We start from the raw sequence: 132127 nt of genomic DNA, 5'->3' as shown, positions 1-132127 counted from the left end.
CCTAATGAACATGAAATCACTTACCGCTTGCAAATAACTGTATAATTCTTTTACATTCATTTTGTGTATGTCATTAACTCTTATCTACTTAAGTCATTTGAGTTCACATCTACATCATTATTCAAATACTTTGGTTGTTCGCCTGCCACAAAACAAAGAGAAGCAGGGAAATTAATCAAACCGATAAATGACTGGGCAAAACTCAAGGAAACACGGTTAAGAAACAAGATAGGAAGAGAAAATGATAGATCAAAATAATGATAGTATTATTCCGACGAATAATAATAGTAGGTAGGTCACAAGTATTCTATTAGGTTAACGATAAGTGTGGTACTTAAATACCCAATATCTGAGCGATGAGCCGGCTTTTCCTGATGATTTTCCTTATCATTTTTCTGTATTACAGAACCATTAACTTTCAACACAAAGGCGTCAAAAATCTAGTATCTCTGAAGTAAACTAGTTCAACTCACTTGATATCAATCATTCATGCGTGTCGGCTTCAAGTAATGGTTTTAGATCACTTCGAACAGTGTAAAAACGATTAAACAACACGGAAAATGAAAATAAGTCATCATTTAGCCCATATAATTTTCAGTAAATATTAAACTCTTTAGCTGTATTTGCAATCACATCTGGGAATTTGTATGTTATTGTCATTATCCACACACAGCTTACTAGTAAATTATTATTGAAAGAAGACTATTTTGGGCCTCTTCAGAAATGCAGTTATACACAAATTCCAATGATTTTCGCATAATATCCGCCATATTTAAATAGGTTCTGTAGAATTTAGAAGAATGTTGAGTTGACTTAAGGGAAAAAATGGGAAAAGATGATCGAAGGAAGCTCAAAATATGTATTAATCTAACAAGTGCGTTTGTGAAACAGAATAAGAATAAGCGGAAACAAATGTATTACAAAATGATTCAAAGAATAGATAAGTCGTTATTACTGTAAGGTTTGAAGGTAGAATAAGAGTTTGGGCAGTAATAGTTTAGAATGATGCAGTGAAAGACTTAATTACTTACAGAGACTTATCGTCACATATCAATTTGCATGGGACATATATACGTCGCGAAGATAAAATGAACCTGAAAAGACAGTTTGTAACACAAAATAATGTGACTTCAATTATAAACTTCGAATGTTTGATTATAAAGTATGTGTAGATGGAAATTAGCGAGGCAAGAAAAATAGGTGAAGCAAAGAATATCCAATGTGTCAGAGGATCAATCATGATAGCAATAACAAAATAACAACAGCAATACGAACTCAAGCGAAATTCGAATATTAGGATGGAAGAAAGGACGGATATCGGACTGTGTTTGCACAAATCATTGGTAATCATATAGTGACGTTGGGTCCTAACCACAATCCTCAAAGCTGAACATGAGACAACTGGGAAAATAGTTATTCAGCATTTAATGCAGATAAAAACCCAGCGAAGGAGAAGGAGGAAAGAATGAATTCAATAAATTTAAATTCATTGGATCGCATGGCTCGATCTTGTAGGCGTGGTCATACTCATATAAAATAGCCTTTACCCATACGAAATATATTTTTCTATTTCCAGCTTACATGTGTTCTTCATCATATATTGATGACTATTACAACACGATGAGTCAGGGCAAACGATGGTGTGACTTCCACGCAAGACCTTGCAGATTAAGCAGTTACATCGTGACAAATCTACAAATTTAGGGTTGAGTCTATTATTGGAGTGGTACTAATAACGAAGTAGACCATAATTCTAAAAAGCAATCTGGATCTGTTTATATTCAGTATCAAATGAACAACATGGGTAATGTAAGCTGGTATTAGTCAAAATTGCAGAATGTAGCGGTATTTAGTTTTAAAGAGGAATGACAACATTTAGAATTAATATGATACTGTGTAACCAAAATATATGAGACAGTTTTTTGAACAAAAATACGTACAAAAAACTGTGACAGACTTACATAATTGGACATGCAACTTCACATAGTCAGTGAGATTTAGTATCGAACTACAATTTAAAGGATAGTATAAATAATGGTTACCTCGCCTGGGGCCCCTCTGGGGCTACCGCCGGTCCCAAGCCCGAATAAAGGGAAGGGTTGGGCATGAGGTTAGCGACCCCATCCCGTAGAAAACCAACTCGCATAAAAAACGCCAACCAGAAAAAATAGTTCAAACTATTTAAATTCTGCCCTGGGAGTCATGTCTTCATTTAGAGATGTTATGACGCCCCATGGTGAAAACCGAGTTCTTTTGGAAGTCACGAAGCTGATATCTCTTTTGACAACAAGGGTAACCATTCATTTAGGTAGTGGAATGCTCGTACAATGTGGGAGACCGGGAGAATCTTCCAAATTGCTGCAGAAATGAGGAGATACAACCTGGAGGTGCTTGGAATCCGTGAAACGCATTGGACGCAGGCTGGACAACAACGACTACCTCCAGGGGAGCTTTTGTTATTTTCGGCCATGAAGAAGAAAATGCTCCACATACACAAGGAGTTGCACTGATTCTGTACAAACGAGCACAAAATGCACTTATAGGATGGGAATCTCACAGGCCAAAGATCATCAAAGCCTTTTTCAAAACAAAGGAAGAGGGCATTACAATGAACAGTATTCAATGCAATGCGCCTACCAACGACTATAATGAGGACGTTGAGGATCAGTTCTACAATAGACTGCAGTCAATCGTCCAGAACTGCCCAACAAAGGAATCGACTACTCTGATGGGAGACCTAAATGCTCAGGTTGAAATGGACAACATCGGATATGAAGATATCATGGGACGACATGGACTGGGAGAAAGAAACAAAAATGGTGAGAGATTTGCAAACCTATGTGCTTTCAATAAACTCGTCATAGGCGCCACTATATTGTCACATAAACACATACACAAAACCACATGGATTTCACCGGATCACACTACACGTAACAAAATCGACCATATCTGCATCAACAAAGGTTTCAGGAGGACGATAGAGGATGTGAGAACCAAAAGAGGGGCTGATATAGCCTCAGATCTCTTGCTGGTCGCCAAGATGAGATTGAAACTCGAGAAGCACTAGACGACGGGGCGGACAACATCACAAAAATCCAATACACCTTTCTTCGGGATACTGATAAACTCAACAAATTCAAGACGGCCCTCAGTAATAGGTTCCAGGCCTTCCATGATCTACTTAATGGAGAGGGAACTACCATAGAGAGCAACTGGGAAGGGATAAATGAGGCAATCACTTCAACATGTCATGAGGTTCTGGGCCACTAGAAGCACTATCACGAGGAATGGATCACTGTTGATACACTGGATATGATTCAAGGTGGAGGAACAAGAGAGCAGCAATCAATACCAGCCGGACAAGAGTAGAGAAAGCCAAGGCACAAGCTGAATACACAGAAGCAAACAAGGAAGTGAAGAGGAACATCAGAACTGACAAATGTAAAGATGTGGAAGATTTGGCAATGACGGCGGAGAAGGCTGCAAGAGAAGGAAGCATAAGACAACTGTATGACACGACAAAGAAACTCTCTGAAAATTGTCGCAAACCGGAAAGACTAGTGGAAAGCAAGGAGGAAAAAGTAATCACCAACATTAAAGAACGGAGTTACAGGTGGGTAGAGCATTTCAAAGAACTCTTGAATCGACCAGCTCTACTGAACCCACCCAACATCGAAGTAGCGCCCACGGACCGCCCAATCGATGTTCGCCCACCAACAATTGAAGAGATCGCCACGACCATCAGACGAGTCAGAAGCGGCAAAGCAACAAGATCAGACAGCATTCCAGCAGAGGCGCTGAAAGTAGATGTAGCAGTAACTGCAAGGATACTTCACATTCTCTTCAGCAAGATTTTGGACGAAGAACAAGTACCAACAAACTGGAAAGAAAGGCACATCATCAAGATACCAATGAAAGGTGATCTCAGCATGTGTGATAACTACAGAGGCATCACTCTTCTCTTAATACCAAGAAAAGTCTTCAACAGGGTATTGCTAAGCAGAATGAAGGGCTCTGCAGCCGCCCAACTTCGAGACCGATAGGCTGGATTCCGTAAGGATCGATCGTATACAGACCAAATTGCAACACTACGGATCATTGTGGAACAATCAATTAAATGAAATTTATCACTCTACAGCAATTTTATTCACTACGAGAAAACACTTGATAGCGTGGATAGGACAACACTATGAAGGCTTCTTCGACACTACGACATACCTGAGAAGATAGTCAGTATCATACGGAATTCCTATGATAGATTAAACTGCGGAATCGTGCTTGGGGGACAGGTAGCAGACTCGTTCGAAGTAAAGACCGACGTCAGACGAGGTGGCTTACTCTCACCCTTTCTTCCTCCTGGTGATCGACTGGATCATGAAGACATCAACATCTGAGGGGGAGCATGGGATACAGTGGACATCTAGGATGCAGTTGGACGATCTAGCTCTTCTATCGCACACGCAACAACAAACGCAGAAGACAACCAGTGTAGTAGCAGCCCCAGTAGCACTAGGTCTCAACATACACGAAGGGAAAAGGAAGATTCTCTGATGCAACACAGCATGCACCAATCAAATCGCATTTGACGGAGAAGATTCGGAAGATGTAAAGACCTTCACATCGTTGATGAACACGGTGGATCTGATGCAGATGTGAAGGCGCGGATCGGCAAAGCAAGAGCAGCATATCTACAACTGAAGAACGTCCGGAACTCAAAACAACTTTCAACCAACACCAAGTGTCAAAACAGTTTTACTGTATGTGGCGGAGGCCTGGAGAACTACGAAAGCCATCATTCAGAAGATACAAGTGTTTATTATTAGTTGTCTACACCAAAATACTTCACATCCGTTGGTCAGACACTATCAGCAACAAACTACTGTGAGAGAGAACAATACAGATCACAGGGGAAAGAAATCAGGAAGAAGCGCTGGAAGTGGATAGGACACACATTGATGAAAGCACCCAACTGTGTCACAAGACAAGCCCTCACTTTTAATTCTTAAAGCCAAAGGAGGAGAGGATCACCAAAAAACTCATTACGCCGAGAAATAGAGACAGACATGAGAAAAATGAACAAAAATGGGATAGAACTGGAGATGCATATGATCATATATGCTGTGGACATGTTAGATTGAATTCTTATCACACAGTAGAAAATATGTAGTGTATATGCAAATGTTCCTGATATGAGTTGTCTTTCGTGATCTCGAGAAAAAATAGCATATCCTGCTCAGGGTGAATCCTAGAAAGAAAACTACGGGCATCGGTCTAACAGTATCTTCATTGTGCACAATTTCGTATGGCTTATCTATATTTACCTGAGGTACAGTTGTGTGAGTATTGTGAATTTTATTTACGCACTTCGTGTTTAATTTATGTTAAACTTTATGTTTCGACAGAGTATATACCGTTAGGTCTACTATAGTTCACCAGAATGCACTCCATATTGGGCATGACTGGAGCAAATATAGTAAAGGATTCAATATCAACTAAACAGTTTTTGGGTGTATTTATAAATGATTTATAAACGACTGGATTAGGCGATGGCGGCTAACAAGTGTCTTTTATGAAGTGACCCCAGGGCAGATAAAGAAGTCAATTACAATGGAACAGAATGTTGTATTTTGTCCGTGTCCAGTTGTTCACTCCGAGTTCTTGTAGACTTACTACCAACTCCCAACCCATTTGAAGGGGGAAAAGGTGCCTTGAGTTAAGGATTCCTCCCCAATGAAGTGCACTTTGCCTAAAAAACGCTCACCGGAGATCATTTTACTGTCTTAACTTATGTCCCGGATGTTAAAGTTTCTTCATATACAAAGGATGTGGGGCTTCATGATGAAAATCAAGACTCCCCAGACACCATGGGACCATTGTTCCTTCTGACAACCACAGCAACAATTACTAGAGGTACATTGGATTTCCGGATAATGTAGAAGACTGAGATGGCCATCCAAACAGCGATGGAAATGAAAGGGTTTGTGAATGACATATTTAACACTGATTTTGCAGTGAATTAGTTGTTAACATGTTTGTGATATGCTTTGTGAAACAGCACGTGGAGCATGTGGAATACAGGGTTGCTAATTCAAACACATGAACATCTCAACACTTGATATGGAAACATGGGAAATTTAATGCTTATACGACACAAGGAATCAAACAATTATACTATCTATGAATCTTTAATCTTAATCGAGGGTTTACAATTAGCTATTACCCATCTTTCCTAAGATGCCACAGATTCAACCAGGTCATGCTTGAAATGAGTGACACTTATTCGTTACGATCTAAACAGAGAAGACTAGCTCTGTGAGGGGAACACAATTCCGGTCAGGAAAAATGAATTGCCTAGCCCATACAATCGGTTTCACCAGTGCACTCCAAAAGAAGTACAAAACCTTCTCATTGATTGGGAATCCCATGCCTCAAGGATCACCAAAATATTCTTCAAAACAAAAAAAAGATCACAATGCATGTGATCCAACGGCGCGCATCAACAAAAAATGGATAACGTTGGTTACGAAAAATAATGAAGTGACATCAATAAAAGAAATGAGTCCAAACGGTGAGAAACTGGTTGGTCTGTGTGCTTCCAACAGAAGACTACACGTAGCAACATGTCTACACAAAGGATACATGGATTACACCGGAATATGTTATGGAAAACCAGACCAACCATGCTTAATTAACAAAAATTCAGGTCTACGAAGACACATATATCTAGTGAGGAGCTTATATGGTTTTAACCAACAAACGTTTGGTGGAGAAGCTAACGCTAAAGCTGAAGAACCGTTGTGAAATTTAACAGACAGCGTTACATTGTATAATATACTCTTCCTTCGAGATGTTAACAAACTCAGCGAATTTGAGGAAGCTGTCAAAAGAAGATTTCGGCAACCAACTCGTCAACAACGGGCAAAACAATAGCAGAAAACTTCAGAACAGAGTCCTATATATATGTGTAGAAAAAGAGTTAACCCAATCTGGGTTAGAAAGCAGAAATATCGTAAAGATGCCACAGGTACTCGGAGTTTGAAAACGCTTTAACCAGCAACACCTCCCATCATGAATCGTACCCACCAAGTGAAATCAAAAGACAGAAGCGAAGAGGTTTGAAGGTATGTTTGATAAGCTATCAATATATCGATTATTGTCTGATCTAATCTGGCTAGCGATTGCAGGGGTTGTTGAGACACGGCGTTCCCACTCGTGATCTGGTGCGGATGAATGACCGAGCGTCTTCACCTAGGTGAGTGCACTAAAACTAATGTGGTCAGCATCCAATAACGAAGACTTATAGAGCTATTTATTTTGAGGATTTATTTACCGCTGCAATCTAAAAGACCTGAGAAATATAGAACAACAAGTGACAAGAGAAGAAAAAAATAAAGAACTACGTTATAATATCAATCAGCCTGATAGAAAACATCAAACGAAAGACACCAGCCAAAGTGAGAGAAACTGAACTTATCACTGGTAATCAGAAACGCTGAAAGCAAACATAGAACATTGAAGATCTCTTCTAAAGATCAACGCCACTGAACCCATCAAGCACCTATTAGGCCCACAGAGAGCCTTTCACAATGAAGTTTAACCAACAATAGGGTGAATTAGCAAGGTTGTCAGAAAAATCAAGAGGGGTGAAGTGGGAAGATCAGTCAGCATTGATGTCAGATACACAAACAAGTGTGAAGATGTCTGACGTTCTCTTCAGAAACATTTGTGGGAAACGCAAGTATCAGCAGACTGAAACGATGAATGCCTCACAAAAAAAGAGCAAAATTGATTTTAATACTTGTGAATACTACAGATGGATCACGCTACTGTCAGTACCGGGTTAAGATTTCAATAATGTTGCTGAACCGGATGAAAGACTCAGCTGATGCCCGATTTCCAAATCAATAGAATGGCTTTTGAAAGTGGGGTTAGGCAGGGTTGCCCAATCTCACCATTCCTCTTCAACTTTGCCATCGACAACATTCTGGAAACGGCTCTGATGGATGTAAATAATGGCAGTGTGGATCGGTTGCCTGGAGAAAGACTTCTCGACCTTGAGTATGCGGATGATATTGTCTTACTGTGCGATAATGCCAAAGCCATGCAATCCGCACTTAATCAGTTGGCAATCAATGTCCGTAGGTATGGTATGTGCTTCGCACCTTCAAAGTGCAAAGTACTTCTACAAGACTGGCAGGATTCTAATCCTGTACTCACCCTGGATGGTGAGCAGATAGAAGTAGTCGAGAAGTCCGTGTATCTAGGTAGCTGCACAAGTGCTGATGGTGGCGTGAGTGATGAGGCCAATGAACTCATAGTGAAAGCCAGAGTGGCTTATGCCACCTTTGGCGCCTTCGTGATGTCAGTCTGGCTGTAAAGGGTCGGATCTACAACGTGTCAATGAGAGCAGTTTTGCTCTATGCTAGTGAAACCTGGCCTCTCAGAGTTGAGGGTGTTACACGACTCTCTGTGTTTGATCATCGTTGTCTCCGAAGGATTGCTGACATCCAGTGGCAACACCATGTCAGTAATGCAGAGGTTCGGCATCATGTGTTTGGGGCAGCGACGATGATCCAATTGGTGTCACCATCCTGAAACATTGACTCCGGTGGCTTTGACATATTCTACGAGTGTCGTCCCAGAAAATCCCACGTCGTGTATTATTTACCGACCTTGGGACTGGTTGGAAAAAGAGGAAAGGTGGTCAGTGTATGACATGGTGTCGTGGTATGAAAGAAAGCTGCAAAGGACTGGCTTCTGTTGGTCCTCTACGACTCCTTGGCTGGGGTCCGAGAGATAGTGCAACACAGTGGCTAGAGACGTTATCAGATATGGCTCAGAATAGAATCCAGTGGCGATCCTGCTGGAACCTTCTTTTACTTCCTTCATAAAAAGTGGTTGAATCTTCCTGTTTCCCCCATTATTATTATTATTATTATTATTACACTACCTTACACAAATCTGTGATCGTTATTTTCTTTTTCTTATACACTTCTTATCTTCTTTAGTTCTCTTCCCATTCACATTGTTTTGTGTAGCGTATATATATTTAGTGCCCCTTGTATCAATATTTATGTGTTCAAATAAATAAATAGAGTATGCCTGCGCATTAGTCCTATCGATTGTCCGTCCTCTTAAGTGTCCAAATTCCACACACTACCTGTATTTCCACACACAAACAAGTCATTCTTAGGCATAGTGAGTCGGGTTTACTGTCTTGACAATTCACATCTGTTTCTCTTCATCTTATTGGTAAAATGAGTGTACATATTGGTGACACTCGTATTCAGATCTATATTTCTATGTTGCATTTACGTCGTTAACTGACGGAGATATACGAAGTTGAATATGGTGTCTGTTTCGTTAGTACCGTTCATTTGTTAAACTAAAGCAACCTAATGTGCCAATGAGTTCAGAATATCTTCACAACACTAAGAAGTCCTCACACTCTCTGTAACGATCGAAATTCAACTACTTGGTCACCATTCGTCAGATAATGATAAATATGGAGATAGAAGCTAAAGAGTGACTGCATTTAGCATTGCTGACGAATTCGGAAATGGCCAACTATCAAATAATGATCGACTGTATAAACAACCACACTATTTGCAGTCATTTGTGCATCATAAACACGACGCACATATTACTGTACGATCCAATCGAGATTCAATTAGTTGAGAAATTCATCGATCGAATCGTCAAGCCAACTTTTGATTTAACAATTTAATAAGATGGCTTAGCAGTGTTCTATTTGTTTAGTATGGGTGAATAGTATTATTTCTAAATCAGGTGGAATTAACAGAGTCGATTGAAGAATAATTATGAAAGCTCTTACTTAAAACAAACTAGATACTGTTCGTTTTCGATCCATTTCGTACTATCTCATTTTAACATTTCAAATGACTGGATTATGCTGATCTCTGATCAAGAATGTGTCTGAAAGTCTGTTTCGTCAGCTTCAAAACCTTGGAGAAAGACCGACTTACCTGGGTAAAGGTATAAAACAAATGGTGCTTAATTGTCACATCTAACTAAAATTCAAAATTTGAATAGACTCTGTCATTCGTACATCAGATCATTTCTTGTATTGGTTTTTACAGTGAAGAGTAATTTTGTAGAAAAGAACATCAGAAACAGAAAATAGGAACAAAGTTAAGTGGTGAAATGATCACACGCTGATATTTAGAACAAAATTACAAGCTAGTATATGAATCTGGCTAATTTGCAGAAACAATGATTAATAGAGGAATATTGTGATTTTGACGAAAATTCGAGTGTCGATCGAAAGAATAACTGCAATCAAATTAATCTCGTGAGATCTACACAGTCTGTCGTAAATGTGTGATATAGTCGGAAAGACACGTACATAGATAAGTATTGTTGGAGCCTTTGGTCAGAGCGTAATTACAGGGGATCAGCTGCATGATAACTCTCCCCAAAGTGACTGTCAATTAGTTCGCCCATGCTGACAGTAGGGACAGTAACCTTATTTAACAACTGAAACATTGATCGATGGACAACAGTAAAACCTTCAAGCACAATAGTCCACAAGCTACCCCTAACCGAACATCTGACTAGAAGATAAAGATAAAAAATACATTAGTTCTTTATTGTAATCCACTTAATCATGACTCAAAACCCATGAGATAATACACCTGAAATGTTTGATACTAGTTTAACACTAGTAGTGAATTACAACGTGTACATAACTTAGTTGAAAGTGACACAAAGCATGACTAAAAGAGAAACAATTAAATAACGATAAATATGGAATCATAAATAACGTGACAACGGTTTACGGGTCTAAAAGAGCTTAGACATGGAAGGATGTAAAAATACGGAAGTTTTAGCGGCTATCAATCTATAGTGAACTTGTTAGTATTAGAATTAAGAACTGAAATTTGAATTGTTTCACCTGGGTCCTTGCAATGTAGTCAATTGCTGTAACCATCGCGCATATGAACACAGACTTATTGACCTGGCTGATTTAATGATCCTTTCAAATGCCCCAAAGGTTGTAAAATCTCTGGTATGAAACTGATTTCTACCTATAGACTATTTTTCTCCCTAACTTAGCGGTTTCAGTAAGATCTATTCGCGTACCACCAATCCGCTGACTGGGGCAGTTACGTAGAGTCCTATCCTTGATTACAACAAGAAAGTGGGTGTCGTCTGTCTCGAATTATCTTTTGATAGGATCAATCATATATGTGCTATCATATGCTTAAACTGATAGATGTTCCCGACCGTTGTTGCTACCTTGACGAGGTGGTCGGGCTTGCCTATCGTGATGAAGCAGTCGAGCTATACGGGCTAGAACAACCGTTCCTCAAGGTTCCACTATGTCAGGCAGGTCGGTTGAAGAGCGGTAAGGCTAAAAGCAACAAACTGAAGGCCCGAAGGCGAAGTCGACTGCCGGCTGTACAGAGGTGTGACAACAGTAAGGTGATTCCTCCAGACAACCAGCACGACAGCGACGCTTCCTTCCCACAAGGAGGGGCGGGGTTAGAAGCGGTCGACCCTAAAAATGCACACTTCGCCTTATCCCACGGATATCCGTCTCCGACGGTAAGGTCTTGTAGGGCCAGCGAAATGTCACTAAGCCCTAGCCAAACCATCCAGCAGTTGGGCCATTGAATATCGAACAAGGTCAAGGACAACCAACGCACATCAGTTAATCGTATGCCATGGACTGACCCATGCGGCAGTGGTCTCGCTCTCACTTGTATATATTGCTGTAATAGCGTCCTCTGTGTTGTACAGTCTTCAAAGCATCTATGGTACCTTGATACGTCAATGGGGTAGTCCACGTAAGGTGCTGACCACAAGGTGTGACTTCGATATAGATCATCTACGTTGATGATCTACAGTCTCAACAAATGCGGAGCTAAAACGAAAATTACTCACAGGAAGGTCGTGTGCGACCGGCCTTGAGCAGCTATCCCTTGGACGCTGCGGTCACTCTCTCAGGTCACTAAGACCACCACTAACCCAATTTCCTTTTCAGGTACCTCCAGAAGAAACCTTCTACGGTGTGGGCAACCGGGAAGTGATAACCGCCCTCATACCTCTAACAGCACTCAAGACCACTCTTTTCATAATCAACCTCCCCCTCAATTCCTACTATTCCTCCTACATTGGCCTTTAACTCCAAACTTCCTCTTTCGGCTTTCTCCTCAAGTGTCGCCATGTACAACGATTCTAGTGCGCGAAACGCTGCCCCAGGTCTACTGGAACCTCGCTCCAAACTACACATTGAAGCCTTCAACGTACGCATCCTCTTTAGCTGAAACCCTAGAATCTCATACCATTGATGTACGCTGTGTCTCCGAAACACACATACAGGATCCTAGTGTGATCACTCACTTAACCTCACCTCGGTGGAACGGAGAGCCGACGAGATACACCCTCCGTTTATCTGGCGACCCGATAGCTAGTTTTCGTGGACTGACGGGTGTAGACATAGCACTAGGCATGAGGGCAGAACAAGCACCATTAGAATGGATCCCCGTTAATAGTCGTGTATGTGTTGTTCAGTGGAATGGCTCCATAAGAATTCGGGAGGATAGAGACATACGTTGTTTCTGCCTACGCTGTCGCTGACTGCAGCTCGGATGAAGTGAAAGATGACTTTTACAGAAAGCTGTCCGAACTTCTTCAGAAAGCTAAACGCTCAGACATAGTACTCGTAGGAGGTGACTTTAATGTCCAAGTAGGTAGCTTAAACCAAACAGAAAGGCATTTAGGTAGATATTTTAGTATTCCGACACAGAGAACAGATAATGGTGATCGTCTGCTGCAACTGTGCTCAGACAATCGTTTATTTTTAGCAAACACAAATTTTAAGCATAAGGAGAGACATCGTCTAACATGGCGACCCCTGCACCAAACCAACGATGAACTCAAATAGATCATATTGCCATCAGTCATCGTTGGAGAGGGTCGGCACATGATTGTCGCTCATTCTGGAGTACCTGCTTGGACTACGACCACGCCCTAATACGGGCACGCATCTGCTTGCGCCTCACTGGATGCAGAAAAACCACATTAAGGAAGACCCATTAGAGTTGAACTCATTGACGAAAAGCCAAAAGTAGATTCCAGGAACAACTGAGGTCACGCTTAGGTAGTTCTGAAAACGAGGCTGACCCAGATGTTGCTTGAAAGCTATACAAACAGCTGTGGAAACAGCAGTGACATCTATTAGTGATTTGGACCAAAAGGTCACGAAAAATCAATGGATTTCTACTAAGTCTTTAGCACTGATAGATTATCGTGAACTTATCCCATCTGGCTCCGAACACGATAAAGAGCGAAAACAAATCAGATATAGGTTAACCAAAAGTCTAAGGAACGACCGTGAGCAGTGGTGGGCAACGAAAGCAAAAGAGATGGAAAAGGCAGAGACTGTAGTTAACACCAGACAGCTTTTCAGACTAATAAAAGAAACTGGAATAAAGAAGTCAAGTGTGAGACGATGTAAGAAAAAGACGACACTCTTATCTACTGTCAGCCCAGATGTTTAGAACGATGGGCGGAACACTTTAAGGAGCAGTTCAGCTACTATACAACTACCCTCCATTCTCAAACAGTCTGAATGGAACATTAAAGTAGGTCCCCCGACTATAATTGGAGTTCAGAAAGCCATAGCTAATCTGAAACGAGGAAGAGCAACTGGTCCAGATAGATCGACTCCAGAGGTGTTTAAGGGTGGTGGTCCAATTTTAGCGACTAGGCTGACTAATATTTTAGCTAAAATCTGGGAACTGGATGGAACCCCATCTGGCTAGTTGCAATCACTGATTGTCCCACTATATAAGAAGGGGTCAAAGTCATCCTGTAATAACCATAGAGGGATTAGTTTGATTAATATAGCATCTAAAATACTAGTCTCAATAATTATCGGATGCCTAATAAAGACTCGTGAACTGCAAACATGAGGAAATCAGGCTGGCTTCAGACCTGGTCGTGGCTGTATCGACCACTTATTCACCATTCGTCATATTTTGGAATGCAAGTATGTTTGTCGGCGTCCGACGATGGTGGTCTTTCTTGACTTAAAAGCAGCATTTGACTTTATAGATCGAAAAGTTCTGTGGCAGTGTCTGTTATTGAAAGGTGTACCTCAGAAGTACACAAACTAGTCAAATCAGAGCTTATAGCGAACTATCATCTGATTTTGCAACCTTGTGTAGTTCCGTCAAGGCTATCCACTATCTCCATTTTTGTTCAACTTCATCATAAACCTAGTGCGGAAAATAAAGTTCTCGTCGACTGAATTTTCGTGCATTGATCTACCAAGAGGTCCACTTATCGACTTAGAACGCGCAGATGACATAGTCGTGTTTGGTGAAGACGCTGATAAAATGCAGAATCTTTTGGTAGCACTGAGCAACAATGCCAGAATGTTTGGAATGCGCTTCTCTCCCTCTAAATACAAGTTGTTGATTCAGGACTGGTCTACGTCAACACCTGAACTAAGGATAGGGAGTGAAGTAGTTGAACACATTGACAACTTCACTTATATTGGAAGTCTGATCAGCCGTAATATGTTGGTGTCTGACGAAATCTCAGCACGGATTCGGAAAGCTCCTTTGGCTTTTGCCAACTTACGTCACCTATGGTGAAGGCGAGATATCCGTCCATCAACTAAGGGACGAGTATATTGCGCGACAGTTCGTTCTGTTTTACTTTAAGGGTGCGAAACATGGTCATTAATGGTTGAAGATACTCGTAAGCTACAAGTATTTGACCACACACGCCTTAGGAATATTGCTGGGATCACCGGGTAAGTAATAATGAGGTTAGACACTGGGTGTTAGGGAATGATGGTAAATCAGTTGATGAGGTTGTTAATCTTCATCGACTGAGATGGTTGGGCCACGTGTTACGTATGCCCGAACACCGATTACCACGACGTGCAATGCTAACCGGCGTTCGGGATGGTTGGAAGAAAGTTAGGGGCGGCCAAACCAAAACGTGGCATCAGTGCTTGGAGTCACTAACTTCTGGTCTGAGCCATGTTGGTAGATGCAAACCACTTGGTTGGGGTCCGCGTGACTATCGTAACCATTTGAACCAATGGTTAGAGACTCTGGGTGACATGGATCAGAACCGATCACAACGGCGTAGGTGTATACACTCTCTGTCTTCCCTTAAATTAAGAGATTAAAGTCGCTTCATATCTTTCTTCCTGTACTATATCCTTATATGCAATCTTTCTTTTATATATCACCACCATTGACTTAACTACTCCTATGAATCCGGTGTTCATCTCACTGTGCTAATGCGAAATGCCAACTTGGACTGATGCATATATGTGCCTGGTCCTACGTTGTAGTTGACTGACTGACTGATAGATGCCAAGTTGCCCCTAGTAGACTGGCTTATTTCACGCAAAACAGTTGGCTTTTTAAGATCACACTGTTTTACATTTTCTCAAGCAACAGTGTTCTAGTTGGGTCTACTAAAGTCAAATACTAATGGCTCCTTAACTTTTGATTTTTACAGTGGTTCATCTAAGACATTTTGCAAATAACTTAGGTGCTTTCCTTCCAGAGGAGTCTTTATTTGCAAGAGATCTAGGTGTCTTGGTAACACGTGGTCTAAAATCTTATTCTAACTGTGCCTTTAGAGTCATTCAAAAGCTGTTAAATTTAAAGAGCAATTTTTGTCGTCTCGATAAAAGAGCATCACGTTTAATCTTCGGCATTTTAGTCAGACCCCGCTAAGAGTACGGTAACATCATGCTTACTCCTTCACTCTGAAATGAACAAGGATACTATTCATCGGATTTAAATGGGAGACATGAAATACATTTGTTAACTGAAATTCAAGCTTTAGGCGAAGCGCGTTAAATCAATGAGTCTTGCTTATCTAAAAACACTCCTTGCGCGTATATTTGCTTCATATGTCTAGATCCGCACTTGAAGGCATTAGCAACACTGATATACTACACGCGACCTCGTAAGGTGAAAACTTCTTACTTTCAGTTCACAACCAATTGGACCATTCGAGCGATTCTGGACGGAATCGAAAAAGTTTTCGCTTAACGGACTTCTGTATCTAATAGCAGCGGATCACCGATGCCGCCAGTTAGGAACCTAGGTATATTTAATTAGCAAAAGAGAAATTTTAGTAAATTATGGTGAAATAATACCATTAGTCCCTAGGGACATACCACGTTTTCTCTTAAAGGACTCATGGAAAGTCGCTTGAAGTAGCTCAGCTGGTCACGAATTCCAGAATTTGACAGCGCCGTTCTGCTATGTCGTACCTCCAACCTCTGGGTGTCACCCCCAAGGTTTGTGTTGGGGCTGAGCTTAAGGAGGTGTGTAAGGTGATGCTCAAGAGTGTTTAGAATACCATAAGTCATTGGAAAGTCACCTCTAAGACGCCCGTACTCTGCGTAGAACTTCAGTGATTTGAGACTATTCTTTTTTACTTTGAGTTGCTTATCAACTAATATACTTGCATGGAAGCAATAATAAGAATTTTAAATCGAATACAGTTCAACATGCACATATAAAAGTGATATTTTATAAGTCAACTAGATTTAGTGTAGCAGGCAATCGGTTTAGGTCGTTCAGCAATCTGAGAGATAAAGTGACGATAGATTCTATGAACTGAGGGCTTTTACAGGTTCATATACTAACGGCTAGCATTCAACGTGTATAATCTGTGCCGAATGATTGGGTGGTTATTTCAGTTGGACGGGGATGATACGACCAACCGGTTAACATCAGTCACACCGCGCAGTTAGTACCTAACGTGGATTACCCTTTCGTCTCATTCATGTGCTACAGCTGCTTTGATGACGGTACAGTACAAACGAAGTTATTACATAAATATATTTGCAAGAGTAGGTGCAATTAACAGAATGCGACCACTGCTGTATGAGCTAGTCCATGGTGTGCAATTAACTAATGCAAACTGTTCGATACTCGATGACGCGACTTTCGGATTTGGCTGGGGCCCAGTGACATTTTACTGACCGTGAAGGTTAATCATCACACATCCTCCACGGATTACGATAATGTGGACAAAAATTCCCACTTCATTTTTAGTCGCCATGTACGAAGTCAAAACTGCGAACGAGAGTAGAGTTTATCTTCACCCGTTCATAAATTATCAACCAACAATAATAAAGTAGTTTTTCACAGGTTGTGTTTAGTAAACATAAAATGGGACGTCCTTATATTTCGTGTACAGGACTTCATCTACTTTGATTGACTAGTCTACTTCTGAATGAAAAGTGAATAATTTGTGATTCAGATTTGTGTAGTAAGAACAGAAGGCCTACGGCCTACGTTATTCCTTTTCTAGTATGCTTCTGTCAGTGTCCAGTCTTTTCTTGAAAGAGTCAATTGAAGGTGCGGACACCACTGCTTCAGGCAGCAGGTTCCAAGTATTGATGACTCGGTGTGAAAACCTGTATGCCACGGGTATTTTGTTCGTTCTTGGCTTTTCTACTCGCCTGCTATGTCCTCTGAGGTGTCCCGATCTAGTGGGAAGAAAGAGAGAGAATAAGTTAGGTCCGAAATCATTTCTCAGTATTCTGTACATCAATATTAGATCTCCCCTTAGTCTGCGATAGGACAGAGTAAAGAGGTTCAGTTTTTCAAGCCGCTCTTTATATGATAAACCCCGGAGTTCCGGAATAGCACGCGTAGCTGCCCTCTGTACCTTTTCTAGTATGTCTGAGTCACCTTTTAAACAGGGGCTTCCAGCCTGAACACAGTTCTCTAACTTAGTTCTTACTAAGGATGTGTATAATGTGGTGAACAAGGTAGTATCAAACTTAGTGAATGTCCTTTTTAAAGCCCAGAGGGTTCGAAACCCCTTAACTGCGACCTCCCGGCAATGGGCCGTCGTCTTAAGATCATTGCTCACTGTCACCCCCAGGTCCTTATGAGACCGGACTACGGGTAATGACACATCCCCTATGTTGTACGTATTAACCTTTGAATCCCCCAAGTGCATGTAGACACTTTTCCGAGTTGATAGGCATCAGCCACTCTTACTGTTCTGGCCTTGAACAGTTGTGTTATCTTGTTATTTTTATTATCTGAAGTAATTGTTTCATTTAGCCAGTTGAACTGCATATTTGTATCCCAATAATTTTGTTGGTTTAAATTATGCTTAAAAACCTTACGACTCAAACTGTCTTAGAGGGATCCCGTCGTTCAACTTTAAGATTTCTATTTGTAATTTATAGGATTAGAACACTTGTATGAAAATCCAAAAAGTTATAGTTCTTTCTACAAGTATAAAATTAGTCCAGGAAAATCAACAGGAGTCGCGTACAGGTTTAATGAAGTAGCTAAACTTAGCAAGTAAGTGATGGTAAGTTAGAGTTATAAGTCCAGTCATAGTCGATTGCAGTCTACAACAAACGCCTCTCTCCTGAAGCCTGATTACCATTACTAAGTCCACTGAAATACCATACGAGCGTGACCAATAGCACCTTGCCTACATTTAACTAGATATAACTGCAAGTCAGCACGAAGCAAGTAGATAAGTTTGCTTCCAACTCTTGAAAACTTAATATCAATAAGATAGTCGTTCATTTACGTTGGTCGTCCGTAAATAATCAATACCCACCCACTCGTAATTCTTAATGTAAGACATGATTCACTGTTCCAATTAAGATAGGATTTGTTAGGAAATTTAGAATAAGCGACCTAACTATTTGGAAGCCTAGAAACCAGACGAAGAGTCCCATTCAGAAATACGGTTTCATTATGGGAAACAATGTTAATGCTAGGTTACAAACCACTTGACAGATTGATAAGCTGTTACTTTGCTTCTAATCGATAAGTTGACTAGGATTTCTTTTGGAAGCCTGTATATCGTTTGGCTTTAAATGGCTACTAAAATCCGTAGTTTTTCGCGACAAATTATTAGGAAATGACTGCTCACTTTGGTTTATTTCGCACTAGGGATTTAAAACAACTTTTATTTAAGTAGTTGGATCCATCTTTATTTTGTCACTAGGAAGTGATCTTGAAGTGAGTTTTTAGATCTATCGATTGGAAAATGAACTAATAAATTTCAAGTGTATTATCTTGTGCTCTATGTATTTTTCTATATGAAGAGAAATGATAAGCTACTTAGGTTGTTTGTACATTACATGACGAAACAACTACTTTATGTTTTTCTGTGACAAAAAATGTACGATATCCATCTCTACAAGTTATTCCCCAGGGTTTACAATATCTACCAATAAGACTGACCCCTTGCACCAGTGTGTGTAATTAAAGGATCCACTTCCAGAATCCCTCGGAGCTATTTCTTTATTATGGATTATATTTTTATCGAAACACAAAGAAACCCTGTTTGGCCAAGATTAACTCTTTTCCATTCGAACTACTCAACTCAGTTATATCAATGCACGGGATGAAGACTAGCGTGCTTAGACTATCACAACTGATTCCCAGACCATCTACTTTACTGTGATGTGTCGTAACTAATATTTCACTACTGTATGATTTAACTAGTCGGTAGCTCCATCACCTGACGCTATGTCCGGTTGGTCAATATTCAACTGAAGGCTCACTCCTGTAAATTATGATGTCGAAACCTCTCGTTCGATGCTCGGAAAACTAGTCACATTGTTAGCATACAAATCCGTACATCTCATACTAATCGGTGAACTCGGTAAACCGATTTACGAAGCACAATACCAACAAACGACCAATTGTGAAGGAAACTCGGAATCGCTGACTTTATCCCACTTTTTTAAATATCTAACAAACAATACTGCTTTATTTAACACTGTTCCCGATATACAATATATTGACACTTGAGGAAAATGAATGCAAGTAACCTTTCAAATTTATTGGAAAACTAGAAGGCTGTTGTAGGTCTTCTTGTTGTAAACCTTGGGTGGTGAAGAGGACGAGTCACACGATGAGGCAGAGGGAATTTCAATTTGCTGTCGTGGAACTGAGTGACGTACGGACGACGGCATTTAGATGCTGGTAACGACTCCACTTTAATCACTTGGATAGACTCTGCTCGGGCACGGTGACGAGCACCCATCTCGCGGTATAATTGAGTGACGGCACTCTCCTCTGTCATTGCGCGATATTCCTTGTACATATTATGCGTCCCAGAACGACTATCATATCTCAGCCAAATCCCAAAATTCTTGACCATTAGTGGCTTTCTTGGGTGTATCTGTGATGAAAATTATAGTAAACAATTATTAACACGTATAATATTGGGACAAGCTATAGCTGATGAGTATGAATATACAACTATCAGCTTCATTATACGCACCACTATTAGCTCAGATGAAATTCTGAGCCGGTAAAGGTGCAACTACAGCTTTACTCAATAAGAAATATTTACCGTTACCAGTATCTATAAAAGCATTATGTCGCTCCAAATACACAGTTGGCTTGAGAGCAACTAATATCGATCATTCAATTGCGAATACCTATCATTAAGGTAAATTATAGCTGACGAACGTGAATATATAATTATCAGCCTCATTATACGCACCACTATTAGCTCAGATAGAAATCCAAGCCGGTAAAGGTGCGACCACAACAAAACCCAGTAGAAACACATTTAACGATATCCATATATAACAAAGACTGACGTTCCATAGATTGAATCAACCTGAGACTATCTATTATTACTCAAACACGGGATACGAAGCTAATTTAAAATAGAAACGATCCTCATAACAAACTCGTAAGCCGTAGTTTCATTAATGTTCACAAAAGCAAGTGACTGGGTTTACGAAATGACGAATTGTCATATAATTGAGTACCCGTTCAATGGAAATGAAGAATCATAAGTTCCAGACAAATAATGTATAGTCACTACAAAACGGGACGGTAAAAACTTAACATCACAGCAGTTCTAACGTCAGGTTATCACGAGTGATTACAAAAGCTGATGTTGAAAGTAACTATGTGAAAGGATTATGAAAACGGTTACGAGAAATTTATGTAAGGTGTACGTTACCACCAAATACCGACCATTGAAAGGCTTAACGTCCCATACTGAAATTGGGATATAAAAGATTAGGGTCATTTACAAGACATCACAACCGGTAGTAGACTATGACTTACTCTTTCACAAGAAATAATCTCACCGCTACCTTTCTTCATTTTTTTCAGCTTCCTGATGAAATACCAGAAACGTGATTTGGCTACAACTGAGTTCGGAGCGAATATCCGCATTCTGTAAGGTACAGGCTTCGGCTCTTTAGGTGTTGGGAGCTTACGGCCTACAACGGAAAATAGTTTTAGCTAAACCACACATCTGACATTAAGTTATAGACATACCTCGCCACAGGCACGCATGACGCCGAATATTCAAAAACAATCTTTTGAACTGTGAGATCAGCTAAACAAAACTTAACAAAATAATGGGGTCTTGAATAAAAGTAATCAGATTTTTCTGACCTCATATTTTTGTTTTGAGAGTATATGGATGGGACTGTATACTATGCTCTTACTCGTAAGCGTTTGTAGATCAATAATCATTTAAGTAAAACTGAGCTCTGAGTTGATGCATCAGAAACTGTAGCATCTAAATTAAGACATTTCTCCCGGTCAGGATATAGTCCACCCTGCCATAAGAATGAAGGACATCAATCTTGACAAAAACATTTAGTTAATTGTTCTCACATTCACTTAGTCGACGCACAGCACTAGAAAATTGGACACTGGCTCACATTACACTAATTTTCAAAAGGTCGACACGGCGAACCTTCAAGCTATCGTCTGATAACACTTCTCTCTATACTCTCAAAAATTGTGGAGCCCCTGATACGTGATGGTCGAATTACCACCCACAAATTTCTTTTCACCACAACACCACTGTTTCAGGAAGGGTCACTCCTGTATTATTATTTTGCTGACCTCGGTTTGTAGATCAGTGACCATCTTTGATCGCAAGAGAAAGGTCGATGTTATATACCCTGACTTCTCAGAAGTTTGTAATACAGTCGATCATAGATGTCATATTAATAAGGTCAAACGGTTAGGTATCACGCAACTGTTAACCAATTAACTTACTTCATATCTCAATAATTGACATTTTAGTGTCAAGGTAAACTTCACTTTTACTTAGGCTACAGGGTGTACTGATGAGGTTGAAAAGGGTTCAATACTGGGGTCTCTTGTTTTCTTAATTTATGTGAACGTCCTTTCTCAGAAGGTATCGTATGCTTTATTACCTTTCGCTGATGATGTGAAACTCTGGAGAAAAGTTTGCTGCCAAGATAACCTGACGACTTCGAACTAGTCCGTATGGGATCTGTTACAGTCGCCTAATAAAGTTTAGGTAACTCCCCTATGAAAATGTTCAAAGTTGCTAAAGATGTGAAAGTTTTGGTATTCTTAAATCTAAAGTATTATGCTAACTGCGTCAACAATGCGTTTCGAGAAAACCTTGCCCTGGTAACATTGAAACTGATTTTTGGCCAGTTCGACAATAGAACATTCCAATAAATCTTCAACAGTTCTGTTCGACCGTATTTATTTTATGGAAGTGTAGTGTTTCCTCTCTTACTCAAAAGGGATAGGATTACACCGGAAGGTAACTAAAGTCGAGGCACTTAATCTGTTCAGGGACTCAAATTCAAGCCTTATGAATAGAGTTTCAAATCACTGAAGTTCTACGCAGAGTACGGGCGTCTTAGAGGTGACTTCCCAATGACTTATGGTATTCTAAACACTCTTGAGCATCACCTTACACACCTCCTTAAGCTCAGCCCCAACACAAACCTTGGGGGTGACACCCAGAGGTTGGAGGTACGACATAGCAGAACGGCGCTGTCAAATTCTGGAATTCGTGACCAGCTGAGCTACTTCAAGCGACTTTCCATGAGTCCTTTAAGAGAAAACGTGGTATGTCCCTAGGGACTAATGGTATTATTTCACCATAATTTACTAAAATTTCTCTTTTGCTAATTAAATATACCTAGGTTCCTAACTGGCGGCATCGGTGATCCGCTGCTATTAGATACAGAAGTCCGTTAAGCGAAAACTTTTTCGATTCCGTCCAGAATCGCTCGAATGGTCCAATTGGTTGTGAACTGAAAGTAAGAAGTTTTCACCTTACGAGGTCGCGTGTAGTATATCAGTGTTGCTAATGCCTTCAAGTGCGGATCTAGACATATGAAGCAAATATACGCGCAAGGAGTGTTTTTAGATAAGCAAGACTCATTGATTTAACGCGCTTCGCCTAAAGCTTGAATTTCAGTTAACAAATGTATTTCATGTCTCCCATTTAAATCCGATGAATAGTATCCTTGTTCATTTCAGAGTGAAGGAGTAAGCATGATGTTACCGTACTCTTAGCGGGGTCTGACTAAAATGCCGAAGATTAAACGTGATGCTCTTTTATCGAGACGACAAAAATTGCTCTTTAAATTTAACAGCTTTTGAATGACTCTAAAGGCACAGTTAGAATAAGATTTTAGACCACGTGTTACCAAGACACCTAGATCTCTTGCAAATAAAGACTCCTCTGGAAGGAAAGCACCTAAGTTATTTGCAAAATGTCTTAGATGAACCACTGTAAAAATCAAAAGTTAAGGAGCCATTAGTATTTGACTTTAGTAGACCCAACTAGAACACTGTTGCTTGAGAAAATGTAAAACAGTGTGATCTTAAAAAGCCAACTGTTTTGCGTGAAATAAGCCAGTCTACTAGGGGCAACTTGGCATCTATCAGTCAGTCAGTCAACTACAACGTAGGACCAGGCACATATATGCATCAGTCCAAGTTGGCATTTCGCATTAGCACAGTGAGATGAACACCGGATTCATAGGAGTAGTTAAGTCAATGGTGGTGATATATAAAAGAAAGATTGCATATAAGGATATAGTACAGGAAGAAAGATATGAAGCGACTTTAATCTCTTAATTTAAGGGAAGACAGAGAGTGTATACACCTACGCCGTTGTGATCGGTTCTGATCCATGTCACCCAGAGTCTCTAACCATTGGTTCAAATGGTTACGATAGTCACGCGGACCCCAACCAAGTGGTTTGCATCTACCAACATGGCTCAGACCAGAAGTTAGTGACTCCAAGCACTGATGCCACGTTTTGGTTTGGCCGCCCCTAACTTTCTTCCAACCATCCCGAACGCCGGTTAGCATTGCACGTCGTGGTAATCGGTGTTCGGGCATACGTAACACGTGGCCCAACCATCTCAGTCGATGAAGATTAACAACCTCATCAACTGATTTACCATCATTCCCTAACACCCAGCGTCTAACCTCATTATTACTTACCCGGTGATCCCAGCAATATTCCTAAGGCGTGTGTGGTCAAATACTTGTAGCTTACGAGTATCTTCAACCATTAATGACCATGTTTCGCACCCTTAAAGTAAAACAGAACGAACTGTCGCGCAATATACTCGTCCCTTAGTTGATGGACGGATATCTCGCCTTCACCATAGGTGACGTAAGTTGGCAAAAGCCAAAGGAGCTTTTCGAATCCGTGCTGAGATTTCGTCAGACACCAACATATTACGGCTGATCAGACTTCCAATATAAGTGAAGTTGTCAATGTGTTCAACTACTTCACTCCCTATCCTTAGTTCAGGTGTTGACGTAGACCAGTCCTGAATCAACAACTTGTATTTAGAGGGAGAGAAGCGCATTCCAAACATTCTGGCATTGTTGCTCAGTGCTACCAAAAGATTCTGCATTTTATCAGCGTCTTCACTAAACATGACTATATCATCTGCGTATTCTAAGTCGATAAGTGGACCTCTTGGAAGGAGATCAATACCCGAGAATTCAGTCGACGAGAATGTTATTTCCATCAAAAGGTCTATGATGAAGTTGAACAAAAATGGAGAAAGTGGACAGCCTTGACGGACACCACTTGAGGTTGCAAAAGCAGATGACATTTCGCCATAAGCTCTGACTCGACTAGTAGTGTTCGAGCAAAGAGCCTTCACAAGGTTTATGTACTTCTGAGGTACACCTTTCAATAACAGACACTGCCACAGAACTTTTCGATCTATAAAGTCAAATGCTGCTTTTAAGTCAAGAAAGACCACCATCGTCGGACGCCGACAAACATACTTGCATTCCAAAATATGACGAATGGTGAATAAGTGGTCGATACAGCCACGACCAGGTCTGAAGCCAGCCTGATTTCCTCATGTTTGCAGTTCACGAGTCTTTATTAGGCATCCGATAATTATTGAGACTAGTATTTTAGATGCTATATTAATCAAACTAATCCCTCTATGGTTATTACAGGATGACTTTGACCCCTTCTTATATAGTGGGACAATCAGTGATTGCAACTAGCCAGATGGGGTTCCATCCAGTTCCCAGATTTTAGCTAAAATATTAGTCAGCCTAGTCGCTAAAATTGGACCACCACCCTTAAACACCTCTGGAGTCGATCTATCTGGACCAGTTGCTCTTCCTCGTTTCAGATTAGCTATGGCTTTCTGAACTCCAATTATAGTCGGGGGACCTACTTTAATGTTCCATTCAGACTGTTTGAGAATGGAGGGTAGTTGTATAGTAGCTGAACTGCTCCTTAAAGTGTTCCGCCCATCGTTCTAAACATCTGGGCTGACAGTAGATAAGAGTGTCGTCTTTTTCTTACATCGTCTCACACTTGACTTCTTTATTCCAGTTTCTTTTATTAGTCTGAAAAGCTGTCTGGTGTTAACTACAGTCTCTGCCTTTTCCATCTCTTTTGCTTTCGTTGCCCACCACTGCTCACGGTCGTTCCTTAGACTTTTGGTTAACCTATATCTGATTTGTTTTCGCTCTTTATCGTGTTCGGAGCCAGATGGGATAAGTTCACGATAATCTATCAGTGCTAAAGACTTAGTAGAAATCCATTGATTTTTCGTGACCTTTTGGTCCAAATCACTAATAGATGTCACTGCTGTTTCCACAGCTGTTTGTATAGCTTTCCAAGCAACATCTGGGTCAGCCTCGTTTTCAGAACTACCTAAGCGTGACCTCAGTTGTTCCTGGAATCTACTTTTGGCTTTTCGTCAATGAGTTCAACTCTAATGGGTCTTCCTTAATGTGGTTTTTCTGCATCCAGTGAGGCGCAAGCAGATGCGTGCCCGTATTAGGGCGTGGTCGTAGTCCAAGCAGGTACTCCAGAATGAGCGACAATCATGTGCCGACCCTCTCCAACGATGACTGATGGCAATATGATCTATTTGAGTTCATCGTTGGTTTGGTGCAGGGGTCGCCATGTTAGACGATGTCTCTCCTTATGCTTAAAATTTGTGTTTGCTAAAAATAAACGATTGTCTGAGCACAGTTGCAGCAGACGATCACCATTATCTGTTCTCTGTGTCGGAATACTAAAATATCTACCTAAATGCCTTTCTGTTTGGTTTAAGCTACCTACTTGGACATTAAAGTCACCTCCTACGAGTACTATGTCTGAGCGTTTAGCTTTCTGAAGAAGTTCGGACAGCTTTCTGTAAAAGTCATCTTTCACTTCATCCGAGCTGCAGTCAGCGACAGCGTAGGCAGAAACAACGTATGTCTCTATCCTCCCGAATTCTTATGGAGCCATTCCACTGAACAACACATACACGACTATTAACGGGGATCCATTCTAATGGTGCTTGTTCTGCCCTCATGCCTAGTGCTATGTCTACACCCGTCAGTCCACGAAAACTAGCTATCGGGTCGCCAGATAAACGGAGGGTGTATCTCGTCGGCTCTCCGTTCCACCGAGGTGAGGTTAAGTGAGTGATCACACTAGGATCCTGTATGTGTGTTTCGGAGACACAGCGTACATCAATGGTATGAGATTCTAGGGTTTCAGCTAAAGAGGATGCGTACGTTGAAGGCTTCAATGTGTAGTTTGGAGCGAGGTTCCAGTAGACCTGGGGCAGCGTTTCGCGCACTAGAATCGTTGTACATGGCGACACTTGAGGAGAAAGCCGAAAGAGGAAGTTTGGAGTTAAAGGCCAATGTAGGAGGAATAGTAGGAATTGAGGGGGAGGTTGATTATGAAAAGAGTGGTCTTGAGTGCTGTTAGAGGTATGAGGGCGGTTATCACTTCCCGGTTGCCCACACCGTAGAAGGTTTCTTCTGGAGGTACCTGAAAAGGAAATTGGGTTAGTGGTGGTCTTAGTGACCTGAGAGAGTGACCGCAGCGTCCAAGGGATAGCTGCTCAAGGCCGGTCGCACACGACCTTCCTGTGAGTAATTTTCGTTTTAGCTCCGCATTTGTTGAGACTGTAGATCATCAACGTAGATGATCTATATCGAAGTCACACCTTGTGGTCAGCACCTTACGTGGACTACCCCATTGACGTATCAAGGTACCATAGATGCTTTGAAGACTGTACAACACAGAGGACGCTATTACAGCAATATATACAAGTGAGAGCGAGACCACTGCCGCATGGGTCAGTCCATGGCATACGATTAACTGATGTGCGTTGGTTGTCCTTGACCTTGTTCGATATTCAATGGCCCAACTGCTGGATGGTTTGGCTAGGGCTTAGTGACATTTCGCTGGCCCTACAAGACCTTACCGTCGGAGACGGATATCCGTGGGATAAGGCGAAGTGTGCATTTTTAGGGTCGACCGCTTCTAACCCCGCCCCTCCTTGTGGGAAGGAAGCGTCGCTGTCGTGCTGGTTGTCTGGAGGAATCACCTTACTGTTGTCACACCTCTGTACAGCCGGCAGTCGACTTCGCCTTCGGGCCTTCAGTTTGTTGCTTTTAGCCTTACCGCTCTTCAACCGACCTGCCTGACATAGTGGAACCTTGAGGAACGGTTGTTCTAGCCCGTATAGCTCGACTGCTTCATCACGATAGGCAAGCCCGACCACCTCGTCAAGGTAGCAACAACGGTCGGGAACATCTATCAGTTTAAGCATATGATAGCACATATATGATTGATCCTATCAAAAGATAATTCGAGACAGACGACACCCACTTTCTTGTTGTAATCAAGGATAGGACTCTACGTAACTGCCCCAGTCAGCGGATTGGTGGTACGCGAATAGATCTTACTGAAACCGCTAAGTTAGGGAGAAAAATAGTCTATAGGTAGGAATCAGTTTCATACCAGAGATTTTACAACCTTTGGGGCATTTGAAAGGATCATTAAATCAGCCAGGTCAATAAGTCTGTGTTCATATGCGCGATGGTTACAGCAATTGACTACATTGCAAGGACCCAGGTGAAACAATTCAAATTTCAGTTCTTAATTCTAATACTAACAAGTTCACTATAGATTGATAGCCGCTAAAACTTCCGTATTTTTACATCCTTCCATGTCTAAGCTCTTTTAGACCCGTAAACCGTTGTCACGTTATTTATGATTCCATATTTATCGTTAATTAATTGTTTCTCTTTTAGTCATGCTTTGTGTCACTTTCAACTAAGTTATGTACACGTTATAATTCACTACTAGTTTTAAACTAGTATCAAACATTTCAGGTGTATTATCTCATGGGTTTTGAGTCATGATTAAGTGGATTACAATAAAGAACTAATGTATTTTTTATCTTTATCTTCTAGTCAGATGTTCGGTTAGGGGTAGCTTGTGGACTATTGTGCTTGAAGGTTTTACTGTTGTCCATCGATCAATGTTTCAGTTGTTAAATAAGGTTACTGTCCCTACTGTCAGCATGGGCGAACTAATTGACAGTCACTTTGGGGAGAGTTATCATGCAGCTGATCCCCTGTAATTACGCTCTGACCAAAGGCTCCAACAATACTTATCTATGTACGTGTCTTTCCGACTATATCACACATTTACGACAGACTGTGTAGATCTCACGAGATTAATTTGATTGCAGTTATTCTTTCGATCGACACTCGAATTTTCGTCAAAATCACAATATTCCTCTATTAATCATTGTTTCTGCAAATTAGCCAGATTCATATACTAGCTTGTAATTTTGTTCTAAATATCAGCGTGTGATCATTTCACCACTTAACTTTGTTCCTATTTTCTGTTTCTGATGTTCTTTTCTACAAAATTACTCTTCACTGTAAAAACCAATACAAGAAATGATCTGATGTACGAATGACAGAGTCTATTCAAATTTTGAATTTTAGTTAGATGTGACAATTAAGCACCATTTGTTTTATACCTTTACCCAGGTAAGTCGGTCTTTCTCCAAGGTTTTGAAGCTGACGAAACAGACTTTCAGACACATTCTTGATCAGAGATCAGCATAATCCAGTCATTTGAAATGTTAAAATGAGATAGTACGAAATGGATCGAAAACGAACAGTATCTAGTTTGTTTTAAGTAAGAGCTTTCATAATTATTCTTCAATCGACTCTGTTAATTCCACCTGATTTAGAAATAATACTATTCACCCATACTAAACAAATAGAACACTGCTAAGCCATCTTATTAAATTGTTAAATCAAAAGTTGGCTTGACGATTCGATCGATGAATTTCTCAACTAATTGAATCTCGATTGGATCGTACAGTAATATGTGCGTCGTGTTTATGATGCACAAATGACTGCAAATAGTGTGGTTGTTTATACAGTCGATCATTATTTGATAGTTGGCCATTTCCGAATTCGTCAGCAATGCTAAATGCAGTCACTCTTTAGCTTCTATCTCCATATTTATCATTATCTGACGAATGGTGACCAAGTAGTTGAATTTCGATCGTTACAGAGAGTGTGAGGACTTCTTAGTGTTGTGAAGATATTCTGAACTCATTGGCACATTAGGTTGCTTTAGTTTAACAAATGAACGGTACTAACGAAACAGACACCATATTCAACTTCGTATATCTCCGTCAGTTAACGACGTAAATGCAACATAGAAATATAGATCTGAATACGAGTGTCACCAATATGTACACTCATTTTACCAATAAGATGAAGAGAAACAGATGTGAATTGTCAAGACAGTAAACCCGACTCACTATGCCTAAGAATGACTTGTTTGTGTGTGGAAATACAGGTAGTGTGTGGAATTTGGACACTTAAGAGGACGGACAATCGATAGGACTAATGCGCAGGCATACTCTATTTATTTATTTGAACACATAAATATTGATACAAGGGGCACTAAATATATATACGCTACACAAAACAATGTGAATGGGAAGAGAACTAAAGAAGATAAGAAGTGTATAAGAAAAAGAAAATAACGATCACAGATTTGTGTAAGGTAGTGTAATAATAATAATAATAATAATAATAATAATGGGGGAAACAGGAAGATTCAACCACTTTTTATGAAGGAAGTAAAAGAAGGTTCCAGCAGGATCGCCACTGGATTCTATTCTGAGCCATATCTGATAACGTCTCTAGCCACTGTGTTGCACTATCTCTCGGACCCCAGCCAAGGAGTCGTAGAGGACCAACAGAAGCCAGTCCTTTGCAGCTTTCTTTCATACCACGACACCATGTCATACACTGACCACCTTTCCTCTTTTTCCAACCAGTCCCAAGGTCGGTAAATAATACACGACGTGGGATTTTCTGGGACGACACTCGTAGAATATGTCAAAGCCACCGGAGTCAATGTTTCAGGATGGTGACACCAATTGGATCATCGTCGCTGCCCCAAACACATGATGCCGAACCTCTGCATTACTGACATGGTGTTGCCACTGGATGTCAGCAATCCTTCGGAGACAACGATGATCAAACACAGAGAGTCGTGTAACACCCTCAACTCTGAGAGGCCAGGTTTCACTAGCATAGAGCAAAACTGCTCTCATTGACACGTTGTAGATCCGACCCTTTACAGCCAGACTGACATCACGAAGGCGCCAAAGGTGGCATAAGCCACTCTGGCTTTCACTATGAGTTCATTGGCCTCATCACTCACGCCACCATCAGCACTTGTGCAGCTACCTAGATACACGGACTTCTCGACTACTTCTATCTGCTCACCATCCAGGGTGAGTACAGGATTAGAATCCTGCCAGTCTTGTAGAAGTACTTTGCACTTTGAAGGTGCGAAGCACATACCATACCTACGGACATTGATTGCCAACTGATTAAGTGCGGATTGCATGGCTTTGGCATTATCGCACAGTAAGACAATATCATCCGCATACTCAAGGTCGAGAAGTCTTTCTCCAGGCAACCGATCCACACTGCCATTATTTACATCCATCAGAGCCGTTTCCAGAATGTTGTCGATGGCAAAGTTGAAGAGGAATGGTGAGATTGGGCAACCCTGCCTAACCCCACTTTCAAAAGCCATTCTATTGATTTGGAAATCGGGCATCAGCTGAGTCTTTCATCCGGTTCAGCAACATTATTGAAATCTTAACCCGGTACTGACAGTAGCGTGATCCATCTGTAGTATTCACAAGTATTAAAATCAATTTTGCTCTTTTTTTGTGAGGCATTCATCGTTTCAGTCTGCTGATACTTGCGTTTCCCACAAATGTTTCTGAAGAGAACGTCAGACATCTTCACACTTGTTTGTGTATCTGACATCAATGCTGACTGATCTTCCCACTTCACCCCTCTTGATTTTTCTGACAACCTTGCTAATTCACCCTATTGTTGGTTAAACTTCATTGTGAAAGACTCTCTGTGGGTAGTTTGGTTTATAAATACCCATAGCTGACACGTCACCCGAATGACGTTTTTCTGCTTGAGTTATGAAAAATGATGAGGAGAACGTTCAAGTGCCAAATAATTTATTTCAACGAAATTAATTAGCTTATTATTAATGTTAAGTGTGCAGATTATAGTTTAGTGAGGAAAAGAAAACAGCGGTCATAATATGCGAGATATATTCAACGTCTAGATTTTGCTCTCCTCTGTTATGGAAGTATGGTCTATTGATTCATTCCTCACGTACAGCCCTAAGTAACAATTAAACCCTATTTCAATTTAGGTAACAAAGTTTTTTCGTAAGATACAAATAATCTACCCAAACATATCTTTCTTAAAATAATTATAACAAAAACAGAGCAGAATTATTATTAAGTTTGCAGAGCAGAAGATTACAAACCAAGAACTGAGTGAAAGTACGGTTAAAGGTATGAGCAAAGAAGTTTAAAATTTGAGAAATATAGAATGTATCCGAAACGCAATGAAATTATTACTATTCAATATTACGGTTCATAATCGGTTAATGTTTTTGGTTTGTCTCTTACAATATGAACAGGTTGGTTACATTTGATTATGGTAATAGAAAATTAGTTACAAGACAAGCTTAGTGGTAATAAAATCTACTCGACAAAGCATCTATTAGATGGTACTCACAGCTTCCAGCCTATTAGATTTCGGAAATGAATAGAGCCTTGAAAACATTCTAACCGTCGGCCACTAAATCAACCCACCTGGAGTCGATATCCAAAGAAATAATGGTTCGGTAAATAAAAGGACATGCTAGTTCAGCATTGAAGGTAGTATGTAGTGGAAACTTAATCCTCAAAACAAATAGTTCTGTAGGTCATGAACACTGATTCTCATTTCAGCTGTTTTGCTGTAGACGCTCAGTCACGCATCCGCTTCAGATAACGAGTGGGTATACCGTGCTATACACCCCTTAAAATACTATCTAGCTAACATCAAACGCTTCTCACAAACGCTCCAAAAGTGTCTTCTAACTTGTTGACTTCTGACTGACCTGATGTTCTTCGATTATAAACGTGTCACATATGACAACATTATCAGACTCTGAATATCTGTGGCATTGTAGAATTATGGTCTACTATGATATTAGTACTGCGCTAATAATAGACCTAATCCTAAATTTGTAGATTTGTCATGATATAACTGCCTAATCTATAAGATCTTACGTGGAAGTCACACCATCGACTACACCAACTCACTGTATCGTATCAATTACCAATACATGATGTGGAACAAGGTTAGTCTAGAGAAGGAACAATATATTTAATATGAATAGAAGATATAAGGTAACATTCAGATGGACCACGCCTGCATGGTCGAGCCATGCCATCCGATCAACTCCAATTCATTCAACTCATTGTTCGCGCCTTCTCCATTGTTAGGTATTTATCCGCGTTAAATATTGAATATCTATTTTCTGGGTAGTCTCGTGTTCAGCTTTGTGGATTGTGCGGTTATTGTTCAATGCCACTACACTACTCTCCCACCAGAATCAACGTGATGTTGGTTCGATACCGAATTGGATGGGATCGTCGTGCGCCGGAGGTTACCAAGGATAATAAGAATCCTCCGGTATGTGATGATAAGCTGAAAGATAAATCAAAAAGAAGGCGGCAGCATCTGGTCGGGAAATACATGTAATAATTTTTTAAAAAATCTGCCTTCATGCTTAACACACTTAAAATGACAATTTGGGTGAAGATTATTTGAGCTATAAAAAATGGGATTACAGTAATAATAATAAAACAATGCGTGTTAATAGCCGTTGGTTAATAACTTAACGTATAGGTAGTAAGTATTTTGTGTTTAGAAATAATAAAGTAATGAATATTGTAGAAATGTTAATATTGGTATTAGTTTTGGTTTAAATTATGAAACCAATTTACAATTATGCCGGTAACCTATCCATATGTGATTTCCAATTGCATCTGTATTAGTAGGCTAACTGGAAGAACAAAAGTATTACCATGGAAAAGAATTCCAACTAGTGTTCCAGTTAGTTTGATACGGTTTATTTAGTTACGGGGAGATTTTCTCAACCTCATTTTTACTTGACCGTGATAGAATTTAGTAATACTACTAATACACATGAATGTTCATCAAAACAAAATTTAAATACGTGAGTGATGATTATATGAATTTTGGACAGATAGCTAGGAACAAATCGTTAAACATGAGTGTATTCGTAAGAGACATGCTCCAGACTCAATGTTCTGATCTGTGGCAGACTATTTATTTATACTTATATTTGCCGGCTGATGGTGCATACAAGTTAGTTGCAAGTATGCAGTTTATTATAAGGCGGAATACGATTCAATTGAGATATAGTGATTACAAGTTACTGAAATCAGTTAAGCCTGTGTCACATTACTAAGTTATGTGGTGCTGTAAGATGTACTCGGCCAAATACGTTTTTACAAGATGATTAACCGTGAGTGATGCTCATGTGATTATCAGGGAGTACATAAGTTGTAACCAAGGGGAGTACACTCCCAACTCATGTCTATGATAATGGCTTGAACCTTAGTCAGTGTTGGGGTAAATTCGACATTGATGTTTTCAGTTTGCAAGAGATTTGCTCGACTGCTTATACTGATTATTTGCATGCATGATTGTGTCGCTAAACCATCAATTAGACTGACAAGGTTTTGAGATATTTACTGAATGAACAACTGATAGAGAAACATACTGTAATCATCTGTAGTGAATGAAGATAAAAGAAAAACAACACTAGTGATAATTATAAGTCAATTTGCTGACCGATTTTGTTAATAGTTTCATTAATTTTATCAATCATATTACGTGATTGTCAAGTCATGACAATGCTTTATGACGATATCCTGAAACTATTGCGTTTAACTAGTTATAGTGCTGAATGAGGATTAGTCAGTGGAAAAATAGGTATTGTTGCTTTGGGTGATTCGAAATTATCAGAAATTTATAACGTTAAAGAATCCGAGACGCCTAATTTAATTATAAATTTTAATTCAGAAAGATTCGTTTAGTGTTAATTCTAGTAGGCTATGGAGTTTTGATTTTAAACGTTTGTTTAGCTAACAGCCACCTAGGGATTTAGTTATTTTACTAGTGCAGTTAATAGTACCTAAATTTTTAACCTTATTATCTAAACTATGTTCGCATTTTAGGCTGCTAATATGATTAATCAATCCATAAAGCCAAATACGATTAGCGACAACGACTATGATGGGTTTATTGATAAATGTTAAAGTCGATTCAGATGATTCCTAAATTTAGAAGACATGAAGATATAGTGTAACGTATGTATGGGCCAGGTTAACATGCAGGTTGTTGACGTATATGACGATTTAAAAATAATGAACGTGACCAGAAAATAATTTTAAAGTTTAGACTGCTTGTGAAACTTTAGGCAGGAATATGACGCGTTATAAACATTCCATAAGAAGTTACTGCATTTAGCCTAGGGACACTAACAAATATATAGCAAAAGGAACCGGAAAACATATACATGTTAAGTAAAAAAAAATCATTAAGTAAAATAGTTGAACTCGCCTGGGTTATTTTTGAAAATTAGATTATTCAGTGGACGACATATATAAAGCCATTCGTGAGGAGTAGTAATGATCCAAAAGCATCCAGAATAAAACATGCAGTATGGCAATCACTTCCAGGGTGCTCGATGCTGTTGAGGTTTTTGGGACTCGCTCTGATCAGAACAACTGAATGAATCCAGATAATTGTGTGTGCCATTGAATGAACCATCTAAAATGAACTTATGATTGCAGAAAACTTATAGCTGGAACTCACCGTATTTTTTGGAGAGGCATCATCCTTGTTGTTTGGCAATGGGACTCGAAAATATGAAATTAGGCAGGCAGTGGTCGGAAGAAAAGATATTACAGGATAGTGCATAGTTTAAAACAGGATGAGGTGTTAGGCGAAGGAACACTAAGAATTAGATCCAGATAACTATTCAATCCTTGATTGCATTGTTAGTCAATGTATATTTACGCTATTTACAAGTCATATTTGCTAGAGCTTGATGTTTAAACAAGTCTATGTCGCTGAAGCAGGTAAATGCTATTAAAGCTTGTTAACGAACCATCAAAGCTAATTAGTTGATATAGATGATCAACTTTTATTATCGATTGAGCTAGTAAGTTATGTGAACTAATAGATATAACATTACGATAATATATGTGACCATTAATCAAAGGACTATTAGAATACTGGGTTTACAAAAAAAACCGATTGAGAAGGTTAAGGTGGAAATAAGGATTAACAATAATAGGTTGCGTTTCTTTAGTTGGGCTCACCAATGTGGAATTATGGTCTACTATGATATTAGTACTGCGCTAATAATAGACCTAATCCTAAATTTGTAGATTTGTCATGATATAACTGCCTAATCTATAAGATCTTACGTGGAAGTCACACCATCGACTACACCAACTCACTGTATCGTATCAATTACCAATACATGATGTGGAACAAGGTTAGTCTAGAGAAGGAACAATATATTTAATATGAATAGAAGATATAAGGTAACATTCAGATGGACCACGCCTGCATGGTCGAGCCATGCCATCCGATCAACTCCAATCCATCCAATTCATTGTTCGCGCCTTCTCCATTGTTAGGTATTTCCCCGAGTTAAATATTGAATATCTATTTTCTGGGTAGTCTCGTGTTCACAGCTTTGTGGATTGTGTGGCTATTGTCCAATGCCACTACAGCATCTCTAAGTTTATGTCATCTAAATAAAAAAACCTTTCCGAATTTAGACTTTTCTGAAAACGATAACTTTGTTAACTTTTACACCATCGTGTAAGTACACAGGTCTGATTACACGTTTTCTATTACTGGTTGGACTTATCTAGAACTCATAAAACAAGTATATATATATATATATATCATAATTAGAAGTAGTCGAATTGATATAACTTGTTCAGGGTTGTCGATATGGCTTGATTATGGTATTCGGGACAGTTCTTCCTTCCTTCTATGCTCATTTTTGGCAACTGGATGTATTTTAACATGTTAATCACACTTAAGAATTTAAAAGTACCTGTGGTCGTATTGATGTGTTTTTAGTGTGTAATTAAACCCCTAATGGTTCTCTCTCGTGCTCTACTGAAAATCAACGGTCGTTTCCTCCATATTTATGGCCGTGACATTCCATCCAAAATCCCACTGCCCCCATACATCACTAAAAAGGTCGACCTGACGCTATCTACAGTAGCTGTGCAGAGTGAACGTAATATCAATGAATATAAACGAGCAGGTTCATTAATCCATCAGATATTTAATGATCTTGAAAAGTTTATCAGACCGGGCTTGTCTACTCAAGATATTGACGATTTCGTATTTAATCGGTGTCTGAGTAAGTCGGTATACCCATCGCCGTTAGGATATAAATGTTTCCTAAGTTCGGTCTGCACGTCGGTAAATAAAGTTGTTTGTCATGGAATCCCAAAAGAATCCCAAATACTAAAATTAGGTGATATTATGTCTGTGGATATATCAGTTTATAATGGTTATGCCCATGGTGATATTTGTCACACCTTTGTAGCTGGTGTGGATAGTCACTCTGATTATTGTGATCTGGAAGCTGGTGCACAGATAAAAGCTGCTGTCTACTTGTGCACTGTCGCTCAAAAGTGTCATGATGCCGGTATCAGTGTTTGCGGTCCAAGTGCTCCTTATACACCTATTGCGGAAGCAGTCACGAAATGTGCCGATGCATTTCAGTGCCCGTTTATGGTAGGCGAATGGGGACATGGAATCGGCCCATTTTTACATCGACCACCAAAAGTAGTACATTCAACCCATGAGTCAGCTTACCAACCACTGGCACGTATGCTACCTAGACATACGTTCACCGTCGAACCGTGTATTTCTCTTCCTCTCAACAAGTCCCGAGTAAAATTCGAACGGAATACAAGTTTCGCAGTTCCCGTTATCTTGGAAGATGGATGGACAGTGGTCACTAGTGACAAAGCTTTGAGAGCTCAGTTTTAACATAACATTTCATGTAAAAAACTGTTATTTGAGAATAAATTATTATTATCATATACCCAATAATAGCTCACAAATAGTTCAATCTAGAGGTATAGAGCTCAGTCAACACAACTGAAGCCGTTGAATCTGAGATTCCTAATCGGGACAGAATAATTTACAAAGGAATCATTAGCAACACAATAATATATTCTTGATTTACCGTCCTTCATATTAAATGTCGGTTGACTAGATGCAAGTAGGAATAAAAAATAGCCATTGCACTCATTACGATCTACTGCAATCTCGCATTTTACACATTATTATTTAGCACCACTTTTAATAACTCCTCCTATCCTGCCATAAGATACATCGTGTTAGTCAGATTTCTAGCACCGCACTTCTGATTAATTAGTGAGTTAATTAGAAACTTTATTTTTTATAAAATCTCGACAGCCTGTTATTTTTACAATACTCCCTACACTTATTCAAACTTCTGTTTCATTATAGCCAACTGAACATCTCCTATGTAACTTGATATTCTCTGGGTTCATCAACAAAACCTCACCAGAACAAGTTCACTAATTATACTCTTGCCACACCAGCCTAAAGAGAGCAAGTAGGCTTACTAAGTCTAGTTCATAGGAGACTATTCTTATCGGTTCATAGCTGAACCCTTTAACTCCCCTTGAACACTAAGAAGGAAGCCTAAATGTATCGAGTAGTTCGCATTAGTTCATCGCGATTATTTTCGTTATTAAATGTTGAAATTGCGTCAACCGTCAGTGTGCTTGCATTTTCAGTCTGATGTGACTTCTTGAAATTCTCACTAATATCTGGAAATGTCCAATTTTTGAGTGAGACATTGGAATATTTAAGCGCTTCCGAGGATACGAACTGCGTCTTCACCTTGCTGTTAGACAGCGAAAATAACAAATGTGACAACAACAGTCTTACCAAGGTTGAATAACTGTGCTCTGGATTTAACTGGAGCGATCGACTAATCTCTCCCTAGTTGCTTCAACTATAATATATACACATCCATTTACTCGCAAACATGGCACTTACCGATAGATAATTTAAAAACGGTCATAGATCACGCTACGATTTCAAGTGATATTCAGATCCTGAACTTGGTTAGTATATATCCACTTATTTATATTAATTTACTCTTTAGAAATTGTCATCATGCATACTTCCTCTTTAAAAGTTTCACCTTCTGATTTCAGTCTATCGATGGTTATGGACAACAATAGTGTTGCTACCAGTACCCACACTAAAGCAATACTGTCTGTATTAGAGCCAAAACGCAGCAAAAAACAAATCCCTCACCACTAAACATAACTTTAGATTTGCCACGCGTTGCAGGAGAAATCTTAATGATATCCCAGAGACCATCAGTCGTCTGATACCTTCAAATCCGAGTTACACAGCGACAAACTGTGGGCCTTAAGGGATGTCGCTAGAAGATAAACAAACACCCAAGAACCAACAAGCATGGTGGTACACGGAGTGTCTGAGCTAGTGGGTGTTAGTCGATATGAAGCCCACAAACACTATGTAGAACAGTGCTGGGTATCACGTAGCATAAACCTTCACATCACTACGATAAACTGTCTATGTTACCCTGCCGATTACACTTTAGGATCATTGGGTCTTTGCGACAAATGGCTGTGAACTTCATAAACCGAGATGACTTAATTGAAGACCTTCAGGCCTGGGCAAACTCAAAAAATAATCTCTGAAGTCACATCAGATGCCGTGAGAGTCGGCATAGTTTGTAGAACAATAGCAAAAACACACCAAATAGGTTGGCCTTGATCAACAACACACCGTACAGAACGTAGAGGCATTCATTTCGCTTGTAGTACATTGGTTACAACCTAAAATCCTTCAACAGCCAGTTCTCCGGAGCTGCTCATTCACTTTACTGGACAGTGGACTTAAAGCTTTGAAGACAAATGCTGATGCATACCAGGTTCAAGTAATGAAACCCCATCAATTGCCTCACTATCAACATGAGGGGGCCGAAGGGTTAACCAGAATAGCTGAAGATTATAATCCTAACTGAAACATGGCTCTCGGTAAAAACATATGTAAACACGTGGTCATGCAAGGTATACAAAACAGGTTTAATGGATATATACATGAACAGACGCTTCAAAACCGTTAAACCACAATTAAACTGTATAACAGAACGTGCTTGTGTTACTTCAATGTAAACGGTACAAAGTACTTGATCAAGGGAATATACCCCTGAGCCTAGAAAAGTCACCAGGATGTTGCGACATCCGACCTTTGATCCCGAAACAGTAAGGGGAAGCCATTAGCACACAAGTGTATAGCCGGTTCAACCACTCACTAAATCTTCATCAGCTCCAAGAAATTTACAGTAGGCCGTTCCTTCTCTAATCTTCAGGGAGGGAGATAGAAAATGTGGTTACAGACCAGTCGTTTTTTCCCAAAGTTGTAGAAGTTAATGGAAAAACTGGTCAATGAACAAATCAGGGAAATAATCAGTGAAAATAGTACCCTTTTTCACAACCAGTTGGCTTACTCGCCTTCTACACTTCGCATCGTTTTCATGCTTTTTGTTCTGAATGTCTGTTTGGATAAACGAGTGGTTGAAATAAAGCTGTCCAACACAACCCGTATTTAGCTTCGCACTACTGTCGTCACACATACGGAGTTGGCCTAGACGACATACGGAGTTGAATGACAGATTTATATTCATAGGGCGTTCGTAAGTCCATACAAATCGTGATACCAATGCCCAACACAGGTTCAAGGAAGGCAGGTCACGTGCATCCATTCCACTCATAGCATCGGATACCTGGACAATCTGCTGGAGCCATGTGATATGGGTTCATGTGTCATTACCAACTTCGCAAAAGCCTTTAAATTAATAACGTCTGCCATTCCCGCAGTGAACGTTGCAAGGATGGGATCCACCAACGTACTTCTATCCTGGTTACGAAGTTACCTAGTGGGCCGTGACATCAAAAGTTTCACAAGAAGCAAGTTATCTTGGGACACTAACTTGTGCAGACGATACAAAGATCTTGAGACCCATGAAAAGCCAAAAGGACTCACTTCAGCTTTAGGAGAATATAACAATAGTGGAGGAATATGCAGTAAAAAATGCGTTAAAATTTAATCTGTAGAAACGACATATCGTGAGTGTTATGAGTGATCTTGGTCTAGTGACTACGTAGACATTAGTAAAGAGTTAACTATCAAACTGGGGGTGTAGACAAGGCAGAAGTAACCCTCCACTTTATGCGTAGACAACAACACAGAGTTGTTACCAATGCGAGCATATTACTAGAACGTCACCACCACACTCCTCGGGCGGTCCTCGAGAGATTGAAAATCAAAGAGCAAACAGTTAGGTACGCATCCACTTTTTCTCATTTGGAGTTACCTCTATTTGAACTTATTTGTAGGCCGAAGTGACTACAGACCCTTCAGTGGATAGCTCAAAGAGAATACTAGGCAAGCACGTACTCAAAAGTGCATTAACATCACCACTTTGGAATAGCTTTATTTGATCTATATATCATAACTTCCCTACAGTTATCATTATCACACATATTGTTAATTTCTCACATTCTCGCCAATTATCTTCTCTGTTTCTACCTTTATTCATACTTTTCGAACTAAACAGTGAATCGTGGGTAAAGAACTTTGTCTCTATTCAGTGGACCTTGTGTGTATGCACCTGCAGGACAGTGCCCAATGGATGATAATCCGGAAACGTTTATGTGTTGTACTTTGTCACAGGTCCTGAAACATAAAGTTGCCAGCCATTTCACATCACTTGACACTTTATCGAAAACAGCATTTCAGATGTGCAGGTTTTACGACTGTACACGAAATAAGTTTTTTCCAATCATCAAGCACACTAACATCTCGGTTCTTGTCTCCATACGTCAACGAAAAAGGACTTGCCAGACTGTGTGACATCACAAAGCAATGGTATTTTCACTTCATGAAAGACGAAATGCAAAAGCATTGTCGAAGAAAATAAGAATATGTATGTACTGATTTGAAGTTATAATTATTCACTGCTGTTCTATAGACGGAGTGTTTAGTATTAGCGAACGTAGCCGTAATTCATGCTTCAGGTTGACAGTTGTCTAACAAGTTACGGCAGTCTGACGTCGTTGTAGATTTTTGCGTTTATTAAATTTCGGAATTCATAGGGAGGTTATTTTGATTTGTAATAGTGACATCGCAGCCAAAGAAAGACTTCATCATTGAAATGTTGTTTATTGATAACTTAACTATTAGTAAAGTTTTTTCTTACCATATGTTGAATTTTAGACTTGCGTGTGAAACTTCTGAACAGATGGAGTGTGTTGTGTAAACCTGTTCGCTTTCTTCTGCACTTATTAATAACGATACATTGCTTAATAATAACCCACTACCTGTGATTCCTTCTGCAGATCTTCGTAAATAACATCAGGACTTATAACTTACGATGAAAATACATAACGATTAATGCTCCAGCATCTGTTTTTTTATTAATATCATTGTACAGTAGGGTGTTTTTTCTTGTCAATGAATGCCATTACCAATGTACCATTTTTTAAGGTAGTCGATTACATTCGCCGTATATATTGTCACGCAAATAAAGGAGAACATACGAGACATTTAGGGTTAGGCAAAGTGTGGACACGAAGGCGTGTGACCAAACGTGAATTAAAAATAGGCTAGTGTTCAGACGAGTAGTAGACTATTTGGTGTTCATTTAGGCGAAAAGTAGACATCTCAGCGACGTTCCCAACAGAGAGCGACAATAATGGAAAAATCCTCATTGTTTCTTCATGAAAGACGAAAAGGAAGTCATTCTGGCTCTTTTCTTCATCATTTACTCTTTATTTCCCAAAGTAATATACCTTTTGTCCTCCCTTGTTCACCTTTATTTCTCCTTTATTAGCCACTTGAGAACTACCATACTTTGAGCATTAATAAAAGCCTGAAGCCGTGACACAACAGCAAAAAACAAGAGCTAAAGAAATTAAGCTCGTGACAAGGATATTAGATGTTGGATATTGGAAGGCCTGTACAACCTTGAAAGTGGCAGCAATTTGATTAACTTTGACATTTGTTTGTCGTTTGGTTGCTTCTTTGAGGTCTGGAGTTTAGACCTTCTAACTATCCTTTTATTTACTTTTATCAGTTGTCGAATCATGATAGTTAGAAGTAATAGAATTGATGTGCTAGCTAAGAATCCCCGTAATAGTGCTATTTGAGACAGGTAGAAATAGATGAACGTATTGTATTTGGAATTCATAATGAGGGGAAAAATAAAGTACAAAATATTCATTAGTTTTCACAAATACCACGACTACCATAGCCTTAGTAAGAATACAAATCTCTGTAGTTTATTGTACTTCTCCTTAGGTTCGTCACATGCTGATCCAATACACAGTTGGACAGATATTATCTGTCCAACTGTGTATTGTATATGGACTCGTATGATCTAAAATGTTCTCTTTAGTATTAGCATTGAGCCTATGAGCAATGAACAGATGTCTGCACGCTATACCATCCGACCAGGTAGTGACTGCAACAAAATGAGGGCCATTATCAGTCACCAGTACCATAAGAACCCCTTCCCGACTAAAAACGTTTCTCAATGTTTGAATTGTTAAGTCAATATGGTGAAGTTGGGAAAAAGCTTCAGGCCACTCAGAAAAAGAACCAACGGCAACAAGTTCACAGCATTTGCCGAGAAAAGGACCACTATAGTCTGCATGAATTCTCTGCCAGGCCTTATACGATACTGGTCATGGGTGATTTTTTGACTTACGACATCTTCCACGATTGCTTTCTGTATGACATCTGGATTTATCTCCAGCCACCAACATATGAGCCTTTCCTATATGTTCACTATGAGGATCTTCAATGACAGATTCACTTAATGTAGGAGGAATAACCGCACAATAATTTAAACACAAAATACCATCAGGAGTAGTGAATAACTCATCCCGCTTTTAAAAACAGACAGGAAATCTGCGTTTCAGGTTAGAATTTCAACTTGTTTTTTACAGCATTGAGTTTGTATACAAAGCATCGCTTCATATCTGGTTTAAAACCGTTATCGTCAACCAGTTATCCAAGACATTAAAGACTAAATACACAAAATGGACACTTACTTGGATTCTTCGTGATATTCTTCCCAATTAAACGACTCTATAAAACAAGTATCTGATCATGAGCTACTTTATCAGAACCATGGATAATAAGGTCATCTTGATAAACTTCAAGATCGCTGACTACATTATTCATCACTTCCTGAAATATGGCTGGAGAGCAACTTAAACCAAATAAAAGTTGTGTTTGAATAGACCAAAAGGAGTATTAATTGTCAAAATAGATGAAGATTGATCTAAGGAAATTTGAAGTCAACTTTCGAGAGTATCTTAGAACCATGAAGTTGATTAATAATATCTTCAGCTTCCACTGTCGTTCAAACAACAAACGAGAGTCCAATGTTAATCTATAGTCGCCACATATTCTAGGGGTCTTACCCTCAGGCTTCAATGGCGTAACAATAGGAGTACCCCATACTAAAGGCTGGATCGATTCAATTATACTTTTCGCACACAGATTGTTCAATGTTTTGTGTACTGCTTCCCGAAGACCGTAAGAAATTATTCGTCTTTTAAGAAAAAACTAGAACACCCTGTGTTTTAATTTTTATGGGCTGAATTCTCATTGCTCCACTGCAGTTAGCACACGCAGCTATCAAATCTTTAGGTAGAGCATTAAAATCTTCCCTAGAAACTAAGGAAAACAACTCTAAGCCTTTTCAAATTTTTCAAACCCATTATTGATTATCCTGTTTCACTAACTAAAAACTCACAAAACATGTATGAAAAATTATCATCTCGTAATATCAATTCACAGCATCCTCGTTTGGGCAGATTGTGTCCAGTAATCCCCAGTACAGAAACTTCAGTGGATCGTACTACAACGTTAAAATCCAAAGATTTTAAGTTCTTGAATGAAATAATGGACTTTATATTGCCTATGTCAACAATAAAGTCATGGAATGAACCAAGGGAGATATATAATCGCTTCCGAATATGGAAATTACCTTTCGAACATTTTACGTGTTCCAGTCTGTAATTAGATAGGCTGGGACCGAAATATTATATGATATACATCTTAAGTATTAGGAATGGTTATTGGACATTTTAATTGTCATCGTTTCTTGCTTGACTAAATATCCTATTTATAGTAGTTGGCTTCAAATTATTTTTGTATGCTTTTTTGATAAAGTTAGGTTATAAGTGTACAATTTAGCATCATTGTGTTGCTGTTGCATTTTCCAAAAATTTACCGAAAATTTTCAATGGGACTATCCAAAAATTTACTTAAATCTGATCAATTTTGTCCCAAAATTGGGAGCTTGCGATTGTTTTCAAGAAATCAGTCCATGAACTTAGCACAAAATCTGTCTATGGTAAACACAGTATTCTTCATATTCCAGACATATTTCGAAAAATGATATTTCACAGGCTCGTTCATACGTAAGCCCTCTTGAGCTTCTTTTGTACAGTTGTATTGCAGGTAATCACAAGCACTAAATAACTTTACGCTCGTATCCTCTTTCTATTATGCGCCACAGATTACTAGTTCAATGCTACTGGCCCACCCATATAAGGTTTACTCAAGTGTTTCCATATCTTTCCACTTGTTTATTTTTAGATGTGACACACGGATTTTACACTCTAAGAACACCAGCGTACGTCTCCATTATGTAGACGTTTCATAGTGTTAACCTATAGACTAACAGACTTATTTCATTAACTAAGTTACTGTTTAAATTTAAAGCTAGGTGCATGAAAGACAACTGTAGGCTTTTAACGTCTGGTGGATGGACTTATGATCGAAATTAACATGCGTCATTTTTCGTTATTCCTTCGATATATATGCTCTTATCGGCTAAATAGCAACCATTCTAAGTCCCTTATCAATCTTGTATCTAATATCTAGCTTAGTTGATAAGACAGACGATGGACATTGGGATAGTTAAAACAATGGGGATAAGTGCTTCCATATTTTGAACTTTCATTGTCTCTGACAGTTACGTACATTTTGAACTTTCGGTTCGTGTCTTGTTCACGTTTTATTAATTTTCATTTCATTTTCTCGTTATCATTCCATACCAAAGGCTGACATGAAAAATCCAATCGAATTAAAAACTGAAGCTAATGAGCTTTTTAAAAAAGGGCTATACCGAGAAGCTATTGGCTTATATGACGAATGCCTTGGTTTATATGGGGTTGATAAGAGTATGAAATTGGTGTTACAACGCAACAAAGCCCAGTGTTTTTTAAACCTGAGAAACTTTGGTGACGCCCTGACGGCTGCCCTGGAAGGTTTGTTTTCTTTCAAATAGTTAGCTAATTACATTTAGCTCTCAGTATCTCTCCTGGTGATCCAAAGGCGCTCTATCGTTGTGCACAAGCATATGAAGGTAAAGGAATGTTAAAAGAAGCTTTAGAAACTGGAAGAAGGCTTATTCTGGTTGACCCTAAGAATAAAGCAGCTCAGAATCTGACTCACAAACTGGAAACTTCAGTTGCTTCGTACGTCGCAGAATCTGAAAGCCTTACAGGGAAACTAAACAAGATGTTCGACATCGTAAATGACAACTCCAGCTCTGCCGATCAAATAGAACAGGTATATTAAAATTCCTTCCGATCGTATCATTAACCATTAAAGGCTATAGTTAATTTATCTATCTTGATAAAAGAAAACCCTAAAGTTGCAAGTTCACTGATCTGGACAAATCCCAGTTTGTCGAAGATTTATTCCGTTTGCCGGAACTTTAATCATAAGTTGACCATTGCTTGTCATCGTTTGTTGGCTCAGCTTGTGGAAAATGAGCGAGATCGGGTGAGTCTATCATATACTTTAACGTCAATGGTTATAAGTAATTATCTGTAAATTTAGGTATTATTGAATGCTCACTAGGTTTATTGTGTACTTATCATCGTTTGGTTGCCAATATGTTTAGTCGCATAATGTAATGTTCTTTATAATCCACTAAAAAGTGTTTCAAAAGATTTCAAGTGGAAGATCTGTGTAACTAGTTTTATGAAACATGATTTTTATTATTGATTATCAAATACAAGAGCCGATAAACAGCAAACAAAAATTACATTTGAGTCATCCACTTAGTAGTCTAGAAAAAGCAGTCAAACTCAAATGCATCTATAGTAAGCTTTCCCTCTCAAAATGCTCTTAAATGACCACGCGTATGCAGCCACTGTCGGAGAAGTCCTACTGACTGCCTTCTCGCAGTGGGGGGTGCTGTTTACGAAGTTGAGAAGACGAAAGGCGAATGTTCGGCTCTCTAACCGGTTTGATGGATATGGAGGATCCATCTAGAGGAGTTGGAAAACCCTGATTCCAAACCAATGGTACACATGGGCTCCAGGATCATAAAGGAACAAAGGGCGTATGAATCTATTGTTGGTTACCGGTTACCATGGGACTGCATCTCCTAAAGTTGATGCACTATCTTGTGGATTAGACTTTCAGGTTAAAGGCTCCGGGTGTGGCCTCCTAATACAACCACATACCTCGGTTAGGGCACCCGGGCAGTATCCCAGCCCTCACGCATACAAATGATAACTGCTACTGGCTTCATTGTTATTGTGTGACGTATATATATTTGGTGCTCGCTTGTAACAATGTTTACGTGTTCAAATAAAATAAAATAAAAGCATTCTTTTGGCAAGGTTCTGTCTCTACTAAGTGGTCGCTAACCCCATCTACAACCCTCCTTTATCCAGGTTTGGGACCGGTTTTGACCCCAGAAAGGCTGCGGGCAGAATTAAATACACCTTAGAAAATATATATGTATACTGTATGGATTATGGTATTATTTTGGATTTTAAACATTTTCTACTTTAGGGTCTTACTGTTTTACATGAACTTACACCACAGTATTTTGTAAACGGGATATTTTCACGTAATCCTGACCATTCGCTGGAACGATGTCGATTTTTAAATGCTATATTGGAATCACTTACTCAGTTGAAAGCTTATCATTGTGCTAAAGAAGCTGCAAGCGTTCGTGAGGAGACTGAAAGTAAAAAAGTCGCACCATGTTCTTACCCGAAATACAAGATTGGTAAGTTAGTCTAGTAATTAATAAGATACAGGAGTAATGCTTACTCGCTTTATATTTATGTGATTTGAACAGAAAGATGGACGTTACTCTATATTATAAATAAGATAGTTTAATGAATGTAAAGTTTCAGCGATTCATTAATAATCATTCATTAAACTATTCATGTATACTACCTAATTCTACCTTTGTTAATCGATGTTTCGACTATTCTGGTCCTAACTTCCAGACCTCAGATTCATATTTTTCTCTATGTACTTTTCTCAGGGTAATCAAGTAGTATCTCTTATCGCCACATGATAAATGTATCTCAAAATCTAGTATTGAAACTTGTCTTTACTTACTAAGTGAAGAAAAAAATCTTAATTATGTAGGCATATTTTGGTGATAAAAATCAATAAATGTTCTGCTGACATTCGGCAGTTCTTATTGGTTGGTTTTAAATGAGACACACGGTTAATGTGTTTTGCTGTCAGTTGCGGATTTCGGAATACCTATTTCTCTTTTAAATATAAGCTAAGAGATAAGAGCATGTCGTTGGCCTAGATTTGGTTATAATAATAGCTGTTTTTTCATTGAAACACTGAGCTGGTCTAACTTGAACCACTATTATCACGTACTCACTAACGACTAGTTTCAAGAGGAAATTTCCAGAGTTCAATCGAGAAACCGTGACCAGTGGAGCTAAACCATGTCGGTTGTGAGGCAGCTACCCACCGAAGACAATGGAGGATGGTTGCGCAATATCGTGGGTTGATTGGAGTTAGACATTAACACTGTTGGACGCCAACTCAGTGATTTAAAGGTTAAGTGCTCGCGCGTGAGACCGAAGGTCGCGGGTGTAATCTCCTCATATGCAGGGGGGGCTTAAATGCGCACTGTTGAGAAGCCCCACACTAGGACGACACGGCCCGTTTTCAATGCTAGTCTTACTGTGATCGCCCATGATTTCAATGAAATTCAATACTCTCCACAACCCTATACGTACAATGAATGTTTTCTTAAATCATTAATAGATAAATTGGTTGTTTTAACTCATTAGAGTAATAAGGATTCTTGAAAAGTGCTTCATATCCTGATATAGATCAAGAAAGTGGGAAATGTTACGTAACTGAGATGATTGAATTTTGATTAAAAGTGTTGTTTTTTGTTATATATTCAGTTCTTTTAACGTAAATTTGCAACTGAAAGTAGTCACCTACGTCTATGCTTCAAGAAGTCTTAATGATCTTTGGCTCAGTGGTAATATATTTGGTCTTCCTTCCTAATAATCCAGACAGTATATATAAATGACAACTTGGAACCATTCACACTTTCAGTTTAACAATATATTTACATTTTACAGACTCTACAGTTGAAAAGCCAGTGGAGGAAATCTTAACAAGTCTTCTTCGGTCTGTAAATAGCTATCGGTTATGCCCCAAAACTCGAGACTATATTTTGGAAATATTGGTTAGATATGTACCATCTGATAAAGGTATTGGATGGTCACAGAAAATTTTTAAAATAGAAGGTATGTACTTCTGGATATTTTCTTTTGGCAGTTTTCCGTAATATCTCACCTTAAATTGACCTTATATGACTGGTTAAACAACAATATTTGTTAGTTAAAATATGGTTTCTTCTGACTAGGCAGTATATCTTTGTCAAAAACATTTAGCTTATTGTTTTAGTACAGAAAGGTCATTGCTGAAAAGTAGTATCCTAATAAGCAAATAACATGTGAGGATAACTGTCCTTTTACGACATTTAATAAAGGTGCTCTATCAAGTGCTTTCAATCATTTTTCCGTTTATTTACTGTGTCAGTGCTGATGTACAATTTTCCATAGGGACTTAATTTCGATCATCTATTACTATCTGTATATATCTTTTGTGAACATGCTACTGTAGCGCATCCGAAATTATCGAATGAAAGAAGCAAATAAAGTGAAAGATAGAGTTTGAAATGAAATCCCCAGTGGAAATTGTGCTTTTATATGCAGCAATCACTTACTAAAGGAACAGAAAAGTGATAGATATTACACACATCGTAAACATTGAGACTCAAGTGTGCTACAAATTCACGGACACGTGTCCTATCGTCAAATGACTGACTTCGCCAATAAATGTTGGTGCTATTTACTATTGGTTTATTTTAACGATTCATTCAGCACAAACATTGTGCATGAAGAGATGTTACATAAGACAGTGTAATGTCACTTCAGAGAATGAAAAAAATGAAACGACACAGGTAACACGTAGGAAGACAACGTCACTATTCCTTATAATCTTTCTGATCAAAGGCAAAACCTCAGAATTTAACTAGTTGGTTTGATTCTAGAACAAATCTGAAGTCATATAAAGTAGTATAATTTATGGGACCACCATTCAGGGCCTCGTGATCCACTTACGTTTCTTAATTACCAGCTCGTTTAATGAAGTCTATTTTACTGTATGCGTATGAATGACTTGATAAGAATCTGATTTATTTAGCCATACTTTATCTCTTAACAAGACACCAATATTAGTTAGATTGCATGTATTTGCTATAATTTGCCTAGATAAACGCATATAAAACATAATTTTGAAATTGAACTTTAAGATTAGCAATACTACTGTGTTTTACACAGCATAAATCAACAGTTAAGCTTTTCGCAGCCTTGTGTAAACCTCTTTGCCAATGTTTAAACTTCACAGATGTCAAGTTTAACCTATATATTAGTTTCATATCACTTTTCTTTCTGAAAAGGCAAATCTTGAATAAAGGATTTCCCTTTTTAACAAATCATTTAATGATATCACTCATCCATGATTCTTTATACCTTTGAATAGTTCACTAAGTAATTTTACGCATTTGTGTTTATGGAATTTTTCTCTTCATTTTTTTGTCTCAAGGTGTTATCGATTCTTTACTAGAGATAGCTTGTGCAAGTGGAATAACCTCATTAAAAAATTGGCGTTCATCTCGTATTAATAAACATACCAATAAAGAACTAATTTCTAATAAACATGAAATATCATGTCAAAATTCACCAGATGGAATTCGTTTAGCTACTACAAGTGATACACGTATGACTGTAGCTTGTTTATTAGCTAAAATATGGGATGATTTAACTTCAGACAAAAGTCGAGATGAATACACCAAAATATGCAAAGATTTTATCATGTAAGTAAAACTATCGTATTCTCTTTTATTCATTATTTCTATGAATTAGTTATATATCTAACATTTTTATCTAGATGAGAAGTTTGTTTGAGTTGATATATGGTCTTATCATCAATTAATATCGCCAAATGCGAAATCATTGGAAGCTAGCGCTCATCAGATAATTGTTTCTTCCTAGTATAAAACTATCAGGACTCGCAACGTCAACAGAGGTTGAATGCATAATTTTCTTCTCTGGCAACCAGTGCGTTGCCTTCGAAATATTAACTTGATATTTAATGGTCTGGATTTATAACTTTAATCATTTTATTTTTTTCATTGAAATTATAAACCGATCAATGTTAGACAACCATTAAAAACTTGGAAACACTGGACGGCCGTTTCATTGTAGTATGGAACTCCTCAGCCGTGTGCATCCATGACTCCGCATGTCCAACTCGAACCCAGGAATTTCGGTATTGCGCGAATGCGAGTGAAAATTTCATTAAATGGATGATTTTAAGCAAGAAAGTAGAAAATAAAGCTTACAAAATGAAATAAGTTTACCTTGTATAATTTGTTTAGATGGGCGCTTGAAAACATAGTAGAAATACAAGAACTACTGAATGTATAGTTAATATGTGATGCTGTGAATGTGTACAGAACGATGTGACACTTAAGACTTTGGTCAATTATTCAGTATTAAGAAACTAAATGGAAAGTAAAATATCAAGATCATGATCACAATAATTTTTGGTCATGATTTTAAATTAAAGCATTCACAGTATATTGTTTTTCTCGTTTTGATTTCCATTAGTGTTAAGTATTTGGTGTACTTGAGGTTTTGTGTAAGTTGTGAAACATTACCAACCATTGTGAAAGCTCTACGTTCATTCGAACATCACTTGTTAGTTCCCTGTGATATCGAAGCTTCAATATGAAGGTTGACTTGTTAAGAAAATTAGATATCGGTCTTTTCTTAAATGTTTTGAATAAAAATTGTCTTTATTATCTATTCACATCCCTTCGTGTATTTTTAAAAATACTAACTAACAACCCTAATTCATCTTTAGTTTGAGCTTTAATTTTATTGTTTTTATACTAAATTTTTAAAGATGGGATCTTAATTATTTCTCTCATGAATTGAGTAAATACACTGTACAAATAATGAGAAAAATAAATGATCTGTTTAGTACAGTATTGTCTAATTTTATTGAGCGGTGCTTTAATAGTTGAAAGACTCGGCTTCCAGTAGATAGTAAGTCCCGGGTTCGAGTCCTATCAAACTTCGGTTTAAACAGCCTAATAGTAATATCAGTAACGTTTACGCATAAAGTGTACTTTTAAAAGCCGAATAGATAAACACACATAGTAAATCGAGTTATATTAATTGATGTTAAGCAGTTGAAGGTAGTCGATAGAAAACTCTTGGGCTTAAGTTTCATGATAGTTGACATTTACTTGTAGGACGTACCTGCAATCTGATAGGAAGTTGTACTTCTTGTGGGATCTGAAACCCATCGCTTAGCTTTACAGTATCAGACACTGTCACGAAGCTATTAGAACCTCAGTGACCTCCTGTAAGACTTAAAAATCAACAACTGATTGACCACTGAATAATGATCAATGTCATATTTTTTAGCTTGCTGTTGCTAGTGGGTATGATATCGAGTCATTCAGACTGCCATATTACAGCCTGATTTATAGAATTTGGTTAGCACTTAAAGATTAAACAAACATGATATTAATAGCCACTCATTGCCAAATCATTTATCAACTAATTAACTGATGTCTTATTTGCGAAACTTTTAATTCATATTAGCTGTGGTTCGATTGCTTGTATTTTTACTGATGTCTGTAATTTTGTTGAGAAAAATGTTTCTATTCTAGTGAATTATTCGCTGATAACTATATAGAAAGTAAGGTTGAAGCTGCTTCAGTTATTGGTACATTATTCCTCGGACCTTATGAAGTTGGATCAGGAATAATTTCTCAAGAAGGGGTTTTTGATGGTCTATTACTTCTTACACAATGTGAGAATAAACTTTATCAGGTAAGTTGTTTCATTGTGGTCATTAACATAAGCAACTTAATCCTAGCACACAGATTCATCAGTTCGAGTTGCTGCATTGTCAATAGAAATGTAAGAGAGTATAAGTATGAGTATGAGTACTCATAATATCAGTGATGGTAGAAAAAAGTTCAACACAAACGAGAGAGAATGAATGCACTGAACAGAAAAGTGTAAGACAATTTTAAAACTTAAGGTCCAAGGTAAAGGATTTCAATAGGTTATAATTCATTGCTACTGACAGTTATTAAAGTGACAGTTTGTTTGATCATTTCGTAGTTTGTTTGTGTGACCCATGTGCATTGATACAATATTAATGAATACAGACTGTACTAAAAATCAAGAATACCGAGTACGGTTGCTCCGAATTAGCATTTTGTGTTTCGTTGAGTTTCGAAAATGTTTGACAATGACACTCTGACCTGTGACTTTGAAATATGGTTATTTGGTGAATATAAAATCATTTATATGCGCTGTTAATCAACCTGGAATTACTATTGGGAAGCGACTGAATAATTCTCTTTATCCGGTTTAAAAGAAGAATAAACTATGTTCAACTATATAAACCATATTAATTCCCCCTTGCATTTACCGATTATTCATTGTCGTTGCTAGTTTTGCCATATTGTGTTAGATTCATTGGAATGGCGCAGCCGAGATCGAAGCAGTATCTTGGCTTCTCGGAATCTACTTATTTTAATGTATGTAAATAAGTGATTACACAGTAAGTCATAGTTAGCTTACTTCACGAACATTCGAGATGATAAAGCCCCAGTGTCAGCAATCAGTACTCAGAACAGACTAAAGTAAAATGACCAGTTTACTATGACTTGGCGTGTTATGACCTTATGTCCGGCTTTTTATCATGTGATTTATCCACCAATCAAAATACGACTTAACAATCTTAGCACTGTGACAGAACCAGTGATGTTCGTCCAGTATGAGCAGCCTAGCGTCCTTATTGGTACTATGTCCGCCTAGCCCGTTCACTTGAGCTCAGAACAACAATACCAGCTTCTGCAATATGAATCATTTATTTCAAACATACTCGGTTTATCTATCAACCAGACAGACCACAACGTATCATAAAATAGAAAATAACATTTGTACAATATTTGGCCAAATGTGGCTGTGAACGTGGGAGGCAGTAGTTAATAAACTGAACATAGCTTAAGAACCGTAAGTCGTACAATAATAAATGATAGGTCAAAATAAAGCTTATAATAAGAGGAATATAAATATACATAATCTAATTGTTGAATAGTTATACTATAAGAATATATAGATAATATTGGTCAATTAATGTCTCAGAAGTTACTCGTGAATTAATCTTCGCTCGGATTAACATGGTGGATAAAAGCTTACATCAACCAAATAGTAGCTTGATAGTTTTACTTAATCTAGATCTGATGATCCAAACTTTTGAAGCTTTATTGAAGCAGTTTAGTCCTAAGTTTGTTACTAGCATTCAGATCAAATTCATAACTAGTCTATTTTCCTATAGACTTATAAGTTTATGTCTTCTGACTGAGATCATATTGCTTTTAGTTAGTGGAAGATATTATCGTTTGATTTCCCTCAAATATTCAGTCTAATGTTTTTGTCTATCTAAACCTTAGACTAAATGATGAATTGTGTTTGACATATGCTTATCTAACTAATTTAGTCTATTCAACTGGGTACTCAACAGGGTAAATTCATGATCGTACTCACATGTGTAAATGAAAATTTATGTCCCTTCTTGTTAATCTATACATAAATAATTTTAATTACTATTAAATGTAGATTTTAAGCCGAAGGATACGTCAAACTACATTTTTTAAATACGATATTTGTACTAAATAAATATAAAGGATGCTATCACCTTTTCATCCAATTTGTAATCATGCTCGTATCTCTCTCATTGAATTATCACCTTTTTTCATGCTTGTTTCCTCTATTTAATCTTTTCGTAACGAGTTTTTATGTATTTATGCATTACGTTTTAGACAGTTGCATTAGATACAATTGTAATTGCCACACATAAGAAACAACAATGTTTAAGTATAATTTCTAAAGCTGTTCCTTTATTACAATCATTGTATAAAAGTGAAAATGATGGTACTAGAATTCGAGCACTTGTTGTAAGTTATTTTTACAAACAATTTTAACATTTTATTTTTACAAATAGGTTCTTTCGTTGAAGGTGTTTTGTGGAGATTAGTTTATTTTTTAACTTGTATTCATCACAGGTTGATCATCAATTGGGGTGCCATTAAAAACCAGAGAGCACTAGAAAACTATTCCGTTCTGGTGTGAGACTGGCGCTGAACGCCTACGACCTCACCGGGAATCGAACCCATGAGCTTCAGATCTCATGGTGAACCCTTCATCACTAAAACTATCGGCTTAGGGTTCAGTGGTACAATCCCCACTTCGGTCAATTCACGAAACAGTCTAACGATCATACAATGCCGTTAGTAATAAACTGTACCACTTTTTACATACTTGAACTTCAACAATCACGCCATCTCTCTAGAAATTCCAAAACATCTTGAAGTTATTAATGAGTTTACTATTATAGTTTTTTTTTAAAAATTTGTGTAAAGTAGTTTAATTTATAGGTTATTTGTTGCAAGTTTTTGATGATTCTTAAACAAATCAAAAACACCCATTGAAATAACAAGAATAAACTAATTCAAGAATGTACTCTTTTCTGCGAATTCATTCTCATAGCTGTACAATTGCGAATGTATATTGCTTTTACATTTTGATAATTAAATATGTTTGTTGATAATAGCAATAATATAGTGAAAAAAACTAATAGGATAGTACGACGTAATTAGCTATAAAAGGATGAAAAGTGTACTTCTTAAGAGGTTGAATATTTATCAAGAATGTCATAAAATATTATCAACCGTTAGAATAGATTGGGTAATGAAACAAGTCAAATTTTGAAATTTATGTGAAATAGATTCAAAAAGGCATAGAAAAACAAATCAGTCAGTTGGGAGGGAATAGAGGCAAGGTCAAAAGAATATATGAGAAACGGGAAGAAAGGTTGTCTGTGGGAAACTGAGGGTTACGACTATGGTGGTTTTTTTGTATGTATAATTCTGGTAAAAGCTTCGTGAATGAAGCAAAGACAAAATCTCACTAGTTCGCATAGCTTTCTTTTCACCTTGACTTAGGTGAATGTGATTGTTTTGATCAAATGATCTGTATCGATAAGTTGTTCAATAATTGAGTTAATTATTATACAGCCATAAGAATAATTTCACTTGGAAGTAAAAGTCTTTGTTAAACCAATCTTCTTTGTTTACCAGTTGGTTTTCACTTTTGATGGATCTAATTTCCATACACTGATAAATATGTAACGTGAAAATATGGGATATTTTTCAAATTTTCTTATTTACCTCATGTCCAACTATTTAATTGCTTATCTAGATGAACTGCATTTTTACAGTCTCTTATTCAAAAAATCGTAGTCACAATCCGTGTTGATGTGTTCTTATTGAGAAATCTATGATTTCTTTTTAGTTAACTGGTTCTCTACTGTTAAGTATTTCGTGACTAAAATACTTCACTCAACTTTTCTTAAATCGGAACAACAATTGTGGTCCAACAATATTTAAACTAGTGATTCCAATAACAAAAACAGAGTAGTAAAAATACTACAATATGTGTAGAATTCACAACAAAAACTTATAGTAGCTAGATTCATCTGCCAGCGTTGATTACTTAGATAAACTGAACAGTAGACAAATAGACAAATTGACATATTCTTATTGAAGCATGGCCAAAGTAATACCGTAGTCAGGACTTCAGATTTTAATACTGGTTACATATTATTATTTTAGGCTTTATGTAAACTTGGTGCCGCTGGTGGTACAGATGCTAGTGTGAAAAGTCTTACAGAAGGCTCTAATCTACTTCTTCTCAAAGCATGCCGTCGGCTATTATTGGGTAAACGACAACCTGATCCTGATGTAGATGATATTTCTGCAAATAAATCAGCCGATGTTCATTTTAATTCTGAAGGAGAAGTTGTTGTAGATGAGAATGATGACGATGATGATGATGAAATTCGAATTGAAGACGTATCAGTTAGTCAACCAGTGGAGAAAAAAAAGGATAACAAACCTGTAAATGGTTCTACTGTTAGTACTATTCATTTCGATGATTTAGATTCTGCTCATTGGGCTGTTGAAGGTATGGCTTATATAACAATGAATGCAGATGTTAAAGAGGAAATAATTAACGATGGTCATTTAGTGTCAGCTTTATTACGTTTTGCTGAAGTATGTTATATTTTCACCTGTTATTTTGAAGATTTTTGTAGTTTTCATTGCGTTTTTTTCACTATAAATGGATTCAATATACATGGTTTTCGTTTGTCATATGATGATAACGATGTTCCACTAGGATTTGCCAATGCAAATTGGCTTAGTGATGGGACAGAATTATTAACTGAAATTCTTGAATGAACTGATATTATAAGACAATACCATTAGCCAGATGAAGATAATATATCTTCCAACAAAATAACTCGATTAAATGAAAATAATAAACACAAAAATAAATATGATTAGATATCATTCAATAAATAAGCGATTGGAAGATAAAACAACTAATTATAGGTTACTAACTCTCCAATGGGATTAATGCCTAACTACTAGGTTTAATTCTTGATCCATCATATCAGATAATCTTGTTAGATTCTCATTCGTAGATAACTGGACTCTTTTGTAGTCATGTGAAAATTAGTGATTGGGACTGTGAAGAAAACATTACACTTGATAAAAGTAATTGTTTGTTGTCTTAACCTCTAATTGACCATTCATGAACAAGGTTAGATTCAAAACTCACGGGTACAGAAATAACTCAGTTTAGTTCTGTAATAAAAGGAAAACCAGATTTGTGACTTCATGTATAGTTTTCGTGACGATTTTGAGTTCATTGATATTTTACTCTGTTCAGTAAGTGTTGTTTGCAAAACGACGTTCAAATATAATACTGATATCCCCAAGTTTTTTTATAAATTAATAGATCGTGCAACATAACTTGACAATTTATTCCCTTTGTTGGATGCATAATGCGTAGTTAAAGAAACTTTCTGCACCTACAAAATTACGGGGTACTTTTTGTGTTAGGCGGTCGTTCAATTCTACGACCGGAGTTTACGCTTCCTATGCGCAAGCTCGACCAGCTACTTGAGTGAGAAAACTAAGAGTGAGTAAGAAATTATTATTGGCTAACCCAAATCTGCGTATAAATACAAACTCATTCATCAATATAGATGTACCTCTCAAAAACTTGAATCAGTTTTTCGCCATTGGTATTTGTCTATTCCCCTCAGGAAATTAAGTTGAGCCTTGGTCAATAGCATTCACTTGCCAACATTTGTCGCTTGGCCTTGAACTGATATGTCTGATTGTTCCAGATTATGATTATTGAATCTGGAAAAAAGTTCAGCTCTCGTAATAAGCACGGTACTCTTCATCCTATCAAATTGGAATACGATGATCTCAGTTGCTCAATTCATTCATTCTAAATTCACTGTAACTATCGATCAACGTTGTTTAAAACATCTACGATTATTGATGATACTAGGCACGGTTTCCTGCTTAAAAATCGAGATGTATATTGCTCACCCACTGTTCAACAATCGGTTTGTTTATATTTTATTAATCCTTGAAAATGTATCCTATTTTTTGACAAAGATTTCAGTCATAACATTACAACTCAGTGGATGAATATAGTCAATCGCCCTGTAAAATTTAGATATTCTGAATTATTTTTCGTGTATGACAGTGGATACGGACTGCTGAGAAATCCCAGACTACAAACAAATATATTTTTAATACTATCTGGTCTTCAGTTCACAATAAAAGCTATCTTGAGTTAGAACAAAACTGCACAAACAACTTAATCAATCAATAAATCATTTTGTTATAATATAAGTATACATAACGACGGTTGAAGAATGTTGTTTAATCTGTAGCTGATTCAATTTTCAAAGATAACTGGAAAACAATATATAAAGTCTTTGGGGCGGGGATATTTTCCAATAAACTCAAATTTCAAAAACTAAGATTTCTGAAATCCAGTTAGATAATTTTAGAGAAACGATGACTAGTTTTTTGACAGCATCATCATTTGATCCTATGTAAACTTTCTATTCACACTGCTCTTTTAAATTCTGTTTAAAACCATTTTTAGCGTTGTCAAAAAGACTCATCATTTGCTTTATGCAGTGTTTTAGCTCATTTAACGAATAGTTTTGAACGTCAACAAATTGAACCGGAAATCCTTGAATTAGCGAAATTTTCTAAACAACATATTCCAGAAGATCATCCATACGATTCAGATGCATATATTCAAGAACGTCGTCAAAAATTAATCAATATGGGTTTAGCTTCTTCATTATATCAGTTGACAATGCGTGTAGCTACTGCTTTGGTCGGAACAAATCAGGGTTTGTTCGAACTAATTTCTCGGTAAGTTAGTTAGTTCATGAAATGTTGGATGTTTCCTCTTTTTTAAGACAGCTGTACATATACATATATATATAAAATCTCGTGTTTCATTATATTGAAATGATCCTCTATAGTTTAGACTCATGGCTGCTCTAGGCAAAACTTCGTTTATTCCTAGTATAGAATTTAAATTTTAAGGATATCTACCATACATTTTAATAACTCTATTTCCTTTCCTATATTGTAATATTTGAATTATTCATTATAATATTTAGGACTACTATAATCTTATCACAGCTATAAAAATATCGGTCACTGGTCCTTAATATTACTACTGTTTCGACTCTTGAAATTTATTTCCTCGATTTAACTTTTTTCTGCCTATGTGTTATAGGAACATGGGCTAATGTACATTTGTGTCAGACCTTACGTTGATAATAGCTTTCCGATTGCGTTTACAAAAGTTACTTGATGCTTGAACAATTTTTCAGCTAATAATAACTCGTGATAAATCTATCCTAAACATTTTGTTGATAAGTTCTCAGTAAACTAACATCTGAAAATACTTTGTTTTTGTTCTTCACTTTACATTTAAAATTTCCATGATTTTGTGTACTTGAACATGATTGTTGTCCACAACTATCAGTGCTCCTCAATTTTAAGATATTTGAAGGGTTTGAATTTTTACGGAAAATTTACTTCTGAAATGTAATAAAATTAATCTGTTTTCACTTCAAAAATGCATGACAGAACGACTGACTTGACTTTTTGGGTTGTAAATATTCATGGACGTTGGTAGTTGAGACATGTACTAAGTGTGCTTAACCAGTAACTACGCTGATGCATTTTTGATGGTTAACAAATGCGTAGATTGAAGGGTGACTAAAAGATCCTGATGAAGTCAGTCAGCTACAACGTAGGACCAGGCACATATATACATCAGTACAGGTTGCCATACCTCATTAGCACAATAAGATGAACACCAATTTAATAGAAGTAGTCACTTCAAAGGTAGTAACGTATAAAAGAAAGATTGCATATAAGGATATAGTACAGGAAGAAAGATTTCGTACGCAGAAAGAGATATTAAGCGATTTTAATCTCTTAGTTTAAGAGAAGACAGAGAGTGTATACTCCTACGCCATTGTGATCGATTCTGAGGCATGCCACTCAGAGTCTCCCAACCATTGGTTACGATAGTCACGCGGACCCCAACCAAGTAGTCTGCATCTACCAACATCGCTCAGACCAGAAATTAGTGTCTTCAAGGACTGATGCCACTTTTTGGTTTGGCCGTCCCTAACTTTCTTCCAACCGTCTCTGTTTGAGTATTTTTCGACGATTTAAAATCCCTATTGCAAATTGCGAAATAGTCATAGTTAGAGACGTTGGACACCATGCCCTGGAATTGGTCGTATTGGCGCATTCGTATTCATTCTTTATTTTTCCATAGATCTTAAGCATATTATTATCCAGTACTTTTTTTAAACCTTCACTTCAATAGATATTATTATTTCCCCTTATCTCCATCTTTTCCTACCTTACTGACCGCAGAATTCTTGCGTATGGGAAGTCCGAGTAATCCTTTGCCTATTATCACTTATTATTATTGCATTTATCATAATTATTTTATCTATATCCCTTAAATCTTTCGTTGATACTAAAGCAAAGTTTTATTGTCTGTTGTCTGGTTTAATTACTCTACGCGTTTTCAATGTTTGACCAACCCATCTACTTAAAGGAAGAGCAGAAAAATCTCATTCATAGCTTGCGTATCTAAAGCCGTATAATAATGCTTACAACTCACATGGATATTTTTCAGTGATTTAATTGATCAAAATAACGATATGTAGAAGATGACATTAGTTTAAAGTAAATAATTTGCTCACTCAAAATAGATTATCCATTCATGAATCTCACTATGCAATATTCAGGCATCATGTACATGTCTGGTTTTTACACAACACATCATAAATATATAAAATTTTATCATACTATTATAAACAATCACAAAGTAAGCTAATTTATTGACTCATGGATACCTATGTTTTGTAGTTAGTCGTGAAATTTCTCATACAAAATGATCTATCAGTAAAACGGATTTCCAATCATTCTCCGTGTAATTAACAGTATAAAGTTTTTGCCGACATATTAAGTAAAAAGTTAGTGGCTTCTGTAACTTCGCTTTGTTTGTTAAATCGTCTCAGTTCATTTTCATTATCTAGAGTTTAGGTAACTGATAATCAAGTCAATTTTATTATTGTTCCAATCTCTTAAACCAGTCAGAAAATTTTCCGTCCTATATTTTGACCATCAGATATTAACTATCAAGCCAGCATATTTTTGAAAAAATTCATCTTTAGCTGTTATATCTGGACAAAGAATAGGTGAACAGTAATTGCTAGGATCTATTTGTGGATTATTCTTATCTTATAACTATTAAGTAATTATATTATATGTACATTCATATTCCTATTGACTATTATTTTACGGTTTGCTATTCTTAAGATATTCCTAATTTATTAGTTAGTCTCTCACAATCACAGCCACTTTTTGACCTGATCTTGTATAATTGTTATTTTCTATTTCATGGTATGATGCAGTCTGGTTTGTTTATATATAAACCACGTATGTGTGAAATATATAATTCGTATCGCGGAGGCTGATATTAGCGTTCTGGACTAAACGGGCTGGATTAGGAAAAAAGCTACTGTTTTGGAGGACTAGTAAAAACTCTAGGCTGTTCGTATAGGCTTATAAGTCATTAGTTTGGTTGTATAAGTCGGTGTCTCTAATTGGCGGTCGTGTCACGTAATACATAAACCAGGCCATAAGAATATAACAATAACCTTACTGTGTCTCTTTCTTTTGACACTAATCACTTGTTATCTTTTCATTTAAAGCATTTATTTAGCCTGTTCCGAATTAGTTGAATGTCGTGGTAAACTTGTACAAGGTGGTTCTGGGAAAGCTCTTCTTAAATTATCAAAGAGTGCTTTGAATACCGATACAGGTAAAACGTTAGCTTCTCAAGCTCTTGCTCGTTTAACTATCACTGCAGATCCACGTGTAACATTTCCAGGACAAAAGGTATGAAGTGATTGTTAATTGTTTAATTAGAATAACATATATAATCAAACAATATTGTTTTCAATTAGATCCTCAAGTCTTTGTATTCACAAAATAGTCCTAACACCTTTCTCTCTTCTTCAGCCGAATTAGCCTTGATAAACGATTTTATCGTTTTCCATACTCTTAGTTCGTTTAATACTCCTCACTCCCCTTTTTGCAAATCATTGCTTCATTGTCCAATTATCTGAACACTTCTCATTACGTATATCTTGCGGTTTCGATTTCAGCATCAATACTTTTCAAGTCATTGACCTATTTCCCATTATGAAACATGGATTCAAGCCTTTATTATTCTTATCACAACTAGTACACCTGTCATCACACTATCAATTTATACTTTTCGCTTATTATGTTTATTTATGTAATGTATTCGACTGTTATCGCTAAGACTAACTGCTGTGATTGGTTTAATAATTTCGGACACGCATATAAATATTACTGTATATTAGAGTAAAGCCTGATGAAGATCTAATCGAAAACAATTTTGTTTACTTACATATGTTGTTTTAATGCACAATATGGGAATTCTTAAAACTTTGGTTATATTACTTAATCATGTTTATTTTCTAAAGTTAGAAATCACGTTTATTGAATTGACTGAAGTTTAAAATTTAATTAGTTGGAATTAGTGTATTAACTATTATTCTATCCAATTATCTACAAGGTAGGAGCGGTATACTGTCTTTACCGAAAATAATTCACCTAGTATAGCAATGAGACGTTCTACTGGATAATTAGATTATTTTTAAAGAATAATTGTCATAACTAAAATATGTATCCGATAAAGCTTATTATGTTTAAATCCACAGATATCAATTTTAACGTCTCATCTACATACGCCTAACCATACTCAAACTTAAACGCGTTTTTGAGCTCCGAATTCTCAATGATGACTTCTCATACTTTGAAATTGGGTGATACACTGTTAACCTTGCATGGGGAATATTGATTCTCTCAAGATTGCCGGTACATCTTTCTGACGACTACTAACTAGCATGAAACCCAGGTTAAGCAGGGTTCCCTATTGACTATATTCGACCACATAACACATGTTTTTATATTTGAATATTGTATCTCACTACGATTCATTTGAGTAGCATAAAAGTTACATGTAATCTTAAAGATATTCATGTTTGTTGTTTCTTCGTTCCATTTTGTATATTGTTCCCAGTCATTGGAACTTGTTCGCCCACTGCTTCATTTAATTCATGCAGATTGTAATGCATTACAAAATTTTGAAGGTCTATTGGCTTTGACAAATTTAGCTTCATTGGGAGATACACATCGGTAAGTAATGGGACTGTTAATATATTATGCTAGCTGGTTTCCACACACTTGATGTTATTCATGGTTATCTATTTGTAATAAAGCAGGAATATATTGGTACTTTTCTATAATCACCATCACAGGCTGATTTTAGTTAAACAACCACTGAAAATCAGAAAGCACTGGACAGCTGTTTCATCATAGTATTCAACTCAGCAGTTTGCACTCATTGCTCCTCTGCCAATCTAACCCTGAGCTTTTAGGTTTTATGGTCAGCGTTCAATCTTTAGACTACTGAGTTCGCATCCGATAGCTTACGCGTCTAACTTCAATCAATTCGTGATATTGATGAACCGTCTTTCAATGTCACTGGCGGGTAACTGTCTCACAATTGACACAGTCGAACTCCACTGGACACGGCTTCTAACTAAAACTCCTGGAATTACCTCTCTAAATTGGACACTTGGGAGCATATGATTATTATTATATATGGGGTTTGTGGAGATTGTTGAATTTCATAATTAACTAGGAGCGGTCCGTGGTGCTAGCTATGAAATTCAACAATCTCCACAAACCACCTGTATAGTATAGAATTATTGTCAGGCTTAACTGACCGGATCGGATAATAATTTAAGTTATTTTGTGTTATCCTATGCTCCGAAAAACATCAAATTCTTGCATGAAGATATGAATAAAGGAAGGTTAGATATCGAAATTCGAAAAAAAGCAAGTACGTTAACCTTAATAACTCACACATTAAACACTAAGTTAATATACGTTAATAGTTCGAAATTTTTGGTAGCTATCGGATTGGTGCATAAGTAATGATTATGGTTGCTGTATTCTTAATTCAGTCGACCATTAATTGGATACAAAACACAAACAGTAAGCCTTGGAGTGCAAAACATAGTGATATTCTGGATAATTTTTCGATGGGATTTACCAAATTAGTTATTACAAGTATTCTCAGGCTAAATTTATCTATTAGGAATACATTTTAAAAAATCATAGGGCATTAAACGACAATAAGACTTCTAAGCGGTGAACATTCACGATACCACTTCCTATGTCGGTAATTAAATCTTTGTTTTTGTATAATATGGAAACAGAATATACTGTTTGTTACTATTCAATTTGTTTTCAGGGTTATTGAAATACAAAAGTAAAGGACCGAATTGTCTTTTTAATTAATTTCCACAATGTGAAAGACATTTTCAACGGAAATATTTTGTACAGTTAATTGATATTCACTTTTTCAATGATTTCCTATCGTTTCTTGTTTATTTCTCAGTTATCGTATCATGGCAGAACATGGATTACCGTTAATTGATCACTGTCTTTTTGAAGATCATCCAATGATCAGGAGAGCTGCAACAGAATGTGTAGCTAATTTAGCTCGATCTCATGGCTTTGTTATATCTTCCGGTGGTACTATTCCTTTGGATGATATAGATTTAGCTAAGAAATTATCATATCTTACATGTCCTACAGAACGTGTAAAATTGCTAGTTTTATATTGTGGAGAATTAGATGATTTACTTCTTGTACGTGCAGCTTCTGGAGCTTTGGCCAGTATGTCATATGATCCAGGGATTATACGGAAAATTACTAATGTGAGTTTGACAGAACGAAAAAGTTTCCAATTCACGAAAACAAATTGCGAACTAACCATGTTTTATTTGTGGATAAATTTTTAAGATGTTTTTGTATCATTAACGGGATAATCTAAACCATTTTAAATTAAATGAAAACTTATACTCATTGTATAAATGGATCGCTAACTGGACTCAGTAGTTAAGTGGACAAAGCGACGGCGTTTGAAGCAAACAGTACTTGATTTCAGTCCCGAGGTCAACAGCAACTCAGGGGTGTAGCAGGTACATCCAGCTGATGAGTCCGAAATAGGACGAAACGCTTGTCCTAAATTTCATTACAAGTTACATTCTATCTCCTACAAAACTACTTACTGTAAAAATAGTAATATAAGAAGGAGAGTGGATATAATTTTATGTTATCATGATCGTCTTCCAGGTGAAGCGATTTCAGTAGGTTCCTTCAGAATTTATTAAACATACATACATCATTATTGAAAATCTGTTATATGCCATTACTTTGCTAACGTTATTAGCTTAAAATAGCGAAAAGTTAATAAAAACAATTTTTTTAAATTTCCACTTATTGAAGAGTAAAAATTTCTAATAATAACGGTCACCATTCACCCAACGCCCAAATTTTTTCAAATAATTTTATTTGAAGTTGGTTCAAACATCTCTATATATAATGTGTATATAATATACTTATGTACCAGGTGCGAATCATGCCTTAAATATGAGGGCTAATGATACTACTCAGTTGCCTAAACTAAAGTAGGTGAAGCGGGGTTCGAACGTGCCATGTAGTGGCGAAAAGCCAAATGCTTTAACCACAAGTGATCAAGAAAGGTAAATGCGATTAATAAGTTGCCTACATAACAGAAACACCTAACAGTCTTAGATCGACCGCATTCAGACTCAGAAATCATGAATAACTTGAAAATTTGACTATAAATTATTTCACCACTTTATTGATAGTCCATAGTTTCATCATATATAAATCCGAGTAAGTTGTCGACAAATATTAATGCGTCCAAACAATTTCAACATTGAAAACAATTAAGTCAATACAAAACACTAGGTGTAATAATTTTAACAAAATTAATTCTTGTAAACTATTTCGGTCCATTGTTTTTCTTTAAATAACTAGGTCTCCTCATGGTTTGAGATTATTCAAACACTAGCTGGGCACTTTTCATGCGCGTTACAACATCGAGCCGCTCATATCTTGCAAAACTTTGTTCTACATGGTGAACGATCTCTTGGTGAATACTTTTGCAAATCAAACATGTTTGAAGTTCTATTATCATTGAGTCTATTGCCAGATATCGATCCGGCGGATCAAGTGCTACCGGATATTAAACCTTTGTATCCCGGGTGCAGTGATGGACGTATTCGGGAATTAGAACAAAAAGATCGTGAGAGCACAAGAGAATGTTCCAAAAAAGCTTTAGAACGTTTAAGAGAGCTTGGACTTGTGCAGAAAATTCCGAACTAATGAGAAGAAATAGTCGTTGAAATAACAATGAACAAGTCAGACATACGCATTTCCAATTTTTACTTTAAAAAAATTATTTACTGGTTTTCATGCATGTTGATTTATTTTATGAAAACTTTTATTTGTTAGTATTTTTACCGAATTTATCAATTAAAGCCCACCGCATGTTGCCTTAAATATAATTTATATCTCATAGATGCTTTTTTCTGTTTATATTTACCTACACATAGTTATTTTAGAAATGCGTACTTTTCTTAATTATAAAGTATTTTCGTTTACTGTGTTTCTATCAGAAGGGGTTTGCGGAGATTTTAGAAATTTTCACAGATTGAAATCATGAGTCAGTTGGTCCTGGGTTCGAATCCCGCGGGGTGCGGGATCGTGGATGCGCACTGCTGAGGAGTCCCATACTAGAACGAAACGGCCGTCCAGTACTGTGTTTTTATCCACAAAATGAAACCTTATTCGAATGCTATTATTTCAAAGTCCATTTGATTATCTTAACGATGATGGATATCCGTAATCTCTCACAATATGGGATGGATTTCAATGAATAGGAAAGGGTCAGTTGCTCATTCAAGTAAGCTAACTATGCTATCGTGTTGAAAGTCCCTACATGGAACTGCATGAAATTGTCGTGTGCTACATGAATTTGTTTACGCCTGTTACTCTTCATGGAGAACGATTTTCTCAGGTAAATCATAGTGTCGAAGAAGTTTTAATAAAGTGCTCCTATCCGCACTGCACAATGCTTTTTCATAATCAAGGAAGTTGGATTGGTGTTTTCCGTATTCTATTTGAGGATCTTGCTTCTCCCTCTGTCCGATGCGGAGACTGTTGCTACACTTGTGGTGTGGGTTACTTATATCCACATAAGTAGTATATATTTAAGTAGAAGGTCGATAAGGAAAGAACGGGAATGAAACGCAATTCGTATGAAAATTCATGAACAATGAAATCTGAGACAATGGATGGATGTTTGCAACAGGAACAGTCAAGTTTGATATGATGGATTGATATTTTGCAAATGAACTATTCACTATGTGGTTTTCAGATTTTAGTGAGATGCTCTGTGATTTAGTGTCAAATACACCCGATTGTCCCCGCTCTTGTTTTGTTTACTACACACTAGTTGTCTTCATCTGCACTTGTTCGTGTGTATGGGATAGAAGAGTCAGATCATCTGCGAAAGTCCAAAATCTAATTAATTCCGAGCTGTCCATTGTATTCCGTGTTTCCTCTCAGATGTCGAGGTCTTCACAATCCAGTCGACCACCAGAAGAAAGAGATAGGGGGAGAGTAAGCAACCATATCTGACTCTGGTCCTTACCTGGAGTGCATCAGTCAGCTGTCCTCCATGCACTACTCTGAAGTGTAGTCCGTTGTATGAATTCCAAATGATGTTGACGATCTCCTTCTCTTGAAGCCTATTCGCTGTCGTTGCTAGGTCTTCCACGTATTTCTGCTTGTCGACTCTAATGCTCCTGTTCACTTGCTTGTTTGCTTATGTATATTCAGCACGTGGCTTGACTTACTGTGATCTTGTTCGACTGTTGTTAATTATTGTCTTCTTGTTCTTTCTTTCTTGAATCTTGTCCAGGGTTTCGATAGAGATCCATTCCTTATGATGATGCTCCTTGCGGTCCAGTACCCCCTGACACATTGGAGTTAATGCTACTTTTATCCCTTTGCAGTTGTCCTCCATAGTAGTTTCTTCTTCTTCCCGTAGAGTATGTAAAGCTTGAAACCTGATGTTGAGAGTTATCTTGAATTCGTCAAGTTTGTTAGTGGCTCGTAGGAAGGTTGAATTGAATTTTTGTAATCCTGTTTGTCCATTTGTCGATTGCTTCTTTAACTTCAGTTTCATCTTGGCCACAACTAAGTGGTGATTTGAGGCTATGTCAGCTCCTCTCCTGGTTCTGACGTCTTCCATTGTCCTTCTGGATTTTTTACTGATCCAAACATGTTCATTCTGGTTCTATGTGGTTTGGTCCGATGACATCCATGTAGTTTTGTTCACGCGTTTGTGTGGGAATATAGATCTCTCATCAGGATGGCCAGGCACTTTCCTGAGTACTTCGCTATGATCGATTGCAGCCTCTCATAGAACTGGTTTTTGTCGTCGTCGTTGCTATCACTTGTGGGTAAATAACACTGGACAACGTTCATTGTAATTCTCTCTATTGTTTTAAAAGACGCTTTGGTGATCCTGGGCCCATGAGATTTCCATCCCACAAGTGCTTTACGTGCTTCTTTGGACAGCAGAGCAACTCCCTGGGTGTGTGGAGCATCTTCTTAATAGTGAACAGAGTACAGCAGCATCTCCCTGGTATCTAGTCTTTGCTGTCCAATTTGGGTCCAATGGGTTTCGAGTACTGATTCCGAGTACGGCCAAGTTGTATCTCCTCATTTCTGTTGCTATTTGACTGTTCTTCTCGGCCTGTCACATTGTCTGCACGCTCCATGTACCTATATTGATTGTAGCTCTAGTTGTAGGAAGGTTCATCGGCCTCATGAATCTCGGCTTTCATCATGAGGCGTTATAATTCTTCCTTCAAACTCCCAGGACACAGTTTAAGTGGTTTAATCTGGTTGGCAGTTTTTTAGTAAGGTTGTATTCTACGGAATGGGGTTGCCGACCCCATGCCCAACCCTACTCCTTTGCCCGGGCTTGCGACCGGCAGTACTGCTAGAAGAGCTAATAGGCGGAGTTATGCTAAATATAAAATAATATTTTTTGGTAGATGAAATAGTGTGAAATGTAACTTTCTATCTGTAGTCATTTCGACAAGTGGAACTAATAACAAGAAGTCAATAACTTTATTGTTTGCTACAAGCAGCATATCACTACTAGGGCAAGGGCGGCCTGCTTGATCATCTGGGCTACCTGTTCCTGCCATCTAGATATTTCAACAAGTTATCTATTTTTGTTTGTTTTAATATATCACTATGTTTATTAATCGCATAACCTATTCTGCTGCGTTTCTGAAAAGTGTACAAGCTTTCGTTGTCAAAGATACAAAAAACTCAATAAGAGACAATGTGGTTGCTGGCAATATACAACGGAAAGAATGCACATTATTCAGATGTTCATTTAGTGAACTGTTAACATCTAACTGGAGATCACTCAATATTTATCGCCAGGACCGACCAAGAAGAAAGAAACGGAAACTTGTTGAAATACTTTACGCTGAGAATCCTATATTGTACCAAAAAATATAATATTGATTAAAGCTGATAATAATAAAAAATAAATAATAAAACACTTGTTATGACGTGAAAACCATAACTGAAGTACATTTAAACCTAATAGCTTTTTTGTACTAAGATGAAATTATATTATCGTCTTAAAACGTAACGAAGAAGTTCAAAACATGGAGGTCACATTTACAAGAATAATCATCACAAATTATACAAGCTTTAAGTATACAAGAATAATATAAAAACTAATAAATGCAATAAAGTACATTCTGCAAGAAATAGTTCTAAAAAATGTATTTACAATTGCGAATAAATTCAATCCATAATCTCTAACTGTGGTAAATTTGGTAGTGCTTGTGCATTAGACTGTTTTTCAAAATCCGTATATTGAGTTATTAATTCCTGAAGTGAATTAGTGCTTGATTCAAACATACTAGTATCAAAACCGTCGACAGTTGTATAATGATGTAAATGTGCCTGCAATGAAATTGACATGTTCTTTTTTTAACTTAATTAAGTTTTAAGCCGTACAAAATAAGTAAATTTAGAGAATTTCACAGCATTAACACGTTTTTGATTGAGATTATGAATCGATCGATGTCAGAACACCTTTGAAAACCTGGAAGAACTGAAAGACCGTTTCGTCCTAGTATGGAGCTCATCAGCAGTGCGCATCCACGACTCCGCGCATGGAATTTGAACCCAGGATCTTGTGCGCGGACGCTTAACCGCCAGGCCACTGAGTCCGCATCCAACAGTGTTGGTGTCTTACTTTAACTAATTGACAGTGTCGCGCGACCACCTTCCATTGTCAGAGGTAGATACCTGTCTCCACCTGGGTTCAAATCCCGCATGCGGGATCGTGGATGCGCCCTGTTGAGGAGTACCATACTACGACTAAACGGCCATCCAGTGCTTCCATGTTTTCAATGGTGGTCTAACATCGATCAATTCATGATCTCAATCAAAAACTTAACAATCTCCACAACCCCATATCGATAGTTAAAAAAGATGCTGACATCAAGTAGTGTTTAATGGTGTGATAGTCTAGTGGTTTGACAATTTTATATTATTATTATTATTATATATTAGTTTTCATCCTCCTTTCGCCTATTTCGACTTGAAAAGGCCAGATAGTGTTGCTAGCCCTCACACTAAAAATATGTAGCCCAAAGCCAAGCACATAGGCTTGTACTCATTAACCGTAAAATAATTTACAAGCAAGCTATTAATCCTTGGAACAGTATCTCTATTGTGATAAAAGTGTCCATAATGTCTTAACAGTGTCTTGATGATATACAGTAGTTCAATTTGATGGGTGTGATGAAAGTGGAGGAGGGTTATTGACCTTTAGTTATCTCTTGTTACATCAGACAAATAACAATAAAGCGGGAAGCCAAATAGATATTAGTGAATAGCTAATTTATGAGACAACAGGGCTTTTCCAGCAAACAGTTATAGTAGGAAAACAGTAGTATAAGAATTTGTTCATATCTGCTTCACCGGAATAATGTACTTCTCACCTTTATTTCATGTTACTTTACAGGACAAGGACATATTTCAAATGACCTTGAAGATCTAATATTTTAGTACCTTCATTTTCAACAGGAAACAAAAAAACTAAACAGCACTTAGATCTTAGTTGTTAGGACCGTGTGAATAGTTAATATGCAGTCAAGGTAATATCGAGTACTGTTAGATAAATTATGGTGATTGCCACTTCCCAGCTGCCCATACCACGGGAAGATGCTCTTTTGATAGGACTAAAAAAAACCAGTGGTCTTGAAGTAGGAGCATGATATTAACCCATAAGAGACGACTACTATATGTCAGTCACACATAGTCTCTTTTGTGAATAGCCTTAGCACTGTATTTTCTAGACCTTGCCGCTGTCAGCAGAAATCTGTGGGTCAAGGTGAGGCGAATCAATTTATCCCACTTTCCGTTTAGAAAAGGCAGCGTCGCTGTCAGTCCCAATTGTTTAGGGAAAACACCAAACTGCCGTCACACTTCTGTACATTAAGACTAACAACACGACTTCGCCCTCACACCTTGGGTTTCGATCTTTAGTCTTACCGTTCTTCAGTGAACCTGCCTGAAATGATAGGACCTAAAAGAACAAGTGTTTAAGATAACACAGTTCGTGTCATCAGGACCTCCAAGTTTTACCACTGCATCTAGGTATTAGGTACGGCCAATAATGAGTACGATCCTAAAAATAACGTCACTACATCAGTTATTTTCAAATATAGTTGTTGGAGGCATATAAAAAAATTGCATGGAACGGTGTTTAATAAATGATATTGTTGACAAGCACCTCAAAACAAATTTTTATACCAGCGCTTAAAGCGGTCTAGCTCTTAAGTGGCGAGTTATTTAAGGTTTTGTTGTACAGAAGTCGATTTGATAAGTTACTTGCAGTCAGTACGATAACATAACAAATTGTGTTGACTTTACAGAGCATTACTTTAGTAAATTAGGTCGGATACATCGTTGTTGCTACCATTCTCACACAACACAATAAATGGCAAGTTTAATTATTGTATGACAAAATATATCCAGAGTTTTGTCACAATGACTTATCAAAGTCACCAAAACAATATACCCAAGGTCGGATAAATCAAACGATTAGTTTATGTTAAACTCATATCTAAGGTAGTAAACTCAACGACGATGATTAAATCTCAAGGAATAGGAGCACAATAACGACTGGTTTAATATGCGTCCACAAATAGGAAACAGTTTACGATCGACCTAGTTATCCATAAGCAGAATAATTGTAGTAGATAAGTTATATATGAATTGTTTTGTTATAAGAGCACATAAACATTTGCTAGTGCAATTTGATGTTCAAAACCGTACTCAAGCTTTACACGTATTGTTGTTTTGTTAAAAAAATAATATAAAAGCTAATTTCAGGTCTTATCACTCGACAATTCCAACAGGTTATGTGTGTTAAGATGAAATAGATGAAATTTGGAGGCAACTCTCTCACATAATAACCAGTCATTAGCTGAATATTTAAAAGAGCTCAACAACTACTTCGATTCTTTAGGGGCTACCATCCATCATGACCCTAGTTCGCTGCTACACCAATATTAGGATGTTACAGGGAAATTCACCATCGAAACATTGATTTAAAAATTCACTCACTTTACTGTTTAAAACGACTAATAATATCCAATGCTATAGTAAAGTATTTGTTGCCGATTCCAACCTCCTACTAAAACTCCTTGTTGACGGCATAACCATCGTTACTTGGTTTTTAGTGATCTTTGTGATAAAACCATTTGGTTTTTAAAGGAACTATCCCAATAAAGTAATTTACGTTAGTAATAAATGTAATTTACATCATGATTTTGAATAGACATTTAATTAAAATAAAAAACCAATCATGGCATACCTTTTTCCTATATAGTTTATAGAATCGTTCCAAAATAAAACTGAATGATTCATGAATAGAAGTGTTGTTAGCTAGAGCTAATAGACAGTATTTATGATCCACTGGTGGAACTAAACAATGTCCAACTTTCCAACCTTCTCGGTTCCATGGAACAAAATTTAAGCGAGATTGAAGTCTGCCAAAACAACAAAAGTAAAAAGAGAGAAGTTGATTAGTTTATCACTACACGAATTAGATGCTCCAAAGTTGGTTTCTAATAGCTATTAAAGATTCGAATTCTCACCCTAGCACTTCTAGTTTCCATGGTCGAAATGTCTTAACTTCGCACATGTGTTATTGCTAATTGTCAGTGATTTTTTTCATTATTTCATATAAGTGTATCCTATGTGGTTACTGAGTCTTCGGCTTACATTTTCGTATATCATTCTTTTCTACATGTTTCTTCACACACGCTAGTCTGCACGTTCCCCTGGACGTGCTTTCAGGTTAAACGCGAACTGCTACAAAAGCATTATTCTGTAGGCTGTGTGACATAATTGTATCCCTGCGGACAGTGCAGCAGGCCTTTAATGATGATTATCATAAGGCTCAAAACTTGTTTGTAGGGGAATTTAAAATCTTAGGTGGCAAAATTGTGTGGAATCACTGAAATTAACGGACATTTTCAGAACAAGAGTATTATTTCAATTGTGAATTTGTGAATTTATACGGAGCGGTCGATTAACTCTCACAAATTCCAACATATTACTAACGGAACCAGGTAAGTTGGTAAAGACCGTAGGGAAATCATTGGCAAATAAACAACTAACCGTATCAATCGCAGAAAAACGTTTTTGAGAGATACAGTACTGGATTCTTTTAAATAAGTTTAAAATGTCGTCATTCTAAAAGATTCAACCGACACAATATAAATTTCTCATATAAAGTTTAACATAGTATTTTTATAACAACTTGCTTGTCAATATTTCGACGGAGATCTGATGCACTGATTGCACCACGAACAAGTAGAGCAGCCGCTAGGTAAACATGTCTACAAGGATCAGTAGACATTAACTGATAATCTCTGGTGAATGTATCTGAAAATATTTGGTCGAGCCTATAAAACAAACCAAAATCACAAAAAAATACAAACCCTACCCATAAATAAGAATTTTTAAACTGGTGAAACTAAATTTAGAAGGGAATAAACAACGAATGAATATATTATAAACTTTGTACTAAAGCGTCACTAACGAAATATAAATAACCAATAGAAACATAAAATAACTCGTCTTGATTGGGTCAAAGAAAGAGTAGCATCCAGTCCTGACAATAATCTATTAAGGTTGTTGAATTTCACTAAAATCATTAACTGGTTCACGATTTCAATTAAGTGGTCTGCTAGTTAACCATAATCAATGTAGAGTTTGACACAAATTTGAGTTTGTTCAAAATACTACACGAAGTAATATGGTACCTAAAATCTGAAGATAAATAAAGAGTAAGTATATTTGAGCCGCTAACTGATTCTGAACTAAATCATCGAATATTTCAAATCATTTACTGACTTCGTGGACTGATGTTAAATCTTGATTTGGTCACCACTAGCGCTTTTCCCCTACTCTAGGCATCATTGTATGTTAAATTATGAGACTTACTTTTAGAATGAAATATCATACCTATGACTTAAAAAGTTACCTGGTAGTAACAAATTATAAACTGAAAACTCAAGGTAATACTAAATACATTTAAAGCAAGTGATGTGTAAACTAAATACATGTACAAACTATTGTACAATTACGAATAGTAGTGAAGGCTAAAAGTTACAGAAAATGTATTAGATATTTAGTTTAGATCAAACTACGAAGAAATTGACGGTTTTATGAGTTATTCCAAACATATGAATGATTTTAAATGAAGAACTGAAAGCATGGTTCCTTGAACATATCATTTTGTATGAGATTAACTTTTCGAAACCACATCAATAACTGACCAGTATCAACTATATGATTAGGCTTAAACATTCTTAAAGTTTCGTCACTTTGACCACAATCGATTGAATTTTCTACGTTAGAATTCTGATTGATTTTTCGGAATTACGATTACATCACATGAAGATGTTGACTAATGCACGTCAGTACACCAAATGAACTCGAGTATTTTCCATATCCTACAGTTTTTTAACACACGATTTTAATACTTGATTGGATAATATTGAAGCTTATTTTTATCAAGCCCTAGGCTGAATAACGGCTTCCCATAGTTTTTGCCAGTTTTACAAGTTATTCATGTGTCGTTCGAAAAACCACCCACCATTGCATTACTGGTATGATCAAGAAAGCAGGTTCCAAATGGGAGTATCATGAAGTCTCTCAGGGAAGTTTCGGACTTTGAATCGTGACATCATTTAATGTTAGTCACAGTTGACAAATAGAATCAGTTCTCTTTAATCTTGCAACATCTGTTCATTTCGTAAGTTCTGCCCTCTAACCTTATTTATTTATTTGAACACATAAATATTGGTACGAGAGGGCCCTCTAACCCGATATCCTTTGGTTAATTCTTGTGCTGTCGTATTTTTTATCCATTTAAAGTGATAATCTTTTGCACGATTCACAATCGTTTAGATTCAGATTTGGGATATGAAAATAGAAGACTTTAAATATGCTTTAATTTATGGCACCTCTCCTACAATTAAGTTTATTTGCAGTTAATTTTGTCAAGATCCTGGAAATAAGTCCATGTCTCTCCTATTGATGCACCCAAGTTAATTTTCCACTTTTCAGCCGAGGCCGCAGAGTTGATCACCTTTATATCTGCATTCTCCATGTCGGTAAGGGCCTGTACGACTGTTTGACAGGCTCTATCAGCCACGGGTTTAAATAAGAACGCGTTGTCAATTCTATCTATAGAAAAGAGGAACATTATTTTATAGCACCTCCCCTACAATTGAGTTTATTTGCGGTTAATTTTGTCAAGTCCTTCAATTGACTGATTTAACATTTAACAGTGTTGTTCGAACAGTAACAATTTGTCTATCTTTGTATCGTCATTGTAATTATCGTGTCTGTATGAACATGCATGCTTGGTCACATATATATCCTTGGATCTTATTAATTGACTTGACTCTGAATTCGCCTCTATATTTTCTAGCTCGCTCACAGTAGCATTTCTGCTCAAATTCGCTTGGTGTGTTTGTGGCTTATTGACCTGTGCTGTTCGATAATGATGATAATAATAATAAACCTGCTTCGGTTTGGGCACCCGGGCAGTATCCCAGCCTTTACATAAATCGAATGATTTATGTGGTGCATATCTACTTGGTGCCTCCTTCTACCAATGTTTATGTATTTAAATAAATAATAAATGATTCAAAAGTTCGGTGATCTACATTAGGATTTAGTTACTGGAGGATTCCATTACAAAATGGGTGGCATGATAATATGTATAAAACCATACATATATTAGAAATAGGTGTTAATTCTTACTTTCTAGGAGCTGATATGCCAGAGATGGTTGATAAAGGGCTTTGTGAAGCAATCAGGTAATGTAAGCGAGGAAATGGAACTAAGTTCATACTGATTTCATTTAAATCAACATTCATAGTACCTTCAAACCGAGAGGAGCTAAATAAATTGAACGTCAAAGAAAAATGTCAAGATACCTCAGGAAAAGGTTTTCAAAAATTTATCACAATAGTGCACTAATGTATATTTTTGACTTGTGTTTTTATTGACAGAACTAGGACATATGACACTTTAACATGACAGGTTTCCTAAAAATTACTAATTTAAGGAGCAATCTATTAGGACACATATTAGGCACATACTCCACAACTCGGTTCATCAAAGCAATCCTATTCATCAAGTATCAATATAATACTTTAGTCATATTTCTCGCTCTTTGTATATGACTTCGTGTGCAAAAACTGTTGAAAACTACCCATGAAAACTGTATTCTATTTGTTATCATGAAAAGTAAACCTAATGTGACAGGCAGAACTAAAACGACATATTTTAGACAAACCAAATAATAAAATCTTGTCTCGTTACATTGAATATATGAATGGGTTTGGATGTCAATATGCCATAAGACAGATCTTCAATGAAGGTAAACAAAATCTAATTTTTGACTGAACTTCATCGAAAAATACATTTATTCCGTAATGAAGAATTCGGCTTACCACAAAATTTAATTGTACTGATACAGGATGAATTGAACAGAATACTAACTTTTCATCTTTATGATGGCGATTTCAAACGGTCAAGAATCACCAAGTGTGAACATATGCAGATTCGAAAAGATCTCACTTCACTGAAATAAGAAAATGGTCCTAAATCCACTGTATACAAAAGCTACGTCATGTGGATCCGTGCCCATACAACGCAATAGATAACTTGTGTACTTTGTGGCCATCGCCTCCTTAGAAACTTAACAAACAGTGATGTAGATGTGCTACTAATGAGGTCAGGCACGTATCTGACTACTCGGAAAACGTAGCTAAATCCTATGCCACACTTCATTTAGTCCGTAAGCAGCTCAGTATGCTACCCTCCGAATTATTCCTAACGCATCACAAACGCACGTGCAGATTCAACTTGAGAGCATTGATATTATTAGTAAAATGTTTTAAGTTATCATCAAACAATCATTTCAAAACCTACAGGATGTTCCCTACTAGATTAGATAATACATGACAACATAATGACAAGATGGAGTTACACTCAGCAGTTCGCTATCTTTCTAAGTTACACCTTACGGCGTCTTGTCCCTTTTTCAATACTTTATACATCGATATTTACTGATATCCGAATTTCCTTCCAGTGCCTAATTACTGAGGACTTAATCTCTTCCTTTTAGTCTTCATACTCCGCCCAATATGAAACCTGTTGATAAAACAAAGGAGTGAAGAAATTAGACTCGTATGATTGTCAATAGGAAAACCGTAGCCGAGTAGCTTATCAAATGCAATCAGAGACCTAGAATCGTTCCCGAGAACCAAGATCGAAACGTACAAAAACAATTAGTTTACACTAGTTCGTCAAGAAAATGTTTTATTTAACACAGTAGCTTCAAAGATCAAGACGTGTGATAACTAAAGAAACGCTTGACGACGCCAAAATGTGGAACGGAAAAGAATTCAATATTGCTATTTCTCTTAGCAAGTGTGAACGCAAAAAAAAACATAAAGTGCGCATTATCACAACTACAAATGACTCTGCAGAAAGACATGTCCAAAGAGTTTTAAAATGCCAAGAAATGCCAGTCATAACAAAACGGAACCATACCTTGTGAGATTTAATAGCATATTAGCCACAATGTTGTTCATATCATCGAAAGGTTTTGCTGGTTTGGTGTGTTTTGAACAAATTGCTGAACCCGTACGCTCATTCACATTTCCTTTAGAGTTACAATGAAAATTTTTAGCTTTATCGATTATATTTGAGAGAGCAATATTATCAATAGGCAGCACACAGTCAGCGAATTCAGTGGTCTGATCAAGAGCCAAAACTGTGTTATACGGAGAAGTGACAACGTCATCGTCCGTTGAAGGAAACACAGCGATGTCCATTCTGATTTATGTGAAAAATTTTAGACCTACTTGTATACATCAGGATATTCATCAGCTAAAATCTTCAAGATATGAGTACCGACCCCAGAACCAGTACCTTCATAAATAAGTCAAATAAACCACTTAATTACCTCCACCCATTGAATGGAGGACAAAAAAGCACTGGAGAAAATCGCAAAGTTCTGCAGACTTCCTTAAAGCTTCACACAACGCATCTTGGTGCACTCGGCCGTAATATAAGTTTCCCACTGCCCTAAATTCAAAGTTAAGATACTTAGTAGCTAGGTGAAATACCAGTTGTTTCCGGAACCTGACACATCAGTGATCAAGTAACTGGAATCGTAAATATTTTTCAATGGTCCCTTTAATATTTCATTGACAACGCCTTCTTCCATATCTACGAGCAAAGCCTTCGAGACTGTAATTCAGAATTTTAGTTACTCTAGCTTTGAGGCAAGAAATTTTAGGCAGGATACCACTTTTGTTATTCGGTCCGTTTACAAAAAATGAAGAAAATGAACTATCATGAAGACGTCCCTGAATTTATTATTGTAAGCGCACACTAACGCCTTACTTTATTGGCAGTTTCGTGTTCTGCAAGAGCTAAGTCCCAGAATCGATGACCGATTTGATTGCCACACTGACCTACTACAAAACAAAATCGGATTTGGGTGATTATCAATAGTTACCTTGTATGAAGACTGACTGAGTCATTCTATTACAAACTATGACCAGACTCACAAACACATTCCTACTCAGAAGACATAGTCTCCGCTACTGATGTTCTAACTAAAGTAACGATGGTAACAATGTAACAACCAAGGCCGCCTCTCTGTAACCTTGAGAACAACCTCAGTATGAAATATATCCGATCTGTATCCAATATCCCTACGACTATGTATAAACCAGTTTTTATAGATGGGAAAGAAAGGTGGTACTTGCTAAGATGTTCAAATGAATACTCTGAAAACAGAGCTTTTCTCCATAAAGATGAATGAAAAAAGTGCTAACAAATTAATATAAGATCTTTTTCTAAGTCCTCTGGAGTAAAACAAGGTTCTTCTTGAATCAATATACTTAAGACGACAGAGGATACCAAAACTTCCAATGTATCGAGACTCTGTCAAGTGCTTGTAGAAACTGATTAATTGTTTTGCACTCGCTTCTTGTTGTTTCGGTACAGCACCAAGTATTTGGTAATGCTCAATTATTGGTAGTCTAACCACTCGACTGCATCAATTCCAATCAGTTTGGAAGTTACTTGCGGACTTGTATACCTTGTAGTTGATTAAGTGCATTTGTCTCAGAGTAGTAAAGTTTCTGGATACCAGCAGCTATCATATTGTCTGGTGGGAGGTTGGTTGGTTGCAATGTGGAGATAATAAAGTGATAATTCGAGTCCTAAGAGATGATCGTCTCAAGAAAAAGTAAATAAGATAATTTATTGGCATTGCAGACAGTGTGAGAAGATAGAATTGAAAGAATAAGGGGAGAAACGGAAATGAAATGAAGAGAGATAGGAAGTAGTTACCGATATGAGCCAGCGACGACTGTACCAACTTTTGAAGTATGCATCAGAAACACTTAGTTCAACTGAGAGACTGTTACGAGATGGAAGGCTTGCAATCCAACGTACTTCATTGCACTTCTAAAATGCATTTATTTGGTCAAAGGCTCATTGAAGATGAATTTAACTAAGTATTCTGAAAAATTTCCATTAGGTTTTGTGACGGTATAGGTCATCTCTGTTGCTTACAATATTTGTTTTGTAAATTCATTGCTTAGAAGTATTCTTTACAAGAGTTATTTAATTAACGGACGGCTGAATAACTAGTATTTTCAACTTCGTTATCCTTCATTAGTCACGACCAGAGGACGCGAGAGTTTTTAATGAACCTCTAAGAATTATTTATTTCCTTGGATGAAGCAGACGACTCAAGATGTCTTCAATGGAATTTCGTGGTTGTCCCAGTGTTCGGGAATTATTTTCGTTGTTTGGAATGTAAATCTGCTATCATTTCTTAAGTGTAAAAAACAAACTGATATACAATTTTATCGAAAGTGCTTTTTAATCTCTTCGAACCTATCAACACATTCCGAAACTCAAAATTGTATGAGAGCTGGGGTCACATTGGTTTTTTTAAGTTGCTGAGGGACAGCGATACGAAGTGTAACAGACAAATTTCACGCAAGTCGTTTCCAGCATATGTGCTTGCGCTCACTACCTATAACTATTATGAATATTGGAATGCGTACGGTCAGTGGTCTACTCATGAATAATCTGAACAGTGATAACAGTAGAGAATGCCGAGTTAAGAGTGCTCATATTGGTTGTACATTTCACTGCCCAACCAAACAACGCATTTAGTGGTAGACATATATATGAGCTCACTTAATAACAATAGTTTTTCATTTGTGCTAAAGTTAAAGCATATCGGTCGTGCTAAGAGATATTGTGACATTTTTCATTCGATTCACTAGTAGGCTTATGTATCACCCCTGTTCCTAAGAGCTTTAATAAACTCGCCGTGACATCAAACTGCAGTTCCATGTCTGATTTGATTATAGGATTGCAGATCTTGGTTCTTCTTGAACCTAGACCTGATAAGTATTTCCAGATGAAACTTCGTGCAGCATCATTCTTGCAACTACATCCGATAGGTACTTTATTTCATCCTTCCATTTGACCAAAGTGGAAATTATCAGTTACTAAAATGTTAGTTTTGTTGTCGAGGTCTCGTACTATAGGTTTTGAAACCCCATATAGCATCTAGTCTGTGTGTGGGAATGTAACTAGGAATATTAAACTGACAAAAGGTTAAGTAAGCCAGGTATTTTTCAGAAACCAGTCATTCAAGCTATTCATCAATCATGGAATCCATTTGTTTGTTCATGTGATGATATGTGAAATGTCCTCTGATGTGTTTATCCGAATGACTATTGCTTTTTTTTCATCATATTAATACATCGCTCACAATCTATGAAGTGTGATCAATTTGTGAATGACGTTAAGGCCTTCGATTAACGTGTCACTTTCGTTTTACCCGACGTTTTCAACTGCCGTATCGTGTGACCGTATTTTTGATTGATTCTGTGTGGTTTAACTGAATGATCTATCCGTGATGGATTAAACGTTCTGTTCACTAACTGTTAGTAATATTTCCTGTTGATCGCTCAATCTAGAGTTATCTAAATGGCAAAATTTCCGCTATTTTGGATGAGGACATGCGTTTTTAGGATTTTTTACTTCTCCCTAAGTACTTACTTCCCACTCTTAATGTTTAATCGTCTACTGCCACTCGTTGGTCCCACATTTATTTCTTTGTATGGTTATTCACGTTGTCATACAGAATTCATAGTCCATAATCAATCCTTTTGATGCACTCAAATGGATAGCAACTGTGAATTTTCTTTGGTTTATGTTCATTTGTATTATCACGAATTTTCAAGTGAGCACCGGCCAATTGACAAACGAAAGCACAAATATGGATAATAACCACGTTGACAGAAATATCTGTCAATAACTTGGGCAGAATATTGCTATAACTTACAGATTTCTAAGGTATTTCCTAACAATGTAGGGCTATGAACTTACTTTATGTAGTTCATGGACAATTGTTGGCATTAAATGCTTTTTTGTGCTTGTCCCCACACCTTACCTAACCAGCTGAGGAACACATCCTTCACCTAATTCCATCTGAGCGCAGGTACATTTACACGCCTATTTCTAAAACTAATTGGCTTGTCATACAGAATGGTGTCAAAGTGACTGCTACTATTTTGATGTGTTGTACAAAACGTTTCATACTGGGAAAAATGTATTGTTCCACTTCATAATACTCTGAACAATTTCGTCGTCCTTCTTTGTATGTTAAAAGTAGTCATAGCTCCTCAAACTGTCTGTGAGGTTTCGTAGTTTCGGTATTACTTAGTCCCTTGAGCTATATGGCTTAGCTGCGAACAACAACACCAGCCTTCGATACGTGTACAAGTGAACCTTTTAATTGGTCTGTGGTTATCAAATTAATTTGGTCCGCGACTAGTTATCATTGTTGTCTTTATTATGTACGCTTCTTCTCGTGTTTAAGTTGACAGTTTTATTGCTCTGACCTCTGACCCGTCCTCGTCAACGTGCAATCATTACGTAACCAACCTGAGCAGCAGAAGTGCATCGAGAAGTGGAAGGACTTGAGCCAAATTCCATGAGAACACTTTAACCATCCACTGTCTAACTTTTTACACTAAACATAATCTTGTATGATAGTAAGTATGAACAGTTGATCTCCAACAAGATTTTATGGATTTCTAAATCGACTAAAATTACACAGTGAGCATTCCACAAAACATTTGACGCGTGATGTAGAATGTCTTTTGTATAATTTTGTGTAAGTGCACGTGAAAGTCCCTACGTTTTGCATTTTATGAGAAAGTAATTCGTCGTCTTAACCCAAATGAAAAGTTAGAATTTTTTGGTACCTTCATATGCTAACAAATAGGATATTTTTATTCGTGTGAGACTAAAGTCATTAATCTTCCTACATTTTAGGTTTTGTGATCATTTTCTTGCCACTAATCAATTCTGACCACCTTGGTTTATTTTACATACTTGTTGTATCGATCGAAATCCTAGTATTTGGTCTAAATGCAGGAATAACGAACCGAAGCTTATTTGATTGGGCCAAACTTCGTTCTTCTGCATACCATACAAAACGTTTTTAAGTGACTCGTATTACATCAAAACACAAACACTGTGTTTAATTTAAAATGGTTCTAGTTTAAGAAAGAAAACGCATTATATCCAAAGTATACAATACCTCTAGCACAAACTAACGTGCTAAACATCGAAAGGAATCTTCAATCAGTTAGAGTTCTGTGCCTGAGAACCGATGAAACGGTCCTCATGTAGATCACCAGCGTAGATGGTCTATGCCAAATGATTGCTGGCCTACTAGAGTCAGACAGGAATGGTGTGAAGAACCAGCCAACGTCGAAGTCACACCGCGCGGTCAGCAGCTTGCATGGATTGCCCCATAAACGTTGTCAAGGTACTATAGATGCTTTGAAGACTGTAAAACACAAAGGACGTTATTACAGAAATATATTAGTTACAGTGGATACAAGCGGAAGTAAGACCACCACCCCATGGGCCAGTCCATGGCGAATGATTAACTGATGCGCGTTGGTCGTCCTCGACCGTTTTCGATATTCATTGACCCAACTGCTGGATGATTTGGCTAGGGCTTAGTGACATTTCACTGGCCCTACACTAGGAAGATGAGATCCGATATCTGTTTCCGAGGATTCTCGTAACTTTTTCAAGCAAACCGTCACACACTGAACCAAGCTGTAACCTTAAGCTTAGTCAGCCATCACCTCATTGTAAACAGTCTAGTTACATCTAACATCGAAGTTAAGTTATAAAAGGTAAATCTTTAACCAATGCCAAATAATAAAAGCCCAGACAAAGAAGACTGAAGAACATAAATCGTGATTAACAAGAGACTTGAAAAAAAGTTGTAATGCAATACAAAGAACAGAAACAAATAAATAACAATGCTTTCTAATAAAATGCCTTGAGGGAGATTTTCAACACGTCTTTTCCGTTACACTTGTTGTACTTGGGTGGCTGTTTTATTAAGAAACTGCATTTTTAGTTGTTACTACTTAATTGATTGAAATGACTGTTTACAATGGATAGAAACCACTTTTTCTTTTTTTAGAAACGCATACATCCATGAACGTTTTGGTTAATCACTATAATGAATCGACGGCTAACTTACTGTGCAATTTTTAAAACTTTGAATTACTCATTTTCTCGTAGTAGATTACTTACCTTGTGAGGAGGTTGGACTGGCCTGCGCCAACGTTTTGGGAACCTGTTGACCACATAAACCTAATTAGAAGCTATGCAGGTATTCTACACTTGTACTTTATATACACACCACCTGTTTACTGAGCTATTCTTTTTGATTGCCTGCCTAGGTATGTAACTGTCATAATAACATCTACGAAGAAGCTTAATCAGAAGTTATAAAAGTTCTAGACGTTGCACGTGGTGGTTGCTATTATTAACTGTTACAAATACTGTATAATATAAGCATCCCACTGATGATTTATACTTTTTCGTACTTATACATTAAATACAATCACTTGGGTTGTGACATTCATACTCCTTTTTGAGAATAGATTGTTTTGAATCGCCTCACACATAATCTGTATTACAGACTAATCATTATTAATCTTTATCATATACGTGAAAGTCAATAAAAAATATTTACTTTGACAACACGTGAATAGAAAAAAAGTATGATTGCTACTTCGAGTCTCAATATTAGAAAACAATATCTGCCTTTGTTATTTGGGGAAAATATAACATTTTTACAGATTTTAAACAGATCAAATTATTCCGTAACATTGCTTAAAACACGTGGCAGAATGAATCATCATTTGAAGTAAAATATATACACATCATCTACAAGACTTTTTAAATGCCTTATTTGATTGCTCATGAAGGTCTAGGAATTCTCAAAATGGTGCCATTTACAGCAAGTAGAACCAGATGAGCACAAGTGAACGCATTATATTTGGAATTCGTAATCAGCTAGCCATCAAATACAAAAGAACCATTAGTTGGTACAGATACCACAGTAAGTTAGGAGACATATAATTGGTATTGTTAGTAAGTACATAAACAAGTAAAGCGTGCACTTACACAACAAATCCATGATAAACAGAAGTAGACATGTTTTCGAACAAATTCTCAAAATACTGTAGTGTGGCGTTTGACTATATTCACCACTACAGGAAGACTGTGTGCCAGTTAACAGGTTAGATCCCCCCGTGGACCAAGTATCAGAAGGCAGTTGATGGCTATGGTGGAGATATATTTGTTGACAATCTCATGGTATCCAAATAATACTGAGATCGTGCCAAGGGGTAGCTACGTGCCTGTGTACTTTTGATCGTTGACATTGTTAACATTGCTTTACCCACATACGGACATCTTTATTCATGGACGGCCAGACGTATCGTGCAGCGATGAGGCGTAATTTAGCTGCGATACCTAGATGAGACATTCCATGCAGGGCATCGAAGACGAGACGACGGTAAGCAGAGAGTACGACGGGTCGGGGAAGACCGGTAGAAGCATCACATAAGATAGTACCTGAGCTAGTAGCTACGGGTACGTCCTGGCACTGAAGGGATGTAGATTGTGGTGCTTCTGTAAAAAAAAAGGGATCCTTTGCTTAAGCGGCAGCCATAGCAGGAAGATCAAGCACCGGTGAAGTAACTGCATCCACTTAGATATGTGACAGAGCATTAGCAACACAGTTCGACTTGCCTTTACTGTGACGAAAGTCTGTTGTGAACTGAGAGATATGGTCCAAATATCTGCACTCTCGTGGTGAGTAGTGGTCAGACTTGATGTGTAGAGCATATGTCAAGGGCTTGTGGTCGGCGAATAAAATGAAATTGCGACCTACTGCGTGCCAGAAATGTTTGATGGGACGGTAGGCTGTTAGTAGTTCTCGACCAAAAGCGTCATATCTCGTCTTCGTAGGAGTATGGCGTCGTGAGAAAGATTCGAGAGATTGTCAACTACCAGAGATGTTCTGTTGCATAACGGCTCCTATAGCAAAAATCCGATGCATCAACCGCTATACTAAGCGTAGCTGATGGGTCAGGATGAGCGAGGAGTGTGATATAAGCCAGAGCCATTTTGATCTCTGAAAATGCAGTACGTGTGGCATCGTTCAATTCTAATTTGCTTGGATTACCGCGAAGTAAATCGACTAATGGTCGTAACTGTTCTGTTGAGTGTGGGATGAAACGTCGATAGAAGTTAACCAGACCGAGAAATGCCTTCAGTTCCATGAGTGTGGACGGTACGGTGTACTTCCTTATTGCACGTACTTTGTCCTCGCAAGGTAAAATACCCTCTTGCTTAACGGTGTGACCTAAGAAAATTATTTCCGATTTGCCCAGTTCACACTTGTCCGGATTGACCACTATTTCATTATCTGAAAGGCGTTGGAATAATAGTGTAAGATGTTGATAATGTTCATCTACGTTTGATGATGCGATTAGCAGGTCATCAATATAGATGTGAACAAAATCTAAGTCTCGTTCTATGCTATCGATAAACCTTCGAAAAATTTGAGCAGCATTCCGTAATCCAAATGGCATTCGTAGGAACTCAAACAGACCAAAAGGAGTCGTGATAGCGGTTTTCTCAATATCTTCAAGAGCGACTGGGATCTAATGATATGCTCGTACCAGATTGATCGTAGAAAAAATAGTCGTGCCATTGAGCGATGCCGTGATGTCGTGTAATTGGGGAATGGGATAGCTATCAAAGCGTGTAACTACATTTAATGCTCGGTAGTCGCCGCATGGTCTCCAACTAACCCCATCTTTTTTGCGCACCATGTAAAGAAGTGAGGCCCAGGGACTGTGAGAAGAACGGATAATACCAGCAGCTAGCAGATTTTCAAACTCACGTTTAGCGAAAGCTAATTTGTCCGGTGCCAGTCGATGTGGTCTTGCCGTGGCTGGGGGTCTGCGGGTGACTATGTGGTGTACCACACGATTGGTCGCCGATGGAATCTCCTCGAGTGGTTTAGTTAATTTGGGGAATTTCTCGAATAAAGCGTGAAATATATCGTCACGCGAATGGAAGACGTCTAAGATTCGGTACGCGTACATCGGAGTTTATTGTATTAATACTATTCTTATCGTTATCCGTCATCTCAAGTTGTTGCCAGAATACTATATATTGAAAAATATCAATATGAAAAAGTGCAACAGACGGGGATAGATAAGTAATAGACTCACTGCGATTGAAAAGTGTTCGTAGTCTTGGCTCACCAGTCGTAGTGTGGAGTCGAGTCGCGTTTGACTATGATCACCACTACAAGAAGAATGCGTACCAGAACAGGCTAAACCTCCGGGTAAACCAGAAAGCAGAAGGGAATTGAAGGTTGTAAATGGATATATTTGTTGGCGATCTCGTGGTCTCGAAATAATACCGAGATAGTGCCAAGGGGTACAAGTGGAACTACTGAGCGAACGAAAGTTCGTGCAAGGTCACAAGCAACCGAAGAATGTATGTATTTTGGTACAGTTAACCGAACAAGTACGATAAAACAATCCCTGGTACAATTGGTTATAATAATAAGTGTTTCCATTACACCAATCGCGTTCTCTTGATAAAAGTAGGTCACTACAATACCTAGTGGATTAAAATGAAAAACTTAGTAGTCACGGCTTGATACAGACAAAAAGAGATAAGTCAATATTCTAAGTGAATAAGTTGAGATACTATATTCTCTAATTCGGACCAAATTAATAGAACCATCAAGCAACTGGAAATCCGACAACATCTATCAAAATAAAGGTTGTGTTAGGCAGCATCATTCAATTAAAATTGTGTTTAATCTCCATCAGGGTGAGTTTTATTCAATGACCAATGACTTTATTCTGCACAACATTTTCACAGAAGCCAGAAGCACTCTGATTAAAACAGGTTTCAAGTGTAAACTATTGCGTATTTTTCACTCTCGCTCTACTAAAAAAGAGTGCTCTCATAGATTTTCTTCCATTTTAACATGAAATCCAGCAAGTAAATATAATGTTCAGGGGGTGATACATATATCTCAATCATATGCATAAACATCAAGACAATAATAATTAATCATGCACTAACTTCCTCTTCTAAATTTTAGTAACATTACATTACTGAAGACGGTTATCCAATGCAAACTAGCTGGAATCATATTTGCTCAGTTTGGCTTGTTCATATTAAGGTTAAACAGGAAACGTAATTTATCGATTATCATATGATCTAAGTGAAGCTACGTTGTACCATTTACTGACAGATTTTACAATAAATGGGTTTTTGTGCATAGTTACGATAGATTACCAAATAAAAACTCTCATCTAGCGAAGCAATAAAATATCACTGATACAAGAATTGTTTGATCGTCGTACTTCTTAGATTGGATCGAGGATAAGTTGTGATCAGACCTCTACTAGATCATCACTTGCTTAACGGTTTCAGTCAAAAGTTCTCGATGAATGTCGACAGACATAAAGGTTTCATACGAATCCACTTATCGACCTCATTTAACCACTGGACATATTTACAGAGAATTGTATGTAAAGATAAATTAGGAATTAACGTGGTACACTACGTTTCATTGAGTTATGAATCAGTTTAGTCAATCACATCATTATTCTCCACATAAATGATTGTCTCACTACTCACTATGTAATAAATGTAAAACAATATCTTCGTATACAAATCAGACATAATGATTTCGTTGGTTATGATGGACGATTCTGAATTCATTATGCCAAGATGTACAACATAATGCTCTAAAAGGCATACTAAAATCGATGCTGCTAAAATCAGTAGCAATTTAAGACAATCACTGTGTTCATCAGTTGTTTTCATTGGGTGATAAAAGTCTTCAGAACTTGACTTTTAACACCGGATAAAACAAATGGCCGTCACAGTTTAGTTTGGAAAGATGCAGTAAAAAGATATTTCACTGATAACTTTTCAACGGAGTGGATAACCGGAGCTCATTAATCAATGTCACACCAGTTTAAACTCAAAGTATTAGACTTACATTTGTCAGCAAAATAAATGTCTTGATATACGTAATTTTTAACTAAATCGTTCATGGAAATATAATGTTTTATCATTATTCGTTCATTTGAATAGAGTTTCACAATGGTTTTGTTCAGTACAGGATGTTGAGGGTTTGAATCCCACAGGAAGCATCAGTCCCACAAAGATTCCAACCATGCCATATTGATTAGTATCAACTAGCACGAAACCTAGGTTGAGAAGAGTTTCTTGTCGACTGCGACCAACTACCTAATATCTTTAAAAAATGTTATCAAAGTTACTTCTAACATATCAGTAGTTATTCAATATATAAACGATTATTTGTAATGCGATCAATTGTCATATGCAATTCTTGATTTTAATACATAAAATGGAATCCCTAATATATAAGGTAAAGCAATATATAGCAGTAAAGTATGGTACAGGGAAGAGCCAATCAAAATCGTGACAAATATTCTAGTTTTTCTTGAGAATTTAAAAACAAACGACTTTTATCTTTCATCACTTAAATTGGGTGATATTAACATATCTTTTTTGTGCTCATAACGTTCAAAATTGTTAGGAGAAGTTCTTTTTGTTATCATGGTATATAAATGTCAATGTTACACGTAGAAGAAAACTGACAAAAACCCATGAAAAACTAGCAAACTTTCTAAAGTCACAAACCTGGAGCACGTTTTACTTCTTCGGTGTTACAAAATACTTTTAAATTATACAAGCTCTCTGGCCATCAATTAAAAAGTGAGTTACAGATCACGAGGTCATTTTGAGGGTTGCTCAGGCTTCTTCATGAGCTTAGCCTCAACTGATGTTTTTTACAACAGTAACTAATTTAAAATAAAGATATATTCAAGGAGTAACTGTTTCATAGTTCTTAGCAAAGAATGATTTATTCCCGCTTGTAAACAGTTGATGTTTTACGCTGCTTATTTAAACATTGAAATGAGTTTATCTTTGGTGTTAGTATCATATTAATTTCCTCTGAAGGATTCATTGAAGTCATTTTACAAAATTAATGAACTTTCGTCGGAAAATATTTGAGATTATAGTCAGTTGGTCACTTTTTCTATAATTTTTTTTTACTTATGCTTCACTCCATTGATTGAATTAAATTAAAATATCCAATTCCTGCCTCCAACTATTATCATAAACACAAAATGTTAATGACTTCAGCTAGTTATGGATAATCCTAGAATTTTTATTAAAGACCAAGAATTTTGTGAAAACTTTTTTGGTATTGTCTAGATGAAATTATTGCGTCTCCAATTTGTTAGTTACTTTCATATTTCTGCTAAGAGTCATAATTCACACCGTTTAATTAGTTTATTTTAACTGAATATTGTTCAAAATTGAAATCACATTTGACGAATATTATATTTATTGACTACATTATATAAATTATTTAACTTATAATTACGTAATATAGAGAACGAAAATCCTAAACTACATATAATATAGATAGCTCACAAACTCTTCTCATGAAGTAATGGTCTTTATTGCTCTTCTAAAGCTTAAAGAAAAAGATGATATCAGAAACACCTACGATTTATTAATTTTCCTAAGAATATTATCAAAAACATATCTATAAATAGCAATTTCAATGAAAGATCTTTGATTAGTACCACGGTTTCAGCCTACCGCCAAGGTTACTATAAAAGAGTTACAACGGCCCTTAAAAATATACAAAATTAAAGCTCTCTATAAAACAACCAACACTCTAAGAAACGCTTTAGTTATAATAAAAGATAATATCCCATTTACATCCACACAAATTTGTGTTAACAGACTAGGTTTTGTCGATCGTGATACGTTCGACATAGGAGATATTCATCGAACCTGAAATGTTTATTCAAACAACCATATTTGACCTTATTTATTTTTTGAACAATCTACACACACACAATATCATCTCCTGTACTTCATATTACAAATTTATACACTTTTTCTTCTCACCATTATACACAGATAAACACAGTGATGTCCCATACCGAATCATCTTGACCTAAGATAACATAACATATTCAGATGTATTAAGATTTAGTTGGTGCTAAAAATATCCTGCTTTGTTTCCGTTGTACTATATAAACTTGTGTTAATTCCATTTTGCATTGTCTATGGCAAAATTCAAACAACCAATACAAATGAAACAAACTTCATCCCATTGCACAAGTCAGTAGCTACCTGGACTCAATATCTAAGTGGATAACATGATAAGATTTGAAATGAACGGTATTGTGTTTGAATCCCGAAGTGAGCATCAACACTGGAATGCAGGTACATCTAGCTGACGAGTCCAAAATAAGACGAAACGTGCATCCTGGATTGGATTTCTGACTACCACCCTTCTGTGCTTACAAACTAGTATTAATTTATTCCGATTATTTTTTCAATTACTCTGAAGAAGTGACTTACACCAGGTCGCAAAAAGTCAGAAATGTAAATCATTACTCCTTGAGATATCATAAAAACATACTATTGACAACAATAACTGTTTTGAATAAAGAACTTGGATGTTTCACACTGTCAGTGTTGATTACTGCTTGCAACTTAAAAATGTTAATTAGATTGGTTAAATTTAGATACGTTGATTAATAATACAAATTGAAATAACACAAAACACTCCCTTGGAAATGTGATTTCTTATAAACATACATTTCATATATTATTACACATTTTCTTATAACATTTAACTTCAATCATATAAACGTTATTCAAAAACTAATTGATGAGTCTAGTCTAAAGTGACTTGTGATTGGTCAAGGTGTTTGTGGAGACTTTTTCAATTTATTGATGTTTCTTATTATGGATCGGTTAATGAAGACCAGAAAGTACTAGACAGTATCTAGTAGGAACTAAAACAATTATCATAAATGGAATTTCATGTTACTACAAGCCAAATGAAACTAAAAGTCCGATTCGTTTTGTTTAAACTCAGTTCGTTAAATTTATTATATGCACCGTAAAACCTAAAATCTTTAGGTTTCATCCAGTATAAGGGCTTAAATCATTCCTAAGGAGTTCAAAACTATGAAGAAATAAGCATCTAGTAATCCTTGTCTTTAAAATAATTTGCTTACTAACTAATATTTCAGTTTTTTAAAGGAGTGTTCATCTCCTTACCAAAATGACTAGAAATGCCATGATTCTATGTGTGCAAATTTAATTTCTGTCACTTAAAAAGATTGTTTCTTTGTTTTCATCTAAAGCATAGTAATTTAAGTTACTACTCAACAAAATGTAGTCATTCCAAGTTTCTCATTCTCTCTATATATATTACTGCAACCAATTTGTCCCTGTGATCATTAAATTCTTGGAAAAAAGAAATTTAAGAAGGATACTTTTAGTGGAACAGGACGTACAACTTTTCTATGTGTATTATATGTTATTGAGTGAATTATTTTTTCTAATCAAGAGATAGTTTAAGAACAAAAAGTTTTATAAATTAAATAAATAAATAAGTTAAAACATCTGTCATCTTTTCTCAAACTAACAAGAGACAAATCAACTTAAAGAAGAAAAATATTGTGAACTCAATTTAACCAATAACAATATTGATGGTTGCTAATGACTACGCGTGTAGTCGCGATATAAAAAGAATTAATTTTTAACAACCGTCATGAATAGATTATAGTTGAAATTGTACCCACCAACTAGAAAATAATTTGAAAATCAATTTCAACAGTTACGGAATTGTAGAATTCGGTAAGTGTAACTACATTTTTTTACATACACACTTTTATGTACACACTGTTGTTTAAGACGGCTCCATCTGGTGATTATTATGCTTGTGGTGAATATATGAATAGTTATATACAACCTCTGTCATGATAAATGGTTTTAAATAAGCAGAGTATCAGATTGATTGTATGTTACATCGGTTACAATGATGATAAAACTTATGGCTTTTTAACCATTTAACTGATTCTTTAGTCTAATTTAAATTTTCTCAAGTTATAATCAACTAGAAACTCTGTTTAAATAGTCGTAAGTAATTTCATTTGTTTAATCTTGTATTACTCGTGGATTCTGAGCCGAAATTCTCATATTAGTAGAGCTTCATTTATAAACATCTAGTGGTGGATAATCGCATACGGTGATAAATCTGGAAGCCATATAACTTAATCACTGACCCCTATTCATAACTTTTAAACGTAACTACCATTCCAGGCAATAACAGTGACACCGGATAGGTTAACTACTTTGAAAAGGTATATTGTATATGATAAAGTTTATTTTGTCAACAAACACAGTTAGAAGTTATTCCACTATCCAGAAACAACTGTCTAATCTACATGTGGTATGACTTTTGTATTATCTTCTAATCTGATTTAATTTTAATTGAGATAATGTATGACTGAAATAGGAATAACCTATCGACTATCCATTTCACTGTGAATAAGTTGTAACTCCGTACGATTAGTACCTCAACATTTACAAATCTCATTTCGAATTCAATTGCCGATCTTATGTAAATCAATGATCTTAAACTTAATTCAAGTCTAAAGATTTCTAATTTTATTTGAAAGTATTTTAATCAAGCTTACAAGTTGCACACCCATTGCATACCATTGAATAGAGCTATTATATTCATTTTTATAGAGATAAATCATTAACAAGCAACACGATAAGACCTATTAGGGAAGGAGAACTATAATACAAGAATCCGATTATTTTATGAAATATATTAAAATGCTTTTTCTATTTACAATAACATTTCAATAGTTATCTGAAATGATATACAAGTTTTATTAATATGCAACTATTAATTTTTATTGTCGTCATTTAAGAGTAACTTTACTTATTGATTAGTAATAAGTATATATTGTGTCCTGTTAATAAAAATGTCCTGTCTAATACTAAGACATTGGGTGAAGGAATACTAATTGTCACTACCTTTTCAAACGTTTCATGAAATTACATAACAGTCATGGAATTCCAGTAATCAGTACCGAGTTTCATTTTTAAGCTGAATGGTTTTGTTGTTGTTGTTGTTGTTGTTGTTGTTGTTGTTAATATAACAATTTATGGTTTGAATTTCAGTACATTTATCTATTCAGATAGAATTAACAATCAGTAATTATTTAGATAAGCTGTTTGGTAGAATTCAAACCTCTAAAGACTGTTTTAATCAAGAAATGATACGATTAGCATAACCATAATGAATTTGGAAAGGTGGATTGAGAATAGTTTCAAAGAAGAGAACAACTGTTAACCTAAGCATTAAAATTTTCCAATTAGAAAGTAGTAATTCTATATCAGCCATTGATCACAATTCCAGCTATTCTGTACTAACAATTATTGGAAGCACATCAAATGAACTTGTATTCAGATTAAGATTAAATTTTAAAAAATCATCATTGAGTAGCGTTGTATTTAGAACATCACTAGTTTCTATATTTTTTTTTATATATTCACAATTAAGTCCTAATGAATTTATTAAATGTTACTGTTATGTTCTTATGCCCTGTGAATATATACGAACAGCTTAGAGTCACTGTGAACTCTCATTGGACTTCCGAGATGGTAGCTTCTCGCCTAACCCATCCGGTTCAGTACAGAACATCAATATCAGCCTCCGGTATATGAATCATATATTTCAGACATATTTGGTGTATATACAAACAAACCAGACCGCATCATACCATAAAATAGAAAATAAGATCAAGCCAAAAGTGGCTGTGATTGTGAGATACTGTTACTAATAGATTGCGAATAACTTAAGAATAATATATCGTATAATATTAGTCGATAGGTCAAATAAAAGCTTATAATAATGGGGATATATATACAGTTTAGTTACATAACAATTATACAATGAGAATATAGCATTTTGAATTTCTAGCTCTGTAATAATTAGTTTTTTTTTCATGACGTGTGCTGATCTTAAGACTTTCCGAAAGCATACTGATTACTAGGTACTAACGTAAATCTAAATCTTCATAAAGCATTTTATTTAGTTTTGTCAAAACCGTTCATTTTAATATCTTATAGCCTTAGAGAAAACAAAACTGTAGGATCTCTCGTATGTGTTTTATGTTACTTGTAAATCACCAAGTTTACTTAAAGTTGATTGACCATTAAGTAATAAACAATTTGATGAATACTAAGTTCTTCATAAAGTTAAGTGAATTATACCGACCAAGTTGTAATGTGATCATTAGTCTAAGTTACCCAATATCATATACACTATGATGGGATGTAAAGTGTTTATATCTATAGAATTTAACCAGGACTAAGGACTTGTTATACATGACATTGGTCAACACTCAGTGGCCACTCAATTATGAATGCACTTCAGCCCTACAGAAGATTAGATATAGCCCAAATAGATCAATGTAAATGTCTCTGAATGAAGTTGAGTGACATGGAGTATCAATTCTTCCAAGATTACTGGCACACCTTTTTGACAAGTACTGAATAGAACGAAATCATCGGATATGTGTCTGTATTTGTAACAACTCTGGTATTGTCGCGTGAATTTCTCATGTATTATAAAAGCAATATCCACCGAAGTGATGAATCAGAATAACTACAGCATGTAACAGAAATATTTGATCTCAGTGTGATCTATTACCCTCCTTTATTTTTGTTTCGTAAAAGAAATAATCCCAGAATAATAACAATCAGATACATGAAGTCCTCACTTAATTGTCCACAAAAAGCCCTATCAATTGATTTCAACGACCAAATAAGAATTGCATAACAAAATGATGTCCAATCACTTAACCAAATGGCTACTTCATGGGATTAACATACAGTATCTAATCATCATTCCATACCAAACAATATGTTACAATTTACTCCTGAGTAATTAGTCAGTGAATTTACTTGTTTTCACATTGTATGTAAGAGATGAAATGCACAAAATTAGTAAAGCACTTTTAACAAAAGAAAATACTTTATGTTGTAGGGATTAACTAAACCAATATTTCCTTCCAATAGAAATTATGCACGATCTCGTTTAACACCATTGTGAACTTGGTGTTCTTAACAAGTTTATTTTATTTTTTTGTTAAAAATTATTTACTATAGTATATGAATATTTAACCTAAATCTAAAAGAATGTCTGCTGAAAAATTATCCAGAATTGATTCAATTGATGACACTGATAAAACTCGTAAAGGATCACATGATACACCACAAACAGATAGTCGACGTCCATCAATTATTACTCAGTCAAGACGACAAAGTCGTTTTAGTTTTGCATCACGTAGGTCATTGTTTGGTGGACATGGTTCACTTATTGGAATGTTACGTGGTGGAGTTAACAAAAACATAAAATATGAGAATACATATAGAATACAACCGAAACCAAATGAAAGAATTAAACAGAAACAAGTTAGTTTTTTTACCAATGAAATTTGATAATTGGTTGTAATTATCCATATTAAAGAATGATGAGTTTGATAAAAATAACTGGCGAGACTGTAATATATGAACGAAACAATCAGATTTAGGATAACATGATTTTGGAGCGAAATTCATTCGTCCATTTGGCTAAATAAAGTTTTGGCATTTCAGCTTATGTTAGTTCGTGGTGAAAACTCTAAATCTAATCCCTAACCCTAACCATCAACTGAAAATTATAATCTTAATTCATCACACTGCTTTAAAACCCTCATTTTCAAGGTCACTTTAGCGTTCCTCAAAGGTCATCCATAAATTATAATTTACCAAACAACGTTATTGGTGCTCATTTGTAATTATGATTAAAAAATAATTTTAGTTATTTCAACTCGAAAACTGTATCAGCTTTACTTATTTATTCATATGATTAATGAGACCACTAAACATTATTAACACTCAGTCACGTAGATCATCAGGGATAGTTTTAGTTCTCACTGATATTCACCTTCGTTGTTATCAATTCCGAAACATCAATGACTTATATATTTCAGATTGAGTTTACTGTAACATATATTATTTTGTTATACACAATGTAGATTGCCACACTGATCATGGAGTTTGCAATCAGTTATATATATCATTTACTTTTAAGGTATTTGAGAGTTCACGAATTAAGTATCTGAAGAAAGGTTTTATGTGGTCTTACAAGATAAGTATTGAGATGTTGCTGGTACAGTTATCATCAATACAAATGCAACTTCTCCTGAGCGTTTATAGCGTACAATTAACTGTCTTCAGGAATACACCTGCATTGTGTCAGATACAGGTCATAACCTTAAAGAAGTAATGAATCTTAACTCACATCAGTTGCATCTAGTTTTCTGCTTTCATCTCGATTGAATACTTAATAATGTGTTTTGATTTGATGCAGTCACCATGGTTTGGCATTTTAGGTAACTTCTATAATAATTCGATTTTAATTCTGTTCGAATTGCTTTTGAAACATATGTATTTAGTTATCAGTATAGGAATTGCTCAAAGTAATAATAACTTAGGTTGGTCCATAATCTCGAGATCATTCAGCAGTCTCTTCGAACCTCCATACTGATAACAATGATTATGATGAGGAACTTAAACTATCTTTTTTCCAAAGACATATGAACAATACCAATAGTCTTCTCTCTATGATTGGCATTTCCGTTTACTTGTAATCAAACCAGTGTAACTGTTGTTGTATTTGTAAGAAAGTAAATAACCTTTGTAAAGAATATACAAAGTTACCAAAACTTGTAAGTATACATACTATTTTATCTAATTTCAAATCACTATTAGTAGAGGAATTCATTTCAAAATTCATATTGAACATTGACTGTGTCAGTTATCTTAATGATAATTTATGAGATGGTGAAGATTTGTAGCTCAGGTGGATAATTTGGATGGAGTTTTGTTCTCTGAGCTGGATGTTTTGGTCATGAAGCTTTCATCGTTCTTATGAACGACATCATCAGCACAACACATCAGGTGTTAATTTATTCTCTTGATAAGCTATGTTTATAGTGCAAGGGAATGTAACATGTTAACTATGATAGTATACATTATATTTTTTTTCTTTCACTATTATATAACATTTCTGTTTTACTTAAACTAATCTATTAATAGTTACGAAATTTAATTCAAACAACATTGGATCACACATTGAAAGATGTTATCTATGAACCGTTACAAGCACGTATTTTATCAATGAATTTAGCAAATATGTTAAGAAAAAATGTACGTGAATTAAATACTCCATCAAGGTATAAATTTGTTGTACAAGTTCATATTGGTTCACCGGAACGTAATAGTATATTTATTAGTAGTCAATCTGTATGGAATGTTGAAATGGGTGATACTTATGCATCAGCCATATTTTCAAATTCAAAAATATTTGCTGTTGGTATTATACATGCTGTATATTTTGAATAATAATTGTTGTCATGACAGTTAGAGAAATATATATATATATATATATATATATATATATCAAGTGATTATTGAATGACATATTTATCATTTTATTTCAATATAAATATCTCGATGGTTGATTGTTATTTATATTAAGATATTCATCTTATCAGTGACTTAATTAACTGATCAATAGAATTTGGTCACTTCTAGAGGCCTAGACAAATATGAGGACTACTTAGTGATTATTCAATTGTGAAAAATTATCCAGTTGTTGTTCGATTGGTTTGATAGTAATATATGAGACTACTAAACTAGATTATATGTACTCTAATCCACCAGGCAGCATCAGTTCTCACAGTACTACAGTTACACCTTTACGATGGGTGTCGACTAATAGGAAACCTAATCTTATGGTTTACTGTCGACTACTTACAAATCCATAACGTAAACTATTGAATATTTTTGATGCATAAAATTCTATCGAATTCAGTTGTATTGTCGTTATTTCAAACATTGTGAATGGAGTTCTGATCCTAGCTCGATAATAGGTTTTTTCTCAATGTTCGAGGCAAGTGTTTTTTTATGACTCTCAGTATGTAAAATGTCTAATTACTACGATCTTTAATAGCTAACTCGAACTGTAAAAGAAGAATTTCAATTAGATTCCTTTCATACACTAGTCATGGATTGAAAAATACTCAAGAATTTAAATCACCTGAGCTATTCTTTACACTGTCTTTATGATTCAGTGTCCTTTGCTATTACTTTTTCAAATGAGTAATAATGAGTTACACCATAGTAAAATCTTCACCATAAAATATTTATTCTAGCACCTGAAGGTTGGCTCCCAGATACTAGCCAATACTAGGCACTTCTTTACGGCATAGATTTTTATCTCATCAGTGACAAATGTGTATAATCTAACCACTCGGTAGTGAACTTTGTTTGGAATAACTTATTATTTTCTAGAAAGTCTATAACATAAAAAATAACGGTTTGAATCGTGAGGTAAATAGGAAGTTAATAAATTGATACATGTAATCTTTTAGAATAGGTCAGGTGGTTCAGACATCCATTACGTATTCCCAACCACTCCGTATATCAACATCCGTTGTTTAGAGCATAAATGGTTTGGAAAGACAGGGGTGGTCAAATCGAAACGTGGCAGTGATCAAAGTCTAAACCATATAGGAATGTGAAGACTATCTGGTTGGAATCTGTTTGACTATTATAACAGGATGTTGGATGATATGGGTCCAAATCGATTACAATTGCATAAGTGCATGAACTCTTAGTTTTCCCTAAGACCCTGGAATTTAGTATGGTAATTTTGTCTCACTGTGATGTAGTGTGGTTACTTTAATCTCGTATGTATTAGGTCCTCACTTACATTTGACAGATTGAGTTGATTTTAGCAACCACGATCTGGTTATTTAGTTTTATAAATATAATTGAGAACTAAGGTATTTTTCAATAATGTATATGCTTATTGCACCTTCGGGGCTTTCTACCAGGTGATTAATTTAAGAAGATTTCACTTAAAGCGATTTTGTCCTTAGTAGTCAGTAAAATCTATATCTGTAAATAGTAAAGATGATACGTCCTATATTTGCAATGTTAACCGTGATCTGAACAACAACCTGGTTGAAGCACGTAGATTCCCATCTATTAAACAGCTTAAAAGTAAAAACTAAATCTAACTAAGCGTTTCACTTCCATCCAGCTGTAAAAAAGAAGTAATAATAATTTCATTTCTTCATGCATTTACAAACAGCTGATTGATTCCGTAAAGTAGCTACTTAACTAAATGACTATCTATGTTATCATATTATTATTAATATCAAACGATCTAAGATAACTGACGTAGAACCTGGGATAGAAGTTTTGCAGCTAATTGTAATTATTTACAAAGCCCAAATGAAATTCCACGAGAATACTTGCATATTTATAAATCTAGAATTATTTCAATGAACACCTCTATGTTACTGTCAGGCTTTAAATTATATGCATTCAAGTTTCTGTGATAGCATAAGCGTTGTAAATATATCATCTCAGTAATCTACCTCGGTTTGAAGATCTACTGTCATTATACTTCAAAAGCTTAGAATCGTAGTTCAGACTTTCAGCAACACAACGGCATTACGCAAAACAATATCTTTACTGAAATTATCTAAAGCACGTTTTAAAAGCAAAACGTAAAAAATATACTTAGAAGCTATTTATTTACAAACTAGAGTTCACTGAATAAATTACTCCACTGAAGACAATGTTAGTAGCCTCATAATGTATTGTTGTGAAGTTAGGATTGATTACCAAATCATATCTTCATTACTAAAGAGCTCTTGTTAGGATTCTTTGTAATTATTCTAAGGGGTAAAAAAACCGAAGCATTAAGTATAACATCCATTGAAAACAATTACTAACTTCATCAAGTTTTTGAAAGTTTGTTTAACTCCATGTGAATATTTAGTACAGAACAAAAAAGGAACAAACGGTGACGTTTTGAGAAGTTTGTCGTTGAGCTACTAAGTAGAAATCAATTAACTATTATGTCGTGCATAGATCTAGTCGCAACCTACCATCCATTGTAATAGACAAATGAAATTTACTTGTTAAAAAACCATTGAAGAACTGAAAAACATTGCTCGTTATCCCAAGGCTTCCACTTTTTACCAAAATGATATCAAATTAAGGTGGGAATTACGCTTAAATTAACCAAGTCTGTAAAAGTATAAGTTTTATTCATTAACAACACTGAAACCATAATAAATAGTGGTTCTGGAAATCATGAAATGTCAGTGATCTGAACCAAGGATTTGTAAATACGCTGAATCAATAAATTAAAAAGAAGTAACATGATATTTGAAGCACAGTTGGAAAGAAGATGTTTGTTTTACTTCACCAGTAAATGTAAGGGGATCATAAGTGATCTCATTTTAAATCTATTTATGAAAATATCTTTGCTTGGTGATATTATGTATTTCATTAACTAGTCTTATCTTTGGTTACTAATGGTTATCAGTATGGGGATGAGTGGTGATTGTAGTATTTTCACAACTGAATGCATGAGTCGACCTAAGCTAGATCACCACTGAAAGCCTGGAGACACTAGACGGCCGTCTCGTATTGAACTCCTCAGCAGTGCACATCCACGATTCCGTACGCGGGACTCGAACCCAAGAACTTCGGTCTCATGAGTGGACGCTTAACCTTTAGACCACTGAACCGGCATCCAACGATGTTAATGTCTAACTTTAATCGATCCATGATCTTGCGCAATAGTTAGTTTGTGGTAGTTATTCTGATTTATAGATAATATATAATGAACTGATAATCCTAAAAATTTAGCTAAGCAGTTTATCTTTTGATTGACAAAGGTACACGTGAAAACAGAATTGACAACTGAACTAAAATACTCCAGACGCATAAAACCTCCTTTGAACTATAAACACTATGAATCTAGATTTTAAGAAAGAAGAATGCCTTTGATAATATTAATTGAACATTAAAAGGCCTTATATATTACTAGATTAGATAGTTACATAATCGATCATATTTCTTATCGAAGATGTTTGGATATATCTTATTAGTATACATTTCTATTTTTAAAAAATCAAAAATAACTGCTTTCCTGTTTACGAATAGCTAGAGTTTATTTACACCCATTAACTGTGTTCAGGATACGTATTGTAATATAATGAGATAGATCACCATTATTCTAAATTGTGAACGAAGAATAATGTCTCCTAATTATGAACGAAACCTATGAGTCCTAGTTAGCTCAACGACTAATCTCCATAACACTTCAGAAATAATCTTTCGATGAGATTTAGTAGGGGATACATGAATTAATAAAATTGTTGCAAAACAACTGGTCAATAACTGTCCTCAAACTTGGTAAGCTATTATCACCTAAAAATACAAACCAGAAGTGTATGTTAAGTACATTATTAGCATTACGAAATACAATATATTTTACAGATTACACGCCATCATTTTCTGAGAAAACATCAAAAACTTTTTATTTAATGGTATTTCCATCCTAGAGACGTTTGTTAGCTTTTCATTGCGTCATTGAATTTGACTTACCTTCAACTAAAGAATTTTCGCTGTTAATAATTTTTTTTCGGTTGAACAAGTTAAGAAACTATTGTCAGTATGTAGATAAACGTCGTCAAGAACGTTTGTATTCCATACATATTTCTTTGCACTAACTTGACTTCATGAAAACGTTCACAATTATTTATTAGATTTCATACTGAGTGTTTCAGCTTATATTGTCATCTCTCCCACATGACCAAAACATTATTGTAGCCTAGATCTTGCCACCGAATCAACTGATGAGAAGTATACAAGAATTTAATCCCATCATTTTAACCCTAAATCATTTCTGATACACACCGTAAGTAAATATGTTATTATTCCGAATTCTATCGGTTAATCTTGTTTAGTATTTATTATTCCTTAAGTTTACCAATTTCTCCTGATTTAACGCCATTTTACTTGGGTGGTATTTTTAAATTTGGTTGTTCACTGTTTATTCAGTTTATGGTTAACTTCCTTTCTCTTCTTAATCATTGATATTATCTTCGTTACAAAATATGGACTTCCCCACTGAATAACCCTATGTACACCTATTTACTGCCATTATATATATATATATGTTATGATGATGAAAGATTATTTTATAGATAACTGGTGGTTATAATGAGAGTGTCGATGAAATTTATAAACGCAATCATATTTGCTGTAATATTAATGATTCCGTTACTAATTAGTATTGTATCTTAGTAAATTTAAACTCAAGTGAAATAACCTTTCTCAATCCCCTTCCTCTATGACTGATAAACTTCACTACACAAACAGAAAGGTGATTGAAAATCTACGTAGAATAATCTTGGATGTATCAAGTACCTACTGAGATATTAGTTTTAACTGAAATCACTATCTCCTCTGTCAAAAATTTACTTCAAGCCATAATATATTATCAAAAATTGTTTAGCTACTTATCAGTAGTATAAATCACATGAACAATTTAAAGAACTTTTTAACATACCTGACATTTCATTTTGCACTGTATATGGATTTAATAAAAAAGGATGCTTGAAATATTTCTCTGAAACGATTATTAAGCATCAGTTTATGCCTTTTTTTAATGAAACAAACATACCTTTCCTTTCTTTTCTATTTCTTTCAACTTTCTTAAATATTTCAAATCTTGAATCACTGTTTATTTTATCAATTTTAGGCTGAGAATATTTAGGTGACTAAATTGATTAGATGAATAAATTACCAAAAACTACATATATATATACCTCTAATTTATCTGAAGATATTTGTTCTATCGGTAAACTGAAAAGAAAAACATAAGAAAGTTTGGGAAGTATAAACTTTAAAAGTAAGAAATTAAGTGAATGAATGGAATCTATGGAACTGTATGCATTTTATATTTCATCCTGTTTAAGATTCATTCTAAAAGTATTTCCATGGAATTCTATTCAATCGTTTTTTTAACTTGAAATGGAAATACTCAAATAAACAAGTGAATTTGTATAATTCAACCGTAATATATTAGACATTATGACCTAGGTACTGTATAGTCAAAAGTAAATTTTGTAACGAATTAGAATCAATTATTCTGATGACTAGATATTCTACCTTGTTCGATGAAAATCAACTAGAACCAAATTGAAGTAAAGTTTATTTTCAATAAATTTTAATGTTATCAGATTTAAGTTTTTAGGCTAGCAAACATTGTCCCAGTTACAATTTAAAAGTTTAAGTAAATGATTGTTTTCTTCAGAGTAACGTATTATTTTAATTGATTTTAAAGATTTCATAAATAATCTCGATAATATTTTCAGGGAACACTTCTAAATAATTGATTTTTTAACGCTAACCACTTTATCACCAATTAGTATCACTAGTTATTCCATAGGTTTTATGACTATCTGTTTAGGGATTCATAATATTTAGCGGCTAAATCTATTTCAAGTTCTATATTAAGCTTCATATGAATGAATGAAATGAAAAATTGAACACAGTGACTATTAACTTCAGTCAAACGACAAACCTGTGTTCTTCCAGTAAACTAGAAGTAAACAAGGTATGTGAAGTAATTGGTCATAGATCATTGTAGTTTGAATTATTGTCCATGATCTCCTTCATTGTTATAAATAACAATCTTTTTTTAAGTTAAAAATAAAGGCTTTTCTTTTGTTCTTTACATAGTTTCAGCTGAAGATTATGAATTAATTTATTAGATATTGTCCTGTATATTATTCATATGTTATTGACCAGGAAGTCGGCTTAAACATACTTATACGATACTAATATTGATTTTTTCTATTTCTCTAATATAATTTATAATGTTTTTGACATTTATACCGTTTACTTTAGATTGTAGCATCATATTATTAAATCATTTTAAGTAACTTATTTGGGAAGTTTTGGTAATCAATGGAAGAAGATTGTGGAATGTTTGATGTGTACACCGACAACTTTACGATTTGTTGTACAATATTCGAGCATCTAACATGAGGGACTAGACTGACATGATGTCGTACGGATTAGTGGAATAATAATAACTCTACATATTGTTCAACTGCTAATTGTTTCGTCTTCTAATAGGTTTATATTCTGAAAAAGTCTTTCCTGTAGTGATGATATACTGGAATTACAATTTTATAAACTAATTACATATGCTCCCAAATGCCCTGGTACGGCCGAGAGTGGGATGAGCCCGCCCTCCCTCTCGAAATGCTCCCACACGGCCACGCGCATACAGCCTCTGCCAGGGAAGTCCTACTCACTGCCTTCTCGTGGCATTAGTGTTGTTTACGAAAATGAGAGGGCGAAAAGCGAATATCCGACGCTTTAACCAGATTCTAAACCAATGGTGCACATTAGCTCCAGTATCCTGAGGGAACAAATGGCATATGAACCTATTGTTGGTCATCGGCTACAATGGGACCGCATCTCCTCACGATGCTCCACTGCCTTGTGGGTTAGACCTTTAGGTTAAAGGCTCGGGGTATGGCCCCCTAATAAACCACCTGCTTCGGTTTGAGCACCTGGCAGTATCACAGTCCACACACAAATAAAATGAAATGACAATATTTACTAGAAATGCTATCCTACTTCGAAATAAAACTCAGAAAACTCGTATCCATTTGATAACATTCATTTTTATTTTTTCATGTACTATGTCACCCATACACTCTCTTTTATTCCCACTTTGTGTATCCTTATTTTTCAACTTATACAGCAGCACGCTGTTCTGTCCAGTCACTGACTGGTTGAAAATTGAATGGCACCACCGAATACGAATACTGAAACAGTTTTTCTGAAACAACGTGCACCATTCAAACTGGCTCCCTTCAAAGTTCGCACACTTATGCAGGTCGGACAACAGATAGGACTGACTATGTCTTTGGAAAGTCTTAATATCGACGTCTGATGTCTATCCGAGACCCGCATTCAAGACTATGGTGAAGTACCACAAATTCGCTCTCCATATGTTGCTTCAAAAAGCTTGCTTAACGTGCGTTTATCCGGGGACCCTGTGGCACCTTCGTCTGGTCCTGCTGGCGTTGGTGTCGCACTAAGCGCTAGAGCTGAGGTAGCACTAATCGAATGGATCCCTATTGACAGTCGGTTTTGTGCTGTTAGATTACAAAGTTCCATCAAAGTGAGAAATCGGCATGAGAAACGATGTCTTTTCGTCATCTCCGCTTATGCCCTGACAGATTACAGCCCTGAAGCGATCAAGGATGAATTTTACAACCAGTTAACTGTTCTCCTCCAGAAAGTGCGTTCAACAGACATTGTAGTACTAGCTGGAGACTTGAATGCTCAGGTCGGGCGTCTAGGCACAGAAGAGAATCGTTTAGGTGGCCGATTGGGACGTATTGATCGCAGGACAGATAACGGGGACCGTCTACTGCAACTGTGTACATACCACAACCCGTTTCTGGCTAGCACTAACTTTCGGCACAGTCATCGCCGATGTGCCACCTGGAGTCCTCCCTCTGCATCTCAAGTCTGGACTCAGATTGATCACATCGCGATCAGCTACCGCTGGCGTGGTTGCGTACAAGACTGCCACTGCTTTTGGTGTACCTATCTGGACTTTGATCATGCCCTTGTTTGCGCCAATCTTACCTTACTTCTCAGTGGCCAACGAAGTGACCGCCACCAAAGGATTGATGTCAGCAAGTTGGTAGCAATTTCACGACGCCATCAAAATGGCGGGTACAGTCAGTTTTGGGTTCGCGAAACGTCCCGCTTATAAGCACTGGGTTTCTTTTGATTCCTTACAACTCATTGAAGCCCGTCGGTCTACTCCGGGTGACCGTGAGTTTGACCACAAACGAAGGATGTTACGTCATAAAATTGGGCAAAGCTTGCATAAGGACCAAGAAGCCTGGTGGTCGGAGCGTGCTAATGAGCTGGAAGCAGCATCTGCATCTGGTAATTACCGGAAGCTCTTCAAACTCATCCGAGCCACTGGTAGCAAGAAGTCTGGTGTGAGTGAAACAATCTGCGAGGATGACGGGATGCCAATCACTGACATCCATCGACGTCTTGGACGATGGGCAGAATTCTTCGAGGGGCAGTTCAACTGGCCTGCTGCTCCGGCAACATCGGTCAGACTGTCCTGCCCTCCATGACCGGTGACGACTGATCCACCAAATGAGGCGGAAGTCCGCAAGGAACTCCAACTCTTGAAGCGCTACAAATCACCTGGGCCAGATGACTTACCTCCGGCTCTTTTTAAAGATGGTGGTGACTTCCTGGTTAAATAACTGACAACGTTGTTTACAAAGGTTTGGGAGCTAGAGAGTGTACCAACGTCATAGAATGAGTCGATAGTTGTCCTTATCTTTAAAAAGGGTTCACGTCGTTTCTGTAACAAATATCAGGGGATAAGTCAACTTCCGTTCGCGTCCAATCTATTGGCTCCCGTCATACTTCGTAGGTTGTTCAAAACTCGAGGAAGATTGACTCTCGAGGAGCAGGCTGGGTTTTGTTCTGGTTGAGGATGTATTGATCATATCTTCACCCTCCGCCAAATGTTAGAACACCGTCATACTTATCACAGTCCAACAATCGTAGTGTTTCTTGACATCAGGGCTGCCTTCGATTCGTTGGACAGGACTGTTCTGAGGGACTGTCTATTGAAGAAGGGTGTTCCTGAGAAGTTAATTAACATCTTAAAGGCCCTATATACAAACAACTCAGACAGAGTGAGGGCGTACAACTACCTCTCTTCATTGTTCCATCCGAGCGGTGGGGTTAGACAGGGTTGCCCAATCTCACCACTCCTCTTCAACTTTGCCATCGATGACATTCTGGAAACAGCTCTGATGGTTGTAATTAATGGCAGTGTGGATCGGTTGCCTGGAGAAAGACTTCTCGACCTTGAGTATGCGGATGATATTGTCTTACTCTGCGATAATGTCCAAGTCATGAAATCCGCACTTAATCAGTGGTCAATCAATGTCCGTAGGTACGGTATGTGCTTCGCACGTTTGAAGTGCAAAGTACTTCTACAAGACTGTCAGGATTCTAATCCTGTGCTCACTCTGGATGGGGAGCAGATAGAAGTAGTCTAGAAGTTCGTGTATCTAGGTAGCTGCATAAGTGCTGGTGGGGGTGTGAGTGATGAGATCAATGCACGTATGGTGAAAGCTGGAGCGGCTTAGGCCAATCTGCGCCATCTTTGGCGCCTTCGTAATGTCAGTCTGGCTGTAAAAGGTCGGACCTAAAACGCGTCGGTGAGAGCATTTTTGCTCTATGCTTGTGAAACCTAGCCTCTCCGAGTTGAGGGTGTTACACGACTCTCTGTGTTTGATCATCGTTGTCTCCGAAGGATTGCTGACATCCAGTGGCAACACCATGTCAGTAATGCAGAGGTTCGGCATCATGTATTTGGGCACAGAGACGATAATTCAATTGGTGTCATCATCCTGAAACGTCGACTTCGGTGGCTTGGATATATTCTACGAATGTTGTCCCAGAGAATCCCACGTCGTGCATTACTTGCCGACTCTGGGACTAGTTGGAACAAGCGGAGAGGTGGTCAGTGTATGACATGGTGTCGTGGTATGAAAGAAAGCTGCATGGGACTGGCTTCTGTTGGTCTTTCACGACTCCCTTGCTTAGGTCGGAGAGATGGTGCAACACAATGGCTAGAGACGTTATCAGATATGGCTCAGAATAGAAGCCAGTAGCGATCCTACTGTGAACTTCTTTTACTTTCTTTATAAAAAATGGTTGTACCTTCCTTAACTGAAAGAATTCTTTCTGGTTGTACCTTTCCGTATCCCCCATTATTATTATTATTATTACACTTCCTTAAACTAAGCTGGTCCTTATTGTTCCTCTTATTTTTTTTCTCCCCATTTTCATTGTTTTGTGTGGCGCATAAATATCTGGTTCCCCCTTGTACCAATAATTATGTGTTCAAATAAATAAATAAATATATGATTATTTCGGAAAGTGTTCATAATTTTTCGTTACTGATATCCAGGACTATAGTTCATCAGTCTCTATTACGCAATGCATATCGTAGGAGGATTGTCTTGATAAAATGTTACGTCACGAGTTTTGATATATTTATTAATGTAGCTAACAGTACAACCCAGAATGTGCATTTCATTTCACTTCCAGTTTTAGTAATAATATCAACACAAGAATACAAGTACATCCATATGAGAAATCTCGAATAGCTAGGTATCAATCATACTAACAAGTATATGTTTGTTTAAATAATATTCAAAATTTAAAAAAAACAATGTAACACTAAAAACTAACTTGATCGTGAAATTTTGCATTTTTTCCAATTCAAATTTGAAATGGCTTTCTAAATCATCAGGTTTGATTTCATTTTGACATACTGGACAAATAAACTGATTGATGATTTCTCCTATACAAAACAAGAAGAGAACAGAAAATAATCACGAAAGAATTTATGTATAATGAATTATTGGTTGAACTTAGACATTAACACCGTTGGAGGCCGGCTCGGTGGTCTAGTTGGTTAAGCGTCTGGCGCGAGATTGATATGTCCTGGGTCCGAGTCTCGCGGGGGTGTGATCGTGGGTGCGCACTGCTGAGGAGTCCCATACCAGGACGAGACGGCCGTCCAGTGCTTCCAGGTCTTCCATGGTGGTCTAGCTTCAATTGACTCATGATTTCAACCAGTGAAATATTATGAATTATGTTCAGTTTTACTGACTTTAAATTTAAATTTCATGAAGATGATGAAAGAATTTTATGTACTTTTAAATGACAAACTATAATACGACGGTAATTACTTAATATAAGATGTCAAAATACTGACTGATCTATACTTTTCTCAACGTCTTAGGATTTTTGGCTATTCTTCTTAAAAGTACCAAGTTTGAGTGATTTTTCTTAATCATACTGTAATTACTATATAGTCAGATGGATGAGATTTTGAATGAAGAAATGATTATCCTAACTAAATAGTCACTGAAAACCACAGTGAAGCAAATTAATTTATCCCTGCAAACCATCTATGCTAAAAAAAATATCCATTTTTTTCTGTATCACTAGGGGTTTACAATAACAGATATTGATAAATTATATTTCTGATTAATAAAAATGGGAAATTACAAATCCCTATCAATACCTTCATACACGCTGATTATGTCAATGGCTATTTGATCTCATGCGATAAAGATTTAATGTAATGGGAGTTTAGAGTAAAAAATACTGGGTTTGAGTCTCAGTGTGAGTATTAACACTGAGATGTATATGAATCAAGTTGATAAATCGGAAATGGGATGAAACAGGCTTCGTCCATTCCACCTCTAGCCTAATACCATCTTATTATTGAATATTTGGAGAAAATTCAACTTATTATTATCATATTAAGAATCTGATGGCTGAAAACCTGAACAAGTCACTGTTAAAAAAACTTATCAGATATAAAACTTTTTCTTCCTATCCAACATTGTCATTAACAATTAATTCAATTCAATATCACATCTAAACGTCTCACAAATACAAACACAAATCTTAAGCTAATGTATTTATAATAGCAAGTGTCTTCAAGCAAACTGTAGGACTTAGCACTTATATTCGCTTTAAATCCACTACATGGTGTGCTTTCAGCTGTATAGTAATGCATATCTCATTAAACATTTAAAGTTGAATGCCTTTATACCATTACTAGATATATTAAAAGCATCGCTTATTGTTGAATATATAGCACAATGGCCTTGATTACAATATTATAAAATACTGAATATTTTGGAAAGTTGTATATATATCTTGGTATTGATTGTCAACAAATGTGACGTATGTCCAGGAATTAAGGTTGTTTCCCTTCATTCATTTTCGTTTCTCACTTAATCAATATGAAAAGCCGACATAAGTAACTTTTACGAACGTTTACAATATAATTCACCTTTCTTATTAGAATTCGCATCACGGAATGGATCTTAGTTAAACTATCATTGAAAACCAGTAGGTACTAGACAGCTTTCTTGTTCTAATATGGGAATCTACAGCAACCCAAACCTATCGTTCACGTGGGATTGAATTCAGTATCTTCAGTCCTTGCAGTGAACGCCAAACTATTAAATCACTAGATTGGGGTCTCACTCCAACTGCAGTCAGTTTATGATATAACTTAACAATTATCCACGGTGAGGTAATGGGTGTGCACTGCTGTTCCATTCGAGCATGAAAGTTTAAGTAGTTGTATTCACAAGTTAGAATGTGTGTTTAAATGTCAAGGAAGAAAAAGGTGTCGCCAATGGCATTCGATGACTCACAGTTCATTGATCACTGGGTGGTGATCAATGTCATGTGTGTTAAGTCCTTGTTAGTGCAGATCGAATGCTATCGACCATGTTGCAATGTATCCACCAGTCTAGGTGACTCGACATTGTGTGCACTATGTTGATATTAGATGATGGTTGGAGGTGGTCGACAGGAGATCCTGGACCCGGGTTTCGTGCTACTTGGCACTCGTCAGCAATGTGTACCTGTAATGTTGAGAGAACTGGTGCTTCCTGACGGATTCGATCCCGTGTCACCCAGCTTCACAGTCAGAGACGTTACCACTGGGTTATCCGGGCCACGACCGACCTCCTCATAAACCGAGTGGAGTTGAGATTAACCCATTGGACACCGACCCAGTGGTTCCCACAGTAAGGCGCTAACCATGAGAACTGAATGTCGTGATTTTGATTCCTTGTGTGGTGGTGGGGACTCACTGTTGAGCAGTCTCGTACTAGAAGAAAATAGCTATTCATTTCTTTCTCATTTTTTATGCTTACTCAGCTGAAACTAATCTATGTTGAAAGTAACTGAAAAATTAAACCAATCTCTTCACAACATTTTCAACGAATCTATCCCATTGTATAGTAGTGTTTATGATCCAAAACATTACAACATATATTTCACTCTATCTTCAGTGAAGTTGTCTATATTTTTATGAAGTTTGATAGCAATCCGAAAAAGAAACTAAATATGACTGAAAGGAATTTTCCTACAAATATTTGTTTTGTTTCTGCTTACTTCTTTAAATGCACAGTGATTTTACACACATGTTTATGCTAATACAATATCCAATGTTTTGTGTTTCTTTGTTTAAATGAACACTATTTGTTTAATACTTTACAAGAAACAAAAATTCCACTCAAACTTTAGCAGTTCCTAGTGCATTTAAGTTCTTAGAAAGAAGGCATGCGAACTGTATCAATTACCATGTGTCATTTTATGTTGCTATGGCAACAAGGTGGGAATATATACATGTTGAAATAAAGTGAATGTTATGTACCGGGTAAACTATGTGTACTGATCCCATCAATCAGAGAAAAACTGTCAATGAAACTGGTCAAATATGAGAAAAATAAAATAGATTGATATTAGTGCACAATGATAATTTCCGATGTATTTTCGAAATATAAGTTTAACTCATCAGTTAAAGTATACAGAAGTCTAACTATCAATCATGGAAATATAAATAATTTACCTGGTTCCATCATTTGATTATTAGAAATAAATCTTGTTTAATTATTACGAACTTTTTCACATGCACTTCTAGAGGTTGATTATCAAGGAGTATTCAGAGGAAACAGAGTGTTGTTTTAGTTTAGACTGTCAGTATGATCATAAAAATTCCATAATGGAAAAGTGGAATGTGAATCTGACCTTGTGTTCCAATTTGTCTAGTTTGACAGTTATTTTTCATATACCTGGACATCTTGATAAGTTATTGTAAGATCAGACTGTTCGAACTGTATTACGCTAATATACTGTATAATTTAGAAAAAACATTTCCCAATTACATTATCTTTATGCACATATCTCCTTATTTGAGCTCTACTAAATGACTGAATGTATTGAATTTGTCGGTCAACTTTTCAAGCAACAATAAGCTATTGCATTATGATAGTATTCGTCATATCAGTATTAGTTGTGTATAAAATCCGTTGTATTAGCAATATGTTTAATCAGTTCTTGTGGGAACACGGAGTATATTCTGTCAGAAATAGATTTCAAAAGGTAAGGTTAGTAGTCAACCGAGATAATGTGAATATAAGTTATTTATGGAATAAAAACGCATAAATTAAGGGTGAAAATGAAACTCAAGGAGTAGTCAGTGATACTTTACATTCATCTATCAGTAGTCTGAATGTTAAGTGTTCGTGCATGAGACCGAAGGTCTTGGGTTCGATTCGTGTGTGTAGGGTAGTGGATGCGCACTGATGAGGAGTCCCATACTAGGACAAAACGGTCGTCCGGCTTCTCCATATTATCACTGGCTCTCTAACTAACATGGATCAGTTCGTGATTTCACCAAGACTCAATAATCCCCACAACCCCTTACTGACAACAGTAAAAAGGATTCGCCCTTGTTCATTAAATAGTCGTGAATAAATTTTAAAAAAAGCTTTTAGTGTTCCAAGCCTTTGTATTTTACAACGAACGTTTCATTTTAAAATTGTATCTCATCTAACTCAATCCATTTTCGATACAAACCTGCCAGTTGACTTCATATATTTCTAGAAAATATTTAACATTTATGCATAGCTCTACATTTCTTCATTCGTTATTTCTTTGTTTCATGCATTCTATTGGATTATAGTTACTGTGAAATATCATTAAAACACATTTGGTTATAAGATACATAACTGGCAGATAACTTGAGCGAACTAATTAGTAGTTGTATGAGTTCCTTTTTTATTAATCTCTTAAATGGTTTGTGTAGGTGATGATTGATGACAGAGTTAAATTAATGACAAAATTTCTTTTGTCTCAACTAAATAACTAACATGTAAGTTCCTCGTTACAGAATATATATGGTGAACTTTTGAGTACAGAACTAAGGCTGTTCAAAGTTCCCTGTGCATAATTGGTTGTAAAATCAATGATAACAGAATTGTACTTTGGTCGTCTAATAAAAACTTCATACACCCTGAATAAATTATCCAATGAAGATTCAGTAAAATATATTTAGTAAATACAGGTATTAGTTTTGGTTAGGGAAAATAGTATCTAAAGTGGAGGAAAACATTTTTCATACACCTTTTAGATGAAAATAAATACAGACAAATATGTCAGTGACAAACGAGTAATGAAAAGAAATATAATGGTAATTTATACAACCACCCCTTTATAACTTTCATTTTTATATATGAACCCGTATCTTTGTATATATATATAAGGCATAATTCACTATTAAATCATCAGTTTATCACAATCAAACATAAAGTGACAAATAGTATTTGACTGAAATCAATCTATTCATGTAATATAAATATGAATTTAATTCATATCCTATACACTAAATAAAGTTTCCTAACCATCTGGATTGTGAACATACATAATGTAACGTTGAAGTATGATATAAAAAAAACAACCCTGTCTAATAGTGAACTAAGTGAACAAACAAAAAGAAGTTTAAATGAAATCCTACAGAAACAAATTATAGAAACAAAGCACAATGATAAATGTTAACAAGGTATATATATGTATAATGATGGTATTGATATAACTTAAGTGTTAAAAAGTCAAAAAGTAACTTATTAAGAAAGAAAGAACGAAAGAAATTAGATAAATTGAATTTATGCCTGAATAATTTGTTAATTGATGATTGATGATGTAAGACTAATCTCATTTTGCTTGATTGATTTTTGTGGTTCACTCTATAAGTGTGAATGGATTTTATTAGATTGAAATAAAATGAAATTAATAATTTGTAACGATGACATAGATCAACCTCTATTCAGATGTATCTTTGAGGTGACGATGTGCATCAAAGTATTTTAATAAAATTATTATAACTAATTAAAGTAGCCAAGATTAGAAATGACAGATTTGTTCAATTATTTTTTACCTACTTCTATTGATAATAGGTATTATTAGGAAGGTTTGACTTGATGATATCGAATGAATTGGATTGAACATTGAGTAGATTTGGTTATTTATTATCTGAAGAGGTGGTTTATACTAAGTCACGAAACATCAGAAAATCTAATTTTTCTACAAATGTATCATTTATCTATTGATAATAATTAATCAGAAAGGCTTCTTTGTGGATATTATAGTAATTTCAATAAGTGAGATCATGAATCAATCGAAGCTAGACCACCATGAAAAACCTGGAAGCAGTGGATGGCCGTTTCGTCCTATTGTGGGATTCCTCAGCAGTGCGCATTCACGGCCTCGCACCCAGGACCTGTCAGTCTCTCGCGCCAGACGCTTAACCACTAGACCGCTGAGTCGGCCGGCATTCAACGGTGTTAATGTCTAACTCCAACTAATCCACGAGATTAAGCGATACATTCACCGTTGTCATCAGTGAGTTACTATCTCACAATAGACCCGGTTGAACTCCACTGATCACTGCTTTTCACTAGAACTCCAGGATATACCTCTTCAACCATGATTATTATGAGGAGGGTTTTCTGTGGATATTATGGTAATTTCAGTAGTTGAGATCATGAAAATAGAAAGAAAAAAAATACATGAAAGATTTAAATTTATGTGGAGAACTCGAAAAATACTGAGGGTCAAAGTGAAGATCAATGAATAACTGCCCTGTCTTGGCAGGAAACTGCTTAAGGTTGAGTGCTCTTGATTATCCATGGAATTTAACTAAGAATTTTCATGTCTTGTCGCTAGTATACTAAGGTCATAGAGTTGCAAACTATGATATTATGCAATATAGATTAAATTTCACTTTGGGCTTGGATTTCTACTCAGTAATCTTTCGTTATTATATTCACTGTGAGGTTTGGTTGTTCCTTTATAAATCCCTTACTAGGTCTGTGAACAAAAAATAATAAACAGTCTCTTGCTAGACTGAACTAATTATCTAGTATTCTATCTTACTTTAAAGGCTATGAGGTTGATTTCCATTCTTGTTAGAAATTACTTTACAAAAGTAGTTCTAAACAGAATATATTTTTTTATGACAATAATATTTGTATTTATTTTAAAAAGATTCATTCAGAAAGGAGTTTATTTCATCTTAAAATAATTTACTTTTAATAGTTGAGATCATGAATCAATTGAAGCTAGACCACCATGAAAAACCTAGAAGCACTGCACGGCCGTTTCGTCTTATTGTGGAGACTCCTCAGCAGTGCACATCCACGATCCCTCAACACAGGATTCACACTCACGATCTATCGGTCTCGTACGCGAGCGCTTAACCACTAGACCACTGAGCCGGCATCTCACGGTGATCAGGAGTCCCACAATAGGACGAAACGGCCGTCCACTGCTTCCAGGCTTTCCATGATGATATAGCCTCAACTGACTCATGAATCCAACTATTAAATATTTATTTATTTTTATCATTTTCTTTCTTCCTATGATTAAGTTATTAATTCAGATACATTAAGTAGAAAAGAAATTTGAATTATTGGTGAAATATATTTTACTGTACTCCATTTTAAATGACAGTCAATTTACATAAGTTCTTATGTACTTGAGTGGTTTCTCGTGGGAGAATATTTTTTTCTGTAAGACATTTCAAATGAGATAAACTTTAAAATCTACTTCCATATGTGCATAGATGCATAAAAGTAACGACAATGAACAAACACTCTTTAACTAACAAATCTATGATGAAATTCAAATGAATAATTAATGTGTATACATGTTTATTTGTACAGAAAACACTAGAATATTCACTCATCAACACGTGTCTAGTTATTTAAAAGAAAATGGAATTACTAATAAGTAGTATTCGAACGTATGTAGGAAAAATCCAGTAACTGTAAATAATGTGAACGTTTTAGGTAGAAAAGAGAAGACGGGAAATAAATGGCGATTAAAAAGTTGATCAACCAATAAGTGAACAAGTAGACAAAGCTTTTTTTACTTTAGTCAGTTATTTACTGATCTAATCACATTTAAGTCAACTTGTAAGCTTGTTGATAAATAAAGTCAGTTGAATGAACAAAGTGAAGTAGGAAAACAGATTAGAATCAAAGATTTGAAGATAATTCATTTTTAGAGAGAATTAAAAAAGAAAAGGAAGTCGAGTGCTTGGTTCTCTTACAGAAAATAAGGATTAATCTGTCAATTTTCATATGTTTTTCCTTTTTAAAACTAGGTTGTAAGTGTGGTCAAAATGATAATAGAAAGAGGAATTAAATGCTAAACAGTTGATATAATTGATCATTGAGTGGATGTATGAGCTATGAACATCAAAACTGTCATAATTTCTCTCTTGTTTGTTTCTCTAACACTAATCCCTTTTTTATATGTATATTACATATAAAATAAACCTACTGATAAGAATTTCGCAGTTTTGATTTTTAGAAAATGAAATCTAAGAATATGGGGGACCCTGTTCTTAAATTCTTTTTTGTTATTCTTTAATTCCACCTAATAAGGTAGTATCAAGATACTACGGAATACCATATATAGTTATCAGTTAACTAAATTAAGCTGGAGGTATTGATGACAATGTTGTTTCTAAGTACTGATTTCCTTACATTTAATGAGATTATAAACGTTAACTCAAGACTGCTCTAACTCAATGAGATTGTGAATTCTCAACTATCATAACAAAGAACTTTTTCAATTAAAGTTCGCTTAGTGATAGAATTCTTATTGCCAAATGAAAACTTGGTAAATTTTAGGATTTATCCACACCACAGTTATCCTCATTCTTGATTCATTGTAGCTCGCTAACCTACTTCGTTTGGTTTGTGGACCATTTTTCTGGGTTTGGATTACTCTAGGATAATGTATATAGATTAGCGGTAATAAACGAATGACAGGAAGTTAACAAACTCACTTGGTGACCGAAACTAAGTATACTAGAAGTATGCAATATCCCTTATATGTACAACTGATTATACATCAGTCCTGATGTCTAATGGGGTTGATTAATAGCAATGCCACAAGACTGAATTTAATTCATCCTAATTAACGCAATTTTTATTAAATACAAACATTTTCATAGACATGAAGAAAATGACATATTCATGACAAATAACTTCTTTTTTAAGTAAGCTTATTTAAAGCTGCACTCAAACCCATTTTCTATGTTACACTATTACCTGTAAGTAACGGGAAACTCCAGACCGAACTTTTATGCTATTTATCACTCATCATTAAGGCATGTCTGCAGTATTTGTGAAGCTGAGGCTTCTTATAGAATTCAAATTCACGTCAACCACTTAGGTTGTCTAAAAGATTACAACTGTGCTATTAATGTCTTTACTGATTACCTGGAAGAATAAAATATTTACTCCTATTGAAAATGAGCGATTCAAGTTTGGATCCAGTGAACAACATCAGTTTACTAAGGGTTTCAGAAACTCCTTACTCACGACATCTACATCTAGGGTTTCTTGTCGACTACCACATGCCACCTAAAATCTCGATATGTATCACGCGATATAAAAATGAACACAAATCGTTCATATTTGGTCATTTTTGTTGAGTTTTGTCGAGAATAATCTAACTTATAGGTGGTTTTCGTCACAAACTTGTCGACTAAGCGAACAAAATATTGGTTAATACCCAGTAACCAGTCAGTACAACGATTTTCTATGTTCTACAGGATAATCTAAAGCAAGATTATAACAAATACTCAATATTCTTTGATTTTCAATGATTGCTTAGCTGATAACATTCCATGATGAATATTATTTCTTATGTAATTACTAGTTTTAAGAAAATTGAAAATTATGAGATTTGCTTTGAAATTTTACGAGGTACTGGCCGAGAGTTCTGTTTACTTCTATTTGTATAGTATTTGTATTTTGCAGCCCAGTTAGCAAATAACCAGACAAATATCCCTAACATCGTTGCTTAGAATTCCCTTGCAAAATCAGAATATTTCAGTCACGAAATAGATTTAATTTGAATCGATAACTGATCACTAAATAACCATCGAAAATGAATTTTATCGTAAATGATAACTTTGTTGTGTGTCAAAGGAAATTAATAAGAATTTGTCACAAATATAATGCTGTTAACACAACTAGTTTACCTACAGTCCCTCTGATTTGATAAATCCCATTTTAATATCTCATATCAGATCTCTGACTATCTAGAATTTAAACATTATGGACAATAGCGCAAAGTACTTGGATTGATATCCATTATACAACTTGGTTAATAGAATAAGACCAGAACTAAGAACTAGATAGGCTTAACATTAGACAGTACTCAGTGATCAATAGGTAAAAATATCTCGCTCCCACGTGTGGTCAGTTGCAACCCAAATAACTCATTTATAACTTCTCTGACGATGATACATGATGAGGTGAAATCTATTTCCGATGGTAGCATCAGTTCCCTTTGTGTTTCAGATAAGTCTTAGTCAAGTTCACTAACTCACCAACTACCTAACTTATTTGTTCTGCAACTATTATTTTGTTCATACTCCCACAGCTCCAAATAAACTTGCTATAAGCAAATAAGATTCATTAATGTAATTGGGAAATAGTCAAAAGAGTTCCATTCATTGTGAAATAGAACTCTGTGGATTGACAGATATATTTTGTAGCACCGTTTAGACCGATCGCTTTGCAGTCAAGAGACTTTTCAAGTCATTCACGTTAGTATCATATGTGATACTCACTATTATGAAGGTATATGACTTGTCAGTCAGTGAATTTGGATTTCCTAAACTTATAAATTGTTTCTGAGTATTCTTTAAGATGAACCTGAGCATTAAAATATCTCACAGCTTGATTGAAGCAGTCATAATAACTGAAGGAATAACAGAAAGCTTTAATGGTAATCTTGTTAAGTTTCCATTTTTTAAGGATTTAAATTCTCTGTTGATACATAAACACCCATATGTCACGATTTCTCAGCATAAATTAAGTCGAATACATGCAGTAATTTAGTGGAGTTTTGAGAAAATTAGCTTTATTCCTAGGTGGTATTCGTAACGAACTAGACTTAACTCGGATGCTATTAGAAAACATAAAGAACTAGATAACTGTTTCGTCCTAACATGTGAATCACCCGAACTGAGTACCTACCACCTGAAACCAGAACTTTTAGACCTCACAAAAAGTGCTTAACTATTGAACCTGCTTCAGTCGATATGTGGTATCATCATCATTCAACTTATTATTCAGAATTCAGTCAATAACAAGAATGCTGAAGCTCATTAGATACAAGCTAAAAACGAATATTACACCCAGTCATTTTGGTTGAGAGGTTTTGTGGGGATAAGTCTAATTTCTATGTAGATTTCGTCATACAGTGATCCAAGTTGGGAATGTTAGCCAATGAATCTAAAGATTACACACTTGTCTAGAGATCTTAATATCTTGTTTTAGATTCCTAGCAAATTTTCATATTAAAACAAAACATAGTACCATAACCACTGTCAAGACTCAACTATTATGGACTCCTTGGTTACTGTAATCAAAATACAAAGATAAATCAATTGGAGTTTGTAATCAATGTTAATTAACTCTGTTGTTCTATGATAATCTCAACTTTAGAACACCGTGATTATTTATGTAATTAGTTCAGATTAATCCTCACAAGTCCAAAAATACGTTATCTTATCCAAATATATAAAAATTTTATCAGTAATTATAATATCTCCGTTAAGTATTATCAGAAAATTCTCAGTGAAAGCAGAGATTTCGGAGTAAAAGTGGAATCAAACTTTAGTTCTAACGAGAGATTTTTAAAACTGTGCCTCTCAGCTAAAGTTTCTGTTTTGTATTAGTTAGTTTAGAATAACAAACTAATCGGACGCTTTTGTTGGATGCAAACGTTAGTGTATTTTTTAGTATATTTGGTATGCGGCTGGTAGCGGAATCCGGGATAAGCGTTCTGTTCTATTTGGGACTGTCTAGCTGGATGCGTTTGCATCTCGCTATTGGTATTCACACTGAAACTCGAACGCGATATTTTCCAATTATAACATTAAATGTGTTATACACTGAGCTCGTTATTCCAGATAGCCACTGACTTGTCCAAAGGGAATGAAGTTATTAGCCAGAATTGTGATTTGCCGTAACTTTGACGCACCTGCTGGATTTTACTTCTGAGTACATACCAAAAGTATTTAAACTAGTGATATCATACTGTGTCCGAGTAATTCAGATTGCCCATATGACAATATATATTGATCAGTTTCAGTCCTTGATATCAACAACAATAAATTATAAACCTTCACCAACAATGGTTTATCTTTAGTTTTAAAATCTTAAGACATCTCAATTTAATAAATTGACTAGATGAAATCTAGCTAGTGATTGAGTTGGACAGTTTATGTAGAAGAAATTAAATTAAATTAATAAATAGATTAAAAAGTCTATAACAGTTTTGTGGTTATGACGGGTATTCGTAACATGAAGCCACTATCTGTTATAGAATAACACACATTGAAAAGTTATCACATATTCAAAAAGAATTCATACACTGTTTCTTTATACTACTTGATAACTGGGATGACTAAAAGTATTAATCATTCAACTTAAAATCTTCGTGCATAAGTATGCAACTCTCTGAAATTAATGAATCAGAATATCCCAGATATTTTATTTATACAAAACATATTAACAATGTGAAGTACATATCTTCAGATAATAAACTTCAACAAGAAAAGTTTACATTCCTTTATCACGTAGTTTCATACCCTGGATTTCATTCCTACGATAATCGGGTCACTTTTTCTGTTGTTTTCTCTCTCTTCTAAATAGTCTCAAATACAACTTCTCACACTCCTCAAGTATACAAGATGCTTTCAGATTAGACGAAAACCTTGCAAAAGCTGAACCTTACAAACATATCATGGGATTTATTTACACTATATAAAATGATTTCACATACCATCAGTCATTTTTTGTATTGATACCGATTGATATTTCTCCAAAGTATCACTATTGGTACTATTGTTTACTTGTGAATCGCTCATATATTTACCAGTATAATTATTTATATTATTCAATGGTTGATTTTCATACTGATCATGAACTGTTTGATGTATCCGTTTTTCTAACTGATATTCAGTTTTATTATCATAATTTGAATCCAAATAATAAGAATTAAGACTAGAAGATGGATAATGCTCATTTAATTTCCTACGTTTTTCAAAATTATAGTTTGTAAAGTCTTTAACTGTATCGATATTTATCTGTTGAGACAAGTTTTTTTCATTCAGTGTATGTTCATTTGGATTATAACATTGTTGTTTAAATTGATCTAAATTTAATGCATTCCATAGAGCTGTATTCATTAAGTAAGTTTGAATGGACTCAGACGTAGTTAACTCTGATGAGGATTGACCAAGTTTTAATGTTTCTTTGAAAAATTCATCTGAATTAATGTATTTAGATGGAAATATGGTCACAGGTATGTCTTCATTAGCTTGATTATGTTTATTAACATTAAATACACTGCTATTGTTCATTTGATAATAATTGTCTAATTTGTTTAAATCGCTTAAACAGTGAAAATAGTTTGGATTTGTTAAAAACTTTAAATCATTCAATTCTTGCATGTTTTTTTACAACTAAATAATAATTTAAACTGAAAAACTATTCAGACTTAAAAATGTCTTGACAATTATTAACATAATATTGGATGTTATATGATTGGGTTAGATTTGTTAACCAATCAAATTTTGAAAAAAGGGTTGAAATTGCGGTGGTATTTTAAAGGCATGACTTCGAACGGACTAAAGTGAATAGTATGGTCCCTATGTTGTATGCGAGCTGTTAGAACTGTTCTTTTAAAAATAATTTCATTACAATGGTTAAATATCGTAATGGTAAATAACGTTTTACTGTATAACTTCCCTTTGAATTTTCATATTTAAGCACAAGAATGGAAACAACGACTAGTTGAAGCCAATAATGGTCATTAAATATACACTAAGATGAATACAACACAGTAGGAGTGTCTTAGAAACGCAGAAATTCAGATAAACAATGACAAAATTGAAGTCTATAATAGCAAAAAGTTTATTGTGAGTTGTAATCACCAGTTGAAAAAAATATTCACAATTTTACAAAATAGAAGTTAACTTATGATGATGATGAACAATGCAAATTCAGCCTTCTCGAGACATAAACCTCCTTGAACTAATCATACTCTTTTGCAGTCTTATTTTCATCACAATAGTATCAACTAAGATTTGTGGAATATTTCTGGAATAGTTAATTTTATGTAAAATATCTTAAATCAATCATCTAATCATTATACATGAACAAAATATTTTCACCATTATAACAAAAACTTTTTAAATCCAACTTTACCAAGGGAAATAATAGTGCTTAAAACATTTAGTCCTTTTTGATAAATTTCGATAATATAATGAGAAGACGAAGGTTATCAGATTTGCGCAATACATTTTGAACAATCTGATCACATATATACGTGTTCGCAATTCATTTAATGAATTGAAGTACTGAGAAGTTAATATACTTCTCCGCTTTGAAAAAAATTTGCTGTAATAATGATATTCATCTCACTTCTTTCCCAATCATTCTAGATAAATATGTCACTCAATTGTATTGTCCGTTCATGGATAGGAGGTACTTTCTCTGGGTTTTAATTTGTCTGTCAGTACAACACAAATCTATACGTTGACAATCAATGTCCAATTCGAAAATATCTATCATCAGTTGAGTAGTCTAGCGCTTTCATGCTTAGAAAATCAAAGTTGGTTTAAAGCTAAACTAGTGGACATAGTACACTAGTTTCATTCTCTTGGACCAAAGCAGAGAAGTATATTAACTTTTCAGTACTTCAAGTCACTAAAACAATTGCGAACAAGTATATATATGTGATCAGATTGTCAGAAATGTATTGCGTAAATAAATCATATGATTCTGATAACCTTCGTCTTCTCATTGGATTATCGATATAATACTGTATCAAATTATGTGCTACCTATGTTCCTCATATAACACTGCTAATATAATGTGACCTGACGTAGTAATAAGGTACAAGGCATCATTTAAATGAGTAAAGATAAAATGAACATCTCGAAGATTAAAGATGAACGAACCATCTAAAGTGTCATATAAATTCTTGTCAATGTTTCAGGAGTATGGTAATAATAAGCGTTTTTTTCACATAGCAACATATAGGTAAATCTTAATGTGCAAATGTGTACAGTCTGACATTGACAAGAATTCATCCATTCACTTATCATATTTTCATTTCTCTTTACATTGGATTTAGTGTAGCTATTTAAATTCACACAACCAACGATTGTTTTTTTGAAGAGATCAAGAGGAAAGGAATCAACAGAATTAACATGAAACCACTTAATTTGTTTGTTTGTCTTTAAAACTCTCTTTCAATTGAATAATTTTGAGTTCTTTTAACTAACTGACCTTTACCTATTCTTAATTATCATTAGTGTTCATTCATTAATTAGATGCCACAAATATTTAAAGTTTGACAACACTTTAACCAGTAACACCTATAATTGAATCGTGCCCACCCAGTGAAATCAAAAGTCAGAAGCGAAGAGGTTCGAAGTTATATTTGATAGGTTGTCCATATATTAAAGAGTGACTGATCAAAACTGGCTAGCGGTTGTAGGAGAAGTTGAGCACGGTGTTCGTGAGCTGGTGCGAATGCGTGGCCGAGCGTCTTCAGTTAGGTGATTCGATTAAAACGAATATGGTCAGCATCAAATGTCGAAGACTTACATGTATATGGATTTTGGGGATTTATTTACCGCTACAAATTAATTATTTATTTACAATCTTTTGGCGTTTCACTATTATACTGTATAATGTTCTTTTACATATGATATAAATTTGTAATACTCCGTACTTGGTAACTTAAATTTGTATACATCTAACCATCAATATACTGATGCGTGCTCGCAATAACTTTTCACGTAAATCTATTTTTGTAATTATTTTCAATGTACTTCGTAATTTTGATTGGAAATTATTACAGGTTGTAAACAATTAGCTATAACCTAATAAGCGAGTCTATGTTATATATATATATATATATATATATATATATATATATATATATACTTATTTTTTAATATCTAAATCACTAATGCAACAGGTTTATAGTAAAAGTACTATTGAACGCCTTGTAAATAACAAATATATGCGCAACGTTACAGAATTTAACATTTCATCATGTAATACGGCTTAGTAGCTAGTATACATGATTTACCTGTTACCCAACTATCATGATATTGAAAAAGTGTATCCAGTTTCAAGTAATTCTTGTTCAGATGTATAAGTATATTGCTGTAATAAAATTTGATTAAATAACATGATAAACAATAAAGAACATGAGCTGGTAATTCATCTTCCAATATTGTCTTATTAGAAGGTATGTTAGCAAACTATGTAAGTATAATGCAAATAAGAAATTATAGCCCCCCCAAACAAGTGGTCATTAAGGCATGCAGTTGTTTGATTTGTTGGCTAATTATAAAATCAATTTATTTCCATGTTAACATAAAATACACATACCATTTTGTTGAAAGAGTTTTCGACGTAGTTCAGGTTTAAGTCTTGCAGGCATTATACTTATAGATAATCTGATACCAGTAGTTCCAGAAAGATATAAGTGAAATCAATTTGGTAATTATAAACCGATAAGTTAACCGGAATAACTGTGAAAATTGACTGGGATTTTTTATATCTGAGTTGTGAAGTAGTCTCCTGAGATTATGAACAATCAAAGTAACTTAACGTTTATCAAAGCACACTAAAAAATCATCATGATTAACCAGTTTTTATAGATAAAAGTAGGATACTGGATTCAATGGCTAACTGGTTAAGGAGTTCTAGTTTTATCTATCTAGGCCGTATATTTGAACTCAACTCCACCTACCTTAATTTAGTCTACCGAGTAGTACTACTTGCTCTCACATTTAGTGTGCATTGAAGCCAAATACATGAATCTTCACCAAGTAATGAATTGAAAAATATATCAGTGGGAATAAATTGTTGAACAAAAGCACATATGCATATATCTAACTGACAAGATAACTCTACAAAGTAAGAAACTCAACTTCCTTTACAACTAGGACTGACTTACCACTACTATCGTGATTAACACAACAATGTTTCTTTACAGAATGGTGATTAGTTACAGTCATGAATATGACTATTGTTTTCTTATAATGAACAAAAACTCGTTGGAGAGGTAAATAACTAAAGTTGATGGACAGAAATATACATATAGGCTTAAGGGTTGACTAGAATGACTAATTATTGCAAATATGCAAATATTTCGTTTCACACTGTCAATACTGCTAATAATCAACAAAAAGTAGCAGATAAAAATTAAGTGTCAATCAGATCTAATTAGTTTAGGAAAATTGTAATAAGCTCTGTTGACATAAAAAAATACCCGAATCGCAGTAATTAATATACCAAGGCAGTAAGTACCGTAAGTACATATTTCATAAAAACAGGCTATTAAGTTGGTTTATTTTATGCGCATAGAATGTTGTCCCAGATAATCGAAAATGGTAACAATTATTGATTAGATACAAAAAATGTCTGTTATTACAAGAACAAAACATTTTTAAATGTTCATTTATTATAGAGAGGTAAATTTTTGCAGTCAGAAGACAAACAATGTTTCTTGGATAGACATTCCGCGACTTTTTTCACTATAATTGTCCCTATGTTTCCTGTATAGCTTTTTATAAGATTTTTTTTTATAAAGAACATTTTTAACAGAGAAGTTGTGATAAATGTTATTTGTAAGCAACTACTCTGTACAAAAAGATGGAGCAAAGATTTACTTTACGATTTTAGGTAAGTATAGTAAAGCAGTTGATACAGTTGTAAGTATACTTCAAAAGATATTCGAAGCGTATGGGTAGTCATTATTCGTACTAATGTATAACGTTGTGTAAATAAAATTAAAAGAAACTCACAATGATTTCGCCAAGTCTCTGAAAGAGACTATTAGTAGTCCAATTGTTAAGATGAATTACTTACACGAATCTATTCACCCTACATATGGTCCAAGTAGATGAATTCTTTATTCCAACTAAACATTCAAATCAGCATCCATTACTCTTACTGTGTTTATTAAAGTAATAGTTAGATAGAGGTTATTCTTTACTATAAATCTTTTTACCATGTCCACTAAGTTATTATTTATTTCCTTTTTTCAGTTTGTGGATTTGGATCTCTGCCAAGTTGTTTAATAAGTAATGACGAATGACTGAATAACATGTAAACAACATAGATTACTTAACCTAACAGCTTACTTCACTTAATATTAACTAGTTACATTTATTCGATCGAAAGCTGTATGTTTACTTTTTATACATTTTAATTCCTGCCAGTAAATAGAATTTGAAACAGTCATTAAACAACCACTTCCTTTGCATAATCAAGTCGTCAACTACGTTAGTACTATTATTCATCAGCGATTATAATCACGCTAGTAAAGTATTTGTATTCAATCCCTGCAATATATCTCAGTTGACATCCGATTTCCGTAACTCTAATATTGGATCTAAAGTTTCAAATATTATGGAATAGAATTATGGTAACATTATGAATTTTCAGTTTTATTATTACTAATAAATATGAAATTCTGGTTAAAATATTATTTCAGGCTTGTTTATTACTGGAAAGCTTTAAAAATGCATTTGAATTATGATCTAACATTTTACCACTGCCTAGTCAAACTTGACCTTTAAACCCTGTTTTATAATTACGATAAAGATGAATAGAAATTTCACGTTAATTCTTTGATAAGTTTTGCTGTAACTCAAGTAGCAATTGTCAATGCTTAAAGATCATTGAACATCAGTGTACATAGGACGTCCTATTTTGACTAACTTTCTGTTCATTTTGACTGTTACATTAAACAGCGATGTATCATAATGTAACAACATTCTCAAGACGCTGATGTGTTTGGAGTCCCTTATAACCTCTGTTATTGATTTGCAATTCATTTATATTTCTTTTATAGGTTGAAATCTTATGAATAGTACAGAGTCCAAATATCTTTTCTTTACCACTCCATTATCTTTTAAAAACAGCATATATGGTGATAATTGGTCCAGGAATTTCAGTAATGAAGTCCGAAATTTGTGGTCATAATTTCTCATACCTTTTACGGGGCCTGAGGATTTCCAGCTCATACTCTCATGGATACAGGCACTCATTAATGGGGAGGCCGAAACCATGAAAAGAAAATTTTTTTAGTGCTTCCTGGTTTTTAATGGTTTACCAGCTGACCTCGGCATATGATAGAAAATATCTTCTAATTGAATAATCCTACGAAAACCGCCAGTTTAAATGCAATATAAATCTCGATAACTTGGGATTGTAAAGAAAAGTTCGTTTGATGAGAAATGATAAATCAGTCAATGCTGGGGGTATGAACAATAATAGGATATTTAATAAAGTACACAGTCCCAAAAATGTTAAACACTTAAAAATAAATCAATAATTACTTCCAGCATATCAATAAACATATCGAGTTAATTAAAGCTTATATCTTAAAGGAAGTGAACATACTTTTGCTATTGCGCTACGCCAACTAGATGCTTTATTCAGCCATTATTTTATAATTGTTTCGCCAAAAGTCATCAGGATACCAATTCAACAAAATTGAGCCTGTAGAGTTTCCCTACAAGTAGTTAGATCTGCTAAATGATATATGGTCACTTTTTTGGTGACAGAATCATTTATGGTAACAACAGATCACAATACCGATACTGAGAAAGCAGGCTTTTAACTAATCGTGAAGATAATTCTGATACCTCATTTTCTGTTGAATCTTTGTACAAGAGTATATAGTTCATAAACATAGCGATTAGTTCATCCACGTTACGGAAAACAACACCATTACTGGTCTTTGTCTGAGTCATAAATCTCCCCCATCTCAACAATAAATATTCAATGTATGTATATTTCGTCGAGTAGAAACAGTCTGTCTAAATATTTTCAGGGATGCTCTGTTTTAAATTTATCAACCTCAGATCATAATTATAAAGACAATTATATTTTGTGTTATGACATCGACGGGTAAATTAATTATGTAATAATTATGTATTTTTAGATATTAAGCTTTCATTGGATCACATAACTAACACTAATGGCGTGTTAAGTTATACTGAATAATTTTTTTGTTAACTTAAATGGAAGTTAGATTCCTCATGTAATTGGTTCCTTCGACAAATTTAAACAAATCTAAAACGGTATTATTATTGACAGAATATTATAGATTTATTGCATTTCCATGTTTTCTCTTCAGCGATCCAACCTAATATGCGTAGTTCTTTTATATCAGTAACATAATATGTAAATTGAAGAAATGGATTTTCTATAAAAAGAAATCTGCTTACAATGTAAATGGAATTAAGAATTAATGTTTTAATAGGATTATATAAATGCTTTGAGTGACAGTTTTACAGTGTTTAGGGTTGTATTTTATTACACACTACGACAGCAGACAGGGATTTAATTCACTGGATTGTGATTAGAATTAATTGAAGAATAATGATCAAAAGTGTCAAAATGTTTAGTTCACTTCTATCATTAATACTGTGGAGATTTAACTACTGATTATTTTCAAGTACTACAGTCAGGTTTAAGCCTTTTGATTGTTATGAATTCTGTGAGTTTGTATAAAGCAGGTTTATATTGTTTCTTAATCATATTATAAACGTCCACTTCACGTCCTGTATCTAGCAAATGGCGTGCTACTCAACTACAAAGATTATTTTAAACAGAGACAATCCATACAGGATGAATATATGCTAATAAGAGACTGATCAATCGCAGTCCTAAATATCAATGGAAAGATTCAAAAAACCAATGCAAAAATGAATCAAAAGATCATTTTGTTCTAAAAGAATAGGTTCTTGGAATTCCGCTGAATATTTAATTATCTAATATGATCATTAGAACTTTAATAAGGTTCTCAGGGTTTAGGCTGTAATCTAAAAAAGGGATACATTTGTTTTGCTCATGAGTTTGAAAATGCCTTATTGAGATGCATATAATATTAATTTCGTGACCATTAACTTAAACTAATCAACCTTTCATCAAGATTGAAATTTATACAATTCACGAATAATCCAACATATTAGTCGCTTTTTTTTAAAAAAAAACAACTTTTCTTAAATGATTGTACGAAGCCATAGAAATTTCCAATAGATGTCATGTGAACGAACATTTACACATGTTTATGTATATACCTATACGTCAACAAATAGCCATCTGTTTACTGATTCTGTGGATGACAGTTTTAATCAATGATAATTCTAATTCTTCTATACTATTTCAAGTCAAATGTATAGAAGATTGTTAGTTGATGAAAATTCAAAGAACAACGTTATTATTAATTTCTCAGTTATACAAAATACCAGATGCTGTGGTGTGTATAGGTAGTTTTAATCATACTATTTTATAATACAGTTTTATATTCAGTAGAAAAATAAGTTTCACTATGCATAATAACCCGCATACATCAGAAAATCAAAATATTTTAACTTTGAATACTGTATAATGATGATTGTAATTAAGTAATATGAGAACTGATAGTCTTATTAATGGTGAAGGTTTGGAAGACTGAAGTAAATATAATATCAAACTGATAACGAATTTAATCATCTTTTTCCAAAATAAACTATGATAATCTACATTATCATCCTATATACCTTACTTACTTACTTACGCCTGTTACCTCTTCTGGAGCAGTATAGAACTCCTACCAGCACTCTCCATCCAACCCTGTCCTATATACCAATATTATACAATTTGAGATGTCACCTATACAGCAGGGAGGTGTGCATTTTAGAATATTGACTAACTCCTAGCTAAGTTATTTGTATTTATATTCACCTCATTACGTCTAGTGTATTTTTGTGAATTATTTTTCCCAAGTGCTTCATTGATGAATGATTAAAAAAATTGTATATATCTATTACAATTTGCATGTCTTAAATATTCTTCGTATAGCGTTGCATGGATTCACGTCATTGCTGACGTAGGAATTTCTGGTTTAAACTCATATTTCGATAAGTTTTACATATGTTTAAGTAATGTACTTATTAGTATTGATATGACAAGGTTAACGCTCATAATTCTAGAGCAATTCAACAGTACTCTTAGTTTCTAAATGAACACCTAAATTTTGAAATCCAAGATAAAGACAGTTATAGTTGGTGTATCTATGACTCATAAAACTCATCTTCGAAAAAGTAAAGCATCTAGATTTCAATAGTTGAACCACAAAATTGAACAGGGTCAATTTATTCGTAGTTCAAGATAGAGCAGTATTCCAATGAGTACTGAAGAAGTACATCAATCCGATTCGCCTAGTGAAGAGTATGCAATTCATTCGTAGAACTTCTGAATTAAAATTGCAACAAAATATTGAGTGATAAATAACCTGTCTAAAGACTAAGACATACAAGGAATACTGCAAAAATGATGATTTCATATAGTTTTACAATTGTGAATATTGGGTAGATTATATACATACCTAGTCTACACTAATTCTTTCTATATAGTACAAAAAAATTTTTTATTATATTGAATTTCTTAGATATGGTACCTCAGTCAAAAAGGAAATGACTGGAAGCATCTGAATCTTTCTGTTGACTTTAACGATTACAATTTATCAGTTTCTGTTGGCATATATGTATCCTGCGCAGATTGTCTCAATATTGCCTTTTAAACATAAGTATTTATAGTATAGTTGTATCGTGGCTAGTAGTAAAATTCAAGACTCT

At 35.7% G+C, this 132127-nt stretch overlaps 8 protein-coding genes across 8 annotated transcripts; 3 read left to right on the top strand and 5 right to left on the bottom strand.

The window, feature by feature from the left end:
• Positions 1-15062: 15062 nt before the first annotated feature.
• MS3_00001085 (uncharacterized protein) lies at positions 15063-21374 on the bottom strand. Its single transcript, XM_051208596.1, has 2 exons — positions 21303-21374; positions 15063-21266 (listed from the first exon to the last, which is right to left on the bottom strand). Exon 2 carries the CDS (start codon positions 17980-17982, stop codon positions 17311-17313), a length of 672 nt encoding a protein of 223 aa, XP_051070495.1. The 5' UTR covers positions 17983-21266; positions 21303-21374; the 3' UTR covers positions 15063-17310.
• Positions 21375-36662: 15288 nt separating this feature from the next.
• WDR67_1 (TBC1 domain member 31) lies at positions 36663-37571 on the top strand (the record flags this gene model as incomplete). Its single annotated transcript, XM_012940495.3, has 1 exon — positions 36663-37571. The coding sequence occupies one exon, from the start codon at positions 36663-36665 to the stop codon at positions 37569-37571; it is 909 nt and encodes a 302-aa protein (XP_012795949.1).
• Positions 37572-42604: 5033 nt separating this feature from the next.
• On the top strand, positions 42605-67041 carry UNC45A (Protein unc-45 A; the record flags this gene model as incomplete). Its single annotated transcript, XM_012940494.3, has 15 exons — positions 42605-42685; positions 45736-45943; positions 45982-46247; positions 46290-46463; positions 47487-47706; positions 49049-49216; positions 50580-50850; positions 52720-52882; positions 54889-55023; positions 56740-57180; positions 59102-59379; positions 62262-62448; positions 63662-63777; positions 65048-65369; positions 66499-67041. Coding segments are annotated over 15 exons (3378 nt in total), but the record flags the coding sequence as incomplete, so codon positions are not given.
• Positions 67042-70362: 3321 nt separating this feature from the next.
• On the bottom strand, positions 70363-78737 carry TUBE1_2 (Tubulin epsilon chain; the record flags this gene model as incomplete). Its single annotated transcript, XM_035732623.2, has 5 exons — positions 70363-70524; positions 73451-73625; positions 74406-74546; positions 76918-77055; positions 78718-78737. The coding sequence occupies 5 exons, from the start codon at positions 78735-78737 to the stop codon at positions 70363-70365; spliced, it is 636 nt and encodes a 211-aa protein (XP_035586980.2).
• A 79-nt stretch (positions 78738-78816) lies between these two features.
• TUBE1_3 (Tubulin epsilon chain) lies at positions 78817-79330 on the bottom strand (the record flags this gene model as incomplete). The annotated part of the gene is made up of 4 exons (XM_051218667.1): positions 78817-78829; positions 79032-79098; positions 79133-79254; positions 79296-79330. Coding segments are annotated over 4 exons (237 nt in total), but the record flags the coding sequence as incomplete, so codon positions are not given.
• Positions 79331-79365: 35 nt separating this feature from the next.
• On the bottom strand, positions 79366-79715 carry TUBE1_1 (Tubulin epsilon chain; the record flags this gene model as incomplete). Its single annotated transcript, XM_051218666.1, has 4 exons — positions 79366-79398; positions 79443-79538; positions 79576-79649; positions 79691-79715. 4 exons carry the CDS (start codon positions 79713-79715, stop codon positions 79366-79368), a joined length of 228 nt encoding a protein of 75 aa, XP_051070493.1.
• Positions 79716-93131: 13416 nt separating this feature from the next.
• On the top strand, positions 93132-99063 carry TCTEX1D1 (Tctex1 domain-containing protein 1). The gene is made up of 3 exons (XM_012940492.3): positions 93132-93339; positions 96670-96975; positions 98644-99063. Exons 2-3 carry the CDS (start codon positions 96700-96702, stop codon positions 98947-98949), a joined length of 582 nt encoding a protein of 193 aa, XP_012795946.1. The 5' UTR covers positions 93132-93339; positions 96670-96699; the 3' UTR covers positions 98950-99063.
• Positions 99064-101726: 2663 nt separating this feature from the next.
• On the bottom strand, positions 101727-122920 carry MS3_00002841 (uncharacterized protein; the record flags this gene model as incomplete). Its single annotated transcript, XM_035732621.1, has 6 exons — positions 101727-101758; positions 103988-104005; positions 104102-104198; positions 104247-104283; positions 109750-109861; positions 122251-122920. 6 exons carry the CDS (start codon positions 122918-122920, stop codon positions 101727-101729), a joined length of 966 nt encoding a protein of 321 aa, XP_035586978.1.
• Positions 122921-132127: the final 9207 nt, after the last annotated feature.

The sequence above is a fragment of the Schistosoma haematobium genome, chromosome ZW (genome assembly GCF_000699445.3).
Source record: "Schistosoma haematobium chromosome ZW, whole genome shotgun sequence".
Classification (NCBI taxonomy): domain Eukaryota; kingdom Metazoa; phylum Platyhelminthes; class Trematoda; order Strigeidida; family Schistosomatidae; genus Schistosoma; species Schistosoma haematobium.
The sequence above is the reverse complement of the archived record's forward strand: the minus strand, read 5'-3'. Positions and strand labels throughout refer to the sequence as shown.

Excerpts from the sequence above, each read along its gene's own strand:
- MS3_00001085 (XM_051208596.1), bottom strand. The coding sequence starts at position 17,982 with ATGCACTTGGGGGATTCAAAGGTTAATACGTACAACATAGGGGATGTG.
- TCTEX1D1 (XM_012940492.3), top strand. The coding sequence starts at position 96,700 with ATGTCTGCTGAAAAATTATCCAGAATTGATTCAATTGATGACACTGAT. Across the intron at positions 96,976-98,643 it reads AAAGAATTAAACAGAAACAA|TTACGAAATTTAATTCAAAC; the intron begins GTTAGTTTTTTT and ends ATCTATTAATAG.